The sequence below is a fragment of the Malus domestica genome, chromosome 13, assembly GCF_042453785.1.
Source record: "Malus domestica chromosome 13, GDT2T_hap1".
In the NCBI taxonomy this organism is placed as follows: domain Eukaryota; kingdom Viridiplantae; phylum Streptophyta; class Magnoliopsida; order Rosales; family Rosaceae; genus Malus; species Malus domestica.
Window position 1 is genome coordinate 16,398,511 of NC_091673.1, and position 134,728 is coordinate 16,533,238.

General features: G+C 38.4%; 9 protein-coding genes and 1 long non-coding RNA gene across 11 annotated transcripts; 4 read left to right on the plus strand and 6 right to left on the minus strand.

The window, feature by feature from the left end:
• Nucleotides 1-21,154: 21,154 nt before the first annotated feature.
• Nucleotides 21,155-21,946, minus strand: LOC103453138 (uncharacterized). The gene has a single exon (XM_008392688.4). The coding sequence runs from the start codon at nt 21,659-21,661 to the stop codon at nt 21,299-21,301; it is 363 nt and encodes a 120-aa protein (XP_008390910.1). The 5' UTR covers nt 21,662-21,946; the 3' UTR covers nt 21,155-21,298.
• Nucleotides 21,947-60,087: 38,141 nt separating this feature from the next.
• On the plus strand, nt 60,088-62,554 carry LOC139190362 (uncharacterized). The gene is made up of 2 exons (XR_011574536.1): nt 60,088-60,902; nt 62,051-62,554. It is a non-coding gene; the product is annotated as an uncharacterized lncRNA (long non-coding RNA).
• A 4,224-nt stretch (nt 62,555-66,778) lies between these two features.
• Nucleotides 66,779-70,661, minus strand: LOC103453202 (folate-biopterin transporter 1, chloroplastic). 2 transcript variants are annotated; one of them, XM_008392750.4, is made up of 9 exons: nt 70,406-70,661; nt 70,026-70,252; nt 69,665-69,729; nt 69,412-69,574; nt 68,632-68,780; nt 68,283-68,537; nt 67,982-68,150; nt 67,799-67,891; nt 66,779-67,478 (listed from the first exon to the last, which is right to left on the minus strand). In XM_008392750.4, exons 1-9 carry the CDS (start codon nt 70,482-70,484, stop codon nt 67,176-67,178), a joined length of 1,503 nt encoding a protein of 500 aa, XP_008390972.2. In that variant the 5' UTR covers nt 70,485-70,661; the 3' UTR covers nt 66,779-67,175. The 2 variants fall into 2 exon arrangements, with proteins under 2 accessions (XP_008390972.2, XP_028947556.1); XM_029091723.2 differs by having other exon boundaries at nt 70,026-70,246; nt 70,406-70,657.
• A 5,646-nt stretch (nt 70,662-76,307) lies between these two features.
• LOC103453139 (FCS-Like Zinc finger 8-like) lies at nt 76,308-79,223 on the minus strand. Its single transcript, XM_008392689.4, has 3 exons — nt 78,527-79,223; nt 77,606-78,447; nt 76,308-76,730 (listed from the first exon to the last, which is right to left on the minus strand). Exons 2-3 carry the CDS (start codon nt 78,382-78,384, stop codon nt 76,649-76,651), a joined length of 861 nt encoding a protein of 286 aa, XP_008390911.1. The 5' UTR covers nt 78,385-78,447; nt 78,527-79,223; the 3' UTR covers nt 76,308-76,648.
• Nucleotides 79,224-86,502: 7,279 nt separating this feature from the next.
• Nucleotides 86,503-87,018, plus strand: LOC139190819 (uncharacterized). The gene has a single exon (XM_070811307.1). It carries the CDS (start codon nt 86,503-86,505, stop codon nt 87,016-87,018), a length of 516 nt encoding a protein of 171 aa, XP_070667408.1.
• A 498-nt stretch (nt 87,019-87,516) lies between these two features.
• On the plus strand, nt 87,517-88,915 carry LOC103453205 (uncharacterized). Its single transcript, XM_017336848.1, has 3 exons — nt 87,517-87,748; nt 87,860-87,993; nt 88,694-88,915. Exons 1-3 carry the CDS (start codon nt 87,517-87,519, stop codon nt 88,913-88,915), a joined length of 588 nt encoding a protein of 195 aa, XP_017192337.1.
• An 8,869-nt stretch (nt 88,916-97,784) lies between these two features.
• Nucleotides 97,785-98,312, minus strand: LOC139190820 (uncharacterized). Its single transcript, XM_070811308.1, has one exon. The coding sequence runs from the start codon at nt 98,310-98,312 to the stop codon at nt 97,785-97,787; it is 528 nt and encodes a 175-aa protein (XP_070667409.1).
• Nucleotides 98,313-98,515: 203 nt separating this feature from the next.
• Nucleotides 98,516-98,965, minus strand: LOC139190821 (uncharacterized). The gene has a single exon (XM_070811309.1). The coding sequence runs from the start codon at nt 98,963-98,965 to the stop codon at nt 98,516-98,518; it is 450 nt and encodes a 149-aa protein (XP_070667410.1).
• Nucleotides 98,966-102,442: 3,477 nt separating this feature from the next.
• LOC139190822 (uncharacterized) lies at nt 102,443-104,849 on the plus strand. Its single transcript, XM_070811310.1, has 4 exons — nt 102,443-102,601; nt 103,376-104,046; nt 104,111-104,282; nt 104,547-104,849. The coding sequence occupies exons 1-4, from the start codon at nt 102,443-102,445 to the stop codon at nt 104,847-104,849; spliced, it is 1,305 nt and encodes a 434-aa protein (XP_070667411.1).
• An 11,397-nt stretch (nt 104,850-116,246) lies between these two features.
• On the minus strand, nt 116,247-116,884 carry LOC139190823 (uncharacterized). Its single transcript, XM_070811311.1, has 2 exons — nt 116,513-116,884; nt 116,247-116,384 (listed from the first exon to the last, which is right to left on the minus strand). Exons 1-2 carry the CDS (start codon nt 116,882-116,884, stop codon nt 116,247-116,249), a joined length of 510 nt encoding a protein of 169 aa, XP_070667412.1.
• Nucleotides 116,885-134,728: the final 17,844 nt, after the last annotated feature.

Sequence of the window (134,728 nt, forward strand, 5' to 3'; positions counted from 1 at the left end):
AGTAATATCCTTGGCGAAAAGCCTTGTGTGCTAGGGATTGAGATTCAGCATGATCTCCGCAAACTCCTTCATGTATTTCCCGAATGACAGTTTCCACCTCTGCGGGCGTAAGGCATCTTAGATATGGTAGGTTAAAACCCCGCTTGTATAGTGGGTCATTAATGATCAAGTAACGGGTAGCTTTGTATCGAATATGCTTAGCTTGGACATTGTCATTTAGAAGGGTGCCATGAGCAAGGAATCTATAAATCGGGGTAATCCAACAATCCCCCTGTTGTAAGTTGCACACTTCTGCAGCCATGGTGCTTGGTGCTGCCAACGATTCGACCTGAATTTTTTTCCCAGTCTTGTCTTACATCGCTGAGGTGAGGCGAGCCAAAGCATATGCATGACTGTTTGCCGCTCGAGGAATTTGGGTGATCTGGTAGTGGAAGTGCTTGAGCAACAATTGTGTTTGTGCCAGATATGCTGCCATGGAGCTATCCTTAGCGTCAAAGTTGTTGGTGACCTGGTTAACCCCCAATTGGGAGTCACTGAAGATATCAATTCGTTTAACCCCAAGGTGTTTGGCCAAACGTAAGCCTGCTAGGAGGGCTTCATATTTGGCCTCATTATTCGACGCCTTGAATTTGAAACGAAGAGCATACTCCATCGCCACTTTGTCAGGGGTCGTAAGGACTAGTCCTACTTCATAACCCTGTTGGTTGGACGAGCCATCAACATATAGACTCTATGTTGGGGCTGTTGGTTCTATTTTCTTAGCTTTCGAGGGTAATGAAACCACTTCTTTAGGTGTAGAAACAATGTCAACAGGATATGTGAAGTCGGTGATGAAGTCTGCCACTGCTTGGCCCTTCTCAGCTGGCTTTGGTTGGTAGGAGATGTCAAACTCACCCAATGCTATCGCCCATTTGATCATTCGCCCGGAAGTGTCAGGACTTGGAGTATCTATCGAAGAGGATGATTGGTAAACACGATGATGGAGTGTGCTTGGAAGTAAGGGCGAAGTTTTCGAGCAGACATGACCAATGCTAGAGCCAATTTCTCAATGTTGGAGTATCGTGTCTCTGCATCTTGTAAGGCTTTGCTAGCGTAATAGTCATGCTGTTCGACATTACCATCATTTCGAATGAGATCGGAACTTATTGCTGAAGCCGATACTGATAGATAGATAATGAGAGTGTCACCAACCTCAGGTTTGGAGAGCAGAGGGGATTTACTCATGTAGTCTTTGAGGTTCTTGAATGCCTTAGCATATTCATCAGTCCATGTAATGTACTTCTTACTTCCCTTAAGTGCTTTGAAGAAATGAGCACATCTGTCTATGGCCGTAGAGATGAACCTAGTTAAGGCTGCCACCTTGCCAGTAAGGCTTTGGATGTCTTTTGAAGTTACCGGTTCCTTCATGTCGAGGATTGCTTTGATCTTCTCAAGATTAGCCTCAATACCTCGTTGGCTTATCATGAAGCCTAAGAATTTGCCAGAGCCTACGCCGAAGGCACATTTGTTGGGGTTCAACCTCATTCGATACCTCTTAAGAATGGTGAAAGTTTCAGATATGTTGGTGATGTGTTGGTCAACATGTTTGCTCTTGACTAACATATCATCAACGTAAACTTCCATGCTCTTCCGAATCTGTTCGGCGAACATTGAATTGACCAGTCTCTGATAAGTTGCTCCTGCATTCATTAGGCTGAAAGGCATGACTTTATAGCAATATAGTCCCCTATCAGTAATAAAGGCTGTGTATTCTTGGTCTGGATGGTTCATGAGGATTTGGTTGTATCCTGAGTAAGCATCCATGAAGCTCAAAAGTTCACATCATGTCGTAGAGTCTATAAGTTTGTCTATGAGAGGAAGAGGAAAGTTATCCTTTGGGCATCCTTTGTTTAGGTCGGTGTAATTGACACATATTCTCCACAAGACCTTTTAGAGCAGGAGACTTTTCTTGGTCGGATTCTTCTTAACAAGGACAACATTTGCTACCCATGTTAGATAATTGACTTCGCGAACGAAGCCTATGCTTTTAAGTTTTTCAACTTCTGCCTTCATTGCCTCTTACCGTTCAGCGTCAAAAGATCTTCAATGCTAACTGAATAGGTGGTGACAAGATGGTGCCAATCTTCACCATACGATCCGGATAATCTTTTGAGATAGAGACATTTTCCAACTCTTCAGCAGGTTGTGCTTGCTGGGTGAAAGAGTCATCTCGAGGATCGTCGGGTTGACTGTTGCCACCGTGAAGATCCAAGTTGGCTTCGTCTGGGTTGGTCTTTATGACTTGGTCATGTATAAAAGGGTTTCCTTGGGCACAGGCAGGTGTTGTTGCTTGACCGAAGTGTTGTAACATGATCGTGCATTAAGTTGATCTCCTCTGATGTAAGCTTTGCCATAGGGATTGGAAATTTCATCAACAACATATGTGTGGATACCATGGCATTGAGATCATTGATGCCTGTGCGTCGGAAGATGACATTGTATGTCGTTGGGCAATCAACCACCAGGAAGTTAGTGGTAATGGTAGCTGTGTAAGGGTATGTACCAATGGTGAAAGGTAAGTGTATGCTCTCTAAAGGTTGCACGATATCACCGAAGAAGCTTATTAAAGGGGAAATCGAGCAATCGAGTAAGTGTTCAGCTACATTAAGTACCTTGAAAGCTTCAGTAAACATGATATTGACCAAAGCCCCCGTGTCTACTAGGATTCGTCGTACTTCAAAGTTGGCTATGTGAGCTTCCACAATCAGTAGGTCGTTGTGAGGGTAGATGATACCTCTTTCTTCCTCAGGGTAAAAACATATTAGATCCCAGTTAGGCTTTTGATACTTACCTCCCCTGATGTCTTCCACGTGAAACACTTGGTGGCCAGACCTTAAAGCTCGTTCACTATTTTTCATGGCCCTGTTGGAAGATTTAGATATGGGTGTGCCACCATTTATGGAATATATCACATTCACCTGGCGTTGGTTACGGTTACCCTTTGGAAGGTGATGGAGGAATTGATCAAATTTTCCTTCACGTGCCAAAGCTTCAATATGATCATGAAGGGTGATACATTTCTCGCCGTCATGGCCGTTATGCTCGTTGTAGCAGCAAAACGTGCCTATGTATTTCGTGGGCTTGTAATCCGAGTGCCTCGGCTTTGGCTTCGGTATCAGGTGTGCCATGTTGGGGAAATGGCCATGCATGTGGCGTTCAAATGTGTGTATGTCTCAAACCTCGGGGTAGGGGCTGTCCTGACACGTGCTTGACCCACTGTGTTGACTGCCTGGGGTCGAGGATTATCATGGCGATACCCTTGGTTATCGCGATAGTGTCCCTTACTCCTTTTACTAAAATGAGACTGGTGAGGATGAAAATCTTTCCTTTTGCCCTGAGATTGATATGTCTGTTGACTTGGCAAAGTATTAAGTAAGGCAGGGGGAGGCACTGCTGCCGTTTGGAAGGTCAAGGTCTTCTCATTTTGTTGGATCTGGCTTCCACTCCTTACTTGCTGATAAGGGGCGGTTGTGAGGGGTTTCCCTTGATATGTCCTTGCCTCGGCGGAGGCATGGTTGTAAGCCTATGCCTTCACCTCAGAGTAAGTCTTCTAAGTGTTGGCATTGATCATGTACTTGAAGAAACAATCACGTAGGCCTGCCGTGAAGGCCTTGAAGGCGGTCTTGTCATCTGCCTCAGCGCAGCGAGAATACTCATGGCTGAAACGACCAACATACTCTCGTAGTGACTCGTCCGACTTCTGGCGAATAGTGTACAAGTCATCTGCAGAATGCAAGCGATAGGTCTGGAAGATATGTTGAGAGATAAACAGTTTCCTCAGTTCCTCAAATGAGTCTACTGTCTCAGGTGGAAGACAACAATACTAGTTTAGAGCTCCGTCAGAGAGGGTGGAGGGGAAGAGAAAACATCGCTCTTCGTCGGTGTGCATCTGATATGCCATGGTGGACTCAAAGATGTTAAGGTGTTCAATTGGGTCCTCCCTTCCAGTATAGAGTTATAAACCAAGCTTTTGTTTTGTCTTCATTTAAAGGGGGTGTCGAGGATCCTCCTTGTAAGAGGGCCAGGCCTAGGTTGGTTCCAATCAGGTATCTCAGCTTATCGTTCAGCCTTCAACTTGTTTACTTCCTTAAGAAGCTGTAAGACAAGTGAGTCCTGAGTAGTGTCATGTAAAACTGGAGATTTCTTTCGTAAATCTCCATATCCTCTTGGAAGTATGAAGGTTTGATCAAGAGCATGTGATTTTTCCCTGGACTCGCCGTACTGACTTCCAAGGTATGTCTGTCGGAACATCTTTGAGTCCCCTATACCTTCGTGTTTCTTTAGGACTTGTTGTCTCTTCCCCAAATTGGTAGCCGGCCTGGGACATGGGAGGGGACCGAGTCTTTCAGAGACTTTTGGGTCATTGATCTTCGAGCTTACATGGATGGGATTGTCTCGACGTTGCTTAAGGATATCTTGACAGTCGTGAAAGACAGCTTTCGATCCTTCCACTCCTTTTATAAGAAGGTGTCTTCCTCCACTTCTCCTACTTCGGGTCGAAGCAGCTGGGTTGAGAGAAGTCTCATGTTGATTAATGATAAGATTAAAAGCACACTACAAAGTAGCACACAAATGTCCTATTGATTTTCCTTATTAACACTAAGATTTGTCAATTGTAGCATATGAAAATAAGGGTCTTTTCCGCAGAAGATTGTTTTATCTAACTACCTAAAATGTCACAAAAACTGGGTTGCTGTCCCTACTGACCAGCCACCGAAAAATAATTATTAGACTGACTTATACATATCTAAAGTCTTCGAAATTTTATATGTAGATACTAGACACACAAAGCTACACTCACACAAATGTTTGGGATTTTTGGAGTTGATTTGCTATTTAAATTAAATCGAACAAAAACAGGATAGAAACAAATTTTAAGTAGTTCATAAATTAAGAAAAACGAGTTAGGGGTATTGCTATCCACCACCAAATAATCATGCAAACATGTTATGTTTCATTCAAATTTCTTTTATTTCTGGATGAAGATGCTCAAGTTGGCTCAATGTTAGAACTCAACCTATTACTCTTTCTTACGTAGTATGTTAAGAGAATGGCGTTTTCAACTTAACTTAGTCCCTAGCATGCAATCTAGAATGGCGTGTTCATAGATTTAACAAGTAGAAATCATTAAGAACAAAAAGAGTTTGAGTCATCACAAGGCATCGTAAGTACTGGCGTTGTCTTACTTATCCTAGAAATTGGTTCACATGTTAATCGCAATTAACAAGTACTACTTTAGAACATATGTAGGTCCTCATTCGACAAGGGCAGGCACACACATACTCATAGCATTAGAATCCTATATATGCTTACTACGTATGCATCCATAGAAAACAAATAAAGAATTCATCAATGAGACAAGTAGTGAACCAATTTTCATCCATTCATAAAAGTAATTGAACAAAATGTCATAACAAAATTGCAATCATATTCTGGGCTTCAAAACAGCCCCTAACTACTAAAAATTTAGTTACACACAATCCTTAAGTTAAAACAAAAGATAGACATGAGTTTGAGAAGATAGAACCGAAAGAGATCGACCGAGGCTTCCTCCCCCCTTCCTTCCTTCCCCAATGCTGCTTTTAAACCCATTCTTGCTGCATCATTTTCTTCTCCTTAACTCACCCACTAATAGCCATTTAGTGATGACAATAAGTGAGAGGAAATGTGGTAAAACAATTGTAACACTTTAGGTAGCCTTTATGCCAATTACTCCCTCTTAATCCTCATTTTTAATTCCATTTCATCTGATGTTTGAGGAGATGTCAGCTGGCTTGTTCTTGGCTGCATCAGTTTTGGCTGCTAGTTTTATTGGATTTATTGCCTTCAATGCAGTTACAAACTGCTCAGCGTCTTGGAAACCTTTCAGTGTTAAAACGGCCATAACTTCTTCTAGAAAAATGATATTAACAATCCGTGAAATGCTTCAGAAAATAGACATCCGTAGCTTTCTAAGAATATAAGGCTCATTCTCTAATTCATTCTGAGCTGTTCGAAACTTGCTTCCAAAGTCAGCTGACCTGCACAGGCAGTTTTGACGAATTTGTCACTTAATATCCAACTTGTGCTATTTTTCTTTTATTTGCTTGAAAAATCCCACAAAACACAAAAACAAAGTAAATAGCTCAAAAATATAAGGAACTAACTAAGAAAAGACAAGTGAATTTGATGTAAAATATATATAAATATGAGCTTATCAATTAATGTTTTGATGATTAACTCGCTCCTTATCAGGGATACCCATATCGAAGGAAGGCGACCCTCTGTGTTGGGGGCACCCAGATGATGGTTGATGTTCACAGGGGTAACGAGCTCGCGTGTTTGAGTATGCCTAGTTTCGTGGAGCGTCTCGAAAAGCCTCTCATACTGCTCCTAGAGGACCTTATTCTTCATTGCTATCTTGTTGTTCTGAGCTTCTAGCTCATCGACTTTAGCTTGAAGAGCAACCTTCTTTCCTTTCTTCTTTATTTGCCTTGTACCAAGTGCAAAAGGGGTGTCATTCTGCGTGCTGTGGCTTCCTTCGCTCCCCATGTTGGAGATGGATGCTTGGTCAAAAGAGAGTGTATGAATGGTGGAAACCAGCTTAACAAAGCTGAAGAGAGTGGGAATAAGTGTCGTTCCCACAGACGGCACCAAATGTTGATGCACAAAATCAGTGAGGACTTTGGCACAACAGAAAGTGTTAAGTTTGTGACCTTTGCTAGATTGCCCCGGTCACTAGTGTGGATAAGTATGTAAATGGATAGAGACAGGGAAGCAAACATAAGATGTACGTGGTTCACCCAGATTGGCTATGTCCACGGAGTAGAGGAGTTCTCATTAATTGTGAAGGGTTTACACAAGTACATAGGTTCAAGCTCTCCTTTTGTGAGTACTAGTGAATGATTTAGTACAAATGACATTAAGAAATATTGTGAGAGAATGATCTCTATTTATAGAAGAGAGTTTCTAGTTTCATTCTGACATTGACACGTGTCGTGTTGTATTGGCTTCTGATGTTGTCACATGTCACACTATGATTGGCTTCTGATGTCAACACATATCACGCTATGATTGGCCTCCTGGTTGGGCGAAAACTCTTCTGGGTCCTTGACGATATAACGTTGATCGGTGCTCAGTAGTTTCGGGATTGGTCAAGTATGGTACAAACATCTTGAATGACAACCTGGTATTAAAATGGTAGCACTCGATGGAATAACATCTGGGGATAATCACTTTTAGTCCCCGATAACACTGATCTTTTCAAACGCACTAGTGATCATTCCAGATCTTCAGGAGCGAGATCAACTTCTGTTTAAGTCTGTTTTAAAGTAGATTATTAGCAAATTCATTTTTCTGGCCTTAGGACATTCCAACCAACACTAATTCTCAGATTTCCTTTCGATGTTGTACTCGTTATTTTGATGAGTGTAGGCTTATGAGTATGAGTTGTTTTACTTTTGGGTAGCAAAAATCCTAAAAGCAGTAATCAATTTCTCCTAGAATCAACGAAACCACCTCACATGACCAGTTCTTTACCAATCATCCAAAACCATCTACTCGAGCTAGCTCTAACCTGTAATCAGCCTACGGTGGCGCTACTAATTGACAATACTGTCTGGTATTTAGGAACTGCTAACCAGTATTCAGGCGGTATGATTTATGATAACGGACACATGTACTAGTATTTGGGAGTGATAGCTTTATGTCAGAACGTTGGTTTACAGTTTCAGGGTAGCGAACTATATCAAAATATCTTAAATGCATTAATTAGTGGCGCGACTGATAGACTGATTAACAGTGACTACCTGGGCCAAAAAATTTAAATCCTAGAAAGTAGGGGCAACCTTTGTAGTAGAACCGTAAACTCATAATTGTGTTAACCATTTTACCCATCTAGGTAACGAAAACATTCTTGACTAGTCACCTTTTTTATCACTTCCACATGCAAACAGTAGAATTATAACACGTGTCATAGAGAAAGGAAGTAGTATGGTATGTTTTGAGGACAAATATCTCTGGCGTCATTTCTCAAAATTTTACTTGTGACATCACCAAATTGTGAAATGAAGTACACCATTAATCCATTTTCTCGTACTACATAGTTTTCCTTGCGCCTTTTCAAATGACTCCTACATCATTGAGAAAACTTAGTTACAAAAGCTTACCAATCAGCAATTTACCTAACTAAACACTTTATTTAGGGAATCTTAAACCTGTCCGGGAAGGCGAACGACTAAACCTTAGGATCGTACCTAGATTTTAGCAACTCAATCGGTGACGATTAAAACCATTAAGCCATACTTCAAATTGATGATCTACTCGACCAACTTTTAGAACTCGAGTTTTCTTTCGTAGCTTGTCGAATTCATAGTGGTCTTACCGATAAATTGCTCACCTACCTTAGGAATGAGAGCAAATTTTCTAAACACTGACAGTCAACTTTATACCAAATTCCTCAACTGTTAACTTTGATTACATTGGTACTTTTCTTGGGAGACATGATCTGAGTAGACAATATTCTTTTCTTTTTCCCAAAAAGGTTTTAGTGGAAGAATGTTGAAATCTTCAAAAAGTGTTGTGAAATACGTGATATCTTTGGTTTTGTCGATTTTATCAGTCGTTTGTTAGCGATTTTTTGGCTATGGTGTTTTTCTTCACATGTCAACAGAGGAAAGTTAGTTTAGTTGTGATGTTGATTATGAATAAAGTTTCTAACAATCGAACTGTTGTCTCACCTCACCTTTGTTTTACACCTTTTGATGACATTGATCATTTCAAAATCCACGATGGCGTTTTCTTTGGATGTGTAGATGCAGCATGATGGAGTATCACTTATATTTCCCAACTGTTAGAACCGTTTGAAATGAACCATCTTATTCATGACTTAGAGTTAACAATTATCTTCTTCATTTGAAACCAGATGACATTTCTCTGTGGAGAAACATGTCCAAGATCTTTACTAACCTTAGGCCTCTCAAATACACCTTTTCTTGAAAAGAGCCAATTTCTAACAGTGACGATGGAGAAACCAAATCAATGCCTATGATTGCACTATTGTGTATTACCCGGTTGTGCAAATGTAATTACTATTTACCGTACCAAAAGACATATTTGCCCTCAAACATTTTTCAACATGTTCTATTCCATTTCAATTGGAATTCACGAGTATTGATATGACATTACTAACAATCATCAAGTAATCGTTCGAGTGTTATAATCACTTCCTGTATCCAAATAGAGATAGGGAAATATCATCATAAGCTCATTGTATGAGCTATCTTGTACATGTGGAGATTATGATGATGTTTCGGTGTTTATTGACCGACTTGACAAGTCAGCTCACTTTTCGTTGGTCCAGAGTGACCACATTTTATACCACTTGGTAAAATTCTTCATTTTTGAATTTATTAAATTTTCTGACGTTTCGATCCGCACCTATTCTGACTGTGATTCTATATTCACCCCTTTGTGCCGGAAGGCATTCCAGCCAACCTTAGGTATGTGTCTACCCTACTAGACTTTGTATTATTTCTGAAGCAGACATACTATTTAGGAGAATCGCTCGAACGTCTAAATTTTAGTTGTGACCATTAATTGCTCAATCACCTAACGAATACTCTGCTGAATGAATCTTTATCGTCGGTGTTCGAACATCTAGAAGCTACTGTTGTAGCAAGATGTCATGTATTCAAACCAGTTACCTTGTATCCTAGATTTGATGGACTTGTTTTGACCCTTAAATTCTTGAGTGTTGCTTTAGCCTTCTCGACATAGTTCTTGCTAAATCCGAGAGAAATTCACTATGAATCTGCTCGCCAAGGTATTGTGAACTACATTGTTTGGCTACATGGTGTGCGTGCTGTTATTGTATCTCACTGTGAGGTGCGTTTTACTTCCAGGACTTTGGCAGTCTTCTTGAAGGCCATGTGTACTAAGTTTACGCTAGTACCACATTTCACCCTCAGACTAACGGTTAGTCTGAGCGAACTACTCAGACCTTAAGGCTAGTTTGGTATTACTGTGCTTTGAAAAAAAAAACTACTTCTGCTGTGTTGTGAGAATAAGCTCATTTTTGCTGCTTTATATTTTCAGATTTTTTTTTACCCAAAACTGTGAAAATAAGTTGTTTTTAAGTGTTTACCAAACACCTTTTTGAGCTCAGCTTTTTTTTATACCCACTTTTTATAAAAGCACCTCAGTACCAAACCAGTACTTAGTGGACGTGTTGTATTTTGTCCGTTCTACAATTAGCATGGTCGTAAAATGCAGTTACTTTTATTTTAGTTGCATGTAACTACGGCTACAATTTTGGTTTTGGGTATGACACGGTTGAGACATAGTATGAAGATTTTATGCACAACACGTAATTTACAAAGGAGTATTACGAATAGGTTTTGAATAATCAAGATTACAATTTAGAAAATAATGTCCTATTTGCATTGTCACCCGAGAGGGTAGTACGTGAGCGTGGTCGAGGCGCTAATCAGACATTTATATGTATTTCCCAATGAGGGGTAAGATGGTCATATTGCATCCTCGGGAATTTGTTGCTTGCTTATCAAGACAACACTGAGCTGTCGATATCGCAAGCTGCATACTTAAATATCAATAACTTATTCGTTGGAATCATTAAACAAGTGAACAAGTAGGCCCGTTTACATTAGCATTTTTATTTATTTATTTATTTGTTGTTTGGGCTTGACCCAAAGATACTACATGCATATTCTCGGGGTACGTTACGCTACAAGTGCGTAGGTGAAATCTTTCTATGTTCGGTTTTGATTTTAGTACAACTATTTTAACTTTACTTCACTACATATGTATTTTTGACGTTATGCTTTTCTAAAGGTTTTATATTTTGGTATTGAACTGAAGGAGAATGAAAGTATGAGTTTGGAGGCATGAAAGAGGAATCATTGCAATTTGACAGAATGACATTCTCTTTTATGCAACTGCTCTAGCTTGATTTCTTCCTTATATATATATATATATTTTTTTTTTTTCTTTTATCTTTTCACTATTTTACGTATAGCAAATTATTAGAAATTTCGGGGACAAAATTTTTTTAAGGTGGGTAGATTGTGACAACCCGTCCCTAATTTTACAATTTTATTCATTTTAAAGGAGTGAATTGACGAAAATGCCCTTGAGGCGGGATTGATGACTTTCCACTACTACAAAAGGGGATATTACTATCGGAGTAAAAAAGACAAGAAACACTACTTACTGCCGAATTATTGGTAAAAATCCGACATTAAATTGTGCAATGTCGAATAGAGGAACCGACACCAATGCTACCGTCACAAAAAGGGTATTGACGTCGTGTAGGCCCCTTAATCCGCCACCATGAAGCAAAGTAATATAAAATAAAAAGAAACAAAGGCATCACTGAAAACTGACATAGGAACTGACGTCGCTTATAAGTGACATAGAAAGGAACAAAGGCGTCGCTCCAAACCGACATTAAGTAACAAATAAACAATTAAAATATCATAGTTATTGTCGCTTCCAACCGACATCACTCGAGTTAAATAAATAAAATAGTCAAGTTGACGTCGGTCGTAATCGACATTACGTAACATCTCAATAAAAATGACATAGGTGCTGACGTCGCTTATAAGCGACACTAGAAATATTAAAAATAAAAAATTTAATAAATCTTCCTTAGTTTTTAATTAAGAGGTGTGTTCTCGTGCTCCTCGACCGGTTTATCAGTATAATGTTTTTTTTTTTAATTTATTTATATACTCTTTATGCGCATGCTCCGCAGTATGAAGTGCCATGTGATGGATCATTGGCATTTTCGTCATATCCTCTTCTTGAAAAATAATAGTTTCCTATACTCTCAAAAAAATCAAGCAAATTAATTATTACTATAAAATTGACTTATTATACTCTCTTCAAGTAACAAAAAATATTTATACCTTTATTCTATTCCAGAAAGCTTCCTTGTGATCTTCCTTGATCATACGCCAATCTCTCACCAACGGAATATTTCTATAATCTCTAACCTCCACCGCTACATGTTTTGAAAAAGCACTAGAATTTTCACTAATGCATTTTCCAAACGCATCAAAAGAACAAGGCTGATCCTTCCAGTTGGGAATTGAGGGTCCCCGTCCTCGTTGAGTTTTTCCTTATAAATATAGAAAAAAAAAATTAAAAACCAAGGACCAAAAAACAATTTTCAATTTGGGCATCATACTAGTTAGACTACAAAACAAAATACTAAAACTAATAACCATAATTAAAAATGGCCCACCATCGACTTCTTCCTCTTCGAATTGGATTTCATCAGCATGCTCATCTTCAAAATGATCCATAGCAAAACAATCTGCAAGAAGAAGTACAAAAATTAAAAAGTGAAAAGGGAGATGAAATGGAAGTACAGACGAAATTGGGAAGGAGAAATTTGGGAAAAAATGAAAGCACGGATGAAATAGGGGGGAAAAGGGGTTTAGATATGGATGCTGAGTTGGCTTTGGTTGAAACAGGCATTAAGTCCCTAACGTCATATTAAAACCCACTGGCGTCGCAATAAGTGAGCCTTAGTGTCGGTTGAAACCGCCACCAACTTTTGACATGCATTATGTCGAATTAAATCCACCCACTTTCTGACAACATTTATTGGACCAAACGTGGCGTCGGTTTAGTTAAACTCGGTGTCGATTGACACACTTTACCGATACATTAAATCAAACAACCACTTTCTGACATAGTTTTTTCAAATTCACTTGGCGTCGCTTTAGTTAACCTTGGTGTTGATTCAAACTGACACCATAGTCTGACAAGCTTTAATGAAGTGCACGTTGCGGCGGTTTAAATGCATTTGGCATCAGTTTAAAACGACACGATATCAGACAACTTCCGAGGTGACTGATTGAAATTCCCCTTCCTAAGTCAACTTCACGTCGTTTTTAACCGACACTACCCACATGACATTGAAATAAATAAAGCTGACGTCGAATTAAGAGACAATAGCGTCGGTTCCAATGGACATTACATGTCTGACATCGAATTTAATATAAATCGTGTAGAATTAAATGTACTTGGCGTCGCTTAAAACCGACACTAACTCGTGCAAAACCAAGCGGGAAACTTCCCGCCTAGAGTATTTCAAATTATCTAACCAATGTCGTCGCATAAAGGCGACAGGAAAATAGAATTTTTTTTTAAATGTCCCCATACAAAAAAAAAATAATGAGTTTTTTTTTTTTTTTTGTTAACTCATATAACATTTTAAGATTTTATTAAATAAAATTGAACTTAAATAAAATACGTAATAAAAAAAATATAGTCTAATTAATACTTAAAACACATAAAACAGAAGGACAAGCACTCATCCACCAAATATGCTTCAACAAAAGAACCTTCAGGACGACCCTTATTACGAACATAGTGCTTCAACAAGTCAGGTCGTTTTTATGTAACACATGTTATCTTAACGGGTCCTTAACAAGTCGGGTCACTTTACCCCCCGTTAAGAAAAATATATTTTTTTTCTTAAATTTGCACATACCACACATTGCCACATAAATATTACTTCAAAACATTAAAACACATTTGTCGTTTAAGTACTACATCTACACTCGAAAACAAGAGCCTAATAAACAAACATCCATGCGTTACTAGTCTATTACAAAATATTAAATGTGCAAGGATATGCAAAATGAAAGAGTTTTTGTTTTCAAGGTTGTGAAGCCTTTCTCAAAAGTTTAAAACTTGCCAATGGAACTCAAAGATTGCAAGTTATTCCTTTTACAAAATCCTCAATTTTCATCGATCATTATGACATAAGATTTTGTGGTATCCACTTGTGTAAATATTTTAAATTGACGATCAAATTAGTTCATTGTATTCAAATAAGATCAAGGAGTGTAGCTGTAAAAAATCATCAAAATCGAAGTTAAAATAACCGTTAAATTGTGATTTTTCGTTTATAACCGTTGAAAAGTTTTGTCCCGTTACTTTATCTCTGAATGTTTGTTTTTGCAATTTTTTGCGTATGCGATCTCGAAGTATATACAAACATGTTTGACGGTTGGATTGTTGAAACTAGTTTCGTAGAATGCGTATCTCATCAAAACGATAGATTCAATAACAGTTAAGAGTTTATTCTTACTTTCATCAAATATAACATAAGATTTTGGGGTATCCACTAGTGTAAATATTTTAAATTGAAGATTGAGTTCATTCATTGCATTCATATGGGGTCAAGGAGTGTACTTGTAAAAAATCATCAAAATCGGAGTTAAAATAACCGTTAAATAGTGATTTTTCGTTGATAACTGTTGAAAAGTTTTGTCCCGTTACTTGATGTTTGAATGTTTTTTTTTTCTGATTTTTGGTGCATGCGATCTCGAAGCATATACAAACAAGTTTGGCGGTTGAATCGTTGAAATTAGTTTCGTAGAATGTGTATCCCATCAAAACGATAGATTCACTAACACTTAGAGTTTATTTATACTTTGATTAAGTATAACATAAGATTTTGTGGTATTCAATAGTGTAAATATTTTAAATTGAAGATCGAACTCATTCATTGTATTCATATAGGATCAAGGAGTGTAGCTGCAAAAAGTCATCAAAATCGAAGTTAAAATAACTGTGAAATTGTGATTTTTTGTTTATAACCGTAAAAAAGTTTTGTCCCGTTACTTGATCTTTGAATGTTTTTTTTTTTTGCAATTTTTGGCATATGTGATTTTGAAGTATATACAAACATATTTGACGATTGGATTGTTGAAACTAGTTTTGTAGAATGTGTATCTCATCAAAACAATAGATTCACTAACACTTAAGAGTTTATTCATACTTTCATTAAGCATAACATAAGATTTTGTGATATCCACTAGTGTAAATATTTTAAATTGAAGATCGTGTTCGTTCATTGTATTCATATAGGGTCAAGGAGTGTATCTGTAAAAAAATCATCAAAATTGGAGTTAAAATAACCGTTAAATCGTGATTTTTCATTGATAACCGTCGAAAAGTTTTGTCACATTACTTGATCTCTGAATGTTTATTTTTTTCGATTTTTGGTGTATGCGATCTCGAAGCATATACAAACAATTTTGATGGTTGGATCGTTGAAATTAGTTTCGTAGAATACGTATCCCATCAAAACGATAGATTCACTAACACTTAGAGTTTATTTATACTTTCATTAAGTATAACATAAGATTTTGTGGTATCCACTAGTGTAAATATTTTAAATTGAAGATTGAACTCATTCATTGTATTCATATAGGGTCAAGGAATGTAGCTGCAAAAAATCATCAAAATCGAAGTTAGAATAACCGTTAAATAGTGATTTTTCGTTTATAACCGTCCAAAAAAATTTGTCCCGTTACTTGATCTCTAAATGTTTGTTTTTTGCAATTTTTAGCGTATGCGATCTCGAAGTATATACAAACATGTTTGACGGTTGGATCTTTGAAACTAGTTTCGTAGAATACATATCCCATCAAAATAATATATTCACTAACACTTAAAAGTTTATTCATACTTTCATTAAGTATAACATAAGATTTTGTGGTATCCACTAGTGTAAATATGTTCAATTGAAGATCAAATTCATTCATTGTATTCATATAAGGTCAATGAGTGTATCTGTAAAAAATCATCAAAATCGGAGTTAAAATAACCGTTAAATCATGATTTTTCGTTTTATAACCGTAGAAAAGTTTTGAACCATTACTTGATTTCTGAATGTTTTTTTTTTTTTTTTGCTGATGCAATCTCGAAGCATATACAAACAAGTTTGATGGTTGGATTGTTGAAATTAGTTTCAAAGAATTCGTATCCCATCAAGTTTAATAGTGTGTGTATATATATATATATATATTTATTTATTTATTTATTAAGTAGATTTAAATTTATTTATTTTGGACGTGTAACACTTAAGAAATTGAATGGTATGTATATTTAAGTTGATCCAATGGTCACCAATTTTTAAAATTTAATTTAATATATATATATATATATAAAAATATATAATCAAGCGACACTAGTCTTCTTTTAACCGACGCTAAATTTATGTCGATTACAAGCGACACCGAATTTCAAAATATTTAATAAAAATTAAAACTTATGTCGCCTACAACAGACACTGGCTTTGAAAATATGTAAAAACTATCATTAGTGTCTGAAAAAAGCAACACTAGTCTTCTTTTAACCGACGCTGACATTATGTCGGTTAAAAGCGACATAGTTTTTTTTAATGCAACACCACTATTAAAAAAATATTAAAATCTATGTCGGTTATAAGCGACATTAAAGTTTATGTCGGTTATAAGCGATAGTAATTCCGACACCATGTAAAGTAGGTGTCGGAATGTCTTAAGCACCACTATGTTTTATAAAAGCAACACCAACCACCAACACAATAAGGCCCTTTTGTAGTAGTGTTCGTTGACCGTCTTTTCGTGACGCATACGAGTTACCATTTTATTGTATTCTCGAAGTACTTGATGGTACGAACATGCAAGCGTGAGCGGAATCAAAATTGGAGTTACAATAAAGATTTTATGGAACTACGAATCTGAAATAGTAAAAAAAAGTATTACTATTTTATATTTTATATATTTCTTTTAATTATTATATTAATATATTATTATGTTATTATTTTTCTGTGGGATATTTTAATTATTTAAACAATATTTTCTGGCCATGGGCCCACACCCCACTCTTCCCTCGAGTTTTACTAATGTGTCCCAATATTATGCTTAGGTGTGATTACTATCGAAGACTCTGACCTTCCTAGCTCGAACGGATGTAACATCACAAGCACCTGTGAGTGAGTTTTTTCTTTAATATAGTATATATATAATTGTTAGTTTCCATTTATACATTTCATAAAGATTTTTCTACAATACGCCTAGATTAGCGTGACGTTTATAAGATTTAACGCATTGATAGAAATTATGAATCTATGCCACGTCCTACAGGATGCACATGTATGCGTATTAGTATGGATGCTTTAATGGTATTTACGGTTATGAATAGTATTTCATTGACTAGGGTTAATGAATTATCGAGTTATTGATTTACCATTGCATGATCATATTTACATTATCTGCTCATCGTTTGTTGCACCAGTGTTAGTACTCACCCGGGCCAGAACCAACCTTTCACGTGAATGTTCACATCGCACCGTACGCTGACTTTGGATCCATTGTAGGTGCCAGTCCTGTCCTAGATTGCTATAGGCAATCAGGACTCGTATGTGATGTGCATAACGCCAATCTTCACGTGATTGTAGTACTAGAGCGTAAATCATTAATACACTCAGTCATGTTCATGTCAGAATACATTTGCATGAACTCGTGTGTTAGCATGTGTCCATGAGCATTCGATGTGATATGTTTATTTCTGTGAGATATTGTGATTACTGGAAGTTATTTGCTTATTTACGAATTTTGTGAAGTTTTATATTTTTGAGGTATTGCAGACTACGGTAAGTATTTTCATACTATACGTAGTATATCTATTTTGGAAACTATACTTGTTTTACCGCGAGGGGTTATTATGTTTTCAAAAAGGTTTTTATAAAACTTTATTTTTAGGCCTACTCACCTTTGTTTTTCGCCCCTCAGGTTTTAGTGGCTGAGCTTTCGTGTCGACGAGGATTCTTGACAAATCTTGGTATAACATCTTGGTATAGTGGTTACCTTCAATGGTATAATTCTCATCCTACTTTACTGTACTTTACTTATGCTCTAACGTCACGTGTAAATTGGGTTCATTCCTGCTCACAAGCGTACTCTTATATTCAGACACTTTTAGAGTTAAATTTATTCATATTTTCCACATCACTACACTTTATGGCTTTGTCACCCTTCTGGTGTCGGTTAGCATAGCTTGATTTGAAGTCCAGATGAATATTTCAGGTCGGAGTGTGTCAATTAGTGATTGCGAGTTGAAAAAATAAATGCCTATAAAAACAAGCCCAATGTCAAATTGCAATATTACAAAGAGAAGCGTCACTAAACCAATGGTTAATTGGTACTATCTACACATGCGTGTAACATATGCACGTCGTTATGTGTTTTACATATACTATGGGCAGACAGGCATCCCTATATTCTATTTATAAACGCATTTAATAAATTGAGGAAAACAACAAAGGTGCATCTTTGCTAGCTAGGTTTTCGTTCAACCTCCAAAAAGTTGGTGCTATTTGCACAAATTGTTTAAAAAATTAAAGGCTTGTTTGGTATTGTATTAAAAAAATTCATAATTTTTCAAAATATTTTTTAAGAATATCTTTTAATAACAATTTTTTTAAGATCTAAAAACTTGTTTGTTGTGAGATTCAAAATATTTTTAAAATTTTAATAATTAAAAAGAAAAGAAAAAAAAAACCCTACAACAACTCGTCATTGAGGAATTATTACTAAATTTAATTGGACAAACAGAGAGATCTGAAGAGGGTCAGAGGAGAGGGAGGTGAGACAAAAGGAGGGGAGAGAGCAGTGAGTGGGAGAGAAATAAGAGTGAAGGATTCAGAAGAGAGGAGAAAGAAATGAGAGTGAGGATCATATCAGGAAAGGAGAGAGAAAGATAGATAGAGATAAAGTCCTAGCTAAAAAAGATCGGAAGTGAGAGGAAAGGAGAAAAAAAGTAGTGCATTTGGAGTATAAACACTCTATACATTTGGTACTTTTTTTTTTAGTACAACGATATATTTTTATACTAAGGAGAGAGGGAGTTCGGCTAAGCCACACGATGGACAATTTAATTTGGTATCGAATTCGTCATCCACGAGATTCGAACCTAAGACCTCTCACTTACAAGTGAATAGGAATATCATCAGACCGTAATACTGAGTGACTAAACATTTGGTACTTGAATAAGAACGGCAACATATATAATAGTGCCACAATGAACCTTAGTATGTCTCAACAGACTAGATTAATAAGATCATATGACCTAAGATTCTTTATTAACATGTACATTTTACAGAAATATATACCGTTTCATCATATATGTTGCATATGTGCATGGCATCATCGTTCATATAGTATTCATGGTCGTAATGAGCGTAATGTCCCATACAATTCTTCCTCATGCGAGGTTATAGAAGACGGATTATATATGTTCTATTTAAATGGTTGATCAATTTCTGTTAATTGGATTGATGCTCGTGAAAATTGATCCTAGCATGTTTTGAGATGGCTTGTTGTATTTGCAATCAAGGAATGACTCCTAATGGAATTCATACGCGCCAAGTGTAGCTTTAGCAACATTAAGGTACTCTCGATGATAAAAGATTGTTGAAATTCTCTTCCTCAACCACTGAATATTATAGAGGGAAAAGTCATGCGTTAGGTAATACATGTTGAGTATTGTTCATTGGTTCCTTTCTAGTGGAGTGGGAAGTTGACCCATAATTATTGGAAGAGAAATTTTATTTGAACCCATACAACATTTTTCTACACCCAACGTACTCTTTACGCTTATATTATTTTTAATTAAAGAATCAGTCTCTCTTTAAACCCAAATTTACTATCTAAACTACCCTCACAAACTCAATTCAATATATAAAAATTCATCTTTACACCCATTTAGAAAAGAAAATCCCAAATGAGTGAATGAAGAATTAAGATTTTGTCATGGCAACCATTTGTTATAGGTGAATTGATCAGCAGCATCAAATTGTTTTTTAAACTTTTGCGACGTCGGTTTGGAGTGCAAGGTTGTTAGGAAATGATCTTCGCCAAGCTCTTAATAGAGTAGTCCAAATAGCTAGCCTAAATGTGATTTGTGGAACTGAGTGATGAATTTGTAATTCAAGATTAAACAGTTCAGTAGCTGCTAGGTAAGCAGTTGAACTAGTACTTTTGAAATTTGAATCATGTAAAATTATGTGGACACCTTAGTGAAAGTAAATTTCAGTAGAACTTCTCATCACGTTTTCTTGAAGGATCATGGCAGTAATTTTCATTTGAGTGATATATGTTGCTTTTATAGGCATACATAGTTGAATTGGAAGCATAACTAAACAAATAATGAGAAGAGAACTCACACTTTAAACATGCACTCGTAATGACATAGAAAACATTTCTATGTGTTGAAAGCTTTCTAACTCTTTTGTTTCTTGTGGTGATATTGCTTGTAATTATTGCTCTTCCTGAGCGAGTTATCATGAAGTTAGAAAGGAAACGATATTATTAGGTGATCGTAGGGTTTTATGGCAGCTCTTAAGAATTTAGTCAGAATGAACGTAGAATAAATATTGTGCGATGGTAGAACTTGATTATTGAGTATGGGTTTATTGATAAATTTTAGTTTTATTCTTAATTTCATCTTGTACTTGATAATAATTATGCAATAGGATAAAATAGATAATTCACATTTAGAATTTAAATTAGGTGTAGAAAGAGGTTCGATGGGTTCAAATAAAATTTCCCTTATTGCAATTAAGTTATACAATATTACAATGGGAACACCAGATATGCTGTTCTTTAGTATTTGCCATTTGGTTTAACAAATATCGATCCCAATCATTCTGCAATATTATTTCCAATTACTTAATGTTTTTTTCTTTTGGGATGGTATACACTGGAAGCATTTATATTAGCAGTTTGACATGGCAAGGTAAACAAGCTTTCTTGTACATAATGAATGAAAATTCACTGGTGAATTTATAGAAGAAAACTTTTAACTCATCAAAAGAATATCACTAGACTTATGCTTTAAGAAAAGCAATTAAAATGGGGGCAAAGAACGTAATGGATTTAAATATTGTAAAGCTTTCCATACAAGTGTTTTTTTTTTTTTTAAGTTTCATTATTAGGAACAACAAATACAAAAAGTATCAGATGAGTACATTACTTTAGTAACCAATATCATAATTTGAACTCAAATGTAAGGAGACGTTCAAACTTGCTCAAACTTAAATGTAAGGAGACGCACACACTGCTAAGGAATCTAACCCACAACTACAACTTTGTAGAAAATATTTTATTACAGGAAAAGAAGAAAGATAGTTTTAACTACGTACCTCATGAATTTTAAAAAATTTAAAGTTAAAGTTAAGATATCCCCTGTCAATTTTGTCTTTCTAACCAAGGAAAGAAAAGTAAAATATATCCCATCCCATATCAAATGGAACGTAATAAAGCAAAACTGGGAATAAACGTCCATGAATAAACCTTCCCTGTACTGTACAAAATTAATTAGATTGAGTGAGAGACATAACTAAGAGCCATGAAATTCCACTACCTTCATATTATATATATCAATTATTCCAACCCAAGAAGTCTGGTTGCAATTAGTACAATGAGAAAGAAGATGAATGGCCCACTTGGGATGTGCTTGCTGATCTTGTGTACTTTTTTGGTGATGAAGAAGAAGATGACATGTTTGACCTTCTCCTAAGCATCTGCCTCATCCCATCTGCCACTCTAACTGCAGGGTTGGATTTGAATTTACCACAAAATGACATGTGTGCCCTCACAGCTTCCTCCATGCCAAATGGCTGATTGCTGCCTTTGCCAACCTCATCCCTTACTGCTTCTGAGCACAACCCACACAGCCATTTCCCATCAAATTTTGCCTTCACTTGTGTGATGTAGTCTTGTGTGCAATCTTCTTTTAGTCCACAGCACTCACACCTAACCATCTCAATCTCCATTTGTTTTTTTTTTCTTCCTCTTTTGTTTTCTGCTCTGATGAATTGTGAAGGGATTGAAGAGAAAAGTGAGATATTTTTATTTGTTGGATTGGATTGCAATGATGGGGTAGAAAGTGGAGTTTCTTTGCATTTGTTTTCTCTCTTGAGACGCGGTGATTGTGTTGCTCACTTGGTTGCTTCAGAAAACTGAGAAGTGTTTGATGTATGAGAGCTTTTATGGTTGGGATTTTCTCTGTCTATTGGTTATTAGGAATTTAGGAGATGAAAGAGACAGCGAGGGGGAGAGAGAGAGAGAGAGAGAGAGAGCTCTTATAAGGCCACTAGGCCAGGGTAGGGAAAACTGCCATAATTTCCTCCATGTTCTAAGGGACATGGGCCAGTGGGAAACGAGACAAGAGTGGTCGGAGGGGTGAAGGATCCCTTTCCACCTAATCTATTAGTTTGGGATTTGAACCGTTAAAATTTAAATCAACAGAAAAAGTTATTATCACTTTAAAGGGTTCTCTATTTGTGACCTTTGAATTAAATTTTAACAATCCGAATCCCGAACTAGATGAATTAGGTGGAAAGGGATTATGAGAGGATCCCTTTCCCTCAAGGCTGGCCCTATCTATCATATTCAAATACTTATTTCTTAAGGAAAACTAATGAAAATGATTTGAAAACTTTAAATTTTAATGATAAGGAAAAAATAAAGGGTAAAGTGAATAGTATCAGGATTGACTTTTTAGTGTAAAAATGTGATTTTTCGTTAAAGTGAACAGTACCGGAATGTTTTCGTCAAAGTTCCATATTTCTTATCCCCCATAAATAAACAATGTTTGTAGGTTTTGGGGTAGTAAGTAACTTACATCTGTCTATTCAGAGTACAAATTTCATATCAAAGAAAAAGTAGACGTTGTATGTATTTATAAATAGTTAGATTATTTCTCACAAATAGTTTTATGATGAAACCTCAACTTTTTTATGGTATTAGAACATGTTGTCTCATGTATGAAATCCAACGATCATATGTGCTGCTCCACATCACTTGATTTATGTTGTCTACGTGCTAAGTTTGAAAACTCGTCACACGTGAGAGAGCCTGTTGAGAGTATCAATACCACTTCAAAACAAAAAGAAAAAAAAAATCTCTATAATATCAATTAATTTTATGATCCTACTTCTACCTGAACTTGTTTGTCTCTCTCAAATTCTTGGTTTTGTGAAATACGTTGGTAGCTTTTTGGTAGTGACAGTTACTTTCGGTTGAAATGAGAAGAGATTTTTCAGTGTGATCGGTACACGGGATAATACATCACGTATTACTATACAAATGATCGAATATGTATGCTAAAAAATTAATAACTCAAAAAATAAAATTTTATATCACTTTTATTAAAACATGTGGTGTACCATTTATATTTCCGTCACAATAAAAAAATTATTTCAAGTTGGAATAATTGGATTGTATTGGATGTGGCTACACTTGGCTCTAAACTTTTGGCGGACGAGTGAGGCTTGAGATTCTTAATTTTGGTAGTTTGTTTGGTTATCTTGGTTCCATGAACGTGTTGACTGCTGACCATATGACTTTCATGTGTGAATTTAGAGCTTGCTATATAGCAATGGGAATCTTGGATTGTCTGTCCTCCCCCATCCTATGCCCTTTTCATACTTTCTTATTTTTGTGGTTACGGTTAAATCACGTCAATATTTTATATTTTTATTGTTTTTTGACTTATTATTTCTATAAAAAATCAATATAAAATGTTGACGTAGCTTAACCGTGACCATAAAAATAGAAGAAAATAGAAAGAGTATGGAATGAAAAGGGCAGACAATCCAGATCCATAGCAATGAGGCCAACATCAATGTTTTGTTGACCAAGAGGCGTTGGGTGGTTCAACGGCCAATGATTGATGAAGATGTGCATTATTAGTAGGGCTGGAAAAAAATCCCAAAAATCCCAAACCAAACAAAAAAAATTCCGATCCCAAACCAAAAAAATCCCAAACCAAAATTCCCGAAATTTTCGGGACGTAATCCCAAACCAAACCGAAAGTTTCGGTATGGGATTCGGTATTGCATTTCATTTTTTCGGTATTCCCATACTGAACCGAAAAAAAAAAAATATATATATATATATATAATTTTTTAATTATAAGAGAATTATTTCAACCGTTGATTGTTTTGGATTTAATCTATGTCGTTGATTAGTTTTTAGGTCAGATCACATTTCAGTTCCTCTTCATTCGATCCCTCAAGAATCCAATCCTACGACCAATCCTATTCCTACCAGGCCTATTATCCCTACAATCACCCCCAACAATCCGACCACCAACAACAATACCAACAATACTACAATCCCACCACCACCACCCAGGATTACGCCACCGCCCACCACCACCAATACCATCAAGAACCCATTTCGATTCATCCTCCCGGGGTCCCATTTCCGCCCCAACAGCCACAAACGGCGGATCCTGACCCGACCCATTTGCAGAATGCGTATTACCCACATGGGGTTGCGGAGGATCAGAAGCAGCAGGTGGATTCGAGCTCGGGCTATGGTGGGTTGAATCCAGCGGCCGTGGCAGCGCTTTCGCAGCTTTCGCAGCTTACTGGGAACATCGAGGCGGCCCAGCGGACTGCTCAACCCCCGGTAAGTGGTTGGTTTTCTTATTTCTGGTTTCAATTTAGCATTTTTTGTTATTAGGCACTGGGAATTCTTGTTCTTATAATAATGCGATGCCTTTTCTCTTTATGAATTTGATGTGTATAATCTACTTGTAGTTCGGGGCATGTTTTCGCATTTAATTTGATTTGTATAGTGTGAACTTTGTTTTAAAACATGTTATATATTTTCTCGAATGTCTTCTTTCATTTGGTGAAATTTGGGTGAGGGTGAATTTATGGAACTTTTGGCTTTCGATATGAAGGTTATATCTTGACAAAATTCGTGCTATTTAGTTTTGACTGTAACTAGATAAGCAAAAGGAGTGGAACTTGAGTCGCAGAAACTGAAGGTCATGTCTTCTTGACAAAATTCGTGCTATTTAGTTTTGGCTTTCGATATGAAGGTCATGTCTTCTTATTTGATTGAATCAAGTTAAGCCCATATGGGGCTGTTACATTCAGTGGGCACGGCCCAATATTAGGTTTTTGTCCAATTGGACCAATATTAGCTTTTTTTGTCCAAAAGCCCAAAAGCCCAAAAGCCCAAAATTATTTCGGGATTCCCGATTTGTCCCGAAATCTCGAAATTATTTCGGGATTCCCGAAAATTGGGATTCCCGAAAATTTGGTTTGGGATCGTTATTGAAATTGGGATTCCCGAAAATTTCGGTATGGGAATCGGGACAAGAGTTTCGGTATGGGATCCCATACCGAACCACCCCTAATTATTAGGGTTTATGATGATCACTACATGCATACTGACTTCTACTCAGATGAGGTGATATTTTGGATAGACTTTCGCATGAAAAAGTACTTTCACAACGACTCTCTCTTGCAACAATATTAGCCTTTGTACATAAAGTATTTTTTGAATCACGACGTGCTATGCGCGACTTACACATTTTAAATGTATTTATATGTGTAAATTGATAAAGAGAAAATCAAATATTTGAAGTAAATGAATAAATTTAGATCATACTAGAAGAAACCCCTCATAAACCAATTAAAACAGCTGAATTCACATAATAAAATCGGTCTTTATAGAATTTATATTAAGAATAGAGAAAATAATATTTAATAAACAATTGATTGAATCATATTATTGCTTATTGTGAGGCTAAACCCATCCATTTTCCCTTAGTGTAGATAATATATTTTGTTTTAAAAAAATCATTTGACAATTAATTTAATCACATTATTATCCGCGTGTGAAAAATATTTTTTTATAACCGACATTACACGCCTCTTAAAATGTTTCGAACGCATTTAAAAATAGAGAAATTGAATCATATTATTGCTAACCTATTGTGAAGAACTAATTAATAATTAAAAAAAAAACTGCACCAAAAAAATAATTATTAAAAAAAGTACTGTTAAAATTATAAAATTACCCTTGTATTATTTTATGCATTCATTTTTGCTGCTTTTGATTTTTTTGGCTGAGGGGCATTTTGGCAATATTATTTTTTGTCGAAGCCGTGACCCCAAAGTGGGGCTCTGGCTTTATATATAAGAAGATAAGACATCGTCTAAAGTTTTAAGCAACAAAGTTAGAAATTTCTTCCCATTGTACTAAAGGAGATTCACAAGTTTTAATCCATTTGTTAAAATCAAATGATCCACCTACTTGGAGATTGCTTTCAACGATATCTGATATTTGAAGATTGCTAGGAAATTTTTTGTTCAACAAGTAGAACATGAGTTTCGTGAAGCTAACATGGTAGTAGAAAAACATGCAAATAAGGTTATTAGCTGCATTCAAAATTCATGTATTTGGTTTTGTAATTTTCTACATAATGTGGCTTGTAAAGTGTTATATGATGTAAGGCAGGTAGAGATCCCAAAAGAATTCACCTTGTAGTTTGTTTGTTTGTTTTAGTTATAAAAAAGAGTGAGATCTATATTAGTGGTCTCACCTAGTCTGTTGTGATTAGGGGTGGGCAAATGGGTATAGGAATTGCAAGTAGGGCGGGTAATTCAGGTTCAAGGTGGGTCTAAAATTTCTAAACACAAAACAGGGCGAGGCAGTTTGGGTAGACGAAATTAGCAGGGGTGGGGTTGATCTTAAAATAGGAGGGAACGGGCCCCTGGCCCGGCCCATTTTTTCCTCATCCTAGTCTTCTCGATCTCTTGGTCTCCTCTCGACTCCTCTCATTTCACTCAGAGTCTCAGACCTCGATCTCTCATCCTAACTCGCTCCCACCATCCGAGCTCCATACGCCGCCACTATGATCATCAGACCTCGAACTCGATTATCTCTCACCACCAACATCATCTGTACACACCACCCATCTTCTCGATTTTGCGATTTTGTTGAATCTCCAATGCGATGACAAGTTGAGTTTCTTCTGCTCTATGCTTCTCAAGTGTTTTGACATTGGCTTGCTTGCTGAGCTTCTTGCGCTCTCATAGGAGCTCCGCTGCTAAATGACGAGAATGCCACTGCTATTATTGAGCTCTACACCCATGGAAGTCATCTCGATGTTCTTCAACTAGTGGGACGAGATCAACAAGTCCTCCCAATGGCAGGACGACATCTTCTATGCTATTTGTGCCGTCTACGCCTTTGTCTCCTCCGTCGCTCTGGTCTCTCTTTGTCCAACTTCATATATTTAGTGCATATGAATCGATTTCATGCTTCTTATCAAATATTTAAGCAGGTTAAGAGGCATATCTGAATTGGGTAGCGTCGAATTTCATTGTGGATGGCGATTTGGAACTGGGTTTGGATCTAATGCTAAGGTGGGCATGAGAGGAGACGGCTTTGAGTGGCGGTGGTTCGGGTGGTGTCGATTGAATTGTATCCCAAAAAAAAAAATTAAAATCAGACCTGTGGACCCGGCCCGTTTCAACCAGGCCAGATTAGGTCCGGTTTCTATATTAAAATATGTTGTATGCGCCCCGGTCCGATTTGTTTATTTTAAATCCAAGTCTGGTTCGGTCCCTTCAAAATTGGGCCTGGCCCGGCCCATACCTAGCCCTAGTTGTGATACGTGGTATCCCCGGGTAATAGACTTTCTCCTCGCACCAATGAGTAAACCTCCTACTATATTTTATATAGGTCTTATCATACTTTATGACAAACGTACATATCATACAACAAGTTACTCAAAAATTTCATAGTACTATATGTAATATGATTTAGAACTTGCAATAGTTAGAGTTTGCATAAAATCTAAATCATACATATAAGGTTCTAATGGTTCTTGCAAGAGTTAGAGTTTACATAAAATTCGTATTAATGAGTGAGACATATAGCATTAGAGCCGGAGCTCCTCTCTTTCTATCTTGTTCCTAATATTTTTCAGTATTCATGACAAAAATTTACCTTCATCCTTTGGTCATCAGAATTGGAGGTGATCATGACATGAAACTTGATCACTCTTGATCACTGTGCAGCCATTATTGCAATTATTCAAATACCCTCTTCCTCTTTTTTTTTTTTTTTTTTTTTTTCTTTTTTTTCTTTTTGTTTCTCCAAGAGAGAAGTTAACGATCATTTTCCAAAGTTTACAAATGGGGTTGTGTTCCTCCAACAAATCCCACCTAAAAGATATTGTTAAGTATAACATTTGTGATGCTTGTTGACATGCTCATTGGCCAATTGCACTGCAAATCTTTGTCAACAATTTATTTTTAATTTTTTCTTGGGTTGGTGATGCAATGCCACTGTGTCATGTCATCATTGAGAAGGAAGTAATCTATGATCAAGATTTGTTCACGTTGTATTCTGGTGGTTTTCAGGGTACGTTCTTGGCATGCCCATCACTTGTATGGTAAACTAGATTTTTGTCACGTCGAGTAATGTGGACTTGATTTGGCTTTAGGGTTCACTAACTCATCCACGTAGTGGATTATAATTGGTCAATTGCGATGACATGATCAATTATAAATTACAAAAGGAATTAAGCGATGCTAAGATTGTTTTAACTGGAGATCATACATTGTTTGTACCATACTTGACCAATTCCGAAACTACTGAGCACCGGTCAACGTTATACCGTCAAGGACCCATAAGAGTTTTTCTCCAACCAGGAGGCCAATTACAGCGTGACACGTGTCGACATCAGAAGTCAATCATAGCATGACACGTGTCAACGTCAGAAGCCAATTACAACATGACATGTGTCAATGTCAGAATTAAACTAGAAACTCTCTTCTATAAATAAAGAGCATTCTCTCACAATATTTCCTAATGTCATTTGTACTAAATCTTTCACTTGTACTCACTAAATGAGAGCTTGAACCTATGTACTTGTGTAAACCCTTCACGATTAATGAGAACTCCTCTACTCCGTGGACGTAGCCAATCTGGGTGAACCACGTACATCTTGTGTTTGCTTTCCTGTCTCTATCCATTTACATACTTATCCACACTAGTGATTGGAGCAATCTAGCGAAGGTCACAAACTTAACACTTTTTGTTGTACCAAAGTCCTCACTGATTTTGTGCATCAACATTTGGCGCCGTCTGTGGGAACGACACTTATTCCCATTCTCTTCAGCTTTGTTAAGCTGGTTTCCACCATTCGTACACTTTCTTTTGACTAGGCATCCCTCTTTAACATGGGGAGCGAAGGAAGCCACAGCACACATAATGACACCCCTCTTGCACTTAGTGTAAAACAACGAAAGAAGGAAGGAGAGAAGGTTGCTTTTCAAGCTAAAGTCGATGAGCTAGAAGCTCAAACAACAAGATAGCAATGAATAATGAGGTCCTCCATGAGCAGTATGAGAAGCTCTTTGAGACGCTCCACGAAACTATTTGTACTCAAACACGCGAGCTTGTTGCCCTTGTGGATATCAACCATCATCTGGGTGCCCCCCAACACGGAGGGTCACCTTCCTTCGACAAGGGTATCCCTGATGAAGAGCGAGCTAATCATCAAAACATTGATCAACATGAGACTTCTTTCAACCCAGCTGCTTGGACCCGAAGCAAGATAAGTGGAGGAAAACACCTCCTTGCAGAAGGGTTGGAAGGATTGAAAGCCGTTTATCATGACTACCGAGACTTCCTAAAGCAACGTCGAGAGAATCCCCTCCATATATGCTCAAAGATCAATGACCCAAGGGTTTCTGAAAGACTCGGTCTCCTCCTACGACCCAAGCCAGCTGCCAATCTAGGGAAGGAACGACATGTCCTAGAGGAACATGAAGATACAAGGGACTTTGAGGTATTCCGACAGACTCGTCCTAGAAGTCAGTACGGCGAGTCCAAGGAAAAATCACACGCCCTTGCTCAAACTTTCCTACTTCAAAGAGGTGATGGAGACTTACGAAAGAAAATTCCAATTGTACATGACTCCACTCAAGACCCCCTTGTCCTACAGCACCTTAATGAAGTAAACAAGTTGAAGGCTGAACGTTAGGCTGAGATACTTGACTGGAACCAACCCAGGCCTGGCCCTCTCACAAGGAGGATCTTTGACACCCTCCTTCAAGTAAAGACAAAACAAAAGCTTGGTTTACAACTCTATACTAGAAGGGAGGACCCAATTGAACACTTTAACCTCTTTGAGTCCACAATGGCATATCGGATGCACACCGATGAAGAGCGATGTCTTCTCTTACCCTCCACCCTCTCTAAGAGCTCTAAACTGGTATTGCCGTCTTCCATCTGAGACAGTAAACTCATTTGACGAACTGAGGAAACTGTTTGTCTCTCAACACATCTTTCAGACCGATCGCTTGCATTCTGCAAATGACTTGTACACTATTCACCAGAAGCTGGACGAGTCATTACGGGAGTATGTTGGTCGTTTCAGCCATGAGTATTCTCGTTGAGCTGAGGTAGATGATAAGACCGCCCTCAAGGCCTTCACGGCAGGCCTACGTGATTATTTCTTCAAGTACATGATTAATGCCAACACTTGGAAGACTTACTCTGAGGTGATGGCACAAGCTTACAACCATGCATCCGCCGAGGCAAGGACATATCAAGGGAAACCCCTTACAACCACCCTTATTAGCAGGTAGGGAGTGGAAGCTAGATCCAACCAAATGAGAAGACCTCGACCTTCCAAACGGCAGCAGTGCCTCCTCCTGCCTTACTTAATACTTTGCCAAGTCAACAGACATATCAATCTCAGGGCAAAAGGAAAGATTTCCATCCTCACCAGTCTCATTTTAGTAAAAGGAGTAAGGGACACTACTGCGATAACCAAGGGTATCACCATGATAATCCATGACCCCAAGCAGTCAACACAGTGGGTCAAGCACGTGTTAGGACAACCTCTACCCCAAGGTATGAGGCATACACACCTTTGAACGCCACATGCGTGACCATTTACCCCAGCATAGCACACTTGATACCGAAGCCAAAGCCAAGGCACCCGGATTACAAGCCCACGAAGAACACAGACACGTTTTGTTGCTACCATGAGCATAACGGCCATGACGGCGAGAAATGTATCACCATTCGTGATCATATTGAAGCTTTGGCACGTAAAGGAAAAATTGATCAATTCCTCCTTCACCCTCCAATGGGTAACCGTAACCAACGCCAGGTAAATGAGATATATTCCATAAGTGGTGGCACAACCATATCTAAATCTTCCAACAGGGCCATGAAAAATAGTGAACGAGTTTTAAGGTATGGTCACCAAGTGTTTCACGTGGAAGATATCAGGGGAGGTAAGTATCAAAAGCCTAACTAGGATCCAATATGTTTCTACCCTGAGGAAGAAAAAGGCATCATCTACCCTCACAACGACTCATTGATCGTGGAAGCTCACATAGCCAACTTTGAAGTACGACAAATCCTGGTAAACACGGGGGCTTCGGTCAATATCATGTTTGCTAAAGCTTTCAGGGCAATTAATGTAGCTGAACACTTGCTCGACCGCTCGATTTCTCCTCTGATAAGCTTCTCTGGTGATATCGTGCAACCTTTGGGGAGCATACACTTACCTTTCACCATTGTTAAAGGCCCTTACACAGCTACCATTACCACTAATTTCCTGGTGGTTGATTGCCCAACGGCATACATTGTCATCTTCGGATGCACAGGCATCAATGATCTCAAGGCCATGGTATCTACACATATGTTGTTGATGAAATTTCTAACCCCCTATGGCAATGGTTACATCAGAGGAGATCAACTTAGTGCACGATCATGTTACAACACTTCGGTCAAGCAACAACACCTGTCTGTGCCCAAGAAAATCATTTATATACATGACCAAGTCATAAAGACCAGCCTAGACGAAGCCAACTTGGATCTTCATGATGGCAACAGTCAACCCGATGATCCTCGAGATGACTCTTTCACCCAGCAAGCACAATCCGCTGAAGAGTTAGAGAAGGTCTTTATCTTAAAAGATTATCCGGATCGTACGGTGAAGATTGGTACCACCTTGTCACCACCCATTTGGTTGTCATTGATCTCTTTTTTGCAAGAGAACACTGAGGTCTTCGCCTGGTCATACGAGGACATGCCAGGCATCTCTCTCGATATAATCTTTCATCGTTTAAGTATTGACCCCAAGACCAAGCCAGTGAGACAAAAGCAAAGATCTTATAACGTTGAACGGTACGAGGCAATGAAGGCAAAAGTTGAAAAACTAAAGGCATAGGCTTCGTCTGTGAAGTCAATTATCCAACGTGGGTAGCAAATGTTGTCCTTGTTAAGAAGAATCCGACCAAGGAAAGTCTCCTGCTCCAGAAGGTCTTGTGGAGAATGTGTGTCGATTACACCGACCTAAACAAAGGATACCTGAAGGATAGCTTTCCTCTTCCTCTCATAGACAGACTTATAGACTCTACAGCAGGGTGTGAACTCCTAAGCTTCATGGATGCTTACTCATGATACAACAAAATCCTCATGAACCCTTCGGACCAAGAACACACAGCCTTTATTACTGACAGGGGACTATACTGCTATAAAGTCATGCCCTTCGGCCTAAAGAATGTAGAAGCGACTTATCAGAGACTGGTCAATTCAATGTTCACCGAACAGATTGGGAAGAGCATGGAAGTTTACGTTGATGATATGCTAGTCAAGAGCAAACATGCTGACCAACATATCACCAACCTATCTAAAACTTTCACCATTCTGAAGAGGTGTCGAATGAGGTTGAACCCCAACAAATGTGCCTTCGGCATAGGCTCTGGCAAATTCTTAGGCTTCATGATAAGCCAACGATGCATTGAGGCTAATCCCGAGAAGATCAAAGTAATCCTCGACATGAAGGAACCAGTAACTTCAAAAGACATCCAGAGCCTTACTGGCAAGGTGGCAGCCTTAACTAGGTTCATCTTTAAGGCCACCGACAGATGTGCTCCTTTCTTCAAAGCACTTAAGGGAAGTAAGAAGTACATTACATGGACTGATGAATATGCTGAGGCATTCAAGAACCTCAAAGACTACATGAGTAAAGCCTTTTTGCTTTCCAAACTTGAGGTTGGTGACACTCTCATTATCTATCTGCCGGTATCGGCTTTAGCAGTAAGTTCCGTTCTCATTTGAATGGATGGTAATGTCAAACGGCCTGTCGACTACGCTAGCAAGGCCTTATAAGATGCAGAGACACGATACTCCAACATTGAGAAATTGGCTCTAGCATTGATCATGTCTGCTTGAAAACTTCGCCCTTACTTCCAAGCACACTCCATCATCGTGCTTAACAATCATCCTCTTCGACAAATACTCCAAAGTCCTGACACTTTCGAGCGATAGCATTGGGTAAGTTTGACATCTCCTACCAATCAAAGCCAGCTGAGAAGGGCCAAGCAGTGGCAGACTTCATCGATGACTTCATATATCCTGTTGACATTGTTTCTACGCCTAAAAAAGTGGTTTCATTACCCTCGGAAGCTCAGAAAATATAACCAACAGCCCCAGCATGGAGTCTATATATTGATGGCTCGTTCAACCAACAGGGTTGTGGAGCAGGACTAGTCCTTACGACCCCTGACAAAGTGGCGATGGAGTATGCTCTTCGTTTCAAATTCAAGGCGTCGAACAATGAGGCCAAATATGAAGCCCTCCTAGCAGGCTTACGTTTGGCCAAACACCTTGGGGTTAAACGAATTGATATCTTCAGTGACTCCCAATTGGTGGTTAACTAGGTCACCAACAATTTTGACGCTAAGGATAGCTCCATGGCAGCATATCTGGCACAAACACAATTGTTGCTCAAGCACTTCCACTACCAGATCACCCAAATTCCTCGAGCGGTAAACAGTCATGCAAATGCTTTGGCTCGCCTCGCCTCAACGGTGGAAGAAAAGATTGGGAGAAAAATTCAGATCAAATTGTTGGCAGCACTAAGCACCATGGCTGCGGAAGTGTGCAACTTACAACAAGGAGATAGTTGGATTACCCCGATTTATAGATTCCTTGCTTATGGCATCCTTCCAAATGACAAAGTCCAAGCTAAGTAGATTCGATAGAAGGCTACCCGTTAGTTGATCATTAATGACCAACTCTACAAGCGGGGTTTTAACCTACCATACCTAAAGGAGTCTGCGGAAACTGTTCTTCGAGAAATACATGAAAGAGTCTGTGGAGATCATGCTGGATCTTGATCCCTAACACACAAGGCTTTTCGCCAAGGATATTACTGGCCAACACTCCACCAAGATGTCATCAGAATATCCCGTTCATGTGATAAGTGTCAACTCTACACAACTATTCCTCACTCCCCTCCCGAGTCGCTCACTCCTATGATTAGCCCTTGGCCCTTCGCCCAATGGGGCCTTGATTTGATCAGCCCAATGCATGCAGGGAAGGGCAAGGTTCGCTATTCAATTGTTGCAATTGACTACTTCATAAAGTGGATCGAAGTAGAACCCTTGGCAACCATTACTGAGGCAAAAATAGAAGACTTTGTATGGAAGAACATTATTTGCAGATTCGGCATTCCCAATGCGATAGTCACTGACAACGGGCGACAGTTCGACAACAATAAGTTCAGGATGTTCTACTCTAAGTTCAACATCAACTTATGTTTTTCCTTCCCAACTCATCCTCAGTCTAATGGACAAGTTGAAGCCATCAACAAAATAATCAAGCGAACTTTGAAAACCAACTTGGACAAGGCTAAAGGTTGTTGGCCAGAATTTGTACCCCAAGTTCTTTGGTCATACTGCACTTCGTATCGGACACCAACAAGAGAAACCCCATTCTTACTTGCCTTTGGTACAGAGGCAGTTTTCCCATTTCAGCTTGAGCAAGCAACGTTCCAAGTCCAGAACTACGTGCAAAGCGAAAATGACAAACAACTTACCCTCAACTTAGATCTAGTCGAGGAACACAGAAACCAGGCTCACTTGAGGAATGTCGCCTACAAGCAGCGCATCTCCAACTACTATGACTTAAGGGTCAAACTTCGTTCTTTCAAAGTGGGGGACTGGGTATTGAAGAAAAGATTACTCTGCGACAGACTGTCGAGTGAAGGAACACTTAGTCCAAACTAGGATGAACCGTTTGAAGTTTTTGGCATCAATCGCCCTGGCTCCTACAAGCTTAGAAGCTCCGATAGCAAGACCCTTGGCCATCCATGGAACGCTGATCACTTGAAGTGCTATTACAAGTAAACTCACATTGTACAAGTGTTAAGCTTCAGCCGTTCGGCATCCTATGTAACAAGGACTATTTGACACAGCGGAAGATACAAGAAAAGGGATCACGAACGGTCACCCTTAGATAGAATCTAGAACACCAGAAGCTTGAGAGAATTATTCTCGATTTTAATTAATGGGAAATCAAAAAGTCCCCCACAATACGCCAAAAAGGTGTATTTATAGTCTACAATGAAACAAACTCTAGAAGGGCTAAAACAAAAAGAAACGAAAATATAAAATAAAAAAAACTATCAGACTTGGTTGCTGTTTTGCTCTCGGATTTGCGGCATTTCAGTTGTTTATTCTATTTTTTCCGCTAGCTGCTCTACATCAGTTTCCCCTTCGTGAAAAGAACTTGTCCTCGAGTTAGCATCCGGATACAATGACTCATCATTTGAATGGAACTCAAATAAATCAGCAACATTGAAGGTAGGAGAAATGCCCATAAAAGAAGGAAGATCCACAACATAAGCATTATCATTAATCTTCTGTATAATTGTATAAGGTCCATATTTGCGAGGCTTCAGCTTGCTGTAAGTTCCGACGGGAAATCGTTCTTTCCTCAAAAACACCATGACAACATCACCGACCTGAAACACATGGGAACGCCGATGTTGGTCAGCCGCCGCTTTGTATTTTGCATTTGTCCGTGCCAGACGCTCACAAACCTCTGCCTTAACAGCTTGGATGCTTTCTGCCATCTTTTGAATAGCCACACTCACACCTAGACCCTTAGGGAGCTTGACGAGGTCCATGACATGCTTGGGGACAGAAGTATACACTAGGGAGAAAGGAGACTTGCCAGTTGCGCTATGAACAACACTGTTGTAGGCAAATTCAATTTGAGGAAGAGCAAGATCCCATTGTTTTGGCTTGTCGCCACAAACACTACGAACCATGTTACCTAAGGTGCGGTTTGTAACCTCGGTTTGACCATCCGTCTGTGGGTGAGCCGTAGTACTACGTCACAAATCTGTACCAAATAATTTCCACAAAGTAATCCAAAAGTGACTGAGAAATTTTGAATCATGGTCAGAAGTAATAGATTGCGGCACCCTATGGAGTCGCACAACATCGCGAAAGAAAAGTTGAGCGATGTGAACAGCATCAGAGGATTTTCGACAAGCAATAAAGTAAGTCATTTTTTAGTAACGATCAACCACCACAAAGACAGAATCAACACCCCTCTGGGTGCGAGGGAGTCCCAACACGAAGTCCATAGAGAGGTCTAGCCATATATCTTCAGGAATAGGCAAAGGCATATAAAGACCGGTGTTTTGAGACTGACCTTTAGAAGTTTGGCAAACATAGCACCTACGAACAAGAGTGCTAGCATCTTTCTTGAGTTGAGGCCAATAGTATCGTGCAATCAAGCTCGCGATCGTTTTGTCACGCCTCAAATGTCCACTTAAACCGCCACCATGCAAATCACGGATGAGTTTTTCTCGCAAGGAGCACCGTGGGATACACAAAGCGTTGCCGCGAAAGAGAAAACCATCTGATACATGGTAATCTGAAGTTGGATGATTGCGTAAACAAGAAGCCCAAATACCTTTGAAGTCCTCATCATCCTCATACATGTCGGCCAGAAACTCAAACCCCACAATTTCTTGTTGTAACGTTATTATAAGTTGTGCCCGACGACTCAACGCATTGGCCACTCGATTCATGACTCCAGACTTATGTTTAATAACAAAATGAAACTTCTGGAGATAAATCATCCACCGCATATACATCTTGTCCACACTCTTCTGACTGTTCACCCATTTTAAAGCCTGATGATCAGTGTAAAGGACGAACTCATTACCCACAAGGTAGTGTTCCCAATGGCGTAAGGCGCAGACGATGGCATAGAATTCCTGAGCGTATGTACTCCATTTTTTACGAGCGTCGTTAAGCTTCTCACTGAAAAAGGCTACGGGCCGTTTGTCTTGAGAAAGGACAGCACCAATTCCCACTCCACTGGCATCACACTTGACGTAAAAAACTTTATCAGAATTAGGCAAGGCTAGAATTGGAGCAGTGCTAAGTTTCTCTTTAATCAGTGAAAAACTCGTCTCTTGGGCCTCCTCCCAACGAAACTTTCCTTTCTTCAAACATTCAGTCATCGGGGCTACTATGGTACTAAAATTGCGCACAAAACGCCGATAAAACGTTGCTAGCCCATGGAAACTACGTAGTTCGGAGACATTTTTGGGAGCTGGCCAGTCACGGATCGCTTTTACTTTGTCTTCGTCAACATGAATTCCTTCGGAACTCACAACATGGCCAAGAAATATCAACTTGGAAGTGAGAAAACTGCACTTCTTTAGATTAATAAAGAGCTTGTTGTTCTGCAATACTTCCAACACCATCCTCAAATGCTCCAAATGCTCAAGTTTGGATTTACTATAAATGAGAATATCATCAAAGTAAAGAACAACAAAAGAACCGATAAAAGGTCGTAGCACCTGATTCATGAGTCGCATAAAGGTGCTGGGTGCGTTTGATAGTCCGAACGGCATAACTAGCCATTCATATAATCCATCTTTACTTTTGAATGCCGTTTTCCATTCATCCCCTGGTTTAATTCTAATTTGATGGTACCCGCTCCGTAAATCTAGTTTGGAGAATATCATTGCGCCGCATAACTCATCTAGCATGTCATCCAAACGAGGAATAGGGAAACGGTACTTGATCGTGATCTTGTTAATGGCCCTGCTATCAACGCACATCCTCCATGACTTGTCTTTCTTTGGAATAAGAAGCACGGGAACAACACAAGGGCTTAGACTTTCCCGAATAAATCCTTTATGGAGTAGCTTTTCAATTTTTTCACGCAGGATTTCATTCTCTTTTGGGCTCATCCTGTAATGTGGTAAATTGGGTAGATTATCCCCAGGGATTAGGTCAATTTGATGTTGGATGTTCTGCATAGGTGGTAATTCATTTGGCAGCTCTTCCGAAAGCAACTCATCAAAACCCTGCAATATTTCCTGCACTTGTTGAGGAACCGATGAAGCTTTAAAAATAGGTTCAGATGCAAGTAAACCTTTCATAACAACCATGCAAAGTTGCTTGGTTTCCTTGACTTCTGCCGCTATTTCCCTCTTAGAATTGATTAAGGTAAACAACTTCGGTTCGGCTCCTTTAGTTTCTGCAACCGAAGATCGGCCGTTGGGAGACATGGTAATCAAATGCATTCCCCATGTAAATCTGTAAACATTTTCTCTACCGCAGTGCATGACGTCTCTATCCCATATCCATGGCCTGCCTAGTAACACATGAGTGATGTCCATGTCTATAACGTCACAAATTACTTCATCTTTGTAGTGTTTGCCGATTGATATGGGAACTTTACAAGTTTCTGTCACCTTCTCACTCGATCCCTTCTTAATCCAACCCACAAGATAGGGGTGAGGATGTTTCTCGGTTGGTAACTGAAAGTGATTTACCAATTTTCGTGACACAAAATTCTCGCAGCTGCCGCCATCTAACACCAATTGGCAAACTTTATCATTAACCGTGCACTTGGATCGAAAAATCTGGTGTCTTTGAGTGTTTTCATTAAGCTTTAAGTATAAGACCCGTTGAAGCACTAGGGTAAGTTCATCACATTCCTCCTCATAATCTTCTTCGATCACACCCTCTTCTACCATCTCCGGCTCTTCTTCCACTAGGGCTGCTATATTGCGTCCTCTACAAACACCGGTGGCATGCTCAAAGCTACCACACTTGTAGCACTTCTCTCCCCGAAACTTGGTATAGGGGTTGTTTATATTATTCGGTCCACAAGAAGAATTTTGAAAACGGTTAGAGCTTCGAGGGGCGGTTTCTGTTGAATTTTCGGGTGCCTTGGTTTGTTGTTCCCATTCCTTGGCCTTGTTCGAACTGCCGGCATTGGCCGAATCGCGCCAATTCTTTCTGTACCCAGCGAACTGATTACTTCTAATTTTTTCCAACAACTCAGCGCTAACAGCTAACTCTTCAGCTTCTGCAGGGGTGTTCACACGTTGCAGGCCTATGCGGTCGCGTATATTGGCCTTCAATCCATGAAGATATCGCGTTGTTTGTTGCAGTAGAGACTCAGTTAGCCGATTCCTTGCAGCAAGATTGAAGAATTCCTGAGAATACTCTTGAACAGAGCGAGTTCCTTGCACACATCCATGGTACTTTTTAAACAGAACTTGCTCATAGTTGCGAGGCAGAAAACGATCCCTCAACATGGATTGCATTTTACGCCATGACCGTACAGGTCGCTTCCCTTGCCGAACACGGGCGGCTTGCTGCTTATCCCACCACACAGCAGCACTTCCTTTTAATTTCCAAGCCACAACCTTCACCTGCCGTGCTTCTGCAATTTCTGCATAAGCAAAGAACTTCTCACACTCGGACAACCAATCCAGAAAGTCTTCAATGGATGTCGTCCCACTGAAAGTTGAGATCTCAATTTTCTTCGTTTCCTCTCTGATATTTTCGAGTTGATCCACAACTTCTTCGTCTTTTGAACTAGAATCGACTTCATTAGGAGGACGAGGCCCTCCTAATGCCCGATCACCACCAGCCATGAGTTGTCGATCGTTATTGTTTCTCATATTGTCCCTGTCGTTATGCACAACAAGGTTAGCAATCATCTGTCGTATTTCATCCATACCTACTCAAATTTCATCCATACCCCCTTGCATACGTCCCTCAATTGCAACAAGTTCCCGACTCACGTCTGCAAAACTTGTAAGATTAACTCTGCCATGATCATTCGCCATCGATCGGATTAAACCTAGGCTCTGATACCACTTGACACAGCGGAAGATACAAGAAAAGGGATCACAAACGGTCACCCTTAGATAGAATCTGGAACACCAGAAGCTTGAGAGAATTATTCTCGATTTTAATTAATGGGAAATCAAAAAGTCCCTCATAATACGCCAAAAAGGTGTATTTATAGTCTACAATGAAACAAACTCTAGAAGGGCTAAAACAAAAAGAAACGAAAATATAAAATAAAAAAAACTATCAGACTTGGTTGCTGTTGTGCTCTCGGATTTGCGGCACTTCAGTTGCTTTTTCTATTTTTTCCGCTAGCTGCTCTACATTAAATGTCGCCTACAAGCAGCGCATCTCCAACTACTATGACTTAAGGGTCAAGCCTCATTCTTTCAAAGTGGGGGATTGGGTATTGAAGAAAAGATTACTCTGCGACAGACTCCCGAGTGAAGGAACACTTAGCCCAAACTAGGATGAACCGTTTGAAGTTTTTGGCATCAGTCGCCCTGGCTCCTACAAGCTTAGAAGCTCCGATGGCAAGACCCTTGGCCATCCATGGAACGCTGATCACTTGAAGTGCTATTACAAGTAAACTCACATTGTACAAGTGTTAAGCTTCAGCCATTCGGCATCCTATATAACAAAGATTATTTGGCATGAATTCAATAAAGAGGTGATTTAGACAACTTGATCCTAATCCTCTTACATTTCTAGCAATGAAACACTCGAGTTCAAAGCTTCAACATGAATGCTTCCAACATGAAACAAAGCCTAAGTATATGTCAACAAGATTATACAAATAAACGAATAGCTTCACAGTATATTCGTTCAATCATACATTCCAACACATTCATACATAAGCCAACTGTGCTTTGAAAGGGTTCAACATATTTTGTGTCATTCGACACTTGCTACAATGTGCCTAGACACCTTGCCCTTATTCTCACCAACCAGGTGATGAAATGTGAAGAAGGAACTCATCTTCATCCCACCAACCAGGTGATGAACTGTATAACCCGTACTCTCCTTCATGCCACCAACCAGGTGATGAAATGTATAACCCGTACTCTAATATCATTTGGCAACTTGCCACTCATGCCACCAACCAGGTGAAGAAGGAACTCATCTTCATGCCACCAACCAGGTGATGAAATGTACAACCTGTACTCTCCTTCATGCCACCAACCAGGTGATAAAATGTACAACCTGTACTCTAATATCATTTGGCAACTTACCATTCATGCCACCAACCAGGGGAAGAATGAACTTAACTTCGTACCACCAACCAAGTGATGAAAACAACTCACCATTCATTCCACCTACCAGAAGACGAGTGGTACAACTTGTACATGTGAACTCCTAGCATTCACAAATAATCAGAAACCCTCAAGCTTGACAACTGAACTAGGGGAGCACTTATGCCCAACAAGAGTTATAGTCACCAACAAAGTCTTATTGCAAGCCAACATCAACTTCAGTGCATGACATACGAAGATCAAGCTATTCAGCTCTCTTGCATCTGCTTCAAACATTTCCCTTCTGTAACAATGCAAACACTACAACTCGTAGAAAGCTTCACACACTCTTGATCAAGACAGTGTGAAGCAAAACCAATTTATGGTGCTAACAAGAGCTTCATCAATAGAGGGCAACCATAAATCTCAAAAGCTTCACACACTCTTGATCAAGACAGTGTGAAGCAAAACCAATTTATGGTGCCAACAAGAGCTTCATCAAAGGAGTTCAACCACAATTCTCAAAAGTTTCACACTCTTGATCAAAACAGTGTAAAGCAAAACCAATTTATGGTGCCAACAAGAACTTCATCAAAGGAGGGCAACCACAATTCTCAAAATCTTCACACACTCTTGATCAAGACAGTGTGAAGCAAAACTAATTTATGGTGCCAACAAGAGCTTCATCAAAGGAGTTCAACCACAATTCTCAAAAGCTTCACACACTCTTGATCAAGACAGTGTGAAGCAAAACCAATTTATGGTGCCAACAAGAGCTTCATCAATGGAGGGCAACCACAATTCTCAAAAGCTTCACACACTCTTGATCAAGATAGTGTGAAGCAAAACCAATTTATGGTGCCAACAAAAACTTCATCAAAGGAGTTCAACCACAATTCTTAAAAGTTTCACACACTCTTGATCAAGACAGTGTGAAGCAAAACCAATTTATGGTGCCAACAAGACCTTCATCAATGGAGGGCAACCATAATTCTCAAAAGCTTCACACACTCTTGATTAAGACAGTGTGAAGCAAAACCAATTTATAGTGCCAACAAGAGCTTCATCAATGGAGGGCAACCACACTTCTCAAAAGCTTTACACACTCTTGATCAAGACAGTATGAAGCAAAATCAATTTATGGTGCCAACCAGAGCTTTATCAATTGAGGGTAACCACAATTCTCAAAAGCTTCACACACTCTTGATCAATACAATGTGAAGCAAAACCAATTTATGGTACCAACAAAAGCTTCATCAAAGGAGTTCAACCACAATTCTCAAAAGCTTCACACTATCTTGATCAAAATAGTGTGAAGCAAAATCAATTCATGGTGCCCAACAAAGCTTCACCTACAAACCTTCAACTCCAAAGCTTTACCAACAAAAGCTTCATCAATGAAGGACAACTACAAATTCTCAAAAACTTCATACTATCTTGATCAAGATAGTGTGAAGCAAAATCAATTCATGGTACCCAACAAAAGCTTCAACTCCAAAGCTTCACCTATAAAAGCTTCAACACAAAAGCTTCACCTACAAAAGCTTGACCCACAAAAACTTGACCCACAAAAGCTTCACCCACAAAAGCTTCACCTACAACGCTTCAACACAAAAGCTTCACCTATAAAAGCTTCACACTATCTTGATCAAGATAGTGTGAAGTAAAATCAATTCATGGTGCCCAACAAAGCTTCACCTACAAAGCTTCAACACCAAAGCTTCATCTACAAAGCTTTAAAATATATATATATATATTTTCGGAATTTCGAAAATTAAAAAATTAGGAAATTCGAAAATTAAAAAATTTGGAAATTCAAAAATTCAAAAATTCGAAAATTCAAAAAAAAAAATTGTCTAGGCCTCATCTTCTTTGGGCCTAACAACTTTCATAACAAATATATATAAAGAAAGAGTTTCGGGCTATCACTTAGAAAGTAAGTGCCTCATTCATCAACTCCCTTGACCGGAGACTTGGGGGACTCCTACCATATGCTACTGCACCTTGATACTCGGAAGTCTCACGACCACTCAGTGACTTGGATTTTTCAAGTCTCCAAACGAGAAGTTTTCCTCACTTGGGAAATTAAGGGAGCACTACCTCAACCTACATGCTTCACTCACAAAGCTTCAACATACAAGCTTCAACAAAAGGAAAAATTCAAAGAACTTAGTGAAGAAGGCCTTGGTGTATTTAATACAATACGTTGAAATGAAGCAAAGCTTGTTTATTGATATCTCCGATAAGTTACAAATATGTACATATACATGAATCAAAATAAAAAAACAAGAGGGAGCCTTCACAAAGGTTGCTCAGGAGAAGTCTCAGCAGTTGGCAGAGCCCCAGAAAGATGAGGCACCAGAGGGTGATTATTCGGAGCCTCGTACTAGGCAGAACCCCAGAAGGAGGAGGCACTGAAGGTTGATCATTTGGAGCTTCATTACGCGGTACAGCCCCAAAAGACGAAGGCAATAAATGTCTTTGGAACAAACCCACAAACCTCTGATGATCAAGTAAAATCTGACCATCAGATTCCTGCACCTGGTCGGGCTTCATTTTCATGTTTGTAACATAGTCATGTGCGAGCCTGTGCAACTGTTTATTCTCATATTTGAGCCCTCTGATCTACTGTTTGAGACTTATCACTTCAGCCGCCAACGATTCAACTTGGCGGGTTCGAGCAAATAGGCGTTGGGCCATATTAGACACAGAACCTGCACACTGAACACTGAGAGCCAGAGAATCCTTAACAGCCAACTCATCAGACCGTTTGGAAAGTAGTCTGTTATCTTTGGAAGTGAGAATGTTCCTGGCTACCACCGCAGCAGTCATATCCTTCTTCATCACAGAGTCCCCAACGGTAAGAGGACTAGTAGGAGATAAGAAGGATGGGCGCCATATGTTGTCTTGAGAAGGCATTGCTGCCTCTTCACCAAAGTTCAAGTCAAAACGACGGTCGGATGGGCCAGACATTCTCAGAAATGATGAAGGAGAAATGAGATGCAATAAATCTCTGAAGTAAGGGGAAAATTCCTACAAGCAATAACTCTCTTAATGTACTTCTTGCACACAATTAGTGTCCTTATAAAAGAAAGGGCAACAGGGCCGTTGGTTCAAAAATCGAAGAGGCACCACTATCCGAATTTCGAAGAGGCACCACTTTCCACATGCAACATCAGCTCCTCGGGTACCACAGATAACTTTACCAAAGATCGCTGACAAAGTTTAGACACATAAATTTTGAAGGTCCAGCTACCCTACTATTACCCACAAGGGTAAAGGAACAGCACCACTGCTTGATAACTAGAAAGTACCAATGTGTGTCAACCTCCGTGCTCCGTGGCAAGGCAGATTGGCAAAAATGCCCAACCTTTACTCACATTCGAGAAAACACTCCCAACAAGATTGCTTGCTAAAAAATTGAAGAAGAACCACTCTCCGAATCTCGAGAGCCAAACTCCCAACAGGATTACTTTCTAAAAAATCAAAGAGGCTTCGCTCTCCGAATCTCAAGAGCCAGACTCCCAACAGGATTGCTTTCTCAAAAATCGAAGAGGCACTGTTCTCTGAATCTCGAGAGCCAGATCCCCGATAGGATTGCTTGTTTGAAAACCAAAGAGGCACCGCTCTCCGAACTTCGAGAGCCAGATTTCCTTGGATAAAGTTTGTCTACAATCTTCACACACAACATCAGTTTTCCAGATACCACAGACCACTTTTTCAAAGCGTTCTAACAAAGTTAAAACATGTGAAGCTTGCAACTCCCACTATATTGCTATGACCAAGAAGGGTAAAGGAATAACATTATTACTTGCTCAAAAATCGAAGAGGCACCGCCCTCCAAATCTCGAGAGCCAGACTCCCAACAGGATTATTTTCTCAAAAATTGAAGAGGCACCGCTCTCCGAATCTCAAGAGCTAGACTCCCAACAGGATTGCTTTCTCAAAAATCGAAGAGGCACCGCTCTCCGAATCTCGAGAGCCAGATCCTCGACAGGATTGCTTGTTCGAAAACCAAAGAAGCATCGCTCTCCGAACTTCGAAAGCCAGATTTCCTTGGATAAAGCTTGTCTACAATCTTCACACGCAACATCAGCTTTCTAGATACCACATACCACTTTTTCAAAGTGCTCTGACAAAGTTAAAACACGTGAAGCTTGCAGCTCCCACTACATTGCTACGATCAAGAAGGGTAAAGGAATAACATTACTACTTATTGTTAAGGAGACTTCTATATATGTCGACCTCCATCCTCCACGGACAGGCAGACCTGCAAAAATGCTCAACCCTTCCTCATATCTGAGAGGGCACTCCCAACAAAGCTTCTCGAAATACTTAGTTTTCTTCCCCCCCCCCCCCCAATAATACCTATGCAAACCAACCACATCAGAGTAAGAGTATTTCATATCATCAAGGTCAAAAGCAAGAGTATCCCATATCATGCTTTTTCCCTATTTTTTTCCTTTGCCCTTATTCTTACCTGCAAGACAAGGAGAAAGAGAGTAATCAGTCAGCACTTGGAATTAAGCTTCCAGTCAGGAACTGACTACCTGGAATCTCTTGCCTGATTACTTACCTGGCATTGCTCTCGAGTACTCATCTTCAACATCTTATGCTTCCAGAAAAGACATCACATCTGCCTGAGAAACGGATAGGGCAAGTGAGAAGGATACAAGGAAGCATGTGGAGACAAGTGCAACAGAACACATGCCGATTCATCTATTACTTCGTCAACAGCAAAAGTATCCCATATCATCAAGGTCAAAAGCACTCTTGATTTGATGGACTTGTTTTAACCCTCAAATTCTTGAGTCAGCCTTATACTCTAGAGGAAACCAGAAAACCCTCCAGCCTAGTTCAAGAATAAACCTGTGGAAAGTTACTTCTTCAAAAGCAAAAGTATCTCATATAATCTCTTCTTCATTTGCTTCTCCTTATCCTTGTTGCTGTTTACGACACAAGGAGAAGGAGAACAATCAACCAGAAGCCGAAGTCGAACCTCCGATCCAGGTTGCTTGCTTGGAAGTCTGATTGCTTACCTTGTCTGTTACCTCTTTCGGCAAATCTCCTAGCTCGGCGACTTGGGGGACTCCTACTATAGGGTTTTGTATCACACTTGACCAAGCCCGAAACTACAAGTAATCTTCAAGTGAAATTGATACATTACCTTGTGCATCTTCATCGGTTAAAGATACCACCCCTGTATGGAGGAAAAGTACTTCCAAAGAAGATGTCGCATCTACGTATGAGACAGATAAGGCAAGTGAAAATGATAGCACACTTCAGTACTTAGAAGTTTCGTGATTACTCAATAGCTTGGATCTTGCAAGTCCCCAATCGAGGAGCTTCATTCACTCGGGAACTTAGGGGAGCACTGTTTGTACCATACTTGACCAATCCCGAAATTACTAAGCACCGATCAACGTTATACCGTCAAGGACCCATAAGAGTTTCCCTCCAACCAGGAGGCCAATCACAGCGTGACGTGTCGAAATCAGAAACCAATCATAGCGTGACACGTGTCAACATCAGAAGCCAATCACAACACGACATGTGTTAATGTCAAGATGAAACTAGAAACTCTCTTCTATAAATAGAGATCATTCTCTCACAATATTTCCTTATGTCATTTGTACTAAATCATTCACTTGTACTCACTAAAGGAGAGCTTGAACCTATGTACTTGTGTAAACCCTTCACAATTAATGAGAACTCCTCTACTTCATGGACGTAGCTAATCTGGGTGAGCCACGTACATCTTGTGTTTGCTTCCATGTCTCTATCCATTTACATACTTATCCACACTAGTGACCGGAGCAATCTAGCGAAGGTCACAAACTTAACACTTTTTGTTGTACCAAAGTCCTCACTGATTTTGTGCATCAACATACATAAACATGAAAACAGATATGTATTACTGAGGCATTGCATACCTCATATGTTTAAACATTTATCTTTATTGTGAAAAATTGCGTGCCAAAACGAAGATTTTTATAGATTAAAACTGAGCTTTAAACCTTAAGAGTTAGATCAAATGTTTTGCAACTTAAAAATTAGAGATATAAGTCAAGTTACAATTTAAACCTACGTCCCCAATAAGATAAAACCACAAAAATAATAATGAAATAACCAATTAAAAAGTCAAGTAAATTTTGCACTCTTTTGGAAAATTTGGAAATATAGTCATTTTAAAGAGCACTTATTGAAATATAACCTACTTTTTACAATTCTTATAAAACTAACCAAAATTGATGTTCAAAAGATTTAATTACCCTTAGACTAAAACTCTCTCTTCCTCCCAACATTGTAATTTTCTTTACTCTCAACCTCATTCCCATTGTTGAACCACCAGGCATTGCTCTGTTATATCTATTCCATTCAATCATTAAAATGAAGATGAGGGGTTTAGAGAGGAGAAACACCAATTTTCCATGACTAACATCAAAGTTAACTAACAAAAAGAGGAATAAGCGCTAAGAACTAGCTAATCAGTTAATTAGTGATGTAATACTAATTAGTGAAGAGCGGAACAAAAGTAATTAGGTTTACTGCTAAAAGCGAGGCCATAGCAAGGCAACGATGCAGGTTTGGTTGAAGTTGTTCTCCTGCATGGTAAAGAGGGATAATCCCGGCCAGTCCATGACTTGACGCCCAAGAATCCAGTCCATGACTTGACCAAGAAGAATCCGAGCAGCCCGACGACGACGTTTAAGGAGGGGATAATCCCAACCCTCTGACGGTGATCTGGTCCTTCCATTCGGAGACTCGGTTGTCGTCGTCGGACTTGACAGCCTTCATTTTGTCGGCGGAATCATGAAGCAACGACTCTGATATCTCCACGGACGTTGCTGATGATTCAGTCCCATGACTGTGAGAGATGAAAAAAATGTAGGTCATATTTAGTCTTTTGAACATCTATTTTGATGAGTTTTACAAGAGTTAAAAAAATGTAGGTCATATTTCAATACGTGATCTCTAAAATGGTTATATTTCTAAATTGCTGCACTCTTTTTGGTATATAGAGTTAATGAAAAGCACCATATAAATAATTAATATGGACCACCGACCACTAATCAAATGGATTTAGATCGTAATTATAATCCACAAGAAAAGCACCATATCAATAATTGGAATCATTGAATAAAAACACATATGTACGTGCAAGTGCCAGCACAGAAAATCTTACGACTTAATCATGGATTAATGCGTCTTAATTAAGTAATGTTAGAGATAAGCACACTGAACCGCCACGCAACTAAAGATTTGAATGGTGAACCAAATGGGTTTTCATATAGCTAAGCTAGCTAATAGCATAAACCGTCACTTAGTACTACGATCTAATGATATTCATCTTCATTTGTAAGTGAGAGGTCTTAGGTCCGATTTTTGCCAAAGGCGAATTTAAATCACATTATTACTAGTTCATTGTTAGACTAAGTCCACCCCATTCCGTTAGTGTATATAATATTGTTTATTAAAAAAATAGCATAAACCAAACTAGAAGGCTAGAATATGCACATGTTTTAATTATAAAGGGAAACATCAACAACAACAACAACAACAACAACAAAGCCTTTTCCCACTAAGTGGGGTCGGCTATATGAATCCTAGAACGCCATTGCGCTCGGTTTTGTGTCATGTCATCCGTTAGATCCAAGTACTCTAAGTCTTTTCTTAGAGTCTCTTCCAAAGTTTTCCTAGGTCTTCCTCTACCCCTTCGGCCCTGAACCTCTGTCCCGTAGTCACATCTTCGAACCGGAGCGTCAGTCGGCCTTCTTTGCACATGTCCAAATCACCGGAGCCGATTTTCTCTCATCTTTCCTACAATTTCGGCTACTCCTACTTTACCTCGGATATCCTCATTCCCAATCTTATCCTTTCTCGTGTGCCCACACATCCCACGAAGCATCCTCATCTCCGCTACACCCATTTTGTGTACGTGTTGATGCTTCACCGCCCAACATTCTGTGCCATACAACATCGCTGGCTTTATTGCCGTCCTATAAAATTTTCCCTTGAGCTTCAGTGGCCTACGACGGTCACACAACATGCCGGATGCGCTCTTACACTTCATCCATCCAGCTCGTATTCTATGGTTGAGATTTCCATCTAATTCTCCGTTCTCTTGCAAGATAGATCCTAGGTAGCGAAAACGGTCGCTTTTTGTGATCTTCGCTAGATTGCTCCGGTCATTAGTGTGGATAAGTATATAAATGGATAGAGATAGGAAAGCAAACACAAGATGTACGTGGTTCACCCAGATTGGCTACGTCCACGGAATAGAAGAGTTCTCATTAATTGTGAAGGGTTTACACAAGTACATAGGTTCAAGCTCTCCTTTAGTGAGTACAAGTGAATGATTTAGTACAAATGACATTAGGAAATATTGTGGGAGAATGATCTCGTAATCACGAAACTTCTAAGTATCGGAGTGTGGTGTCGTCTTGACTTGCCTTATCTGTCTCATAGGTAGATGTGGCATCTTCTCTGGAAGTACTTTTCCTCCATCTAGGGGTGGTATCTTTAACTGGTGGAGATGCACAAGGTAATGTATCAATTTCACTTGAAGCTTACTTGTAGTTTCAGGCTTGGTCAAGCGCGATACAAACCATGTAGTAGGAGTCCCCCAAGTCGCCGAGCTAGGGGGTCTGCTGAAAGAGGTGACAGACAAGGTAAGCAATCAGAGCTCCGACTGATTGTTCACCTTCTCCCCATCTTGCAACAGCGTGAAGGATAAAGAGAAGAAAAATGAGAAGAGATGATATGAGATACTTTTGCTTTTGAAGAAGTAACTTTCCACAGGCTTATTCTTGAACTGAGCTGGAGGGTTTTCTGGTTTCCTCCAGAGTATAAGGCCGACTGAAGAATTTGAGGGTCAAAACAAGTCCATCAAATCTAGAGTACGTTCCACCCTGCTGATATGGGATACTTTTGCTTTTGACAGAGTAATGGATGTATCGGCACGTGTGCTGTTACGCTTGTCTCCACATGCTTCCTTGTATCCTTCGCACTTGCCCTATCTGTTCCTCAAGCAGATGCGGAATCTTCCCTGGAAACATAAGATGTTGAAGATGAGTACTCGAGAGCAATGCCAGGTAAGTAATCAGGTAAGGGGTTCCAGGCAGTCAGTTCCTGGCTGGAAGCTTGATTCCAAGTGTTGACTGATTGCTCTCTTTCTCCTTGTCTTGCAGGTAAAAACAAGGCCAAAGGAAAAGACAGGAAAAAAGCATGATATGGGATACTCTTGCTTTTAACCCTGATGATATGAGATATTCTTGCTCTAGTATAGCTTGTTTGCAGAGGTATTATCGGGAGGAAAGAAAGCTGAATATTTCGAAAGGCTTCGTTGGGAGTGCCCTCTCAGATATGATGAAGAGTTGAGCATTTTTGCAGGTCTGCCTGTCCGTTGGGGATGAGGGTCGACATATATAGGCGTCTCCCTAACAACAAGTAGTAATGTTATTCCTTTACCCTGCTTGGTCATAGCACGGTAGTGGGAGCTGTCAGTTTCACATGTTTTAACTCTGTCAGAGCACTTTGAAAAAGTGGTCTGTGGTATCTGGCTCTCGAGATTCGGAGAATGATGCCTCTTCGATTTTTGAGAAAGCAATCATGCTGGGGGTCTGGCTCTCGAGATTCGGAGAGCAGTGTCTCTTCGATTTTTGAGGAAGTAATCATGTTGGGAGTTTGGCTCTCGAGATTCGGAGGGCGGTGCCTCTTCGATTTTGGAGCAAGCAATCTTGTTGGGAGTGTTGTCTCGAATTTGAGTAAAGGTTGGGCATGTTTGCTAGTCTACCTTGCCACGAAGCACAAAGGTTGACACACAGGGACTTTCCAATTATCCAGCAATGGTACTGTTCCTTTACCCTCTCTTCGATTTTGAGAAAGTAGTCATGTTGGGAGTCTGGCTCTCGAGATTCGGAGGACGGTGCCTCTTCGATTTTGGAGCAAGCAATCTTGTTGGGAGTGTTTTCTCGAATGTGAGTAAAGGTTGGGCATGTTTGCTAGTCTACCTTGCCACGAAGCACAGAGGTTGACACACAGGGACTTTCCAATTATCCAGCAGTGGTACTATTCCTTTACCCTTGTGGGTAATAATATGGTAGCTAGACCTTCAAAATTTATGTGTCTAAACTTTGTTAGTGCTGTTTCTTTGCTATTCTTTTACCTTTCTTGGTCAGAGCGATGTAGTGGGAGCTGCAAGCTTCACGTGCTCAACTTTGGCAGAGAACTTTGGCAAAGTTATCTGTGGTACCCATGAGCTATTGTTGCGTGTGGGAAGTGGGTAATTGAACAGTAAGATTCATGTGCTTTCTACTTCACCAGAAATCTTCGACAGAATGCCCATAATTTCTGCAAAGCTGAGTGTGCGTGTGACAGGTGCTGACAAGGCTAGAAAAGTAGGTGCCTCTTCGATTTCTGAGATCGGCCCTCGTGGTCTCTGGGGAGCCCAGCTTTTGAGAAAGCGAGCGCCTCTTCGATTGATTCGGAGAACGATGCCTCATCGATTTTTGAGAAAGCAATCATGCTGAGGGTCTGGCTCTCGAAGATTCGGGGAGCAGTGTCTCTTCGATTTTTGAGAAAGTAATCATGTTGGGAGTCTGGCTCTCGAGATTCGGAAGGCGATGCCTCTTCGATTTTGGAGCAAGCAATCTTGTTGGGAGTGTTTTCTCGAATGTGAGTAAAGGTTGGGCATGTTTGCTAGTCTACCTTGCCACGAAGCACATAGGTTGACACACAGGGACTTTCCAATTATCCAGCAATGGTACTGTTCCTTTACCCTCTCTTCGATTTTTAATAAAGTAGTCATGTTGGGAGTCTGGCTCTCGAGATTCGGAGGACGGTGCCTCTTCGATTTTGGAGCAAGCAATCTTATTGGGAGTGTTTTCTCGAATGTGAGTAAAGATTGGGCATGTTTGCTACTCTACCTTGCCACGAAGCACAGAGGTTGACACACAGGGACTTTCCAATTATCCAGCAGTGGTACTGTTCCTTTACCCTTGTGGGTAATAATATGGTAGCTAGACCTTCAAAATTTATGGGTCTAAACTTTGTTAGTGCTGTTTCTTTGCTATTCTTTTACCCTTCTTGGTCAGAGCGATGTAGTGGGAGCTGCAAGCTTCACGTGCTCAACTTTGGCAGAGAACTTTGGCAAAGTTATCTGTGGTACCCATGAGCTATTGTTGCGTGTGGGAAGTGGGTGATTGAACAGTAAGATTCATGTGTTTTCTACTTCCCCAGAAGTCTTCGACAGAATGCCCATAATTTCCGCAAAGCTGAGTGTGCGTGTGACAGGTGCTGACAAGGCTGGAAAAGTAGGTGCCTCTTCGATTTCTGAGATCGGCCCTCGTGGTCTCTGGGGAGCCCAGCTTTTGAGAAAGCGAGCGCCTCTTCGATTTCTGAGATCGGCCTTCGTGGTCTTTGAGCAGCCCAACTTTTGAGAATGCAAAAGCCTCTTCGATTTCTGAGATCAACCCTCGTGATCTCTAAGCAGCTCAGCTTTTGAGAAAGCAAATGCCTCTTCGATTTCTGAGCAGGCGCCTCTTCGATTTCTGAAGCTCCGTCGAGTGCAGATTTTTATAGGGGCTGGCATTAAGTTCTAAAGCACACTTGAATCTCCACCAGTAGAAGCTTCATTCTTGCACTTCTAAGATCTTGATTTGTCCGACCTCTTCTCTCTTCAACACCTTTGAAAAATGTCTGGCCCCTCCGACCGTCGTTTTGACTTGAACCTTGTTGAAGAGGCAGCCCCGCCTTCTCCAGACAACATATGGCGCCCATCCTTCGTCTCCCCTACTGGTCCTCTTACCGTTGGGGATTCCGTGATGAAGAATGATATGACCGCTGCGGTGGTGGCCAGGAACCTTCTCACTCCCAAAGATAACAGACTACTTTCCAAACGGTCTGATGAGTTAGCTGTTAAGGATTCGCTGGCTCTCAGTGTTCAGTGTGCAGGTTCTGTGTCTAATATGGCCCAACGCCTATTTGCTCGAACCCGCCAAGTTGAATCATTGGCGGCTGAAGTGATGAGTCTCAAACAGGATATTAGAGGGCTCAAGCATGAGAATAAACAGTTGCACCGGCTCGCACATGACTATGCTACAAACATGAAGAGGAAGCTTGACCAGATGAAGGAAACTGATGGTCAGGTTTTACTTGATCATCAGAGATTTGTGGGTTTGTTCCAAAGGCATTTATTGCCTTCGTCTTCTGGGGCTGTACCGCGTAATGAAGCTCCAAATGATCAACCTCTGATGCCTCCTCCTTCTAGGGTTCTGTCCAGTACTGAGGCTCCAAATGATCCCCCTCCGGTGCCTTCTCTTTCTGGGGCTCTACCGACTGCTGAGACTTCTCCTAAGCAACCTTTGTGAAGGCTCCCTCTTGTGTGTTTATTTTGACTCATGTATATGTACATATTTGTAGCTTATCGGGGATATCAATAAATAAGCTTTCCTTCATTTCAACGTATTGTGTTAAATACACCAAAGCCTTCTTCGTTAAGTTCTTTGAATTTTCTTTTGTTGAAGCTTGTATGTTGAAGCTTTCTGAGTGGAGCATGTAGGTTGGGGTAGTGTTCCCTTAATTTCCCGAGTGAGGAAAACTTCTCGGTTGGAGACTTGGAAAATCCAAGTCACTGAGTGGGATCGGCTATATGAATCTTAGAACGCCATTGTGCTCGATCCTGTGTCATGTCCTTCGTTAGATCCAAGTACTCTAAGTCTTTTCTTAGAGTCTCTTCCAAAGTTTTCCTAGGTCTTCCTCTACCCCTTCGGCCCTGAACCTCTGTCCCATAGTCGCATCTTCTAATCGGAGCGTCAGTAGGCCTTCTTTGCACATGTCCAAACCACTGTAACCGATTTTCTCTCATCTTTCCTTCAATTTCGGCTACTCCTACTTTACCCCGGATATCCTCATTCCTAATCTTATCCTTTCTCGTGTGCCCACACATCCAACGAAGCATCCTCATCTCCGCTACACCCATTTTGTGTACGTGTTGATGTTTCACCGCCCAACATTCTGTGCCATACAGCATCGCCGGCCTTATTGCCGTCCTATAAAATTTTCCCTTGAGCTTCAGTGGCATACGGCGGTCACACAACACGCCGAATGCACTCTTCCACTTCATCCATCCAGCTTGTATTCTATGGTTGAGATCTCCATCTAATTCTCCGTTCTTTTGCAAGATAGATCCTAGGTAACGAAAACGGTCGCTCTTTGGTATTTCTTGATCTCCGATCCTCACCCCTAACTCGTTTTGGCCTCCATTTGCACTGAACTTGCACTCCATATATTCTGTCTTTGATCGGCTTAGGCGAAGACCTTTAGATTCCAACACTTCTCTCCAAAGGTTAAGCTTTGCATTTACCCCTTCCTGAGTTTCATCTATCAACACTATATCGTCTGCGAAAAGCATACACCAAGGAATATCATCTTGAATATGTCCTGTTAACTCATCCATTACCAACGCAAAAAGGTAAGGACTTAAGGATGAGCCTTGATGTAATCCTACAGTTATGGGAAAGCTTTCGGTTTGTCCTTCATGAGTTCTTACGGCAGTCTTTGCTCCTTCATACATATCCTTTATAGCTTGGATATATGCTACTCGTACTCCTTTCTTCTCTAAAATCCTCCAAAGAATGTCTCTTGGGACCCTATCATACGCTTTTTCCAAATCTATAAAGACCATGTGTAAATCCTTTTTCCCATCTCTATATCTTTCCATCAATCTTCGTAAGAGATAGATTGCCTCCATGGTTGAGCGCCCTGGCATGAACTCGAATTGGTTGTCCGAAACCCGTGTCTCTTGCCTCAATCTATGCTCAATGACTCTCTCCCAGAGCTTCATTGTATGACTCATTAGCTTAATACCCCTATAGTTCATGCAATTTTGTACGTCGCCCTTATTCTTGTAGATAGGCACCAAAGTGCTCGTTCGCCACTCATTTGGCATCTTCTTCATTTTCAAAATCCTATTGAAAAGGTCAGTGAGCCATGTTATACCTGTCTCTCCCAAAAGTTTCCACACTTCGATTGGTATATCGTCTGGGCCTATTGCTTTTTTATGCTTCATCTTCTTCAAAGCTACAACCACTTCTTCCTTCCGGATTCGACGATAAAAAGAGTAGTTTCTACACTCTTCTGAGTTACTCAACTCCCCTAAAGAAGCACTCATTTCATGTCCTTCATTGAAAAGATTATGAAAATAACCTCTCCATCTGTCTTTAACCGCGTTCTCTGTAGCAAGAACCTTTCCATCCTCATCCTTAATGCACCTCACTTGGTTTAGGTCCCTTGTCTTCTTTTCCCTTGCTCTAGATAGTTTATAGATATCCAACTCTCCTTCTTTGGTATCTAGTCGTTTATACATATCGTCGTAAGCCGCTAACTTAGCTTCTCTGACAGCTTTCTTCGCCTCTTGCTTCGCTTTTCTATACCTTTCACCATTTTCATCGGTCCTCTCCTTGTATAAGGCTTTACAACATTCCTTCTTAGCCTTCACCTTCGTTTGTACCTCCTCATTCCACCACCAAGATTCCTTTTGGTGTGAGGCAAAGCCCTTGGACTCTCCTAATACCTCTTTTGCTACTTTTCGGATACAACTAGCCATGGAATCCCACATTTGGCTAGCTTCCCCCTCTCTATCCCACACACATTGGGTGATTACCTTCTCTTTGAAAATTGCTTGTTTTTCTTCTTTTAGATTCCACCATCTAGTCCTTGGGCACTTCCAAGTCTTGTTCTTTTGTCTTACTCTTTTGATATGTACATCCATCACCAACAAGCGATGTTGATTAGCCACGCTCTCTCCTGGTATAACTTTGCAATCCTTACAAGTTATACGATCCCCTTTCCTCATTAGAAGAAAATCTATTTGTGTTTTTGACGACCCACTCTTGTAGGTGATCACATGTTCTTCTCTCTTCTTAAAGAAGGTGTTGGCTAAGAAGAGATCATATGCCATTGCAAAATCCAAGATAGCTTCCCCATCCTTGTTTCTCTCCCCAAAACCATGGCCACCATGAAAACCTCCATAGTTGCCTGTCTCCCTGCCCACGTGTCCATTTAAATCTCCTCCTATAAATAACTTCTCCGTCTGAGCAATTCCTTGCACCAAGTCTCCAAGATCTTCCCAAAATTTCTCCTTCGAACTCGTATCCAACCCTACTTGAGGTGCGTACGCACTAATCACATTGATAAGTTCTTGTCCTATTACAATCTTGATTGCCATGATTCTATCTCCTACCCTCTTGACATCTACAACATCTTGTACCAAGGTCTTGTCCACGATGATGCCAACACCGTTTCTCGTTCTATTTGTGCCCGAATACCAAAGTTTAAACCCTGAGTTTTCTAGATCCTTTGCCTTACTACCAACCCACTTAGTTTCTTGTAGGCACATAATATTTATCCTTCTCCTCACCATAACTTCCACTACTTCCATAGATTTTCCCGTTAAGGTTCCTATATTCCACGTTCCTAAACGCATTTTGCTCTCTTGAACTCTACCCTTCTGTCCTAGCTTCTTCACCCTCCCCCGTCTAATAGGATCAAAGTACTTCTTTTGTGTGTCCCGGGTAAAGTTGATAGGAGCATATGCTCCCAAACAACTTTGAGTGGAGTCGTTCGAAAAGAAGTTTCTATGGCCCCCTTGCTCATTTAACACTGCATCCGGGTGCCGATGGAGATACAGCGACCCTTGCTCACTTATCACTGTGCTCAGGCCACACAGCGCGCCACTTACGGGTGACGCCCTAGCTTTAGCGCGATTTTGTTCTGGATTCATTTTCATAAGGATTCGACGTGATCATGGAGTTCCGGCTGTCGACTACCTGACGCCATCCCCCTCCTCCTTTATCCGGGCTTGGGACCGGCCATGTAAGACATAGGCGGAGTTTATAAAGGGAAACATCACAATTAGAAAATTTTGACTTGTACATTTCTACAGTATAATGATCACAATCTCGGTGACATGTACGTTTACGTCTTGTCTTTCAAATGATGTAATGTTACATCTTTCACTAGAGTTCATTCGGACATGTGCATAGGTACAAGAGAGAGTAACTATTCATCCATATTTGACGTAACGTTGTAAATTACAATTGTGAATTCACAATTAAAGTGTTATATGTGGTAAGTCAACTAAAAGAAATAACTCAATACAATATTTGCGCCAAACTGTGGAAGAAAATAACTGCATTCAATATAGAGCCAAGTATTCTCTGCCTATATATATGATAGGTCGCATGGTCCTACTAACCGAAGGTGCATGGGCAAGCCATGGCCAAGCATGTGGGGTTGCCAAAATGAAGAGCTTCAGTTGCCCTAAAACCGTGGCCATATAAACACTAGTCCTAGTCATGAAACCCGACGTTTGAGTACTTGTCTGGTAGATGTCCGGCAATTCTAGTGGCCACCATAGTTTTTCCAAATACAACTAATATTATTGTGGGGTTGATCGGATGATGTGACCCAAATACCAAAATCCTGCAACTGTTGCTTGAGCAGGAAGGAACTAGTGGGGATATATATACACACACACACATACATACATACATATATATACACACACACACACACACTATGCATTTGGATTATAACTGACTCTTTATGTATGACCAACTGATCACTTCAACCATGAGTTTCAGATTAGTTGAATGTGACCTTTATATGGTTTAATTAGGTAATAACAAAGATGTGGAGTGACTCAAGCTAATGACTAAAAGCATTCACTCAAGCGTTGCTTAAGAGCATTTGCTTGAATTAAGTTCTCTTTTTCTTGCCAATGACCGGAAAATCATTTTTATTTTTATGAATATAGGATTGATTTTAATAATATGTCATCCAACAATATTCCTTAACTTTGAAAAAGAGTCGAAGGAAGTGGTTGACATGGGGTACTGTGACAAATTCAAGTATATATTTGGAGTTATGAAGGCATGACCGAAGGTTATATTGTGTATTCTAATCGGTCCATTGATTTTATTTTTCAAACCGAAAAATCCTTGAATTAGGAAATTTTTTTATATGCGGTTCTACGAGCACTTCATCATCATCAATTAATATACAAGAATGCTGGCCTAGATTCTTCATAAGGTTTCATTTTAGTATTGATATCCTAATATAAGTTATGGCTTCTCGGCGAAGTGTTAGCTTAAGAAAGTAGACAAGCCACTCAGGAGTGGAGGATGTTTTACCTTGATCAATTTGTCTTGTTTATCTTAAGGCATAACCTTAATAATGTCATTTGTATTGGGGTTTAGAGACCCTTAATACATTATTTCAAAAAGTGCATTAACTTTTTGTGCATAAATATTCCTACTTAATTAGGGATTATATATGCCTATATACATTGTTCTGAGGTCAATGATTAATCACATGGTTCTTGTTTGGTTTCCAATTATCATATGAAGTGTGTGTGTGTGTGTGTATCTATATGTAAGTTAAATATTTGATAGGAGAAGGTGGAGTTTGGTTCAAAAAGTTAATTTGCTTCACATGGCATTCACATGCATTATATCTAGAATTCTTGTCTTCCACTCAGCCAATGCCTAATCAAATCAATCATTTGGCAATTGCAACTATTTTTCTGGTAAGGGCACTTGCAGCTCTGGTTTTAGGCCAAACAACCTACTTCTTATCCTTCCATTTTATGGGAACAATCCAAATGCATAGGCCATCCATACATCTTCATACTTATCCATTATATAGTCATAATTATTTTTCATTATTGTATAACCTTGGCCTTGGGTGTAGCACTTCACATGTATTTTTCTATAATTTAATAGCATTATATTTCCCTGCATTTTCCTATTTTATAAAACAATATAATAAATAACCTTTAGTACAATTCATAAGGATTAAAGAGGAGAAATTATGATCAATGATTGATTCATAAGGAAAAAAAAAATTGAGAAAGAAAACCCAGGAGCAATAACTGTGGGCTGAACATTGGTTATGAACCTGTGCGTCTTTTGCAGTACATTGTTTTATTTGGAAGAAAGAAATTTCATAGGAATAAACCTGTTTCTTAGAATATTCAAAAGACTATACATGTAAAAAAAAAGTTACTATTTTACTGTAAATGCGAAATTTTTATAATCAATGATATAAGAACACGTATACAAAATAATATTTGTATTACATGAATGTTTAGGGTTACAATCTCTGTAGTTTATATTTACAAGAATATTCCTCTGATCTCCAGTGTTTAGATTTAATCCAAAGGTGGCAAGCACTAAATCTTAAATCGGGAAGAGATTTATTCAAGGTCTGTCGATGTTTGATCTTGAACAAAATAGGACCACGAGCATTTTCACGTGGTGGGTGGTCTTCAATTTTCGTGTGGATGAACCAGCATGTGTATTAGTTGAGCTTGTTCATTCTCCACGAGATTGATGTAGAACACGAGTGTTTGGGCGTTTGGTGTTTGATTTTGGCCAAAGAGCATTCTGGTTTTCTCCAAAAGTTTGGAATTGCTTCCCTTTGTTTTGAAGTCGAATTTGATTCAAGGGTGGTGAACACTTGATCTTGAATAAGGCTTATGATTTCTTCAAGAATTGTCGAGGCTTGATCTTGAACAAATAGGGACCCCGAGTAGTATCACGTGATAGGTGATCTTCAACTTTGATGGTGGATGAATTGGCACATGCGTATCCATCGTTTACGGTGAGGACTACTGGGGTATCTAATCCCATTTGCTCCCCTAGCTTTCGTCTCTTAGTGTCAGTGTTGGCCCAGCACATTCTATCAAGTTGGATGGGCCGGAGAGGGTTGTCAGAGGTGCATTTTCATGTATGAAGTTAGTAAAATAGTGTTTCTCACACAATATGGTGTGCATGATGGCATTATCAGCCAGACTTTGTGCTTGTTGATTATCCACTAGCGTGATAAAAATGTAAAGAGTTCTATCAAGTTATCTGAGTTTGTTGTGTGTCTCAAAGTCCACTTCTTTTTCTTGGAGCCTCGTATTTATAGGTCTTTCAATGATTCTTTTCACTGAATTAATTCATTTGTTGGGCCTTGATTTATGATAAGCTCATATTTATATATATTTTACTTAAATTTCACTTGTCTTTTCTTAGTTAGTTCCTTATATTTTTGACCTATTTACTATGTTTTTGTGTTTTGTGTGATTTATCAAGCAAAGAAAAGAAAAGTAGTACAAGTGAATTATTAAGTAACAAATTCGTCAAAACTGCATGTACAGATTAGCTGACTTTGAAAGCATGTTACAAACAGCTTAGAATGAATGAGAAAATGTGCCTTATATGCGTGGAAAGCTACAGATGTCTACTTTCTGGAGAAATTTACGGATTGTTAATATCATTTTTCAAGAAGAAGTTATGGGCATTGTAACACTGAAAGGTTCAGAAACATGGACAGCACATACACAAAGAGAAAGGCAAGGCATGGACAGTTTGATATGGGCAGAAATTGGGTGTGTTTTGTGGTTGAAATGATGAAGCATGTGTGTGTGTAAATGTAAAGGAGAAACATGGCAGAAAATGTGTGTGTTTTGTGGTTGAAATGATGCAAAGAACATGTATGTGTGCAAGTGTAATGGCAAAGCAAAGAAACATGGTAGCAAACCCACATGCAAAGTGGAAGAAAAGCACAAGGCATGGGCAGAAATTTGGTGTGTTTTGTGGTTGAAATGATGAAGCATGTGTGTATAAATGTAAAGGGGAAACATGACAACTCATACCCACACAAGCTGCACATGCAAAGGAAATGGAGTGGTCCTCTCTCAAGCCTATAAATACCACCTCTCATATTCATCAAAGACAACAGATTTTCTCCTTGCTTTGGCCGAAACTTCCCACCACCATTCTCTCTAATTTCAGCCAAAAACCACCCTTAGCCACACCACCCATCAATCCTAAATCTCTCCATACCATTCCTCATCTATTCTACACCATAAAAACCACCCAAAACCGTCCAAAACCTCTAGTGCCACTGCTTGCAAGGAAGGAAAGAGAAGGAACATCTTGTGCCATGCCTATGCCCAAGCCTTGGGAGTGTTGGAGCATTTCTAGGTGTTTTCTATCTTTGATTTCAATGTTTAAATTAAGTTATCTTTGTGTAATTGCGAGTATGAGGAACTAAACCCCCCTTGGCTAGGGGGGATTCAAAACCATGTTTATACTTGCTATATGATTTGATTACTTCCAATTGCATTTCATGAATTGTGAATTTAATTTACTTATCTCTATGAATTAAAACTAATTTGTGTATGTTGGTTGAGAGTGCACGCTTAATTTTCATGCATAAGTTTGATGCTAGGATATAAGGAAGTTTCACCTAATCGTTATGAACTTATATTCATAAGTAGTAAAGGTTGTTGATCACAATCGTGTTAAGTAAATTCTTGGCATAAGTTTCATGCAATTCATAGTAACGAGTGCCTCGTCAATGCTTATGTTTTTCATAGAACTTAATGATTCTTGCGTGTATCTCTATTATGCAATTCATGTAGGGAACTTGTAGGGAATGTTTTGGGTTGTCGTATGCAATCATCCAACCTAATAACTTGTGGAAAAACTGAGGGTTAATTAGTGCAATTCACGGTTAATTTGGGGCGTTGAGTATTCATGGTTTGTCGAAGAGCAATTGGAAATCATTTTGTATGCAAGTATAACATGTGTGGAGAAGAACCCCTTAGCTAGCTTCTCATCCATTGAATTTGATCAATCTCGTTTTAAAACCTATTTTATTTTACAAAGTTCTTGTTTTGTTTTCAAATTCGTCTAAAATCAATCCCCCTTTATTTTGTTGAGTCATATTAGTTAGAAATCAATTTAGTTTGTGTTTTTAAGTGTCTTGAGTCAAGTTATAACATATTTTCGTTCAAATTCTTCCTTAGTGTTCAAAACTGCCCAGATTGTGTTTTTAAGGCAGTTTTGAGTGTTTAGGTGCTGTTTTGAGTCTTTTGGTTTGTTTTAGTGTTTTAAAGTATAGTTTTGCATTCTTTGAGTCTAGTTTAGTGTTTTAAACTTTGTTTTTACGTTTTCAAGTCAGTTTCCAAGTGATTTAGCAATCCCTCCTAATCCCCGGCCTAGAACGATCCCTACTTACATACTTTACTACAATTGATAAAGAGGGTTTAATTTGTGTGCTTATATATTTCGCATCAATTTATTGAGTTTGTCTCCGTGAATAAGTTCGGTGATGTTGTATGGCACAGAATGTTGGGCAGTGAAGCATCAACACGTACATAAAATGGGTGTAGCGGAGATAAGGATGCTTCGTTGGATGTGTGGGCACACAAGAAAGGATAAGATTAGGAATGAGGATATCCGAGGTAAAGTGGGAGTAGCCGAAATTGAAGGAAAGATGAGAGAAAATCGGTTACGGTGGTTTGGACATGTGCATCAAAGGCCTACTGACGCTTCGGTTAGAAGATGTGACTACGGGACAGAGGTCTAGGGCCGAAGGGGTAAAGGAAGACCTAGGAAGATTTTGGAAGAGACTCTAAGAAAAGACTTAGAGTACTTGGATCTAACGGAATATATGACACAGAATCGAGCACAATGGCGTTCTAGGATTCATATAGCTGACCCCACTTAGTGGGAAAGGGTTTTGTTGTTGTTGTTGTTTTCTCCATGAATCGTCTTGATGAAAGCTTGATTTGAATTTGATTTGGCATTATTTGAACTAAATCAATTAACTTGATAATTTGACCAAATAATTTAGTTGATAAAAGAACCAAAGCTTGACTTGGACTTGATTTGGTATTTGATTTGAACCAAAACAAATAATTTGGTAAGCCAAGTGAAAGAACTTGATTTGGTATTAGCTTGATTCGGACTTGATTGGTGTCCAATTTGATTTAATCAAGGGTTTTTTCACAAATGGTCCCTGAAATTGACACTCACCATCAAAATGGTCCCTGAAATTGAAAATCAATCAATGTAGTTCCTGAAAATAGGTGTCGCAAATCAATGTGGTCATTTCGTTACAATTCTTTAAAAATTATGTTAAGTGATGATGTAGCACATAAATAGGCCCCTTAAGTTTTTCTCTTTTTTTTTCTCACAAATTGTCCTTGAAATTGACCCACGACATCAAAATGGTCCTTGAAATTAACCAGCAACATTAAAATGGTCCTTGAAATTGAAAATTGATCAATGTAGTCCTGCAAGTAAATGTCTCAAATCAATGTAGTTCTTCTGTCACAATTTTGTCAAAAATTATGTTATGTGTTGATGTGACACATAAATGGGTCACACAAGTCTAATTAAATTTTAAAAAAAATTACAAATAGGCTTAATAATTTAATAGTTAATAAAAAATTTGTCAACCCAAAAACCCAGTCCTGTAATCACCTCTGATCCTAGTCTACATTTCTCTACCTCCTTCGCTCTCTATTTTCTAAAAAAATACCAATACACGCATCTTTACACACTTCAGCACCCTTTACTGGATTGAACTTGGATCGAGATTACCTTTGGTGATGGCTTGACCCATTGGCAAATGAGACATTACCGTTAACATTTAGGCGATCAACATCCTCACAACCTTAATCTTCGAGAGCTTGTTCGACGCTTCCCTGATGGTCTAGTGATGCAAAGAACAACTAGGTTTGCCTTCAGATAATGAAGTTATAACCAAGGTGCGTCTGTTGTTGGTTAAAAATTATTTCCACAACCTCACAACCTTAATCTTCGAGAGCTTGTTCGACGCTTCCCTGATGGTCTAGTGATGCAAAGAACAACTAGGTTTGCCTTCGGATAATGAAGTTATAACCAAGGTGCGTCTGTTGTTGGTTAAAAATTATTTCCACAACCCCTCTTAGGCCTTGGTTAAGCCTTGTGCCTTTGAGAATTTATGGAAGAGATCTCTCTTCGGAGTAAGCCCTACTATAAGAAAAAAAAAATTCGTTGTGCAAAAAGGAATTTAGACAATTTTTTTAATTAATTATTAAACCAACATTAGCACATAACAAATTTTTTTACAAAATAGTGGTGGAAAAATCATATTGATAGGCGACATCTATTTTCAAGGACTACATTAATTGATTTTCAATTTCATGGACCATATTGATGGTGTGTGTCAATTTCAAGGACCATTTGTGATAAAATAAAAAATAAAAAAATAAAAAACCCATAAATCTTGTGGGGCCCATTCATGTGCCATATCATCACTTAACAGAATTGTGATAGAAGGACCACATTGATTTACGACACCTATTTTCATGGACTACATCAATTGATTTTTAATTTCAGAGACTATCTTGATGGTGAGGGTCAATTTCAGGTATCATTTGTGATAAAAACCTTTTAATCAAATGACTTGATTAATCCTACGAATGGAAGAATTTGATTGCAGTCCAATTTGATTTAATCAAATAATTTAACCGAGTAAATATTGGGAAATTAACCAAATAATTTAATTGACATGATTTATATCAAAGTCAATTTAAAAGATAATTTCGCAATTGTTTCGACCATCAACTTAATATGGTAATTGTTTTATATTACCAAACGTCGACGCAAATCACTTTTGATGACTCGTTCGATATTGATAAATTGCATGCTATGTGTAAAAATTGCAACCCATGGACACGGTGCATGCCACAAAAGCCTAGCAAGTCAAAACATTAATTTGTTGGCGAGTATTTGTTTCCTCAAATTTTACAATATCTACACCTACAATTACAAACACATCAAAAATAGAATACGATTCTTCAATCATGGAGGACCCTTAGTCCTAAACCCTAGTCACGAGGACTAAAACATTCCATGCTCGAGAGGCTCCACAAGGAAAAGACCGCACCAATCTCTAATGATTTCTCTATTATTGGCAAAGAAGTCCTGCTATGAGTCCCCTCCAACAAATATCGAGTTTTCTTCTCATAGTTCTTTACCGAGCGCACAAGCCACAAACACCACCACCTCATATTTGGATAACAATTGCCTCTCTAGAATTCGAGATACTCCAACAAATATCGAGTTTTCTTCTCATAGTTCTTTACCGAGCGCACAAGCCACAAACACCACCACCTCATATTTGGATAACAATTGCCTCTCTAGAATTCGAGATTGAACAAATCACGATCACGACCATAACTACAAAAACTCTTCTCGACAAAGCAAGAAGGCGACCATAACCATAAATAGAAGACTCTCCTCGATAAAGCGAAAGAGAAACTACAACCAAGAAGAAGAAGAAGAAGAAGAAGAAGGAAGAAGAAGAAGAAGAAGAAGAAGAACGACCATAACTACAAAAACTCTTCTCGACAAAGCAAGAAGGCGACCATAACCATAAATAGAAGACTCTCCTCGATAAAGCGAAAGAGAAACTACAACCAAGAAGAAGAACTCCAACGTTAAAGGCAAAATTACCGCCAACTCCAACGTTAAAGGCAAAGATGGACGGCTAGGTTTTTTTCTCGTGCTTTTATTTAGCCGCGGGGGCGTTTGTTTTTTGCAGTACATTATTATGGTGGACATGTTTTTTTTTTAGTATATTAGTATATATCCTTGTATTTCTGACCTTTTATGGTTAATGATTTAATCAGCCACAATCATTGAGAAACAGAAAAGTTAGTAAAAACTTTTAAAAATTATAATAATTTTTGACCGTTTGATCAAATTTTAAAAATCCAAATCACTTAATCCGTAAGTTTTTCCATTTGGAACCTTCAATCCATCATCATATCTCCTTCATATGGAAGGCTTTTTGGGATGCTGGCCATGCTGTCTGATGAAATGCATGAGCAGCGAAGAATCTAGAAACCAATCACTTCCAAATATATGTGTATGTGTGTGTGTGTATATCTATGCTGTAAAATAAAAATAAAACAGCCCACACATACCTATCTTCATATATGGAGACAACATAAAAAGCCAGTGTTTTATAAACCAGGTTTGAAAAATGCAGACAGATCTATCATCATCCATTAAAATATTTGTTTTAAGTGTTATAATAAATCTGATAATATGTGCTGACTGTAGATCAGTCAAATTTGAAATCATTGTAACCCATTATAATGGATACAGATTTACATTGAACGGATTCATCGTCACTGTAGTGTCTCTAATAAATAAGATATCACTATGTACTTTGCCTGCATGACCTTGTATTACTTTAGAGGCTTTGAACTCCTAGGTTGATCATGATGGTTGTTTTAGAAGATACCAATAATGTACCTTTTTGAATAATGTTATTTTGCTTAAGAGAGTTGTTATTTCACAGAACTTACTTTGTAGTAGCAAAAGAGAAACTCTCTTGAAATCAATAAATTGATTTAAAGGAAAACTAACAAAAAGTTCAAAAAAAACTTCTTTTTTAATGAAAAGCTCTTTTTAAAGGTATAGTAAATAGTATCAAGGAAAGGTATAAATGTGGTTTTTCGTTAAAAATGAACAGTACCGAAAGTGTTTTGTTAAAATTCCCTTGTTTTAATGGCATCACCTATGACATAGATGATTGTCATGTATAAATAGTAAACCATTCGTCCGTTACTGCCACGTGATGTTACCGACTGCAAGAGAAAATCTCTCGTGCAATGGAGCCTACACTATGGTGTTTGAGATAGCGTATTCACAGTTGAGACTAACTCCAGTCTAGCCATATGAAGTCTTAACCCTCCAGAAAAGAATTTGTCCGCTGTTATGTGTTGGACCGTTGTCCAATTTAATATGCTCAGGATTACCATTTATTAACTCTTTCAGACAGAAGACATGATAAAGTCCAGTTTAATTAGTTAGTCATGTGCTGCCCGAACCACTGCAGATCACATGGCATAAACTGCAGTATTAGTTGAGGACTAGATTAGCCAAATCTCAGGAACAGCCCAGTTTTCTGTTAGTTTTGCTGTGCATAATAGAAAAATGACTAATGATTAGGATAATATGTTAGTTTAAATGGTTTTTGCATGCCATTTTTCTCTATTTTGCACACACCAGACTTTTCAACCCTCGATTCTTCTTTGATTTATTCAATCCAATGAGTCAATGACAGAAAAATAAGGCCAAGGATGCTATCAGTTCATTTCATACACATAGCATATGATATTTACAAAACCCTATTGTTTTTGGGAAGTGTTATTGGCACTTCAAAAATCTTATTCTTCACTCCTCACAAGTGTATTTTTCTTTCCAAATATAGAAAGTTTGCGGTGTAGAATAAGATTTTTGAAGTGCCAATAACAATTCTCTTGTTTTTCTCTTGTTGAAGTGTACGCTACAGTATGAGGCAAAAACTTACAAGTTAGCTTAGGGATCAAGGAGCACATCAAAGGGGAATGCCCCAAACCACTGACTGGATGAGGTAGGGCCCCTACCATAGGGGCAAACAACCATAACTCAGCTAGATTTCATCTCAATATCTGATTCACTCTCCTCCGGGTTTGCATCAGGATGATCCAGCGGAAGGAGGCCAAGGAGTGGTAAGGGCAACAAGGAGCTGAGATTGCAGATGATGATCAAAAGGGACAAGTTATCATATTGGTCCTTGGTTACACCTAAGAGTTGGGTCAGACCAGCGCCCATCAGCCCCCCAAGAACACTCCCAGCATTTGAAATGGACATGAGGGTTGCGAAAAGTGTGGCTTCCACTCCCTCCGGGCATAATCTAGCAGCCAGCACAAGAACAGGCATGAAAGAAGCCTGCAACGAAAATTAGGAATTAGTTTTGCAGTACAGCCGTTCACAGAATCAGTTCTGTGCACAAGCAATAGAAATATTTCCTGTCATGCATGTGGTACAATTAGATTCGAAATATCAAAAACGATACATTGTTACAAGCTTAGTTTTTCGAAGAGTAATTTCATCAGTTAAATTTATCGGTTTATCTATTTCTAAGAAAGGTTTGAAGCTGCGTTTGACTAAATTTTCAAGGCACACTCAAAATGCATGCATCCAAGGAACTACATTCTTTTAACAAATTACAGGGCACAGCAACCAATACACCTGTTTTAATAGTGTACCTGACTGAGAACTGTTATGACCAAAGAATCTCCAATTGAAAACCACTCATCGCTTATCCCGAATTTTCGGTTTAATCCAGTAACAAGGAGAACCTGAGACATAAGATCAATAATAATTACACCTGAATTTCATTTGACACAGTTAAGTCAGGGAGCCTTAAGAAAATAACTCGTATCACAAACCTGAGTCAACCCAATAGCTGAACCAAAAACAGTTGTTACTACAAATGTCTTCCGCAATGGAACAGTTTTCAAAAATCCATTATACAGTCCAACCCCAAGCAATGATGCTACAGAGGTAACAAGCTTGACACGTCCTAAGAACTCTGGGGTAAAACCAAGTTTATTTGTGCTGAAAGCCAAGGAAATATAAAAGCCCTAGTTAAGATTGGAAACATTTACTGAAACAAATTGAAAGCGGCCATGAACACCTGTAGCTTTTACAAAGTAAAGGATAATGACCATGCTCATAAATTGCACGTACGTGAAGTAAAACATTGCAGACTCTGAGTGAGGGGTTGCCTGCCACAGGAAAATAAATAACGTGGGAAAAAATACATTGGGTTGCCTAACAGCATCCCATAACTGAAGAACATTCTGTTTCCAGCTATCAAGCAAGTTATGACCAGCCAGAGGAAAATTTGGCCCCTTCGAGGCACCAATCACAGGCTGCTCATTCACAAGAATAGAAACTGCAGATGTCATCAGTGGTAGCAAAGCCGTGAGACCAAAAACAAACCTGAAACATCAACAATTTGAAAAACAAACAAAAGACCACATCAGATGATTATCAGCAATAGGACCATACATTCTGAACAGCAAACTTTGTGCACCTTACACCGTAAGCATCCACCAAGGAGCCGCTAAAATAGGAACTCACGATTCCACCAAAAGCAGAAGATCCCCAACACAAAGACTGAAGAGAACCTGACATGCTTTGTGATTCACCACGAGCCCTCTCCACAACCATGGAATCTACAACCTGAAACATGCTAAGTTTTGACATGGTTTACAAAGTATGTTACAGAATGAAGAACCCGAGCCAAAAAAGGAGGCAATTCATCATTTCATACCAGAGGATCTGGATTCTTAAGCTGAACCTTTCTAAATAATGCAGACAAGTAGACTAAGTTTTTCCCTAAAATTAAACCAGACACTTGTGAATCTTGACTCTTTCTTCCTCTGGAATCATTTAGGGCTTTTTTACCCCCAATTTTTCAATGTTCTCTTATTGTAATCTCAAAAGAGAGAACTGAGGATCAGAACCTCCTCATATAAACTCTCTTAGGGATCATTTTGATTTTTTATTTCGTAATATCTCTACATGTATTATGTATTTGATCTGATAAGTTCAAAATTAATTACTTAAGTAAACACATCGCATCGCTTGAATCATATACAATGTTGAGATACACTTTAATTCATAACAAATTGAATTTTTTTAAGAGGATTTTCCATGTCGAAAACAATCTAAATAAATGGTCTAAATCAAATTCTGGCTGAGAACCAAGTCAACTTCAAATTCTGGCTGAAAGCTAAGTTAGGCACATATTGTGACACATAACAAGATATACCTTCCATAACATTCAAAAAGAATAACTAATAGATATTACCACATCTGAAAAGGCAACAGATAGAGATCCAAGAATTATGCAGAAAGCAACACTGAATTTGTTATCAACAACAGTGGCCATCAAACTCCATGACACTGCACCAAGAAGCCCAGACAAAATCAAGTATGACCTTCTTCGGTAACCAAATAGTGGCACAGAATCACTGCAAGGACCCAAAAAACTGTTCACAAACAACAATAGAGGAATACAGTAACTGAGAGATACCAAATAGAGATGGCAAATAGACTCACACCTAATAAAACCGTATATAGGTTTAATCAGCCATGGCAACGAAGAAAAGCCGGTAATCACAGCTGTCTAGTCAAACACATATAAATTTGTCAGAAACCAAGACTACAAACACCAAAGACAAGTAATTCACACCTATCAAAGGAAAAACAATATGTGCCCTTGCATTAGTAATTCAAAGCTAGAATCCCATTATCCATAACCCTGTTAACACCTTTTTCGTACTATTCGGAATCCTCAAGGTAAAATTGTTTACCGATCAGTGCATAACAACGTCAACTTAAGCTCATAGTTAATCAAGCATGTCACTTTTAATAACTACAGCTACAAATGTAGAGCAACAAAAAATATGAATGTAAATGTACCTCAGCCGGGTCGAGATGCAAATCATCTTTCAAATAAAAACTGACAGCAAGCCTTGCAAGGCCTAGAACACCTTGAACAAAATACACCATGGCAACAGCAACATTGTCAGGGCACAATTCGACCCCGAAAATTTTCACACTGCTCGTTCTATGTTTGGTCTTGCTTGGAGAAGGCATGCATTCCTCCTTTTCCCTATCAGTTATCAACACATCCCTTTCTCCTGCACCTTATCGCATTGAACCAAAACTAAGTAAAGCTTCAATCTTTATCACATTTTGCCAAAACCCAATTGTTAAAACTTGCTTAGATATTCATAATTACATTTTGACTGCAGAATAATTACTGTAAAGTTTCAATAAACGGAAATAGAGAGACATACTAATCCTGGAATCGAGGAACGACTCGTGGTCCAAGTCGAGCCGGCGAGGGGACGATGGCATCGGGACGGCGACCGACATGTCGTTCACAGGAGGAAGCTTCTGGCGGGCTCTGCGTCGGAGGCGAGTTCTTCTGTGGGCGCCGGATAAGAGAGTGCACGGCTTCCGGCGGATCCGAGGGACGAAGAGTAGTGGAGGAGGTGGAGCGAAGGAGGCCGAGGACAAAATTGGATTTCCCGAGGGCAAGATTGAGATTGCGCAAAAGGTTAGTGACTCCATTTGAAAATTATTTAATACCAAAAGTAGGGGTGGGTTCGGTTCAAATCGGTTCGGTTTTTTGCCAAAATCGAAACCGAACCGAAATTCGGTTCGGTTTAGTTCAATTTTTTTTCGGTTTTTTTCGATTCGATTTTTTTTTGGTTCAGTTTTTTCCGGTTCGGTTTCGGTTTTTTTTCAAAAAATGAAAAATTTTGAAATCTTAAATTTTAACATATCCAACACAATCATAACATAAATATTCTGACTAGACTTAAAGATAATGAAAATAAACATTTAAAGTTCAACTAGAATTATAACATAAAGGTTTTTTTTAAATATTTTAGGTTTAAAGTTTAACTGTAAATAGATTCCTTTTTAGACGATGATGATGGAGTACGACCTTATTCATTCCTCTCTTTCTCTCAATCTCTCTCTCTCTCTCTCTATATATACATGTATTCTTCACTAGCAATAAGATAAACATTCTATAATATACTATTTATTTTGGTTATTGTCTAGGTAACAATTTTTGATATTTTCTTTATCTTTATGGTCCGAATTTTTTTTATCCATATATGTGGTTACATAATATAATCTCTCCATTTTGTGTTCAGCTTCTACCACCAGCAAATTTTGAAGAGGTGTTCATCAATATTTTTGAATATATTGATATACTTTTCAAAATTGTTAGGCCAAGGAAGCTACTATACTTGGCCATAGGTGAGAAAGTTTGAATTTTGTTTTTGATCTCATGGTGTTTAATAAACTCATGAGACTTTTATACGCTGTTTGCTTTCCCTAATCAACTGCAGTGCAGTTGAGATATGTGTTCTTATATATGTGTTGCACTTAATGATATAAACTAGAAATATTGCATGTAATGGTATAAGTTCTAATTTTTGTTGTAGATGGAGAAGCTGAGAAGACAATTTGAATTGGAAAGCAAACAAGTCCTACCAAAGCAGCAATCCGAAGTATCATATTCTAATATAATAAAAACAAATAATTAAATAAATAAAATTAAAAAAATATTAATTTAATTATTTCGATTCGATTCAGTTTGATTCGGTTTCTAGACCACCAAAACCGAACCGAACCAAAAGAGTTCAGTTCGGTTCGGTTTTTTCAATTCGGTTCGATTTTTTTGTTCGGTTCGATTTTTTCGGTTTCGGTTCGGTTCGGTTTTCGGTTTTTTTCGATTTTTGGTTTTTTGAACCCACCCCTAACCAAAAGTGTACTTGCATGCTTTTTCTTTCGTGTGATGATTCTAATCTTTCTGTATAGGGATAATGGAAAGACGTAAGTACCCCCCCCAAGCCAACAAATGCACGCGTTAGGCTTTTGCTTTGCCCCATGAGTGCTTCAGTACACCAGCCCATGTCCCAAACAAAGTGCCTTTGGGCCAACTTGACTCAAAGATGATAAAAAGTACCGGATCCAGGCCCAATTTAATTTAGACAATTATTACTTCAAGGTAAAAACAATGTTCTGCCTCGTTTGCATTTTTTAATGATTTGTTTCTTTTATCATTTATTTTATTAATTTAAAATAAAAAAATCATTTTATCGATTTATAAAAGTATAGAAATTCTCTTATCGCGGAGAAAATCTATGGTGTCACCGAATGTACGTATATCCATTTATGTCTATAAGCTATAAGGAGATGTTGATGTTGATTGACCGGCTTATTAGGTCTTAGGTTGCGAATCACAGCTAGCCCTGACATGTAGTTGATTCTGATAAGTTTTTCTTCATTTTAGATCTCATTTTCGGACAAAGATGATCACAATAGAGTGTAAAGTCACTATATGTTTGATTTTAGGTTCAATTGGAGGCAATAGAGGAGCCATGATTTTTATCTTGGGTGGGCTAGTTGAAATTAGTATCATAAAATCATATGTTTATTTTTAATCAATATAAAAGAACAACAATAGAATATAAACCATTCTTGAAATCATAACCCTAACCGACAACTTCGAGGACCATATAAACAATTAACTTGCTAAATAAACCAAGAATAAGTAAATAAAGCAATTAAGAACGTATCAAAGGTTGCATTCATTGGAAAATTGCAACAACAAGTAAGGAATTACGGAGATAGGGATTTAATTGTGAACTAAAAGAAAATTCTTCTTTTTTTCTTGAGTAAGAAGTACGGAGGCTAAATCGCATAGGGTAAATGATGTTTTTCTTTAATGAATAGGATAGAAGGGGGAGGGAAGATAGAACTAATTTATTACTTGTAGCATAAAAAAGTATTATTTATTACCTATCATCTAATAAATAAACATGAAATAATAACATGTATTGGAATTGAGTTGGCTATATAGGCTACATGTATTAACATAAATCATTAAAGCATGAGTTTGAAAAAGGATAGTGCTATTCACATACCCTTATTAATTTTTTGTCATTGATCGTCATCAATTCATTCAATCCGAAGGTCGAAAACTGAGAGAGATGTGTGAGAAATAAAAATGAGTGTGTAGATAGCACTACACTTACAAAAAACCTGCATGGGCTAAAGTCCACCTTAGCCTTGTGGGTGGCTCCGCTCGTGGTTGGAGGGTTCAAAGCCTTAGACGTAAGCGAGAAACTTGTGTTGGCTGAATCTATCCTTGAGAGCTGGGCGCCAAATGGATACTTTCGTATCATCGAAAATAACGAATATGATAACGAACATAATTAGTTAATAGTAACAAATCTAGGGTAGGTTAAAAAGTGAGGGAGGTTAAGTTAATGCTTTTAGCATTATGATAGGCCTTAGGTTCAATTACCTTTAAGACTCTAACGCAAAAATGAATATACTGACCTCCCTCACATAGTAAAATGTTGCAGGAAGGAAAGTATAGCACCCTTTACATGTAAGTTTCTATTTCTTGTAGAGATATGAGGTGTAAGTTTTTATCTCTTATTTTTTTAGAGTCGCTTGCTATAAGTCCATTTTCAAGAACATGTTCTTTTTGTGTGAAATGTCACTCTCATTATATCTGACTTATTATATAAGGAAAACTAATGAAAATGATTTGAAAACTTTGAGTTTTAATGATAAAGACAAAATAAAAGGTAAAATGAATAATATCATGATTGATTTTTAGTGTAAAAATATGGTTTTTCATTAAAGTAAACAAATTTTTTTTGTTAAAGTTTCTTATTATATAATATATAAAGTATTGGTTCGAGTTGGAGATGTGATGAGTGATGATGCAGGCAAAATTGGCTCCACTCTCGTTTTCAATATACAACCAACATAGTCTTGGCTTCGCTTCTAGTTTTTCACACAAGCAAAACATAAGAAATAATGAATTATCTTTATTTATTGTATACTTGTTTTGAACTTTTGGTAGAGAATCTCGAGATTAAAATATGGAATATAATACGCCCACATCCGTATCCTACCTACTTCTACAAGAGAGACCACTTTAATAAGTTTATAAAGAAATAAGATCATCTTTATTTCTTATTTCCCCCTTTATTTATTTTTAAATTTTTTTCCTCATAGTAAACATGTCCAAGAGGACATATTTGTCCTCGTTGGATTTGAGGATTAAGCATTACGAGTTTATTTTTTGAAAATTTAAAGTATTGTTCAAAACAAAAGTTTGAAAAGACATGGTTTGAAATATAAACATGACCTAAGCGGTAAAACACTAACACAGAACTATAAGCATTACTTAGTGCTTATATCATGTGATGAAAGGATGTTTAAGATCGAAAGAGGATTCTCGCTGGATCCTCAAATCACATTCATTCATCGTATATCGTGCGGTCATAAATCATTGTAATTTTTTTATTTTAAATTAAATATAAATAGTACTTAAAAAAAACTAGCTGCATGATGAACGAATATGATTGGAGGATCCGACGAGGATACTCTTTTTTAAGATCTTCCATTTATAGTTGTGCTCTAGCTTTACTTAGTTTTAAAAATTATTTGGCTTTCTGGTCAAACTAGTCCCTAAAATTGGCATACCTCCTCACTTTGGTCTTTGTGATTTAAAATCGATAGAAGTGGTCAATTAGATTGTCTACTGTTAATTATTTTGGTCATTTCGTGAAAAATCTTCGCTAAATTGAGGGCATTTTTATCAAATCAACTCTTCAACTTGAACTTGTGGTTTTTTTTCAATTTTGTTGATGCACAAAACCGGAGGGGTCTTGGAACAACGTAAATCTAACCGTGAATCTGCAAAAAAGTAAAGAACATAAGATGTATTATGGTTCATCCCAATGTTTGGGCTACGTCTACACTGATGTTGATATTGTTTCTCTGTATGAATGTATGAATTACAAGTGTGAGGGGAGTCCCCTAGAGAAAGTAAGAGTTTGAGAGAGCTCTCTGATGAAAGTGAGGGGATTGTGAGGGTGAGAGCCCCTTGATTGTGAGGGTGAGGAGGCCCTTTTATAGACTAAGGGCTCCTCCCCTTTTTACATATTTGCCCCGTCATTTATTACATAATTATATTTGAGTCATCCGAGTATTTATACGAGATCTAAATGCGGAGGCCCTAAGTATGGTACAAACAAATTTAAAGGAGAATTTTCACAAAATAACCAAAATGATTGGCGATGGATAATCTCAGACATCATTTTTATCAATTTTAAATGACAGAGTTTTTGGCTAAAAGCCAACATTATTTCTACTTTCAGGTTTATACAAATTAATGTTGTTTGTTAAGAAATGTGAAGCAATTGTCATGATTTGGACAACACAACTTCAATTTGATAAGAAAAGTGGCAAAAATCAAGACTATTTTGTAAATAAATAAAAAAGTGTTACCAAGAAAGGTGGTTGTCTGGTGTCTTATTGTTATGCTTTGAAATTTGGTACTTTAAAATGGAACTGGTTCCTCTCCGAGGCAAACCCTCGGGATCCTGTTGAGCGACAAACACAGGCCGTTGGATTTCTATCTAACGGTTACAAACAGGAGAGTCCCTCTTAAAGTTATAATAATTGTAGTTGTTGGATCGAAATCCAATGGTCCATGTTTGTTGCTCAGCAGGATCATGAGGATTTGCCTCGGAGAGGATCCAGTCCCCTTTAAAATAAGTGAGTTTTACAGAGAATTATTCCCTTGAAATCAGTCACATAAACTTTTTCCTTAAAGTATGCACATTGCACTCTTCCATTATTGGGCTAATCAAAGCTACCACAAAAATCTAATAAATTTTTTTTTTGGAAAAGATTAATAAAAAGAAAAAAGAGGAGTAAGTGATTGTATGTAGAAACAAACACTGTTTATGAAAAAAAAAAGAAAAAAAAAATCAACTTCAACCGAAATCATTGACACTTTAGACACAGATATAGTGTAGGCTTTAATTAGTCACACATCATGATCCTCACCTACACCAAGCATTGAAATCCAAAAACTATAGGGGAGTTTGATAAGCATTTGTTCTATACGCACTTTTATTCGCAAGCGTTTATAACAAAATGCTTTTGTATTCTTAAGCGTTGTCAAGTATTTTTGTTCAAGTCACAATAAAGCAGTCTCAAACAAGACTATGAAAGGTAAAGCACTTGCGTTTTTGCTAAAAACACCTTCATCCATAGGGCTTTTAATGAAAGCGCTTTTATTTAAGACACAATGAAATGTTTATTAAAAATTCAAGTGCTTTTGGACAATCGGTGCTTGAACGAGCAACATTACAGAAAATCCAACAACAATTATATATTTAACAATCCAACAAAACTCAGCCTTTGATTTCATTCCCTCTACAACTCTACAAGGAGGGGAAGCAGAAAGCAAATTACAAAAAAGAAAAAGATACATTCTCCCAGAAAATTCAACTACTATATTGTCTTACATGTATCTTCATTTCATGGATTATATTCATGGCACAAATCACTATCCTTCCTTCCCTATTATTTAGCTCCAAAAAAAAAAGAAAATAAAAAAAAGGTACCCCTCTCCCTCTCTCTGTTGAAGTTTTTCAGTCAAGTGTCAGGAACAATTTCCATGGTCCATGCACATTACAATCAGCTACTCAAGCTTCCAGTTTATCCACTCCCTCCTCCAACAACATCTCCTGGTAACGGCACTCACGGCTGCAGAATGCCTTCTCACCCCTGCAAAACACAATTTCAACGAATGCTTAAATCACGCAAAACTCCGCTTAGCCAAGTTTGCTAATGCAGAGTGCTCCCTCTGCACCCAAGTTACAGCAGGTTGTGCGTCTCTGAAACCAAATTCGAGCTACTTTTCTCGTAATTTAGATTAAAATATCGACTGTTATATATAAGAACCATATTTCGCTGCTTAAAGAACATGAAATGCTGCTAGAACCAAATCACATATGTACAAGTGTCCGGTGATAGTCTTTAATTTCAATTATTCAAACACACGTCTATTTGTTATTGGCTTTTCAGCAGCAATTGCTCCTATTTTTTCAGCCGCAGAAGCCCTTTTTCTATGGAATACCAAAATGAAATGCATTTGCATGATTGAAGTGAGTATAAAATGGAGAAAATTGATTAGTTGGTTGAAGGGGAGTAGATGGGTTTAATTTATCTTATAGTAGAAGATACCCTGCATAATCCTCTCCTAATATGAGTAGTAGTTACCTATCCATAATTGTATTAAAATCAATTAATGATTCGAGTCAGTATAATATAAGATTCTAATCATAAATAGTTGTACAGATAGCAACCACGATCCAAGAATATATATATGAATCATATGATAAAACTCAAAAGAAAAGAAAAAATCGATTAAAAAATGATTAGAAATCAAATTCAAATTATGTTGAAGAATAAAAAATAAAATTGATAACGCATTCATCAAATATTAGCACCGGGGCGATTAAAGATTACAAACATGGTAATCATGCATCGGATAATGAACATCGATTATTATTACGATTGAGATATGAAAAATAATCGTTTTAAGCCGGTGTCTCGAGAGAGTGCCGACAAAATAATAGGGAACAAAAAATTGGACCAACCTGTACATAAAAATATCTTTGCCGTGGCCAAGATTCTTGTTGCAATTGTCACAGAAGCTGAGAAAACTCTCAGACAGAGAGCTTGACCCGTTTGACTTCCTGCCGGGAGGAAACTCCGGGACGCCATCGGAGCTCTCCACGATGCAATTGTCGAAGATGTGCGTGGTTTTCGGGTTCGGCCCATGGGAAATCACACACGTGTAATCCTCAGAGAGCTCCATTTCACTGACAGAGAGACGGCTCGTGAAAACCCGGGTCGAATTCATCGTCTCGGATTCGAACAGCGATTTCTTCTCCGGCGACTGAGACAAGACGGAGGAGAAAGAACCCAGATGGGAATTCTCCGTCTTGGTGCTGAAATCCGCCGAAGATTTCGGTGATCGGGAAGGGGAGAGAACAGAGGGTTGCAGGGGAGGGATTTGGATCTTGAGCTGCGACCCGAAAATCACCATTCGAGTTTTGGGATTTGACGGTTTCGGGTCGGATTCGTTGAGGGCGTCGACGATGGCGAGGCCGATGCCTTTGGAGTCCAATTTGTCCCAGTGGATGCGTCTGGATTCGGGTTCCGGGGTTCTGGGGGTGTTCGATTCGGACCAGAAGGGGTTTCGGAGGCCCAGAAACGGTTTCGTTTCGAGGATGGAGGTTGGGCTCATTACGGCGTCGGATTCAGAGACGGCTTTTGAGGTGAAGCTGGTGAACAATCTCGGATTCGCGAAGAAAGAGGAAGTGAGTTTTGTGTGTTTTTCTCTGGGAGAGAGAAGAGAGCCGTTTTCCGCCATTGGAGCGAGCTCGCTTGCTTGCTTGCTCTGGTTCTTGAAAAATCCTATAAAAATAAAACCCCTCTGCAAAACAAGAAAAATAACTACTCAATGCACCCAAAATTAAAACTTGAATCTGATTTTTACCCAGTAAATTACTCACAAGCTTTGAAGCTGTAGAAAATGGCAGAAAGTTGCAGACTTTTAAGCTCTGCGGTGTTAGAGAATGGGAGATGAAAAAACCCAGAAACCAGAAATTGCAGAAACGATTCCATGAAACGATTCTCTCTCTCTCTGCTGCCACAACTCTGTGACCTCCATATCTCTAAGGACAAGACGTGCATGCGTCACGGCATCAGAAAACAAAGAAAGCTTGTATTTTTGTTCCTTCTTTTGTTGGTGCTACTCAGCTTTTTATGTCTTTTTATATTTTTGTTGGTATTTTTGGTTTAGCAAAAGTGGTTTTTTCATCAGAAGAAATGATTCAGAATTTGGAAGCAAACGAGAAGCTAACCAGGATTAGAAATTAAAAAGACAAACGAATAAAACCCAGAATTATATGAAACAAAAGGAGTAGCTAGCTCGTCACATGAACTGTGATTTATGCGTCTTCTCTCTCTCTCTCTCTCAATATATATATTTTTCTCTCTCCTCTCTTTATTTCCGCACTAAATCAGTTTCCCATCATGAACCTGAAACATCGAAGTGGAGTTGCAGAGAGAGAGGGAGAGAGAGAGAGCTCGTCGGATTTATGGGTTGGTGAGGGTGAATATAAAGAAGCGTGGGCGTGCATGAGAATCAGTGGGTTTGCTAAAACCACCCACCGGGCTCTGTCCAGGTATGGATGGATCCATCAAATCGATGGCTTTTTTTTTTTTCAGCGTACAATTACTCATCACTCTCTCGCACTCTACAGTCCACTTCCTACATTATTGGTTTTTTTTTTTTTTTACAGAGGTGGATTGTCTGCTTTTCATTTCCATACTTTTTTGGGTAAATTACATAGTAACTCCTCAGGTTTGAGATTTATTACAATCCCATACAACGTCTTTAAAACATTTCACTTTCATACATCATGTACCATTTTATTTCAAAATAATACATCCGTTAGATTTTCCGTCCATTAATCTGTTAAATGCTGACGTAGCTGCCACATTTGTGCCGATGTGGCTGCCAAATGTGTGCCACGTGGCAAAAATAATAATTTTTTAATTTTTTTAAAAAAAACCTAAATCTTCTAAATTAAAAAAAATAAAAATAAAAATAAAAACCCATGAACAATACCCCACCCCCGTGAACCCCGCTCCCATCTTCCCCTACCCCATACCTGCACCTTTGAAGGAAAAAAGAAAAAACCAGAGAACAACCCAGATCCCATACCCCCGCGAAACTCATACCCCATACGACCACCCCCGAACCCAGATCCCATTACCACCCCTCCGGCGCAAAACCCATATCCCCTCCGAACTGCAAGGACGTCATCCTCACCCGCATCATCTTCGTCGTCGAAGACGACAACGAGCAGGAGCAGCAGGGCGACGATGAGAAATCTCGGTCGACGGCGAGATCGGATGGTGACGAAGGACCTCCATGAGGAACAGAGGGATCAGAGAGAGAGCTCTGCGGTGGTGATGGGGAAAGGGCGGCGTTGATCTGGGAAGAGAGAATGAAAGGGAGGTGCAGAGAGTGAAGAAGAGGGAGAAATGGGTCGGGGATTTCTGGGTTTTTTTTTTTTTTTTTTTCAAATAGAATTGGGGGTTTCGGGAAGGTGAGGGGTGGGGTGGGGGATTTTAGTGGAGTTGGAGGTAGAGGTGGGCGTGGGTAGGTTGGGGGGCTGCGGGGAGGGATGGGTTTCAGGCTTTTTTTATTTTTTTTTATTTTTTAATTTAGAATATTCAGATTTTTTTTAAATTAAAAAAAAAATTACCATGTGGCACAAATGTGGCAGTTACGTCAGCACTTAACAGATCAATGGACGAAAAATCTAACGGATGTATTATTTTGAAATAAAATGCTACATGATGTATGAAAATGAAATGTTTTAAAGACGTTATATGAGGTTGTAATAGACATCAAACCTGATGGGCTACTATGTAATTTACCCTACTTTTTTCATCTCTTTTTATTTTATGTGGTCACGGTTAAGTCACGTCAATATTTTATATTCTTATTACTTTTTGTTTTATCATTTTTATAAAAAAATAATATAAAATGTTAACGTGACTTAATTGTGACCACACAAACAGGAGGGGATGAGAAGAGTATGAAAATGGGAGGCTAGACAATCCACCTCATTTTTTTACTAGTGGAATTTTGAGCATTAGCGACGCGACGCGCCAAAGATTGACCCACACTCACCAGCTCTTACTTTCCAGCTTCGCTCGGCTTATGTTGAGTTCCAACCGTACCTCACAAGTCATGTAATGTTATTATTTCACTTACATCTTTATTATTAAAGTCAAAGATGATGAATACTTGGGTGCATAAAGGAGAGAGTACATTCTTCTAACTAATTTAGCTAAGTGCATGCTTACATTTCACTCGTTCTTTAATAAATGTATCTGTTTACTAATGTTATGCTCTAAAATGAAAAATCAATTGTGTTTTAAAACATAACACTATGACATCATAACGCTCTTGTTTGGGTTAACATTTGAACTTTAGGCCGAAAGGAAGGAGGGCCCAAAAAGACTAAAGAAATGAGTTTTGCTCGAAAGCCAACACCAAGCCCAAATCGTCCATCTCAAGACTAATTGGCTCTCCCTCATTAATGCAAAGGCTAGGTGCTTACAAGAGAAGTGACAACTGATGAAAATCAACCTACTCTTAGCCTAAAAGTACTTTTCAATGTCAGTACAAGTAAAATACTGATGAGTCACTACCCTTCAATTGCTTTCGGGTAAGAACATAGCTACAGACAGTTGGGCTAATTCGTCTATAAAAGGAGGAAGAGGGCCCAAAGACAAGGACACTTAACCAATCAAACAAACAAACATACAACTTGTCTCTCAACCAAGCAAATACCCAGAAAGTCGTGCTTTGTCTAGACTCTGCATCCCTTTTAGCCGTAGATTTCCTTAGAAAGACATTTTTTTGTCTATGTAAAAGCTCTGCTACCTTTTTCCTAATGTTGTAGTATTGATGATGAACTTTTTTTCTAGTCGTCCCCTTTAGTACCTAATCCTTTGTAAATTGCAAAAAGAAGAGACCACAAGACGTTTAACCTTGCCCGACAAGGTGAAATCTTGTCCGACTCTCTTTGTTTTTATTTTTCAGTTAATAGATCTGTCATTATAATGCATTCCCCAGTTTATATTCAAGTTATTTCCAGTCCTTTGGTGACTCAAACCCCCATCAATTCTCAAATTTGGTTCATTTAATGGTTTTATCAAGATTGTAATGTATTAAACTGATGACTTGATCAGATTTGGATCTTCACCCTTCGAGCATACAAGATAACTAAAAGTCCTTGATCTCAAGGCATAGAAAAGAACTTAATGTAGACTTAACCCATCTACAACAATCCTTTGATAAACAAGAAGTCAAAAATAACTTGGAGCGCAAGTAATCGGCTTAAAACATACTTGTTCTACATCTGCCATACTGAGATGGCAGTGGCACGCCTAAGCACCTAGTTGGTTTTGATTGTGAGCCTCAAGACCTACATTTAAGGCCCTACAAAGGCACATCTCAGAACTAACTTTGTTCTTCTCTTGCAGTATTGAGACAAGCAGGAGCCCGACAATTAACCAAAGTGCCAACTCCTCAAGGAGCTGTGTGCTCGAGCTAGGAATGCCCATCAGCCAGATTTCCTGCCCGAACATAGTTTTGGCACACCCGGTGGGACCACAAATCTTGTATGCCAAGGAGATAAAAGAAGGAACAAACCTTTAGGTGGGAATCAAAACAAAAACCACCCTGGTACACACCAAGATCTAGCATGGCAAATCTCCCTGAAGACTTGCAAGAATCCGCCTTGGTGGAAAGCCGACTCATTCTGAGAAATCAGGAGGGAGGGTCATAAATGAAGACCTCTAGGCCACCATGATGGCTGTCATAAAAAGCATGGAAAGAAACTCTCTACAAACAAGAGAGGAAGTAAGCAAACTCTTTTCCTTAACAGTACATCGGTAAATAAGGCTGGATCTGAAGTACTCTACTCCAGAGAATGACTGTGCTAAGAAGGTGAGGGAAGAACCCAGCCCTATGGAAACGTTAGTTATTCTTCTATTTCCTTTACTTAAGGAAAAGAATAAAGAAAAAAAATGAGGAAAGATCTAAAGTAGATCAACTAGTGTTGAAGAAAGTCATGAGATCAGAGTTGCCTGATCCTTTGTTATTTTCATTAGATAGCAAGGGGGGTAATGCAGGCTAGAAATAAAACAGATATTAGGAGCTGATACAATGATTGATGCTGATTCTTTTCTACAAACCCCAATAAGCATAATCAATCTAACATGGGCAGAGAAAAGAAAAGGAAAATGCCACGTAGGAGGTTAAGGCGGAAAGGAAACCAGTTGATAGACCAATTGAATGAGCTATCAAGCTGCCTGAGAAACCCAAGGCTGCCATAATCAAAGGAGTGGTGCTATGTAGCAAGTGTCAAGGTGAATGCGAACTAGAGGTACCAGTAGTTGGAGCTGTCATTGATCAGGAACTGATTAAAAGGAGAAAAGAAGAAAAACGTGAGAACCACATAAGAATCATGCGGGCAGTTGAGGAGGAAACCTCTAGGAATGTCTTCCAGAGGTTGGGAGGAGACTCTCAGCCTAAAAACTTGTCAGAAGTGTTCAGGAACTATGAAGCTTCAGAAGAAGTGGAGGATAAGGAGGCCAATATACCAAGATGGGTGGATGCGAGGCCATCCCAGCCCGCTTATACTGGTGGAGATGTCAGAATGAAAGGAATGACCGTGAATGCGGTCACAAAGAAGAATCTTGCCCGAGTTGGACAGAGATGGTACATAATCTGAAATGATGGGAGCCTCCATGATTATGAGGGTACAAAGGTAGCATAAGGCCCACGTGAACTTGCTGAAGGTTCCCACTACTTCGGAAACCTCGAAGAATGTAAAGCTAAAAAATGTTCCTCATGAAAGAAGAAATCAACCTCATTGGAGGAGTAAGAATGAGCTAAAGAAGGCAAACAACAAAAATGAAAGGGAAAGAGACCATGTGCCGCCAAATCCCTATCCCGGGAAATAGAGAATCTTGATGAGAGCTTAAGAGGATATTATGATGATGTCTACCCCAAGATAGAGCCTAAAACCGATCTGCTTCGGAACTATTTCACCCGAAAAAAGGTTACCCGCACCATTGTTGATAGAAATTATATGCAAAGTTCCAGAACAACTGCCGAACTTTGGCATAACCCAGGAAGAAGGATTACTTGAGCTAATGTTGCCCGATGAGGCACATGCTTAGTTGTAGGAATTTATGAACAACATTGAGGGCAAGGGGAAAAATCTACCTGGACCCAGCAACTTCCACGTAAACATGACATATGTTTTATCAGCCATGTTTCAGGCCAAGCATGATCAACCTTCCATGATGGAAGGTGATTACCTGGCAGCATAACCAATGATGACGCATGTTAGTGTCGAAGAAGCTAGACAAGGAGAGTACAGTCAGACAGGCGTGCTCGAGTAACCAGGAAGGAAGCCTGAAAGAATATACTCGGACAAAATGGTTTTTGTTCGCCCGAGTTTGACCATAGCCAATCATCTCAAACCCATATACGTAATTGCTCACCTAGAAGGGGTACATTTCAAAAGGGTCTTGATCGATGGAGAGGTCGCGGTCAATGTGTTGCCCTACAAGCAGATGAAGAGAATGTGCAGAAGTGAGGAAGATCTTATTCCTACGGATCTTACAGTTTCTAGTTTCTTAGGAGCCATCACCCAAACTCATGGAATACTGCCATTAGAGGTCGATTTGGGTTCAAATCAAATCATGATGGCCTTTTTTTGTTGTAGACTATACTTCCACTTATAGAGCTTTACTAGGCAGAGATTGGATTCACTAGAGTCTCTCTGTTCCATCTACTTTACATCAACAAGTGGCAGTCTACCATGAAAAAAGAGAAATAGAACTTGGGTTTTAGGAAATGGTGAAGGTCGAGTCACGGCCATTCTTACCCACAACCAACATCGCAAAAGCCAACTTCTATGATCCTTGTATTGGGATTCTTCAGTGTTTATGAGTTGATAAGAACGGCCACCCAACTAAGGTGACGGCTCAAAAACTTCTAGAACAAGGGTTATCCCTTACAAGGGAAGAATGGGATCGGCCCTATATCATCCCAAACCCCCAACACCATTAATGTTAGAACAGAAAAGGAAGGACCAAGTGGTTGTAATCAGGTCTTTAATAAAAAGACTGTTGGTGTATGGGAGCGAGAAAAGACAAGAAAGGGAGAACTTAGCTATGGAAAAAGAACAGTGGAGCAGATAGGCTTCAAGTAGCCAGAACAGAGAAGTATAGTCTTTTGGGGAAGAGTTAGAAACAGTCATCCAAATGGCTGAATGTATATATGACTTAGATGGACAAGAGGATTTGCCCGAGAATCCAGAATTGGTTGAGTTTTTATGTACGGAACCAGACAAACTAGCTCCAGAAGTATAAGACCCCTTGGAGACCATTAAGTTGGGAACTAAGGAGGATCCAAGACCAATACAGATCAGTGGTTTGTTAGAAATTGAGGATTGGGCAAGGATTGTCAACCTTCTACATGAATTCAAAGATTGTTTTGCTTGGCATTACACTGAGATGCCAGGTTTAGATCCAACCTTGGTAGAACATAGAATGCCTATTAAGATGGGGTTTAAACCTGTCAAACAAGCACCACAGAGGATGTCCAAAGAAATTGAAGAAAAGGTCAAGGAAGAGATCGAAAAGTTGGTAAAGACTGGATTTATTAGGCCTTCCAAATATCTTTAGTGGTTGGCCAACATTATACTTGTTTTGAAAGCTTTAACTAAGGCAATTAGATGTTGTGTTGACTATAGAAACATTAATGGAGCCATACCTAAAGATGAATACCCTATGCCCATAGCCGACCTATCCATAGACGCAGTTGTTAAGCACAAAGTTCTGTCTTTCATGGATAGGAATACGGGATACAATCAAATAAAAATGGTTAAATAAGATATACATATAACAGCTTTTAGGTGTCCAAGTCATGTTGGGGCATATGAATATTTGGTAAAGCCATTTGGACTAAAAAATGCTGGTGTAACTTATCAAAGAGCAATGAACGCCATTTTTCATGACCTAATTGGCCATAGCATGAAAGTAAATATTGATGACATTGTGGTGAAGTCCAAAATTGAAAAGCAACATATAATCGACCTCAGACAAGCCTTAATAAGAATGAGGATCTACAAGTTAAAAATGAATCCAAAGAAGTGTGCTTTTGGGGTAAGATCAGACAACTTTTTGGGATTCCTTATTCACCAAAAAGAAATGGAGGTCGACAAGAACAAAGCTCGAGCAATCATGGAGACACCTCCTCCTACCAATAAGGTGCAACTACAAAAGCTACTAGGAAAAATCAACTTCTTGAGGAGGTTCATCGCAAATTTAGCGGGCAAGATTCAACCACTAACCCTTTTACTTAGGTGAAAAGACAAGGAAGACTTTGAATGGGGCCCGTCACACCAAGAGACTTTCGACATTATAAAAGCTTACTTAGCCTCACCACTAGTGCTTATGCCACCTCAGAGGGGGAAGCCGTTGAAGCTTTATATCTATACCTTGGAGAGTTCAATTGGGAGCCTACTAGCCCAAAACAATGAAGGAGGAAAGGAACAAGCTATATACTACCTTAGTAGAATCCTTACTGAGGTAGAGACAAGATATACCTCTGTGGAGAAACTATGTTTGGTTGTGTACTTTACTGCTTGTAAGTTAAGACTTTACTGCTTGTAAGTTAAGGCATTACATATTGCCTTGCCACATCCATATCATTGCCAAGATCGACGTGATTAAATATATGCTGTCAAAACCAATGTTGACAAGAAGAATTGGGAAGTGGATTATGGCACTGTCTGAATTCAATTTTCAGTATGTGCCTCAAAGGGTAGTCAATGGGTAGGCAATTGCAGACTTCTTAGCCGAGAACCAAGAGTCTCAAGAGGAAATGGTTAACATTTTAGGGACTCTGGAAGCAGCAAGTGTATGGATCCCGCCAAATAGAGCCTGTTTGGGCAAGGAAGAATGGGTCCAGCAAGAAGTAAAAAGAATAACTAGCATCTGGATCACTCATTGTAGACTATATTTTGATGGATCTTGCACTCAGAATATTACGGGAGCTGGGATTGTCATCATCGATCCCAAAGGCTTCCACCATTGTTATTCATTCCTATTAGATTATCAAGAGATTACCAACAATCGGGCAAAATATGAAGCACTGATAATTGGCTTAGAAATTCTGATGGAGTTAGGGGCAACTGAGGTCGAAGTATTTGGTGACTCAGAATTGGTAATCAACCAGCTAAATGGAGAATACAAATACAGACACATTACTATGGCTGGTTATTACTTGGCGACCATGCAATTATTGAGATATTGGGGTGATGAAATTTCAGTCAGCCATATCCCCAAGGAATCAAATAAAATAACCAATGAAATGGCTCAATTGGCTGCTGGATTATAGATCCAAGAAAGAGGGTTCGAGATAGAAGTAGAAGTGCAAAAGATAAATCTCACTTCTATCTTTGATAGAGGATTCAACTTGGATATAATGACTGAAGAGCCTAAGATAGAGGATTGGAGGTCACTCATCATTCAATACTTGGAAGATCCCTTTTTTCCCATAAGCAAAAAGAACAATTAACAAGCCACTAGATATGTGTTGTGGGAAAAGAATATGCTAAGAAAGACTCTGGATGGGTTATTGCTTAAATGTTTAAGCCAATAGGAATCTATGAGAGTCATGGCCGAAGTCCATAAGGGGATCTGTGGAGCATACCAAGCCGGAACCAAGATGAGGTGGCTAGTAAGAAGATATGGCTATTTTTGGCCCAAGATGGAGAAAGATTGCAAAGCTTATGCCCGAGGATGTGAAGAATGCCAGAGACATGGACCACTCCAACATGTACCCTTAGTGCTCTTGAACCCCATAGTTAAACCTTAGCTCTTCATAGGATGGGCAATGAACTTCATCAGGCAAGTTCATCCAGCTTCTAGCAAGGGACACACATTCATAATTGTGGCAACGAATTACTTTACCAAGTGGGTAGAAGCTTTAGCAGTAAAAACCATAACCTCAGCTACTGTTAAAAAATTCATTGAAACTAAGATCTTACACAGATTTGGAATGATCGAGACAATTGTCACAGACCGCGAGCCATCTTTTATTTCAAAAGAGGTAAAAGCGTTCGCAAGTAAGTTCAAGATAAAGATGATTCGGTCTAGTCCTTACCACCCCTAGTCAAATGGTCAGGCAGAAACCAGCAATAAGATCTTGGTTAACATTATCAAAAGAATGGTGGCAGATAGTTCAAAGAAGTGGCACGAGAAGTTGGGAGATACATTGTGGGCCTGTAGAACTTCCAAAAGGGCAGGAACTGGGACTACACCTTACGCTCTGACTTTTGAGCAAGATGTTGTGATTCCCATGGAAATCAATGTAAGTTCGGTCATAATTCAAAATCAATATGGCCTACACAGTGAAAAGTATATCCAGGCTATATGTTAAGGAATTGAGGACCTTGATATAGCCTGAATCGAAGCTCTAAATAAAATTCAAGAATGAAAGAAAGTTGTTACCTGAGCATACAACAAAAGGGTAAAATTGAAGACTTTTGAGGAAAGAGGCTTAGTATGGAAAGCGGTCTTGCCCTTGGGAGCCCAAGTAAGAGGCTTCGGGAAATGAAGTCCGACTTAGGAAGGTCCTTTCATTATTCATCAAGCACTAGATAGAGGGGTTATTATTTGGCCGATTTAGAGGGAAACTTATAAAAACATCCAGTCAATGCTAAATTTCTGAAGAATTATCATCCAACCTTATGGGATGTTAGGGATTGCTATGTTGAAGAGGTTTAAATGATTTGAGAGATCTAAAGACAATTAATATTCTCATGATAGTTGAGTACAAGCTAAAGTAAAGAAAAGAAGACATTTTCATTTCATTAAATGATGAAGTTACATGGAAATTCTACTTAGCTCATCTGAAGCAACTATCCTAAGACAGTGTGCCGGCATAAAAATAAAGATTCTACTCAACTCCTCTGAAGCAATAGAATCCCTCTGCATCCATGCTTAAAAGACCCATGAGGCTATGTGGGTGCACTAAAAGCCTCTATGTGGAATGGAAAAATTAGGGGTAGATACCGAGGCTGAGGCCTATTACTGATCTCATGGTTGAACCCGTCATTCGAATCAATGATAAGCTGATGGATACTTTGACGCTTGAGAAGAAGAGAGCTCGAGCTGATGATGGTCCTCCCAGAAACTTTGATATTGATCCTAAAGCATACACTTATGATGATGAAGTGACCAATGCAGAAGCTAGGATTAGCCTTAAGCATGTCACTTTTTGTGGCTACTGAGGCAAAGAGAAATGGGAAGTTCCAAGATCCGATTAGTGCACATATTGCTACCAGATTTGCAAGATTGACTGAAAGACATAGCTCTTGGGAGGAAGAAACGGCTCGAATGCATTTGGCCATTACGCACGAAGGGGATAGGGAGCAAGAAAGGTTCGAAAGTAATTTCATGATGAATGACCTCAACAAATACACCCCAGAGATGAAGAAGTTCTTACGTTATAAGCAAAAGGAAATTTTGCGAAGGTATGCCACAAGGAGTATATTTCAAGATGATGGTTCATCTCAAGACTATATCCCAAGTCCACCACCAAGTAAAGATGGTGAATATCATTATTATGTTTATGTAGTTTATGAATTATCGATTGTATTTAGTTTATGTGGTTTATTAATTGTCGTTTGTATTAAGTTTCATGTATTGATTTAGTGATATTTTCAATATTTATCGGAATTTAAATATTTTTAGGTTTAAATGTTCATAAAATTAATTTAGGATAGTCTACATTATTTTTTTCTTAAAGTTAATTTAAAAATAAATAATAGCCTAAATTCATTCTTTAATAATCTGGGGCTAAAATTTTAGGCTAGAAGAGTTTGAGCAGAAAAGCCATTTCTGGATTAAAACCTAAATTTTCTGAACTAAAAATTTTAGGTTTGAGGCTAAGGGTTAAAGATTGTCTAATCCATTTTACCTCATGTAACTTTTTGGTTTTAAAAAAAACTAAATTAATTTAATCACCGTTAGCCCACCCATGTTCACATTGAAAGCTCAATGCCAGTAATAATACAACACACTTCATTGAACCAGTTGAGTCCAACGTTATATATATATATACAGTTAGTTTTTTTTCCTTTTAAATTGCTTTCTAGTTCTTTTTCTTATTAATTGTACAACAATAATATCTTGTTCGATCATTTATTGGAGTCTCCTTATGGAATTTAACTTATGCAATATAAATAAATAAAAAAGTTAGCCCACCTGATAAAAGAATCCTAGCTCCGTCCTGGCAAACGACGAATAGCAATGTAAAATGAAATCACTACAAAATTAAATACTAAGAATAAGTAGTCTAAATTATACTTTCTTACTAGGTTTAGGCAAATGATCAAATCTTAATGCCAGAACATTGTTTAATGGTCAAATCTTAATATAACATTATATAGGCAAATGATCAAATCTTCAAATTAGCCATAAATCAATCGAAGGCAAAGGCCAACCACATCTCTGAGTGAGTTTGTTAATGATAATAATGGTCCACAAGAAATGATTAATGAAAGATTAAATTGATCTCTGATGCTTAAGTTAGTCTCTGTAAAAAGAGTGAGTGTTTAGGGTTTTCTATGTATAGAAAGGCTCTCTCCTGTTTTTGGTTGGGGAATGATGTATTTATAGGGAGTATGGCCGACCTTTAGGGTAGAATTTGGTGAGAATATTTTCAAGATAGTGCGTAAATAATATCTTGGAATAATTGTGAAGATATCCCAAAATAAATGTGATTGGGATTACTTACTTAAAAAAGTTTGTTTTCAATTGGGAATGCATTAAAAATAGGATTTAGTAATTAATCTTATCTTCAATGCACTTAACTTTTTCTTGCCACGAGCAGGGAGCATTCAGCATTCGTAGTTCGTTGCCTGCATGTCCTACGATGTTGAACTGCACATGGGATGCCCTGATCATTTAATAAGGGAATCTTGTCTTTCTTGGCTAAAAGTCCACGTGTCACCTCCAAGATTTTTGGGATTATTTTTAGCTCCATGTGAACGTTAAAGGGTTCCACATTGGTGAAAGGAGAAACATTGCAAGAGTTTATAAGTAAGTTGGGCGTCACAATATTGCCAATTAACTTTATGATGGAATCTCAACTTCCTTCATTTGTAATAAAGCGCACACACTGGTGCTTAATTAGCAATACACTAAATTACATCGGTAATAATTGTATATATAAACAAGGTATAGACTTGATATAACAAGGAATCAAAGATTGTCAATCATCACAAGGTGGCCCAGTGGTTGAGGACGAATTCCAAGCCTATATTTTAGAAGGTATGTTCTTGGATCGATTTCTAATGATAGTGAATCACACAATGGTAGCTAAAAGAGATTGAAAAGCCTATGTGAGTCATATCGACCTCTAACAATAGATTTCCGTGACAAAGCTTCGAGCTGATCCTTTTTTCATAAAAGAAACAAAGGAATCAAAGATTGTATTATGTTTGGATCGATAAGGACATTTAAAGACATAAAAAACTTTTAAATTAATTGTTATAAATGTACTATAACAACACTACTAATTAACTACCGATCAACTGCTAAAGCACTGCAAATGTTCTACAATGATACTTTCAATGGGATGCATCTAGGACTAGCCTATGTATGGAATGGATTATGGGATAGCACCTCTATGCGTTCTTTTGGTTGATATATCAACTCTAATGAACTATCCTTAATCGTTTTGTCCCTTGTTATCAGTCAAATGACCCACCCAGTTTCTCATTTTGGTCTCTGAGTTTCAAAATTGATCAATGTAGTTCCTAACTTGCACTGTTACGCATCATTGTAATCCTTCCGTTTTGTAACTCCATGGACCAAAATGAGGATTTGGCTCAATCTGTCAATGACCTTTTCTTTTGAAAATATAATTTATGGACTTAATTTCTAACCGAGTAATAATCTACAAACCAAATCAGCAGTTTATTCTATCATACAACTCTGTGCTAAATCTATGCTTAGTATTGGACATTTTAATTTACCTCTTTCTAAGAAAAAATTTCACTTAAATACCAAATAAGCACTAAGAGCTTATGGTTAGAGAGAAAACTTACATACAACGTGAATATCACTTTTGGCATGGATTATACACGCACTCATATCCCTTATGAATTATTATGGTTAAGTTGTGGTATTACGTAGTGTCACCATCATAATTCATATCCCTAATGAATTATTATGGTTACACTAAAAGCATATGGTTTGGATACTACGTAATGGTATTAATTTCAGTTGCAAACTTGCAGTTAAGTCATTCTCCCAGTGCTGCCCCTTCCTACCACAATAATTCATCCTCATATTGGTTATGCATACGTCGTCGACTTATTTCCCCTGTTGAAAGGCAAGTTTATGTATTTATATCCACAACAGGATTAAGGTCCACTCGAACAATTGTAAAATGATAAATAAAAATTACTACGGAATATAGGAGTACGTACAAATAAAAATACAATCAAACAATGAAGTTCTTATCTTTCAAATGAGCAGTGCATGAATTAATTGATGATAACTTGTTATTCAAACAAACTTAAGCCTTCTAAGTAACAGAACATGTCAACTAGAATTTTTTTTTTAAATTAAAAACACAAGGATGATATCTTATAAATATTTAACAACGAAATTTATTATTTTTTTTAGTCAAAAGAAATTTGTTGTTTTAAATAAAATTTTGCATATGAAACTTATATTTTTTTTTGTTTTGTGCGTTTACCACTCAAACTAGGAAAAGAAGAGTAAATTTAAGATAAGTCGAATTTTGTAATTCATTATGTTTTATTCACTATGTTGGGTTATGTCCATTCATTGATTATCCACATCAGTTTATTTTCATTAAATTGTGGTAAATGACATCTCTTATTTAATGGATTATTTAGGAACAATTACGCTAAGGGGAGGGGATGAACTTAGCCTCATAATGGGCTAGCAATAATGTTGTTTAAATTCGCCTTTGGTGAGAATCAAACCTAAGACCTCTCACGTACAAGTAGGCCTGGCAAACGGGTCGTGTTTGCGGTGTTTTGTGTCGTTTTTGTGTAACACCTGTTATCTTAACTTGTCGTGACACACCCCAACCCATAATGTCCACTAGGACTCTGAATCGAGATGTGCTGGCCGATACCTAGAAGGTGACGAAGTCATAAAGTATAGTGATGTGGAAGATGTGAATAAATTTAAGCCTAAAAGTACCTAAAAACCAGAGTGCGCTGTGAGCAGGAATGAACTCATTTCACACATGAGGTCAGAGCATAAGTACTACGAGGATACGCCAAGAAAATAACCTTACGTGATGTGACACAACAGTTAACAAAAGTCAACACTTTGTCTTAAAGGGCATTTTCATAAATTCACTTTCTAAAATTATAAAAATCATAATTTTTAGGGACGAGCTGTTACATGTCTTGTCGTGTCGCAACCGTTATATTAACGGGTCCTTAACAGGTCAGGTCACTTTACCTAACAGGTAAAATGACCTAACTCGTTATGACCCGTTAATAAAAACATTTTTTTTCTTAAATTTGCGCATACCACATTACCATTTAAATATTACTTCAAAACATAAAAACACATTTGCCGTTAAGTACTACATCTACACTCCAAAATAAAAGCCTAATAAAAAAGCACCAATACACTAATAGTCTACATAAAAATATAAAAAATGCAAGGATATGCTAAATAAAAGAGAAGTTTACCGAAATAATTGTGAAAAAACAAATAATAGTACTATACCATATTAAAATATATTACCTTCTTTTCCAAATTTTTTAAATTTAGTTTAATATATATATATATATATATATATAATTATTATAGTATTTTTGGGGGTATAAAATGATTAAATTAACATTTTGCTTATTATATATCGTGTTACCCACGTGTATATCTGGACCAACTCATTATCTTAACAGGTGCTTATCGGGTTACCCGATAACGACCCAATTCTTTATCGTGTCGACCCGATAACCTGTTAATTTTGTGTCGTTTTGTGTCGGGTTAACGGGTTGTGTCAGAAATTGTCAGGCCTACTTACAAATGAAGAGGAATATCACTAGACTATAGTACTAAGTGACAAAACTTTTTTTTTGGTACATCGATATTTTTACAATATAGGGAGGGAAAGTTCAGCCAAACCACATAATAGCTGGTGACGTCATGATTTTTTTTAATTGTCTTTACATTTACAAGTTTACCTTTCTATTATTGAAAAATAAGTCTCTATATTCTTATTTGTACTGTTTCTTTCTCTCTATTTTTTCTTCTTCCTTTTTTTTTCTCCCTTCCTTCTCCTTCATACATGTGTCTCTCTTTCTCTCACTCCTCCTCCTTTGTCATTTTCACTTTGTTTCTTTATCTCTTCCTTCTTCCTACCTTTCTCTCTTACCTCATCCTTCTTCTTCGTCTTTGCCTCTCCTATTTCTTCTTTATGCTTCTTTCTCCCTTCTTTTCTTCTTCTTCTTATTGTTCACTAGATTTATGAGTTTTTTTAGAATGATTGAGATTTTAGATTTTTTTTTAATTTTAGTATTTTTTAAAGTGTTTGATTTTTAAGGTTTGATTGATTTGGATGCATGAATTTTGAAAATGATCTTAGAAAAACACATGAATTTGAAACTGATCTTGCATAACTGCTGAAAGTTTTGAAACTGATCTTGCATAAATACTGGAATTGTGAAACTGATCTTGTAGAAGTGCTGGAACTTTGACATTGATCTAGCAGAAGTGCTGAAATTTTGAAATTGATCACACAAAGTGCAAAAAAAATTGAAATTTATCTTACACAAGTGTTGGAATTTTGAAACTGAACTTGCAGAAGTGCATGAATTATGAAACTGATATTGCATAAAATTTTGAAATTGATTTTGCAAAAGTGCATGAATTGTGAAACTAATCTTGCAAAAATTAATGGGTAAATTACACTGTACCACTCAGGTTTGAAGTCTATTACAACCTCATACAACATCTTCAAAACATTTCATTTTCATACCTCAAGTACTATTTTATTTCAATATAATACATCCGTTACATTTTTTATCCATTGTTCTATTAAGAGCTGACGTGGCTGCCACATTTATGCCACGTGGCATTTTTTAATTTTTTTTTATGAATTTAAAAATAATTAATTAAAGAAAAGTTAAAAAAAAACCCTAAAACCCATCTTTCCTGACCCACTTCTCCTCCACTCTCTTCACCTCCCCTCCCTTCTCTTTCCCACTCCTTCCTCTTCACCTCCCCACCACACCTGCCGCCTCCTCATTTCCCTCCCACTCCACTAAACCCATTATCCAATTCCTCTTCAACCCCCAAACCCCTACCCTCACCCACCGCACCACCCATATTAGCCCCCTCACCGCCGTCGAAGCCCCAGAAAAGATCAAGAAACTCGACACCGACATCTCCAGCCTCACCCTTGAGGAGGCCTGTATCCTCGTCGACTACCTCCAGGACAAGCTCAACATCTTTGCTGCTGCCCTCGCTTCAGCCGTCGTTGTGGCCGTTGCGCCAAGAGCGGGCGAGGCCCCACCATCGTGGAGGATAAGATGGAGTTCGATGTGCAGGAGAAGGTGGAGAGAGGGAGGGTAGGGTAATTGACTGGGAGTTGTATGGCATTGGGTCCAGATTTTTTAAGTTTTAAACTTCCTTAAAATTTTGAATTTTCTGCATTTTTGTTCTTGGGTTCAAATTCTGGAAAATTGGGGTTGGAATCCATTGAATTTTTGGAGTTATTTATTGTTTGGTTGTCGAGAAAATGAGGGAAAATTGATGGGAAAGCTGGGTAATTTGTTTAGAACAAATCTAGGTAATCTAGGTGGGGTGGGGTGGGGGGTTGCGGGGGAGGTGGGATGGGGGGGTGGGTTTGGGTTGCAGGGAAGGGGAAGGGATCGGTTGGGGGAGGTGAAGAAAGTGGAGGAGAGGGGTGAGGGGGGGTTGCAAGGAAGGGGAAGGGATGCGTTTCTGGGATTTTTTTTATTTTTTTACTTTTATTTAGTTAATTATTTTTAAATGCATATAAATTATTTTGTTTGCCATGTGACACAAATGTGGTAGCCACGTGACATAAATGTGGCTGCCACATCAACTTTTAACGGAACAATGGATGGAAAATCTAACGGATGTATTATATTGAAATAAAATAGTACTTGAGGTATGAAAGTGAAATGTTTTGAAGGTGTAGTATAAGGTTGCAATAGACCTCAAACCTGACGTAGTACAGTGCAATTTACCCAAAATTAATTTATACTGATCTAAAATCAGTTTGAAGTTTTTATGGACGATGTCAGTTTGTAGTTTTGTCTTGGTTAAATAATAAGTCTACTGTATATTCTCTCTCCTTGAAATGATTCAAAACTAGAAGAGTTCTGTGAAATGTATTTTGTGTTTCTGCATGTCATAACTTTACGATGTACCTTGTGCACCTTAAAGGAGCAAAAATGTAGGAAATACACACACACACATATACATAGACTAGTATGATTTTTGTAAATGTATGAAGATTAAATGTCTTTGGACTATTTTCATGGGGGAACTTTAACGAAAAGCTCTTGGTACTGTTCCCTTTAACGAAAAACCACATTTTTACACTAAAAAGTCAATCCTGGTACTATTCACTTTACCCTTTATTTTGTCCTTATCATTAAAACTTAAAGTTTTCAAGCCCTTTTCATTAGTTTTCTTTTTAATCAAATTATGGTGTAGGTATCATATATGATGACTTAGAAATTTTTATTAACTATTTTTTTAGGAAAGTGGCTAAATCTTCATATTTAAATATTTAAATTAAAAATATGAATAAAGATGCATAAATCCAAAAGTTTAATTAAATTAGATAAATAAAACAGTAGACTAAATCCAATAACAGTTCAAATTTAAGACCTAAATCAAAATACCCCTTATGTAAGTTTGACGACGCGTGTTGCATGATATAACATTTTGTAGTCAATCTCATCAATTCACAAGCAGAATGAAAGTGAAAAACAATAATCAACTCATCACTCATTTCTTTCAAAGATTAGGGCGTTCAATAGTCAACGGTACACAAACAAAACGTAAAACCATTAAGTTGTTTAACCTTAAGTTTTTGTTTCATACATTCTCTTAATTTCTCCCTCATTCCTCCCTTTACCCATTTTCATCCTTTTTTTCCCTTAATATAAACTTGCCTCCTATCTCTAGTTCAAAAAATTGAAGAAGAAATGAATTTCACTCTGAAATTCGTGAAATATTCAGGTTGAGCCGTGTGATAAGTCAAAACAGAAATGCCATTAACATTAACCAAAATTGAAAAAAAAAAAAGTGATAATTCTACTAAATGAACATCATGTCACCTAACAATTGTAACCTTACTTAGTGGCCGACTATAAGCACAGTTGTTCAACATTTTTTTCGTTCTGGGTTACATACCTCAAACGTCCTGTCACGAAGTAACCTTAGTTAGGGACTCATGGTCAGATTTGTTAGGTTCTTGAGAAGCTTAATCCTGTTTTTGACCAACTAGTCTGTCGAGAATGGACGGAATGCCGTCGAGATTTGGACTGGAAGAGAAAACGGAGAAGAGAAATGGAAGAGAAAGTAAAGGGTCAAACTGGTCTGCCACTTGTCGAAATTTAAGTGGAGATAGGATGCCAGCTTGTTTGGTCCCACTACCAGTCAAGTCGCTCTCCCTTGTTAGGGGAGGGTTCTTTTCCTAAATTCTAAGACCATCTTCAACTGAAGGGTCTAGATGGCCGAAAGTAGCCTGAAAATCGTCTCCAATCGAGGATTAAGTTAAAGGGCTTGTGGGTCTCACTGAACAAAAAAGGGCCAAAGGGCTAACAGGCTGGCTCAAATGAGCCAGCCATCCGGCCTCGGGCCAAGCCATAAGCCGTTATTCATTTTTTATTTATTTATTTATTTACAAAATTTTTATTTATTTTTAATTCTATTTTTTCCCTATAACTTCCTAAGCCATTAAACAACATTAAATTAAATTAAGTAACATGAAACAACATTAAACAATATGAAACAAGATTAAATAATATTAAACAACATAAAAATTATACAACATAAAAATAAAAAAAAACATTTACCAACATAAAACTTAAATGCCTACTCCATGCTTCTTTTGGCTCAAAGATATGCAACAAGATCCTCTTGTAGGTACTTGTTTGTGGGACGGAAACGTATCATCTTATAGCGCTTCATGTACTCATTTAAAGAGATACTACCAGTTCTTGGATTGAAAGGCAAATTAGGCCCATCATATATTTTTGCACGAGCCCTTCTTGACCTATTTGGATCATCTTCGTCGTCATCAGACTCTCCATCAATATTCTCATCTCGCTCATCCTCCACAATCATGTTGTGTAATATGATGCAAGACATTATGATGGAATCTAAATTTTCTCGACTCCACCTTCTTGTTAGTTCCTTGATGATCTTCCACCATGCCTGTAGAATATCGAAAGCTCTCTCAATATCTTTTTGGTATGCCTCTTGATGTAAGGTAAAACATTTTTCAGCATTATTTTTACAGTTTGGAATTGCTTGGACAAGTGTCACCCACTTTGGGTAGATGTCATCTGCCAAGTAATACCCCATATTGTACTGACGATCGTTGATGTAGTAGTCAAGTTGAGGTGATTTACCTTCCGACATGTTATTGAAGAGGGGTGAACGCTCAAGAACTATAATGTCATTTTGGGATCTAAGGACTCCAAAGAAAGCATGTCAGATCCATGTGTCATATGAGGCAATCGCCTCTAACACAATAGTTGGCTTTCTCGACCTTCCGCTAAAGCCTCATTGTCATCCGGTGGGACAGTTCTTCCAATTCCAATGCATGCAATCTAATGACCCTATCATGCCTTGAAACCATGGTCTTCAGCTTTGCGAATGAGCCGATTTAGATCTTCTTGATTTGGCTCACGGAGGTACTCCGCTATGTAAAGCTGAACAATTGTGTTACAGAATTCAGCAAGAATATTAAGGCATGTAGACTTAGATATACAATGGGTTTCATCCATCAAATCAGCTCGAGAGCCATAGGCCATCATTTGTAGTGCAATAGTAACCTTCTGATGAGGTGAGAAACTAGGGCAGCTTGTTCTATCCAGCTTCTGTTGAAAGTATGGATTGACCTGCTGGACATTATGAAGTAAACGCTCGAAGACATGACGCCTCATCTGGAAGCGACGTCTGAAATCATCTTCTGTGTACATCGAGTTGGGGTTGAAGTAGTTGTTCATTAGATTGTTATGCGTTATCGCTCTATTGGTTTGTAAAAGCGACCAGCAACAGAGCCACCCCATTGAGGTTGTTCCTCAATTGGCTGACACACCATGGCCACATCCATGGCTGCCACATATTGTGTGTTATGCCATGCTTCATCTTCTTCATCAGACTTCTCATATTCTCGTCTCATCTGCGCCCATTTTTCTTCCAATTCGAAATTGGATGAGGACCCCCAGTTGGAATTTGAAGAGGATCCAAAGTTGGAACTCATTGTAAACATGAATTGAAAGAAATTGAATTAAAAGAGATTGAATTCAAAGGTGTGTGAATTATAGCCCAATATCTACCATATTTATAGCCAAGAAAAATTTAAATCCAACGTCATACTAACGTCAGCTAGTTGTTGGATTTGAATTTGAATTTTTTTCGACCAAAATTTAAAAAAAAAATATTAAAAAAATCTCAATTTTTCCTATAAATTTAAGTTGCTGTAGTTTTTAAATTTAAATAATAAATTATTTTTGCCCCTATGACCATTTGGGTCTCGATTGGAGACGGTTTTTTGTCACAAGGCTAAAACAAGCCCTATGGCCATTTGGCCCTCGGTTGGAGATGGTAAGAAATATGGCCTTGCACTGTTCATTAAAATATTAATTTCTTGGAGGGCAAGTGACACACCCCAACCGAGATTGAGGCATGTTGGCCGTCATGTAAGGGTAACGTAGCCATGTGCATAGTGCAAAAGCAATAATCATAATAGAGAGTACGAATAAATGAAAACCAACTCATAAGAGTACTAGTAAAGACAAGTACTAGAATATGTGTGAATACACAATCAGAGCGTAGGTAGCCTAAGTTCAGTCCAGAAGACAAGTACTGATTAAACGACACCCAAAGATGCCCTACATTTGTGATAATCTGTCAGAACCTCCAATTAATCCTCGTGAGCCACCAACAAACAAGCTTATCTAAAACCTGGAGAGGCGCAAAACAGAAAGTGTGAGTGGGCAAAAATAAAGCTTTTCAAAACCATTTCATTTATCAAATGCTCTAACCCCTCACCGTAAAACATGTATAATTTTCCCAGAAATAGAATATATATATATATATATATATATATATATTCAAATCATGCTTCACATATCCATATTCATAAGTATGCCATGCCAAAATATAAAACAGAATAAGTAACTAAGGTGAAAATAAATTCATGGAAAATAACATATTAGCTGGAACCCCTGCAGAGCTCTGTACGGCTGAATTCATAACTCATTAGTCAATCTAGCAGGAGTCACCGCAAGTGACCTATATACACTACACTGCACACGAGTCGGAACCACTGTAAAGGTCTGTACGACAAGACTGGGTGTAATATAATTATGCTCAATGCTATGCTCTCATGATAGCTGTGCGATAAATTGCTAGTCACCTGATAGGAGCATATTTATGCGACTTAGTGAGCTTGTTCTTGTGCATTTACGTTGTGTTTTCTTAGTTAAATTAGTCTTTTAAACTATTTTAATGTGTTTTCAGGTTTTAAGGGCAAAGTATGCAAAGTAGTTCATTTTGGAGCCTTTTGGAGCAAAATTGAGCTTGGAATGGATATCACATGCTTGGAATGAAAGGAATGGACGAGAACGAAGAAGTCCTAATTGAAGAAGGATTCCTAATCAACGGAGGAGTCCTAGTCAAAGATGGATTCCTTGAAGAATAAGGATTCCTACTCAAATAAGGTTTCCTCCTTGAAGTAGGAAAGTTAAGCCTAAAGTTTCCTATTTTGGGTTGATTTTTCCTAAACCTAAATGGCCTTAAGTTTCAGCAACATTGAAGGTTTCCTAAGCATTTTTGGACACAAAGGAAGGTTCTAGAGCACTTCCCTATCATTGCCGCACCTAAGTCGTTCTAGAACCCTTTTTCCTTGCCTTGCAAGGCTTTCTAGAAGCCTTATCATATCAGCCGCACCCTTAGCCCTTTTCTTCTTTGGATTCTAATTTCTTTGGCCCTAATCCTTATTTTCTGCTAAGTCCAAGTCCTAACCTGATTTCCCTAGGGTTTTATGTGCCTATATATACTCTCATTCATCCCTTGGCCGAATCACCACCTCTCGTATACATCATTCACGCCAGAAATTCATCCTTGCTCTCTGCCGCAGCCACCACCACCACTCTTCCATAATTCCTAACCAAAACCACCCCTTACCGCACCACCCATCTATCATAAACACCACCATACCATCCCCCATCCATTCCACACCATTCATAACCCCAAAACCTGTCCCCAAGCTTTGTGCCGCAGCAATGATGAAGGAGAAGTTCGTGGATGCACCTGCTATCCAAGTTGGCGCATTTAGGTGTTCTCTTTCTTTGGATTTCAATGTCTAAATTTATTTATCTTTGCTTTGTGCGTATGAGGAACTAAACCCCCTTGGCTAGGGGGGGATTCGAAACCATGTTTATGCTTGCTATATAATTTGATTACTTTCAATTGTGTTTCATAAGTTGTGAATTCAATTTGCTTATCTATATGAATTAAAACTGATTTGTGTGTGTAGGTTGAGAGTGCACGCTTAATTTTCATGCATGAATCTAATGCTAGGATATAAAGGAGTTTCACCTAATCGTTATGAACTTATATTCAAGAGTAGTAAAGGTTGCTAATCACAATCGTGCTAAGTAAATTCTTGGCATAAGTTTCATGCAATTCATAGTAACAAGTGCCTCGTCAATGCTTATGCTTTTCATAGAACTTAATGATTCTTGCTTGTATCTTTATTATGTAATTCATGTAGGGAACTTGTGGGGAATGCTTTGGGTTGTTGTATGTAATCATCCAATTCAATAACTTTAGGAAAATCTGAGGGTTAATTAGTGCAATTCACGGTTAATCTGGGGCGTTGAGGATTCATAGTTTATTGAAAAGCAATTGGAAATCGTTTTGTATGCAAGTGTGACATATGTGGAGAAGAACCTCCTAGCTAGCCAATCCTTCATCTAATTCACCCAATTTCGTCTACAATTTGTTTAAATCTTGTTTGTTTTATTTCACTTAATTTTCGTCCACCTTTTTTCTTTGGAGTGTCTAACTAGTTAGAATATATTTTAGAGTGTGTTTTTAAGTGTTTTGAGTCAAGAAAACCCAAAAATTTGTCCAAAGGAGTGTTAGAGTTCAAATCTGCCTAGTTTGTGTTTTTAGGCAGATTTGAGTGTTTTTGTGCTGTTTTGAGTCTTTTGAGTTGTTTTAGTGTTTTAGAGTTTAGTTTTGCATTCTTTGAGTCTAGTTTAGTGTTTTAAACTTTGTTTTACGTTTTTGAGTCAGTTTTAAGTGTTTTAGCAATCCCTCTTAATCCCCGGCTTAGAATGATCCATACTTACATACTTTGCTACAATTGATAAAAAGAGGGTTTAATTTGTGTGCTTATATATTTGGCATCAAATTTTTGGTGCCGTTGCCGGGGATTAGCAAAGTTGCTAATCCCTTGGATCTTTTATTTTGTTTTGTTTTAATTAATTCCAGATTCTGACCTTGTTTTGTTTTCTTGTTTTAGGTACTAGTTTATGGCTCGGAGTTCTCATCCGGTTCTTGAACATATCTTGGACTTTGACGACGATTTCGAGCGAGAGTTGAGACGAAAGAGGAAGAATCCAAAACCTAGTGAATCAAGTTCAAATTCAGAGGCCGAATTTGAGTTTGAGGAGGAAGAACCCACGACAAGGGTGGGTGAAGTAGTGCAAGACATGGCAGCGGAGAACCGAACGATCAAGGAGCTTTCCGCTGCGGGATTAGATAATGCCGCACCCTTATGCATCTAATATCCCGCGGCTGCTCAAGGCAAGACTGAGGAATTCGAGTTGAAGTCAGGCTTGTTGCACCATATTCCGAAGTACCATGGGTTGTCCATGGAAGATCCCAACAAGCACTTGAAGGAGTTCGAGGTGGTGTGTTCAAACATGACTCCTATCAACGTTGACGGGAGCATATTGAAGATGAAGGCGTTTCCCTTTTCTCTTATGGAAAAGGCAAAAGATTGGTTGTATGAATTAGCTCCCGGAACTGTCACATCTTGGGAGAGCATGAAACGGGCCTTCTTAGAGAAGTTTTTCCCAACTTCTCGAGTCATTCTTCTACGAAAAAGGATAAGTGGAATACAGCAAGATGAAGGTGAATCTTTTCCTACTTATTATGAACGTTTTAAATCTCTTGTTGCTTCTTGTCCACAACATCAAATGAAGGAGGAGCTTCTTCTACAATACTTTTACGAGGGGCTTCTACCAATTAAACGTCAAATGCTAGATACCTTAGCGGGAGGAGCCTTGGTGGACAAGACCCCCACGGCTGCAAAGACATTGATTGCTAATCGAGCATTGAATGCTCAACAGTACGAAGGTGTTGGACAAAGGAGCACCCCACGGCAACACCAAGTGAATGAGGTAAGTGCTATTTCCGAACTTCAAAATCAAATGGCTAACCTTACTACTCTTCTTTCTCAGGTTGTGGAGGGACCAAAAGTACAAAATGTGGCTGCTTGTGACGTGTGCTCCATGCAAGGACATCTCACTGACAAGTGCCCACAATTAATTGAGAACGGAGGGTGGGAGACACTCAATGCCGTGGGTTTTGAGCAGCAATACCAACAAAGAAATGATCATTTTTCTAATACGTACAATCCGGGATGGAAGGATCATCCAAATTTCAAATGGAGAGAACCCCAACAAGGCCAACAACAAAGTGCATTTAGGCAACAACCCCCGGGTTTCTATCAAAAACCGTTTGCACCCACACAATCTCAAGCACAACCCGCCCAAAACAAATCAGGTTCGTCTATTGATAATGATCAGATTTTTCAATTATTAACTTCTATGGCGCATGGTATACAAACTAGGGACAAAAAGGTGGACGAGTTGGAGAAACAAGTAGGGCAAATTGTGGAGTTCATGGGACAATTTCGAGAGCAAGGCAAGTTGCCTAGTTCAACCATTGTGAATCCGAAAGGAGGCTTTGAATATGCCAAGGCAATCATGCTAAGGAGTGGAAAAGAAGTTGGAACTGATCCACAACCATCTAAATCAGCCCAAAGAGAGGACAAGAAGTTGCAATTCGAAGAGGAGGATCAAGCCAAAACCTCCTACATCCTAGAATCAATCCAATCCGTCCAAATCAGGTAGGGAAGTTCCAATTGTGATTAATTCTAACGTTGTTCCTCCAAATGTATCTTTTCCTCGTAGGTTTATGCAATCAAAGAAGGAGGAGGTTGAAAAGGACATCTTGGAAACGTTTAGAAAAGTTCAAGTCAATATCCCCATTTTGGATGCAATTAAGCAAGTCCCGAGGTATGCCAAGTTTTTGAAGGAACTTTGCACCACTAGGAAGAGAATTTCGACCAAGGAAGTTGTAAAAGTAGGTGAAAACGTCTCAGCCATCTTGCAACGCAAACTGCCCCCTAAATGCAAAGATCCGGGTAGTTTTACAATTCCTTGTGTCATTGGTAATACTCGTTTTGAATCTGCCATGTTAGATTTAGGTGTATCTATAAATGTCATGCCATATTCAATTTATGCATCTATGAACTTAGGAGAGTTGAAAAATGATGGTGTGATTATACAATTGGCCGATAAATCTAATGCCTATCCAAAGGGAGTTTTGAAAGATGTTTTAGTGCAGGTTAATCATTTAATCTTTCTGGCGGATTTCTACGTGCTTGAGATGGACGAGTTGGACCATGCCCCGTCATTGCCCATCCTCCTTGGAAGGCCATTCATGAAAACGGCCCAGACAAAGATTGATGTGTTTAATGGAACGTTGACGATGGAGTTTGATGGGGAAGTTATTAATTTCAATCTTTCTGATTTTATGAAGTATCCTAGTGAGAAGCATTCATGTTTTGCAATTGATGTAATTGACTCTTTGGCACAGGACCATTTTGACAAATTGAAGGACGATGCACTTGAATTAGTCATTGCATGAGGAATGGACATGCAAAATATGGAAGCAGCAACCATGCACACCCACGACATGCATGAAGTTTCCCTTGCTGTGCCCCATAGTGATGGTGTCATTGAGATGGTGGCTGCCCTTGAATCATTGCCACCATAATCTGGTCAGTTGTTGGACCCAATTTTAAGTTCAGTTTCGGCTAATAAGATGCTTCCCTCAGTTATGCAGCCACCTACACTTGAACTTAAGCCATTGCCTAGTCATTTGAAGTACGTGTTCTTGGGGAATGATGAGACATTGCCCGTCATCATCTCATGCTCACTCACGGCACAAGAAGAGGGTAAGTTGGTGAGGGTGCTAAAGGAGTACAAAACGGTAATTGGATGGACATTGGCTGACATAAAAGGAATTAGCCCTACTACATGCATGCATCGCATACTTTTAGAGGAGGGGTCTAAAACATCTTGAGAGACTCAACGCCGACTCAACCCTCCTATGATGGAAGTTGTGAAGAAGGAGATCATCAAGCTTTTAGATTGTGGAGTAATCTATCCAATCTCGGATAGTAGGTGGGTTTCGCCAGTTCAATGCGTGCCAAAGAAATCTGGAGTGACAATGATAGAAAATGCCGAAAAAGAGCTTATGCCTACTCACATTCAAACCGGTTGGAGGGTGTGTATCGACTATATGAAGCTACCACAAGGAAGGATCACTTCCCCTTGCCATTCATTGATCAAATGCTTGAGAGGTTAGCCGGTTATGCTTTATATTGTTTTCTTGATGGTTATTTTGGTTATAATCAAATTGTCATAGCACCCGATGACCAAGAAAAAGCCACATTCACATGCCCTTATGGTACATTTGCTTATTGTCGCATGCCTTTTGGTTTATGTAATGCACCTGCCACATTTCAAAGATGCATGATGAGCATATTTTTTTATTATGTTGAGAAAATTATTGAAGTTTTTATGGATGATTTCAGCGTTTTTGGTGATTCATTTGATGGTTGTTTGCATAATCTCAGTTTGATCTTAAAACGATGCGTTGAAACTAACCTTGTTCTTAATTGGGAAAAATGTCATTTCATGGTTAAACAAGGCATAGTTTTAGGTCATATCATCTCTGAAAACGGCATTGAGGTTAATAAGTCAAAGATAGATCTTGTACGTCACTTACCCTCTCCTACTTCGGTTAGAGAGGTTCGTTCTTTTCTTGGCCATGCAGGTTTCTATCGTAGGTTCATCAAAGACTTCTTAAAGGTTTCCCAACCTCTTTGCCGACTCCTACAAAAAGATGTGGCGTTTGATTTTAATGAGGAATGCACGGCATCATTCAACCAACTCAAGGAGTTGTTGACCACGGTACCAATCATTGTCCCACCTGATTGGAGCCTACCTTTCGAGCTTATGTGTAATGCGTCTAATTACGTGTTAGGGGCTATTTTAGGACAAAGGAAAGACAAGAGGCCGCATGTCATCTACTATGCCTCACGGACATTGAATGATGCGCAATTGAACTATTCCACTACGGAAAAAGAACTTATTGCCGTTGTTTTTGCTTTATATAAATTTAGATCATATCTAATTGGTACTAAAGTAATTGTTTTCACTGATCATGCAGCTCTGAAGTACTTGCTCACTAAAAAGGACCCAAAGCCACGGTTAATTCGTTGGATGTTGCTACTTCAAGAGTTCGACATTGAGATTCGGGACAAGAAGGGCAGTGAAAACGTGGTGGCTGACCACCTAAGCCGAATGGTGCATAATGAGGAATCCCTACCCATTGCCGAGACATTCCTCGATGAACAATTGCTGTCCATAAAGGTAAGTGAGCCTTGGTATGCCGATTTGGTAAATTTTTTGGTGTCAAAACGAATTCCTAGCATTTTCACTAGGCACCAACATGATAAGTTAAGGCATGATGCACAGTTTTATGTATGGGATGATCCCTATTTATGGAAATTTTGCCCTGATCAAATTGTACGTCGATGTGTGCATGATTCTGAATTTCATTTTATTCTAAGCTTTTGTCATACATATGCATGTGGTGGGCACTTTGGCACACAAAGAACAGCATTTAATATGTTACAATGTAGATTCTATTGACCTAGTATTTTTAAGGATGCTAGAACTTTTTGCTTAACATGTGATAAATGCCAAAGAATGGGTAACATAGGTGTTAGGGATCAAACGCCGTAAGTTTCTATCCTTAATGTTGAAATTTTTGATGTTTGGGGTATTGATTTTATGGGTCCATTTCCTTCCTCGAATGGTTTCATGTATATTTTGCTTGCGGTGGATTATGTGTCGAAGTGGGTGGAAGCAAAAGCCACCCGGACTAATGATTCTAAAGTGGTTGCAGATTTTATTAGAACTAACATATTTGCAAGGTTTGATATGCCACGTGTAATCATAAGTGATGGAGGGTCTCATTTTTGCAACCTTTTTTTAGGTGTTATTGAGGAAATACAATGTCAACCATAAGGTTTCTACACCTTACCATCCTCAAACAAATGGCCAAGCAGAGGTGTCTAACCGAGAGATCAAGCAAATCCTAGAGAAGATCGTTGGGCCAACAAGGAAGGATTGAAGCTTACGCTTAGATGACGCACTGTGGGCATATCGTACGGCGTACAAAACACCCATTAGGATGTCCCCATTTAGGCTCATTTATGGCAAGCCATGCCATCTTCCCGTTGAATTGGAACACAAAGCTCATTGGGCCGTCAAGAAGTTCAACATGAATCTAGATGCAGCAGGAAGTCATAGAAAATTCCAGTTGAATGAATTTGAAGAGATAAGGCATGAGGCATACGAGAATGCTAGTATTTACAAGGAGAAGACCAAAGCTTTTCATGATAAAATGATTCGTGGCAAAACATTCTCCATAGGGCAGAAAGTGCTATTGTTCAATTCCCGTTTACGTTTGTTTCCCAGTAAGTTACATTCTAAGTAGATTGGACCATTTGTTATTACTAATGTTTTTGTTCATGGTTCATTCCAAATACAAAGCTTGAAAACGGGACATGAATTCAAGGTCAATGGGCATCGATTGAAGCCATACTATGACAACTTTGTGGAGCATGCTGTGGATGACATCCTCCTGCATGCCGTGGGCTCCAATGGGGAGTGAATGTGTTCTTCGTCCGGCTGCACGATGTTAAAGCAAGCGCTTCTTGGGAGGCAACCCATGCATTCAACAAAGGAAGACCAATGAAGCACTCGAATTCCAGATTTGCGTTCCTCAAACCCTTCTCTTTGTTGTTGTTTCATTTCTGCCATGTTTAGTGTGTTTCGTTGCTATTTGTGCTTATTTATGTTTTGTTTGTGTGAGTTTATGCTTGAAACATTGAGGACAATGTTTGCTTTAAGTGTGTGGGGGGGGTTAAATAAGTGCTTTTGATGCAAATTTGTAGGATTTTATCACCCACAACTTCCAATGTTGTTCCTTGCTATTTTTAAGTGGTTTTAAGCTGTTTTGATGCATTTTAGTGTGTTTTACATAAAAATCCGAAAATCCCAGAAAAAAATTGAAAAATTGTTTTGAAAAAAAAACCAAAAAGAGTTGTTTTGATTTGTTTTTGTGTATTTGTTTGTGTCTTAGGGTACCTTCCAACACAATGATGAGGATTCAGTTTTTAATTGCATGACTGTTAAAGAGAGTTATAAACATGGATGAAAGTTTGATTTCCTCTTTGGTTTATGCTTGGTTGTGGTTATAACTTATGAATTCACATGCAATCATAAAGGAAAAAAAATTAGCTTTTGTAACATGCTTGAAGGAAGGAACTCAAACTAACACTACAACCTTGTGAGACTTGAGCCTAAACGTTTATTTGGAGAGTTAATAATCTGTGCATTATTGTTTTCTAAAGTTGTTGCATGATCTCATTATTCTTTGCTTGGTTACTATTTAGAAGGCGTTTCATCATTTAGTTCCAAATGATAGAACTCATGCCCATTTCATTGGAAGCATGCTATTGATTTGCATAACACATATTCAAGATGGAGTTGTGTAGTGATCACCACCAAAGCCAAACTGCCGTGTGCCCTAATTCATTATGTGTTTAAGTTCAACCCCGTTGAGCCTTGTGTAGCCTATGTTCTTTGTTAACCCACATCATCCTCACCTAGCCTAGATTAGGACCATCCATACCCTTGTTCTTGAAGCATAGTAAAGCACGACTCAAGATGAATTCCTTTTCATCAATGTATTGCAGAAAACAAGTGTGGGGGAAGGGATGTGTGTGTGTGCCAAGGACTTTCATGTGGCACGGGTAGAAAAAAAGAAAAAATAACAAAATAACAAAAAAAACAAAAAAAGAGAGAAAAAATTCGTGGAAAATAGAAAGAAGAAAAGAAAAGTTGTGAAAAGTATGGAAAAGAGTGAAAGAGATGTGAAAACAAGCTCTAAAGTTGATTGTTGAAGATAGGGTCCAAAACATTCAATTCGGCCCTAAGTGTTGTATGACTCTTCCCTTTGTGTTTAAAAGTTGATTTCTACATTCTAAAGTGAATTCTAAGTTGCAACTTCACTACTTTGCTTGCTATTGCTTTAAGAACATTTGTTATCCCTATCCTTTCTTTGTTAGCCATTACCCTTAGCCCCGTTACAACCCTTGACTTCTATCTTGAGTGTTATGTGTTTCAATTTGTGGAGTTTGAAGTGGTATGAGCATATGGTGTCACTGGTTCTCGCATTTAAGTAGTAGCATTCCATTCATGAGATCATATCTAAATGCTTATTAACTTCAGAAATTGCTTTCTTTGTTATACATATATGTGAGCGTTCGTTTTCATGTCTACATCAATCTTCTCACCTATAACTAGTATAGGGTGTGTAGTTAGAAAATCTGAGTGAAAATTGAGGGCATATCTTGTAATGAATTGAGCAAATTCTCTAAGGCATGTTACTACATTCAAAACATCGTTTTAATTGGTTAAATGTGAACTAGTAAGTGGTGACTATGGTTAAGTATGTGCTTAAGTATGAAGATGACTAAAATCTGTGGGAATGATGATTTTTAATATGTCATGTGTATTGGAACTCCCTGAGGCAAACGTTGGAAGGGTTAGGTTTTGTTTGTTTGTTTTGCTTGAGGACTAGCAAAAGCTAAGTGTGGGGGAATTTGATAGGAGCATATTTATGCGACTTAATGAGCTTGTTCTTGTGCATTTACATTGTGTTTTCTTAGTTAAATTAGTCTTTTAAGCTATTTTCATATGTTTTCAGGTTTTAAGGGCAAAGTATGCAAAGTAGTGCATTTTGGAGCCTTTTGGAGCAAAATTGAGCTTGGAATGGATATCACATGCTTGGAACGAAAGGAATGGACGAGAACGAAGGAGTCCTAATTGAAGAAGGATTCCTAATCAACGGAGGAGTCCTAGTCAAAGATGGATTCCTAGAAGAATAAGGATTCCTACTCAAATAAGGTTTCCTACTTGAAGTAGGAAAGTTAAGCCTAAAGTTTCCTATTTTGGGTTGATCTTTCCTAAACCTAAATGGCCTTAAGTTTCAGCAACATTGAAGGTTTCCTAAGCATTTTTGGACACAAAGGAAGGTTCTAGAGCACTTCCCTATCATTGCCGCACCTAAGTCATTCTAGAACCCTTTTTCCTTGCCTTACAAGGCTTTCTAGAAGCCTTATCATATCAGCCACACCCCTTAGCCCTTTTCTCCTTTGGATTTTGATTTCTTTGGCCCTAATCCTTATTTTCTGCTAAGTCCAAGTCCTAACCTGATTTCCCTAGGGTTTTATGTGCCTATATATACTCTCATTCATCCTTTGGCCGAATTACCACCTCCCGTATACATCATTTACGCCAGAAATTCATCCTTGCTCTCTGCCGCAGCCACCACCACCACTCTTCCATAATTCCTAACCAAAACCACCCTTTGCCGCACCACTCATCCATCCTAAACACCACCATACCATCCCCCATCCATTCCACACCATTCATAACCCCAAAACATGTCCCCAAGCTTTGTGCCGCAGCAAGGACGAAGGAGAAGTTCGTGGATGCACCTGTTGTCCAAGTTGGCGCGTCTAGGTGTTCTCTTTCTTTGGATTTCAATGTCTAAATTTATTTATCTTTGCTTTGTGCGTATGAGGAACTAAACCCCATTGGCTAGGGGGGGATTCGAAACCATGTTTATGCTTGCTATATAATTTGATTACTTTCAATTGTGTTTCATAAGTTGTGAATTCAATTTGCTTATCTATATGAATTAAAACTGATTTGTGTGTGTTGGTTGAGAGTGCACGCTTAATTTTCATGCATAAATCTAATGCTAGGATATAAGGGAGTTTCACCTAATCGTTATGAACTTATATTCAAGAGTAGTAAAGGTTGCTAATCACAATCGTGTCAAGTAAATTCTTGGCATAAGTTTCATGCAATTCATAGTAACAAGTGCCTCGTCAATGCTTATGCTTTTCATAGAACTTAATGATTCTTACTTGTATCTTTATTATGAAATTCATGTAGGGAACTTGTGGGGAATGCTTTGGGTTGTTGTGTGCAATCATCCAATTCAATAACTTTAGAAAAATCTGAGGGTTAATTAGTGCAATTCACGGTTAATCTGGGGCGTTGAGGATTCATAGTTTATTGAAAAGAAATTGGAAATCGTTTTGTATGCAAGTGTGACATGTGTGGTGAAGAACCTCCTAGCTAGCCAATCATTCATCTAATTCACCCAATTTCGTCTACAATTTGTTTAAATCTTGTTTGTTTTATTTCACTTAATTTTCGTCCAAAACCAAATCCCCTTTTTCTTTGGAGTGTCTAACTAGTTAGAATATATTTTAGAGTGTGTTTTTAAGTGTTTTGAGTCAAGAAAACCCAAAAATTTGTCCAAAGGAGTGTTAGAGTTCAAATCTGCCCAGTTTGTGTTTTTAGGCAGATTTGAGTGTTTTTGTGCTGTTTTGAGTCTTTTGAGTTGTTTTAGTGTTTTAGAGTTTAGTTTTGCATTCTTTGAGTCTAGTTTAGTGTTTTAAACTTTGTTTTACGTTTTTGAGTCAGTTTTAAGTGTTTTAGCAATCCCTCATAATCCCCGGCTTAGAACGATCCCTACTTACCTACTTTGCTACAATTGATAAAAAGAGGGTTTAATTTGTGTGTTTATATATTTCGCATCATCACCTACGAGTTAGAACCACCTATAATGGTCTGTACGACAAGACTGTGCACTTAAATTGGATCCAATGTGGGCATATGGTGCAGGAAGTGACATCATAAACAGGCATGTGCCGTATCTCTGGCTAAATCACAATCACCCGAAGTGTTTATGAGCTCTCAATCACGTCTCACATTATCAATATCTCATATAACAAAACATAACTCACCTGGTACTTACTTGAGCGTCCACATCACCAATTCATATTATGCATCATATACTAATTCATATGCTGAATATAAATTTATATGCATGGGATTTCAAAGCATACTTTCACTTAAACACATTTTCTGGGAAAATATCAAGTATATAAATATATACTGAAACCAAAAGCCCACTCACTGGTATGTCGAAGAGTTGTAACCCCCGAGTCGCCCTTGACTGGGCTTGTCCTCAGGATAGGTCTCACCTATATGCGAAATAACTAAATAAACGTTATTTAAAGCACGTAGACAAAACTAGTTAATAACTTCTCATACATTGCTCAAATGGGATGTTTGAATATACCAACGTGATTTACATGAACATCTCCATATTTTTAGAAAACAATTTCCGACCACCCACGCGTCGGCAAAGGCACGGCCAAACATGCCCTAATGGAATCCTAACTGCCGTTAGGAATATTCCGTTAAAAAGCAATAGAAACCATTAAATCTATCTGACGGCGTCAGAATATTCCGTCAACTTTGACAGAATATTCTATCTTCTTCTTCGGTTAGCCTAGCCGGTCACCATTGCCGTCGCCGTCCGCCGGAACTGGAAAAATACAAAAACTTCATATCTCGTCTAATTCTTAACCAAAATTAGTAAAACTTGCATCAATTTGAAGCTTAGGACGAGTAGAATACAACTATGCCTATTTTGGGACCTAAAATCCATGGAAAGTTGCCGGAGAACCTTTAATAATCTGGCTAATCTTCAAATGCATCGATCTCGACTTCTCGACGTCCAAATCATGTAATTTTTCTTCTTCAAGCTTCGTGGAGAGGTCCTTAAGCTCCCTATAAGGTTGAAATCCTCTAAAAATATGCATTTATGACTGCATGAACAATGCTCAAATCGGAGGTTATGGTTTCTCGGGTTTTTCGAAGCTTTCACGTCCAGAAATGGTATAGATGGGTTCGTGACGATGAGATGAAGATGATGATGGTGTCTATAAGCTCAATCCGCGAAGAAATAGGTTGGTTTGGAGATCGTCTGTACGATTGTACGGATAATGAAGAAAATCTGAGATGGAGGAGAGAGAGAGAGAGAGAGAGTGAGAGAGAGTGTGTGTGGTCTTAGTTTGCGCTACCAATCACAACAAACCAAAGCTTACTTCCCATTGGGTCCCCAAACTTAGAAGAAATTTTTTATTAGCTAATATCCTTAGCCCAATACATACACACCACCACCAAACGTTAAGGGCAATTTCATCTTTTCACATCTTCGAGAAAAATTATTTTGGAACGAGCTATCACAATCTACCCCCTTAAGAAAATTTCGTCCCCGAAATTCCAAATAATAAATACAATCCACTAATAACCATTAAACAATCATGGATACATCTCTCTCATCCAATCTTCTGTCTCCCAGGTAGCCTCTTCCACTGAATGATTTATCCACAGAACTTTCACTAGGTGCACGGTTTTATTTCTCAGAACCTTATCTTTCCAATCTAAAATAGTCACTGGCTCCTCGTCGTAAGTCAAATCCGAATTAATTTCCAATGGTTGAGGAGGTATCACATGTGATGGATCTGAGATGTAATGTCGAAGCATAGAAACATGAAACACATCGTGCACTTTAGACAATTCTAGAGGCAATTCAAGCCTATAAGTAACTTCACCGACTCGCTTGGTGATCCGATACGGTCTGATGTACCTAGGGCTTACCTTACCCTTTTTCCCAAACTGTACCACACCTCTCCACGGTGACAACTTAAAAAATACCCAATTGTCAACTTTATACACTCTATCAGTAGCATGTTTTTCTGCCAGACTCTTCTGATGATCCTAGACCGCTTTCAGTTTAGACTTAATTACCTGAATATTTTGAGTAGTTTCATCCACAATCTCCGAGCCTACCAAAACTCTTTCACCAACTTCTGACCAGCATAATGGCGTTTGACAAGATTTTCCATAAACTACCTCAAATGGTGCCATACTATTCTCGAATGGTAACTGTTGTTGTAGGCGAACTCCATAAAATCCAAACAATCATGCCAACCATCGCCAAACTACAGCATTGAAGATCTCAGCATATCCTCTAATGTCTGAATAGTCATTTCAGATTGTTCGTCTGTCTGAGGATGATATGCCGTACTATAAAGTAATCTCGTACCAAGAGCCTTCTGGAACGCTAACCAGAACTTAGAAGTGAATCTAGGATCTCGATCCGAGATAATATCAATTGGAACACCATGGTACTTCACAATCTTCGATATGAGTAACTTAGCTAATCTGCTTAATGAGTATTTTTCCCTTACTACAATAAAGTGTGCTGACTTAGTAAGCTGATCAACTATCACCCAAATTCCATCATATCCATTTTGTGTACGACGAAGTTTATACCCAAAATCCATGGTAATATTTTCCCATTTCCACTGTGGAATAGGAAGTGGCTGCATCAACCCAAACGGCTTATTCCTTTTAGCTTTAACCTGCTGACAAATGGCACACCTAATCATATACTCATCAATTTCTCTTTTCATACCTAGCCAATAATAAAATGGTCGAATGGTATGATACATTTTGGTACCTCCTGGATGCGTTGCATATGCCGAAGTATGCGCTTCATCAAGGATTTCTTTCTTTAACTGTGCCTTATTCGGCACATACATTTTGTTCTCTTGCATAAGCATGCCATCAGTTTCTCGAATTCTGAAATCTTTCTTCTTGCCTCGATTTCTTGCCTGAGTTATTTCTTGGGTTTCTTCATCAACCATCTGAACCTCGAGTACTCGATCAATTAATATTAGTCTGACCTAGAAATTAGCTAATAAAGCTTCCTCTTTATCTTCCAATCCTAACTTCATTCTAGAGGACCTCAAATCTGCAAGAAGAGGAACATGACAAGCATAAATGGCATTAAGCCTAACTGAAGTCTTCCTACTAAATGCATATGCTACCACATTCGCACGACCAGGGTGATACTCAATTGTGCAATCATAATCAATTAGTAATTCTATCCATCTTCACTGACGAAGATTAAGATCTCTCTGGGTAAAAAGATACTGAAGACTCTTATGATCTGTTAAGATCTTACATTTTTCACCATAAAGATAATGTCTCCAAATCTTCAAAGTAAAGATGATCGCCGCTACCTCAAGATCATGAGTAGGATAATTCATCTTATAAGGCTTCAATTGGCCTGACGCATAAGCAATCACCCTACCATGCTGCATCAACACACATCCCAATCTATTCAAGGAAGCGTCACTGTAGACTTCAAAATCACCACTATCGTCAGGAAGCGTAAAAATAGGTGCATGAGTGAGACAATACTTTAATTGCTGAAAACTTTGCTCACAATTATTATCCTACTCAAACTTAACATCCTTCCTGGTTAACCTCGTCAATGGTAATGCAATAACTGAGAAATCTTTAACAAACCGTCTGTAATAACCTGCTAAGCCAAGAAAACTCCGTACCTCAGTGACGGTTCATGGTTGTTCCCAATTCTCCACAGCTGCTATCTTTTGAGGATCTACTCGAATACCTTGAGCTAATATAACATGTCCCAAAAATGCAACTTGATCTAACCAGAATTGGCATTTGCTAAACTTAGCATATAACTGGTGTTCCCTCAAACTTTTCAACACCAATTTAAGATGTTTAGCATGCTCTGCTCTAGACTTAGAGTATACCAGAATATCATCAATGAAGACAATGACAAACCTGTCTAAATATGGCTGGAATACTTGATTCATTAAATCCATGAAAGCTGCTGGTGCATTAGTTAACCCGAATGGCATCACAAGAAACTCATAATGACCATATCGAGTCATGAAAGCTGTTTTAGGGACATCTTCACTTTTAATCTTCAACTGGTAGTAACCAGACCTCAAGTCAATCTTAGAGAACACACAGACACCTCAGAGTTGATCAAACAAATCATTTATACGTGGTAAGGGATATCAGTTCTTAATTGTTACTCGATTCAATTGCCTATAATCAATGCATAGCCTCAAAGTTCCTTCTTTCTTCCTCACAAATAAACCTAGAGCGTACTAGGTTGAATGAATCCCTTATCAACCAATTCCTGCAACTAAATCTTTAATTCCCTCAACTCAGTAGGAGCCATTCGATAAGGAGTCAAAGATATAAGAAGCAAATCAACAGCGAACTCCAAATCTCTGTCTGGCGGCAATCCAGGCAAATCATCAGGGAACACATTCGAAAATGCCTGATCACACGTACATCTTTCACATTACTAGGAGCATTATCATTCAACACCATATGAGCCAAATATTCCTGACAACCTTTCGACAACAATCTTTTGGCTTTCATGGCAGAAATAACACCATGCCTCACCCCACTAGGCTCTCCTACAAATGTAGCTTCAGGTAATCCAGGACGATGGAAAGTAACTGCCTTTCCATAGCAATATATCTTAGCACGATTGTAGTGTAACCAATCAGTGCCCAAAATCACATCAAAATCAACAATGTCTAATGGAATAAGGTTAGCTAGCATGACGACATCCTCCACCATCACTGAACAACCTGTATATACCCGATCAACATAACATCTCTCCCATTTAGGCATAGAAAACTCTAAATCATATCTTAGAGGTGTAGGATGAGGTTGCGTCACTTGAGAAAATGTATCAGAAACAACATAATGCGTAGCACCACAATTAATTAATACTTTAGCAAAATGACCAAGAATGTTCAACATACCCATGATTAAATCAGGATTGTTCTGAGCCTCCTACAATGTCATGTTGTGGATATGTTCCTGATTTTGCTATCGTCCACCACGACCTCTGTTAGCATGAATACCTCGTCTTTGCCTTGGCTGACCCGATTGTCTCGAAGATCCTGCACTGCTAGCAAAAATCTCTACTTGATGGGGCTGTCCCCCTGGTACCACTGAGATCCACCTACTGAATGTGGCTGATATGGCATAGAACCTTCCTGATACTGAGGGTAACCACCCTGATAATGAGGGTCATGTGAGTACTGATACTGCCCTGAAATATAAGGAGTGTCGTCACCCTGATAATGATAAGCACCTCCACAACCAGTCTGGGCATAACCATTAGGTTCTGAAACTTGCTGGGTCGGCGCAGATGTGGTAAGGAAGGCTGATGGGGCCTCTGCTGATTCTGAGGGCAATGTACAGCCCTATGCCCCATCTGTCCACAAGCCTCTCCTACACTCCTCAAAATGCCTATTATTACACATGCGGTATAAAGGAGTCCTCTTCCTTTGAAATCTAAGGCCAGAAAATCTACCGCCTCTCCTTTGTACATTAGAGCTCAAACTTCCACTAGAAGAGTTGGAACTGACACCATTTCTTTTAAAACTCTGGGTCTTACGAGGCCCCTGAGAGGATTGACCTTTACCCTTATCATCATTTCTTTAATTTCCGTCTTTTTCTTCTTCCTCCTCACTCTAACTGGGCATATTTTATGAATCCTCAATCCGCAGTAAAACCTCATAAAACTCCTGGTAAGTGGTATAAGGAGTCGATGTCGCTATAAAACGCCACTTCTTTTTAGTGCCCAACCTGAAATGACGAAGCATCTCAACCAGATTCGCAGCAACCTCCGGATCATAACGAGACAAATTAGTAACTCTCGTGTAATAATCATTTGCCGACATCTTTCCTTGTTTCAGATGTGTAAATTCTTGTGTCTTGCGATCAATATACTCTAGAGGGACGAATCTTTTTTGAAACAATTGCTTAAACACTTCCCAATCAGCTGCTACCTCTGGTGGCATCTGATAAGACTCATATCTCTACCAGGATGCATGCTACTCTCTTAAAAACTAGGTAGTCATCTCAACCCATCTATCAGGAGGAAGGTTCCTCTGACTCTGCATCACAAGAAAAGTCTTCTCGACGTGATTAAGCCACTTCTCCCCTCCCACATGAACTTCATTACCCATGAAATGATTCAACTTCAGATTATACACAGTCTTAAGAGGTGTCCTTTGGGGCGGACGGAGTGAAGACTGAATGGCATTAACTATAGCTTCCCCTAATTGAGCAATATTAGGGAAACTAGGCTCAACTGAGTGACGTTGCTCTCTACGAGGCGGCATAGTTCTGACAGAAGACATCACAATGATTAGATTATTCACAAGATATGTAGGACTGCTAAACCTAGGTTCTGATACCATATTGACACACCCCGACCGAGATCAAGGCATGCTTGCCATCACGTAAGGATGACGTAACCATGTGCATAATGCAAAAGCAATAATGATAATAGAGAGTACGAATAAATGAAAACCAACTCATGAGAGTACTAGTTAAGACAAGTACTAGAATATGTGTGAATACATAATCAAAGCGTAAGTAGCCTAAGTTCAGTCCAGAAGACAAGTTCTAATTAAACAACACCCAAAGATGCCTTACATTTGTGATAGTCTGTCAAAACCTCCAATTAATCCTCGTGAGCCACTAATGAACAAGCTTATCTAAAACCTGGAGGGGCGCAAAATAGAAAGTGTGAGTGAGTAAAAATAAAGCTTTTCAAAACCATTTCATTTATCAAATGCTTCAACCTCTCACCGTAAAACATGTATAATTTTCCCAGAAATAGAATATATATATATATATATATATATATATATATATTCAAATCATGCTTCACATATCCATATTCATAAGTATGCCATGCCAAAATATAAAACAGAATAAGTAACAAAGGTGAAAATAAATTCATGGAAAATAACATATTAGCTGGAACCCCTGCAGAGGTCTGTATGGCTGAATTCATAGCTCATTAGTCAATCTAGCCGGAGTTACCATAAGTGACCTATATGACACTACACTACACACGAGTCGGAACCATTGTAAATGTTTGTACGACAAGACTGGGTGTAATATAGCTATGCTCAATGCTACACTCTCATGATAGCTGTGCGATAAATCGCTAGTCACCTACGAGTCGGAACCACCTATAATGGTCTGTACGACAAGACTGTGCACCTAAATTGGATCCAATGTGAGCATATGGTGCAGGAGGTGACATCATAAATAGGTATGTGCCGTATCTCTTGCTAAAGCACAATCACCCGGGGTGCAGGTTTATGAGCTCTCAATCACGTCTCACATTTTCAATATCTCATATAACAAAACATAACTCACCTGGTACTTACCTGAGTGCCCACATCACCAATTCATATTATGCATCATGTACTAATTTATATGTTGAATATAAATTTATATGCATGGCATTTCAAAGCATACTTTCATTTAAACACATTTTCTGGGAAAATATCAAGTATATAAATATATACTTAAAACCAAAAACCCACTCACTGGTATGTCGAAGGGTCGTAGCCCCCGAGTCGCCCTTGACTGCATCGTCCTTGGGATAGGTCTCACCTATATGCGAAATAACTGAATAAGCGTTATTTAAAGCACATAGACAAAACTTGTTAATAACTTCTCATACATTACTCAAATGGGATGTTTGAATATACCAACATGATCTACACAACCTCACAAACATCTCCATATTTTTAGAAAAAAAATTTCGACCACCCACGCGCCGGCAAAGGCACAACCAGACGCGCGGGTAACCCTAACAGAATCCTAACTGCCATTAGGAATATTCCGTTAAAAAGCAACAAAAACCGTTAAATCTACCTGATGGCGTCAGAATATTCCGTCAACTTTGACGGAATATTCTATCTTTTTCTTTGGTTAGCCTAGCCGGTCGCCGTCCGCTGGAACTGGAAAAATACAAAAACCTTCATATCTCGTCCAATTCTTAACCAAAATTAGTAAAACTTGCATCAATTTGAAACTTAGGACGAGTAGAACACAACTATACCTATTTTGGGACCTAAAATCCACGAAAAGTTGCTGGAGAACCTTCGATAATCCAGCCAATCTTCAAATGCATCGATCTCGACTTTCCGACATCCAAATTATGTCATTTTTCTTCTCCAAGCTTCGTGGAGAGGTCCCTAAGCTCCCTATAAGCTTGAAATCCTCTAAAAATCATGCATTTACAACTGCATGAACAATGCTCAAATCGGAGGTTATGGTTTCTTGGGTTTTTCGAAGCTTTCACGTCCAAAAATGGTATAGATGGGTTCATGACGATGAGATGAAGATGATGATAGTGTCTACAAGCTTGATCCGCGAAGAAATGGGTTGGTTTGGAGATCGTCCGTATGATTGTACGGATAATGAAGAAAATCCGAGTGAGATGAGAGAGAGAGAGTACACGGGAGAGAGAGTGAGAGAGAGAGAGTGTATAGTCCTAGTTTGGGCTAACAATCACAACAAACCAAAGCTTACTTCCCATTTGGTCCCCAAACTTAGGAGAAAATTTTTATTAGCTAATATCCTTAGCCCAATACATACACACCACCACCAAACGTTAAGGCCAATTTCGTCTTTTCACATCTCTAAGAAAAATTATTTCGGGACGAGTTGTCAAAGCAAGAGTGTTGGATATAAGTCAATAATCTGTGATATAATTATATATGCTAATACATAATAAATGCGAATAGAAAAATTAATAGAGTATGAACAAAACAAAAATATAAAACAGACAACTTGAAGATCAAGACTTGTGTACCGCAATGTCCTTGAAATATAAATTTCATCCCTACTCAGTGCTTGTAGTTCTATGGACGTCTGCTTCACCAGGATTCAACGATAAGTTAGAATTCCAACACCGAAAATCTTAACTTCTGGCGAATTTCTGTGTGGTTATCTCAGTAAGAAGGTTTAGGAATGTAGAAGACGAATTTGATATTTTATGTGTGCTAAATGACATGCAGATGGATATATATATATAATATGATTATGCCTATTCGCAACAGGTATGAGGAAGGGATGCATCTGTTCGGAGGCATATGTTTCAGTAGAATTTCATTGTCTCACATTGCTCACCCCCACAAGGTTTCCTCACTTTATAAGACTTTGTCCCTTATAGAAAGTGATTGGAGTGATGGACCTTGGAGTCATGTCTGCCACACGTCAATTCATACAGTTGTGTTCATTTTGGCCCTGAACAGATCCCGGATTTCGTAGGAGCTTTAGAGAATTTAGCCATTTCAATTCTCATAAATGCGGCCCATTTACTCCTATATAGGTGACATTAATTAAGAATAGTCTGCCATATTCCTCTTGATAACAAGATATTAATGTCATTGAATGTATAAAACATAACCCCTCAAACTCAACATACAACACACATTTTATCATAAGAATGGGTAAGTCGTGTATTCAACTTGTAAATCAAACTCAACCAGTTTGCCTATTGAACCTAGACAATGGGTTCTCCAATTAGCTAGGTTAGGTTTCCGCCCAGTTCGATTCATTGAATTGGCTTAAGACCCATTCCCCTTGATGTAAATAATATTTGCTCTCTTGGTAAGCCTTTTGTCAAAGGATCAGCTATATTTTCCTTTGACTTTACATAATCAATGGATATTGTTACATGGGAAAGCAACTTCTTAAGAGTATTATGCCGACGCCTGATGTGTCACGACTTTCCATTGTATACATGACTTTCGGCCCTTGATTGTGCGGCCATATTGTCACAATGTATACATATAGCAGTTACAGGCTTTCTAGAATATCCTCCAGAAAATGTTTGAGCCACTCGGCTTCTTCGCCAACCAAGTTTAAAACTATGAACTCGGACTCCATGGTGGAACGAGCTATACATTTATGTTTAGAGGATTTCCAAGATATTGCTGCACCTCCCAAAGTAAAAACATATCCACTTGTCGACTTGGATTATGTAGTGTCAGAAATCCAATTGGCATCATTGAAGCCTTCGACAACAGGTGGATACTTTGTGTAGTGTAATCCGTAATCAAGTGTATTTTTAAAATACCTTAACACTCTTACTAAAGCATCCCAATGCTCTTGTGCCGGATTACTTGTATATCTACTAAGCCTACTTACTGCATAAGCTAAGTCGGGCCTAGTTGAATTCATCAAGTACATTAAACTTCCAATTACTTAAGAATATTCAAGTTGAGATATGGCATTGCCTTTATTTTTCTCCAACTTGCATCCAACATAAAAAAAAGTTGCAGCAGGTTTGCAGTCAAATTGACCAAACCTTCGTAATGTTTTTTCTGCATAATGGGATTATGTAAGGACATACCCTTCACTATTTCTCTTAATTTGAATTCCTAAAATGATATCGGCTTGACCTAAGTCTTTCATGTCAAAACTTGAATTCAACATTTTCTTTGTTTTGTTTATTACATCTTTATTGCTTCCCATTATAAGCATATCATCCACATACAAGCAAATAATAACGCAAGTGTTATCATTACTCTTAATGTAGACACATGTATCAGATTCATTTATTTTGAACTCAAGTGTCAACAAAGTATATGATCAAATTTCTCGTGCCATTGTTTTGGTGCTTGTTTAAGTCCATATAATGACTTAACTAATTTGCACACTTTGCCTTCTTGACCCTTAAGCACGAACCCTTCAGATTGTTCCATGTATATTTCTTCATCTAGTTCTCCATTTAAAAATGTTGTTTTTATATCCATTTGATGCATATCAAAGTTGTATATAGCCGCAATCACTATTAACGTCCTAATTGACGATATGCGAGAAACTGGAGAATAGGTGTCGAAATAATCCAAACCTTCCTTTCAACGATAACCTTTGGCTACTAAACGTGCCTTGAACTGATCAATGATTCCATCCGCCTTAAGTTTCTTCTTGAAAATCCATTTATGGCCAATTGGTTTACTACCTGGAGGTAAATCAACCAATTCCCATTTGTTATTTTCCAAAATGGATTCCATTTCACTTTTAATTGCTTCCTTCCATAAAGGAGCCTCGGAAGAAGACATTGCTTCTTTAAAAGTTCTAGGTTCATTCTCGAACAAGAAAGCAATGAAATCTGGTCCAAAGTTTTTAGAAACTTTGATTCTTTTTCCTCTTCTTGGTTCCACATCTTGGACACCAGAAGAAGAGGCTTCATCATGACTATGATCATGAACCCTCTTTGTATTAGAACCAGATTCCTTATCTTTGTAAGGAAATATATCCTCAAAGAATTCTGCATCCGCTGATTCTAATATAGTGTTAACATGTATGTCAGAAATTGATGATTTTACAACAAGGAACCTATAAGCAGAACTATTATTTGCATATCCAATGAATACGCAATCAATAGTTTTAGGTCCTAGTTTCGTTCTTTTGATAATTAATTATACATTAATTAGCACACCCAAAGCCTAACCCCAAGGGTGAGCCTAATTTTATTCTCCAAGTTTCATTACTCCAATCATTTTCTGTAAGGGACAAAGCCTTATAAAGTGAGGAAACCTTGTGGTGGTAAGCAATGTGGGACAATGAAACTCTACTCAAAATTTCCAACAAAAAGGGCTAAAACGAGCCCTCTGGCCCTCCTTCGGTTGGAGATGGTCTAATGGTGGAACTGTCGTGTCCCACTCAACAAGGTTCAATATATATATTTGTGTGTAAAGAGGAACTTATATGACACATATATTGTTATTGTGTTGTATTGTGTCAATAATACAACAAGGATAATTCTTATGTCACCCAATAAGAGACCTTACTTGTCCTCTCCACTTAAGATCAACGGACTTTTATTGTTGCAACATCATAATTGGAACTGTTTATTCTCTTTATCTAAACATCATCTCATGCAATAGATAATTCAATTTGGAGATTGTTTAGTCATCCATATGTATTAAACCAATCAACAGTTTTATTAACAAGTAGCATCCTCATGATGAATCACCTATTTTGTTTTATACATATGAATGACTAAAAAATTTCCAAATTGAATAATGTTTTGCATATATCGTTGTTGTTTTAAGGTCAATCTATTCACCTATCTAGATAATATTTTTCCTTGTTCGCTAATAAATCGACTAATTAAACTCATGTTTCTTTTATCAATTTGATCTACTGATTAGATCGGAGGCAAACGCCTATGAAAAGCGATCTTTAAATGATCATGATGAAAATGAATAATCTTCGGACGATAAAAGTTCGTTAATCATAAGTAAGGGGACACGTAGGGGGACACAATCATTGTCCATACAGAAATATGTGTAAACTTTCTTTCACATAACATTTACATACAAAGTCATAATAATAGAGTACTGGTGTTATAGAACTCATTAGTATTAGTACGTAAGAAGTGCACTGCTAGCTCTTGAGTCCTGAATATATATGATCGTCCGTAGAGTGGAGTGGATTGTGTAATAATTATTCAACGAAGTGACCCACATCGATTTAGTCCCGTATTGTTTGCATTCACCTCAGCATCTTTGTGGACGATTTAATTTGATGAAATGATGACATATAGAGGGCCACCTAGCTCAGGGGGTCCAGATATATATCATCCCATGGAAAAAGGTTAATTTGATAAGGTGAAGATGAGACACCACCAAGGAAAATTTTCGAGTAAGTGATCAAAACAGGGAATTAAATCAGTGGATTAGCCCCAGTTGAAATTAGTATTACTGCTAAACGTCAAAGATTTGCAATTGAGATGTTCAGATAATTACTGATAAGACACAAGAAGCTAATCAGAGAAAAAAATAAAGAAAGATAATGTAAATACATAATTGACCTCTACATATAGAAGTGAAAAAAGGACAGAGATATTATATTACGTGGGTACATTATGTATACGACACAATGGTGAAGCCAGAATTTCAAATAATGAGGTCATGATTTCGACAAAAAAACTTCAATGGACTATTTTGTTGAGCAACTAGTAGGAACGTATTGATTCTTACCAACATCTGCTAAAGGCTTATGCTAATATATGTCAACAACTACTATGATACATATGTTGAGACTTATCAAAGGGTGACTACAGGAAATTGTAAAGTAATGTGGAAGATTGCCGATACTTGTCAACTAAGGCATTTCATCAAGTACTTGATGCGCACAATAGAGTTGCAAATAAGAAGAGAGAAAAGGAAGACATGATGATAAAAAAATTGAAGTAGGAGAATGAGGTAGTTTGCTGAAGTTGTTAATAGGGTCAAATACAATACACAGACAAATGTACATAGAATTTTTTAAGTTGTTAGATCATAGACAATCAATGATCTCATGCTGGCTCCGCTACTGATACAACAATAATTAATGTACATATCTGCAGAGGAATTGTACGATCAACTCAACTCCTGGGGTTTTATCCTATTTCCCTTTCTCTTTGGAAAAGTCTCGTTTGGAAAAGAGCAAAAAATAATGTCCTCGTCTCGCATGTTTCTACCAAAAAAACGATAAAATCTAAAATCATGCATGTTTCTACCATAACAAAATAAAATAAAATGATTCATTTTTGGTTTTCCAGTCCAAAATATTTTTTCTTATGGTTTCTAATTTTATTTGCATGCATAATGCATTAGCCATATGGGTCTGAAGATATAGACAGATTCCTTTACTGAAACCCTAGAATCAAATAAGTAGAAGCAGTAGGTGGCACAGCTTCAATGCCACATGGAAAATCAACCAATTAGGGGCCCACCCTCTCCACTAAGGCCTCGTTTAGTGAGTTGTATAAGAGATCGGATAGAACTAATAATACGGAACCGGTCGTTTAGTGTCCTTCTGTATTAAATAGTCGCCAGATTAATTTAGTCAATCTGCCTATTTAGTAGGGTATACACCTACATAATAAACTTTTCCAAAAGGAGTGGATTATTAGTCTGGTTCCCTTCCTTCTCTCTCACACTTCGTTCTCCACGACACCTCATCTCGCCGTCGTCCCTCTCGCCGTTGTCGTTCTTGCCGGCACCGTCAACGCCTACGGCCACCACGTCTTCCTTTACTACAAATGCCCCGAGGCCTGGCCGTCGCATGTCAAAGGCTCTGAGTCCGATCCACTCCCTATGTTTGCCTGTGCTTTCAAAGCTCGCAAGAATGACGATGCTGTAATTGACTCTGTTACTCACTTTTTTTCTTTGGAGTTTTGAGCTTCTTTTGAAATTGCAGTGAAGGAAAACTGAGTCTGTGGGTGTTAATAGCAAAGCTTCGTAGTTGGAAATCAGTCGGGGAAGAAGAAGAAGGGAGAGAAAGGGAGGGAGTTTGGGGGGGTGTGGCGGAGAGATCTGGGGAACAAAAGAGATCCTTTCAAATTTTTTTTTTTTTTTTAAGTTTGATTTAAATAAAGGAAGATTTTGTTCTTTTTTTTTAATTTGACCCATTTGGTAGTCGTGAATGTGTAAATTTTTTTTTTCCATTAATCATCAATTTAATATTAAAGGTAATAATACTTTGAATTCCTTCTATCCGGTATAGTACCATACAGAGTATAAATAATATGGTCATTAGTCCAATATTGCACCAAATGCCCGACTAATTTAGTCAGTACTATCCGGTGGCTAATTATCCTATCCGACAGAAATAGTCAGTATAGTCTAAGTTGCCAAACGAGGCGTAAGTATCATGTCCTTTCTTATTGGTCCATCATTTTTTTCTTGGTTGTCTGTGTAATCAAACCCAATTGCTTGTTAGATCATCTCCAACCCTTGGGTTAAAACTTAAAACTTTTAACCCAGAAAAATTAGGTTTTAACTTAGAAAAAAAAATTTTGCTCTAACCTTTATGGGTTAAAATTTTAGCCCCAGATCATTAAAAATGAATTTAAACTAATTTTTTTTCTTAAAGTAACTTTTTTAAAAGAAAAAAAAATATGTAGAGTATCCTAATTTAACTTTATAAACATTTTAACCTAAAAATATTTAGATTCCGACAAAAATTGAAAAATCACTAACCGACACCATGAAACTTGTGAAATACTATGAAAGAATATTAAACACATAATTTTTTTTTAAATTACTTTAGCCGTTGGTTTTCAATTTGGACCGTTAGATTTTTTTTTTTTTTTTTTTACCTTTGGATTTCATTAAATTAGATCTTAACTATTGGATTCAATGAATTTATAAATATAAAACTAAAAAAAATATACATATATAGTGGATCAGCCCCACTAACCTAAAGAAGAATCTTAGGCTAAATTTGACCTACAAATGAGTTTTGAGTTTTAACTCATATTTAACCCAAGAGTTGGAGCAAGTTGGAATAAGTTTAGAACCTAAAATTTGAGTTTTACTCCAAGGGTTAGAGTAGATCTTAGGGTTTGATGGACTTAATAATCTATATGGATGATTTTGACGAAAAAAAAACTATATGGATGATTAACGGTCTATGTAGATGGGTTATATATATACAAACAGAATTTCAATTTCAAATCCAGTTTGTGCGATAGTTGTAAGATGTAAGTATTGACCGAATTACATTGTGCAAGACGTGACTTCAATGTTACGTAGCATTTGTTGTCATAGATATTTTAATTGTTAAATTTGGAAAAATTGTTTAGATTTTATATTTTCAAACCCAGTTATTCATTTTCGTATTATTTAATACTATGTAGTATTGAAAAAAAAAATCACATATCGAAGAAAACCATTCATTTAATTCTACTTCTCTTATAATTATTGCTGGAAGCATTATTAACACTCAAGCTAAGCTTCAAGCATTCTGAGGGCATCTTCAATAAGGAAATGCAAATTTGAGATGCAAAAATCATGTTTACATTCCATTTCATATTTCTAGTAGTTGTAAGTGAAAGTTCTACTCCAATAGTCCAATAGGAGGTTTGTAAATTTGATATCCAATTTAATTTTCTCTAATTACTTAGTGAGACTGATCACCAAAAGATGTATAAATAAGTACATATTTAAGTTTTATTTACATCTTCCGACAAAGATGGATAATTACATTTCGCTATTGAGGAATTTTGCAGCAAGAAAAGATACAAAATGCCCATTTCATAGTATTTTGCATCTCGTATTAGAGCAAATCCGTCCCACTAAGGCATAATTACCCCATCAATTGGATAAGGCAATTATTATTACGTTAGTGAATGTCCAAGCGCATCCATCCCAAATATTAAATTGTCCTAACAATTAGTATTAAAATTTATTTAAAAAAAAAATAGTAAAAGTATCTTCTTTTCTAAAGGTCCTCCTCTCTCTAGAAACCTCCCAAGTGTCCCACTCTCTCCCCCTTTCTATACCCTCGTCTTCTTTGCCCCTCCCTTTCTCCCTCACCTTTGTTTTCCCACACCACACCAACCACATAAATTTTAGTCACCCAATTCATCCAAGAGACACCTTGATCCCAATCTACGACTCGTCAGAAAGTAAAGATTTGCTCAAGATCGTTGTCTTGAGTAGGAGGAATCCTCCAACAGCTCGTTGTCTTCAATTGGAAAGAACAACGACTCGTCTGATGGGTCGTCGGAAGGGGAGGAATCCGGCATCATATTTGAGTTTCCAGAGCTTGGTTCATCCGAAGGATTGTCTTCAGTTGGAAGGAACATCAACCTAATTGATGGGTCATCATAGGGGTAGAAATCTAGCGTCGAAAAAATATATATAGTATGACTGACGTCAGTCTAACGCTAAATGCACTATGGCGCTGAGGTGGGATGAAATGGCCCGAGTGCTCAGTCCGTGGGTGTTGGGCCCACTGGATAGCCCGACTGATATGTCTAGGCTAGAGCTCATTTGTTGTTTTTAGTGGTTTTAATTATCCCATCCTCCCTACAACTTGATGGGGGTGAAAATGCTCTTAATGAGCTCATAATTAAGATTTAAAAATGGTTCAAATTAGTTTTACCTAAAAACATTGGTTTGGAAGTAAATTTATCATCTTTGAGTTTCTTTTAATTATTTTTCGCGAATAATACTCGTATTTTGTGCATATTTGACAATGATACTTGTATTAGCTTATCTTATCCATCCATATCCTATTGGAAAAGCCTTCATAAAGAATAATTAAGTAACTAATATTGGAATATTTACGTACACGCTGACTAATTATTCACTGTATTTTTATAAATATTCGATGATACACAAGTTTTCATAGACTCGTATGCTTTAGTAGTCCTTTTTTATCTACAACTACAAGGTCGCATGTGAAATTAAGTAGACTTGTCCAAGGTGCAACATTAAACCCAACAAACCCATAAATAAATAAATAGTAAAATGTAATGCATTTTGGCAAAGATTAAGATGACTAATTTCATGATGAAAAGAAAGAAAAACCAACTTAATTCTGAACTAAAAGCTTCCAACCTAATTTCGGATTTGTGCCTTGAAGGATTCCAACTTAATAATTATGTGTCCGATGGCTACATAAAGCTTAATACGTGCGGATAAAATTCATTCCAATAAAAGAAGAAATTGAGTAGATAAAGAAAAAGGAAAGCGGAATGGGGAAGGGGAACATGCACGTAAAGTTGTAATAAGAAGGAAAGATGGAGAAAATATTTGACCTTTATCAAATGGTTTTTGTTCCTTTGAAAAAAGAAAAGGAAAAAGAGAGAAATTATTAGGCAAACAAGAACATCTTTGGTGACAAAAGATTGATAGGGACCCTAACATGACTTAAACAATGGGCATCCTTGAAATTCCGAGGAGATGTGGACCATCTCAATCCCTTATGCATTTACTTTCTTTTATGCTGTTTGGGGGTTTGTTTTGTAACAAAAATACGGTGTGGGGCGTAATATATAGTATCCCATACTATCAAGTTGTGTTTTCCTACAATTCTTTCACGTGCATTGGGTATAAGTATCATAGTATTAAATGCTTATCTCGACTCAAATTTTCAAGTTTTTCTAACCCTTGTTTCTGTCTAATTATTCAATTATTTCAGCGCATTATTTGCATGATTTATTTCATATATTTCTGATACGAATTTATAGCAATATTACACTTATTTTTCCAACAATCTTAGTACGATATTAGTGTGTTGTACTGGTATATTAACTCAAGCTTTGTAACTGTGTTGTATTGCTATAACGTTACTTATAATTATTAAAACTCGTATTTAGAGCATCTTAGTTCAGATGCAAGTTGGGGACCATATTTTCCCCGGCCAAGGTAGACCAAAACCACTTATCATGGCCTTCCGCAATGGAGCAATCAATCTCTTGGCATATGTTGCGGGCATCGATCAGCATAAGGATTCAAGACAAATATCGTAAAAGGAAAGGCAATAATTGATGACCTAAGTGGTACCACATCTACATGGGAGATCATAGACACAACAATTTCAGTTGAATCAGACTTCATTAGCATCTGATTGATGTTATCATCCTGAAAACTTACACCTGGTCATCCGTTGGGCTTAACAAAATGATATGATTCACCTTTCTTTAAATGGGGATCTAAGCCCAGTAATAATAGGCCGTACTATGCTGCATATTGATATTAGAAAAGTTAGTTATGATAGTTGAGATGCGGAGGTGTGAAGATTCTTGTATATATACCCTTATGATGTAATAGCTTAGAAGCTAAGAAAATAAATAACAAGATACAATTTCTCTCTCTCTCTCTCTCTCTCTCTCTCTTAGCTTCTCTCAAATCCTCTCTTTCTCTCTCTAGAATTTCTGCATTCAAGCTTATCATTTGTTGATGCACAAAATCAGTGGGGACTTTGGTACAACAGAAAGTGTTAAGTTTGTGACCTTCGCTAGATTGCTTCGGTCACTAGTGTGGATAAGTATGTAAATGGATAGGGACAGGAAAGCAAACACAAGATGTACGTGGTTCACCCAAATTGGCTACGTCCACGGAGTAGAGTTCTCATTAATTGTGAAGGGTTTACACAAGTATATAGGTTCAAGCTCTCCTTTAGTGAGTACTAGTGAATGATTTAGTACAAATGACATTTGGAAATATTGTGAGAGAATGATCTCTATTTATAGAAGAGAGTTTCTAGTTTCATTCTGACATTGACACGTGTCGTGTTGTGATTGGCTTTTGATGTTGACACATGTCGCGCTATGATTGGCTTCTGATGTCGACACGTGTCGCGCTGTGATTGGCCTCCTGGTTTGAGGGAAACTCCTCTGGGTCCTTAACGATATAACGTTGACTGGTGCTCAGTAGTTTCGGGATTGGTCAAGTATCGTACAAACAGTGCTCCCCTAAGTTCCCGAGTGAGGGAAGCTCCTCGGTTGGGGACTTCCAAGATCCAAGCCGCTGAGTAATCACGAAACTTCTAAGTACCGAAGTGTGGTATCGTCTTCTCTTGCCTTATCTGTCTCATATGTAGATGTGGCATCTTTTCTGGAAGTACTTTTCCTCCATCCAGGGGTGGTATCTTTAACTGATAAAGATGCACAAGATAATGTATCAATTTCACTTGAATCTTACTTGTAGTTTCGGGCTTGGTCAAGTGCGATACAAAACCCTATAGTAAGAGTCCCCCAAGTCGCCGAGTTAGAAGATTTGCCAAAAAAGGTAACAAACAAGGTAAGCAATCAGACTTCCAAGCAAGCAACCTGGATCGGAGGTTCGACTTCGGCTTCCAGTTGATTGTTCTCCTTCTCCTTGTGTCATAAACAGCAAACAAATGGAGAAGAGATGATATGAGATACTTTTGCTTTTGAAGAAGTAACTTTCCACATACTTGTTCTTGAACTGGGCTGGAGGGTTTTCTGGTTTCCTCCAAAGTATAAGGCTGACTCAAGAATTTGAGGGTCAAAACAAGTCCATCAAATCAAGAGTGCGTTCGACCTTGATGATATAGGATACTTTTGCTGTTGACGAAGTAATAAATGAATCGGCACGTGTTCTGTTGCGCTTGTCTCCACATGCTTCCTTGTATCCTTCTCACTTGCCCTATATGTTCCTCAGGCATATGTGGTATCATTTCTGGAAGCATAAGATGTTGAAGATGAGTACTTGAGAGCAATGACAGGTAAGTAATCAGGCAAGGGGTTCCAGGCAGTCAGTTCCTGACTGGAAGCTTGATTCCAAGTGCTGACTGATTGCTCTCTTTCTCCTTATCTTGCAAGTAAGAATAAGGGCAAAGGAAAAGACAGGTAAAAAGCATGATATGGGATACTCTTGCTTTTGACCCTTATGATATGAGATACTCTTGCTCTGGTGTGGCTGGTTTGCATATGTATTATTGGGAGGGGGAAGAAAGCTGAGTATTTCGAGAGGCTTCGTTGGGAGTGCCCTCTCAGATATGAGGAAGGGTTGAGCATTTTTGCAGGTCTGCCTGTTCGTGGAGGATGGAGGTTGACATATATAGGACTCTCCCTAACAACAAGTAGTAATGTTATTCCTTTACCCTTCTTGGTCATAGCAATGTACTGGGAGCTGCAAGCTTCACGTGTTTTAACTTTGTCAGAGCACTTTGAAAAAGTGGTATGTGGTATCTGGAAAGCTGATGTTGCGTGTGAAGATTGCAGACAAGCTTTATCCAAGGAAATCTGGCTCTCGAAGTTCGGAGAGCGATGCCTCTTCGATTTTCGAACAAGCAATCCTGTCGGGGATCTGGCTCTCGAGATTAGGAGAACGGTGCCTCTTCAATTTTTGAGAAAGCAATCCTGTTGAGAGTCTGGCTCTTGAGATTCGGAGAGCGATGCCTCTTCAATTTTTGAGAAAGTAATCCTGTTGGGAGTCTGGCTCTCGAGATTCGGAAGGCGATGCCTCTTCGATTTTTGAGCAAGTAATAATGCTATTCCTTTACCCTTCTTGGTCATAGCAATGTAGTGGGAGTTGCAAGCTTCACATGTTTTAACTTTGTCAGAGCGCTTTGAAAAAGTGGTCTGTGGTATCTGGAAAGCTGATGTTGCGTGTGAAGATTGCAGACAAGCTTTATCCAAGGAAATATGGCTCTCGAAGTTCGGAGAGTGGTGCCTCTTCGGTTTTCGAACAAACAATCCTGTCGGGGATCTGGCTCTCGAGATTCAGAGAACGGTGCCTCTTCGATTTTTGAGAAAGCAATCCTGTTGGGAGTCTGACTCTTGAGATTCGAAGAGCAGTGTCTCTTCGATTTTTGAGAAAGTAATCATGTTGGGAGTCTGGCTCTCGAGATTCGGAGAGTGGTTCCTCTTCGATTTTTGAGCAAGCAATCTTGTTGGGAGTGTTTTCTCGAATGTGAGTAAAGGCTGGGCATTTTTGCCAGTCTGCCTTGCCAAGGTGTACAAAGGTTGACACACATTGGGACTTTCTAGTTATCAAGCAGTGGTGATGTTCCTTTGCCCTTGTAGGTAATAGTAGGGTGGTTGGACCTTCAAAATTTATGTGTCTAAACTTTGTCAAAGATCTTTGGCAAAGTTATCTGTGGTACCCGAGGGGCTGATGTTGCGTGTGGAAAGTGATGCCTCTTCGAAATCCGGAGAGTGGTGCCTCTTCGATTTTTGAATCAACTGCCCTATTGCCCTTTCTTTTATAAGGGCACCAATTGTGTGCAATGAGTACATTCAGAGAGTTATTGCTTGTATGAATTTTTCCCTTACTTCAGAGATTTATTGCACCTCATTTCTCCTTCATCATTTCTGAGAATGTCTGGCCCATCCGACCGTCGTTTTGACTTGAACTTTGGTGAAGAGGCAGCCATGCCTTCTCAAGACAACATATGGCGCCCATCCTTCTTATCCTCTACTGGTCCTCTTACCGTTGGGGACTCTGTGATGAAGAATGATATGACCACTGCGGTGGTGGCCAAGAACCTTCTCACTCCCAAAGATAACAGACTACTTTCCAAACGGTCTGATAAGTTGGCTGTTAAGGATTCTCTGGCTCTCAGTGTTCAGTGTGCAGGTTCTGTGTCTAATATGGCCCAACGCCTATTTGCTGAACCCGCCAAGTTGAATCATTGGCGGTTGAAGTGATAAGTCTCAAACAGGATATCAGAGGGCTCAAGCATGAGAATAAACAGTTGTACAGACTCGCACATGACTTTGCTACAAACATGAAGAGGAAGCTCGACCAGCTGCAGGAATCTAATGGTCAGATTTTACTTGATCATCAGAGGTTTGTGGGTTTGTTCCAAAGGCATTTATTACCTTCGTCTTCTGGGGCTGTACCGCGTAATGAAGCTCCAAATGATCAACCTTCGGTGCCTTCTCCTTCTGGGGTTCTGCCTAGTACTAAGGCTCCGAATAATCACCCTCTGGTGCCTCCTCTTTCTAGGGCTCTGCCGACTGCTGAGACTTCTTCTGAGCAATCTTTATGAAGGCTTCCTCTTGTTTGTTTATTTTGATTCATGTATATGTACATATTTGTAACTTATCGGATATATCAATAAACAAGCTTTTCTTCATTTCAACGTATTGTGTTTAATACACCAAGGCCTTTTTCACTAAGTTCTTTGAATTTTTCCTTTTGTTGAAGCTTATATGTTGAAGCTTTGTGAGTGAAGCATGTAGGTTGAGATAGTGCTCCCTTAATTTCCCGAGTGAAGAAAACTTCTCGTTTGGAGACTTGAAAAATCCAAGTCACTGAGTGGTCGTGAGACTTCCGAGTATCAAGGTGCAGTAGCATATGATAGGAGTCCCCCAAGTCTCCGATCGATGAAGTTGACGAATGAGGCATTTCCTTTCTATGTGGTAGCCCAAAACTCCTTCTTCATATATATTTGTTATGAAATTTGTTAGGCCCAAAGAAGAGGAGGCCTAGGCAATTTTTATTTTTTGAAATATTTTTTTTTATTTTTTTTTCCTAATTTTCGAATTTTTGAATTTCCGAATTTTTGAATTTCCGAATTTTT

Excerpts from the sequence above, each read along its gene's own strand:
- LOC139190820 (XM_070811308.1), bottom strand. The coding sequence starts at position 98,312 with ATGTCGGAAGGTAAATCACCTCAACTTGACTACTACATCAACGATCGT.
- LOC139190823 (XM_070811311.1), bottom strand. The coding sequence starts at position 116,884 with ATGGGTATGTTGAACATTCTTGGTCATTTTGCTAAAGTATTAATTAAT. Across the intron at positions 116,385-116,512 it reads TTGTAGGAGAGCCTAGTGGG|GCATTTTCGAATGTGTTCCC; the intron begins GTGAGGCATGGT and ends ACGTGTGATCAG.
- LOC103453202 (XM_008392750.4), bottom strand. The coding sequence starts at position 70,484 with ATGTCGGTCGCCGTCCCGATGCCATCGTCCCCTCGCCGGCTCGACTTG. Across the intron at positions 69,575-69,664 it reads CCTATATACGGTTTTATTAG|TGATTCTGTGCCACTATTTG; the intron begins GTGTGAGTCTAT and ends GGGTCCTTGCAG. Across the intron at positions 68,781-69,411 it reads CTGTTGCCTTTTCAGATGTG|GTTGTAGATTCCATGGTTGT; the intron begins GTAATATCTATT and ends AGCATGTTTCAG.
- LOC139190821 (XM_070811309.1), bottom strand. The coding sequence starts at position 98,965 with ATGGGGTGGCTCTGTTGCTGGTCGCTTTTACAAACCAATAGAGCGATA.
- LOC139190819 (XM_070811307.1), top strand. The coding sequence starts at position 86,503 with ATGGTTAACATTTTAGGGACTCTGGAAGCAGCAAGTGTATGGATCCCG.
- LOC139190822 (XM_070811310.1), top strand. The coding sequence starts at position 102,443 with ATGGCTCGGAGTTCTCATCCGGTTCTTGAACATATCTTGGACTTTGAC. Across the intron at positions 104,047-104,110 it reads ATCCAATCCGTCCAAATCAG|GTTTATGCAATCAAAGAAGG; the intron begins GTAGGGAAGTTC and ends TTTTCCTCGTAG. Across the intron at positions 104,283-104,546 it reads CGACCAAGGAAGTTGTAAAA|GTTAATCATTTAATCTTTCT; the intron begins GTAGGTGAAAAC and ends GTTTTAGTGCAG.
- LOC103453138 (XM_008392688.4), bottom strand. The coding sequence starts at position 21,661 with ATGGAGATTGAGATGGTTAGGTGTGAGTGCTGTGGACTAAAAGAAGAT.
- LOC103453205 (XM_017336848.1), top strand. The coding sequence starts at position 87,517 with ATGAACTTCATCAGGCAAGTTCATCCAGCTTCTAGCAAGGGACACACA. Across the intron at positions 87,749-87,859 it reads AGAGGTAAAAGCGTTCGCAA|ATAGTTCAAAGAAGTGGCAC; the intron begins GTAAGTTCAAGA and ends GAATGGTGGCAG. Across the intron at positions 87,994-88,693 it reads TGATTCCCATGGAAATCAAT|ATACCGAGGCTGAGGCCTAT; the intron begins GTAAGTTCGGTC and ends AATTAGGGGTAG.
- LOC103453139 (XM_008392689.4), bottom strand. The coding sequence starts at position 78,384 with ATGGCGGAAAACGGCTCTCTTCTCTCTCCCAGAGAAAAACACACAAAA. Across the intron at positions 76,731-77,605 it reads AAAGATATTTTTATGTACAG|GGGTGAGAAGGCATTCTGCA; the intron begins GTTGGTCCAATT and ends TGTGTTTTGCAG.